The following is a 144,179-nucleotide window of genomic DNA, read 5'->3' on the forward strand; positions in this document are numbered from 1 at the left end:
TGAAACTGCTTCAATATTCCCCTTGACTTTTGGAGGTAAATAGAACCGCTGCTTACAGTGAACCTGTTTTTCTTCCAAATCATCTATTCTAGCCATTCCCCCCTGTAACATACTGATGATCAGATGCCTTTGTTTTCTGATAAACTGACCACTTTCTCAGTGTTTGAGCTCAAATGCAATGGAATACCAGCTATGAGGCATACAAATCATTAAAATCAAAAAATCATTATTTTTAGATTTCCAAACTCTTAGCATTCTTATTTGCACAGAGTGATGGTGAGCGGAGCTGCTGCTTCACAATTCCAGCAGCTTGGGTTCACCACTGACCTCGGATGCTGTCTGTGGGAAGTTTACTCCTTCTGAGACCACATTAACCATCAACCACTCAGTTACACTAATCCTATGCTAATCCCATTTTTCATTCTCCCCACACTCCCATCAACTCCCCTGCACACTGGGGGCAAGGTACAGTGGCCAATTAATCTACCAACCTGCATGTCTTTGGGATATGGGAGGAAAACAGAGCACCTGGGGGAAACCCACATGGTCACAGGGAGAACGTAGAAGCTCCACGCAGGCTGCCCCCAAGGTCAGGATCAAACCTGGTTCACTGGAGCTGTGAGGAAGCAGCTCTACTAGCTGTGCCATCATGCTCCCCACTGGGTCTAAATCAGTGTTTATGCCTCAACCAATCCCTCCACTTTATTATCCCAACATCTTCCAGCCCCATCTTCCTCATGTACTTACCTATTTTACATTAATAGGAAATGGTTCCACCCTGCCTCTATTTGACAAATGTCAATCCTTTCTCCTCCAGTATAAGTCCTACTGTATCATAAACTGTTTAGCAACCTTTGTCTGAAATAGAGCATTTCCATATTTTTTGACCTTTTCTCTTTGAGCTTATTGGTGGAAGGTTTTCAATTCATGGAAACATGCAGCACTGAAAAAGGCCATTCAGCCCACTTAGCTTCTGGATCTTCGAACGAGGTCTGAATAAGTCCCAACTAGTTGCTTTTTCACTGTAGCCCTGCATTTAAATCTCCTTCAAGTACTTATCCAGCTCCCTTTTTAAAGTTACTATTGAATCTGCCTTATTCCAGATTCCAGTTCAAACTAGTTAGTTGCATAATCATCTCATCTCACTTCTAGCTCTTTGACGAATTACCCCAGATCTGTGATTGGTCATTCCAGAGGAAGCAGGTTTGCTTCACTTATTCTATCAAAACCCTTGCACGATTTTAAACACCATGATGAAATCTCCCCTTAACCTCCCCTGCCCCGATGAGGACAAGTAAGATCAAACTGACTGCAAAATAATTCTCCAAGTAACTGTCTTCAGTACCATCCCAATAAATCTTTTCTCTACGCTATCCAAAGTCTTCCCAATTGGACAAAATTGGACCCAATACTCCAGCCTAAGGCCTAATCAATAATTTAGTAAAATGTCTTTATTTAATCTTTTGTATAGCAAAAGATTCCATTTGTTCATGACCTTATCAGCTTGTCCAGCCACCATCCAAGATTTCTGCATGTAGACTTCCACTCCCTCAGCTCCTGAACCCCCTGAAAAATTAACTCATTTGGTCTATGTTTCCTCTCTTCCTTCTATCTTCTAAAATGCATCTCTTCACAATAGAAATATTTTGCTTTTCCTTGTAAAAGTAAATCCAGTAGTGCCTCACTTAACAGGACTGCACATCAAATGTTCTACCAGTGGACACCCACACCCCATAAATGAATAAAATAAATTAACATTTGCAATCCACTGGTACCACTCCCATTTCTAAGAAGACTTGGAAGAGCTTCTGCTATTTCTACCCTTATTTCCCTCAGCAGCCTGGGATGTGTCCCATCCAATACAGATGAGTTTTCTACGTTCAGCTTTCCCAGAAGATTGTTTGCACAATTCCAAAAAATGTTTTTGTGCAATTGAATATTGGCCTAATTTAGAGTCAAATTTTACCTACATTTGTGAGTGTATTAGCACCTTTTTGGAAATACATCTCATTTTTACGTTGGGGTTTCTGGTTTCCCTAGCATTTTTTTTCACAACACGAAAGCTCCCCCCAAATTATGTCAGCTATAGCATAACATGTAAAATTCATCGGTAGAGAGATTTTTAAACTCATTGGCCTGAAAAGCAACAGCCTTACAGAATACACTCACAAAATAACCAGCTTTTATTACAACACACACAAAATGCTGGAGGAACTCAGCAGGCCAGGCAGCACCTATGGAGGGAAATAAACAGTTGACGTTTTGGGTCGAGACCCTTCATCAGGAGTCCCCCCTCACCCCCACCCTGCAACTTTTGTCAACATGGTAGTGTAGTGGTTAGCATAACGCTTTACAGCGCCAGCGACCCGGGTTCAATTCCGGCTACTGCCTGTAAGGAGTTTGTACGTTCTCCCCATGTCTGCGTGGGTTTCCTCCAGGTGCTCCAGTTTCCTCCCACATTCCAAAGATGTGCGGGTTAGGAAGTTGTGGGCATGCTACGTTGGTGCTGGAAGCATGGCGACACTTGCGGGCTGCCCCTACAACACTATGCAAAAGATGCATTTCACTGTGTGTTTCGATGTACATGTGACTAATAAGGAATAAAGATCTTATCTTCTAATATCTTCACACAATGAGTTTTACAAAAATCCCTTTCAGCTTACAATGTCATGCTGAAGCCAATGGAGAATAGTTCCTCTGTAATGTTGGTTTCAGTTTGCTGTAAAAATGAGATTCAGGATCTGCCCAGTGATGCCCATCTTACTGAGAATCCCCTATAATGTGTATGTAAAATGAATCACAGCATTTTATAGCACAGAAACAGGCCCTTTGGCCCAACTGGTCCATGCCAACCAAGATTCCCATCTAAGCTAGTCCCATTTGTCTGTGTTTGGTTTGGCCCATATCCCTCTAAACCTCTCCTATCCATTTACCTGTCCAAGTACCTCTTAAATGTTGTTAATGGACCTACCTCGACCACTTCCTCTGGCAGCTCGTTCCATATACTGACCACCCCTCAGGTTCCTATTAAATCTCTGCCCTCTCACCTTAAACCTATGTCCTCTAGTTTTTAATTCCCAAACCCTTGGAAAAAGACTGTGTGCATTCATCTTATCTATGCTTCTCTGATTTTATACACCTCTATAAGATCATTCCTCATTCTCCTACCCTCCAAAGAAAAACATCCCACTTTGCTCAACCTTTCTCCATAACTCCGTCCCTTGACTCCCGGCAACTTCCTCATAAACTTCCTCTGCATTGTTTCCAGCTTAATCGCATCTTTCCTATTGCAGGGTGACCAAAACTGAACACAATATTCCAGATGTGGCCTCACCAAGTCTTGTACAACTGAAATATAACATCCCAACTTCAATACTCAGTGCCCTGACTGATGAAGGCCAGCGTGCCAAAAGCTTTCTTCACCACCCTGTCTACTTGTGACGCCACTTTCAGGGAACCGTGTACTTGTACCCCAGGTCCCGCTGTCCTACAACACTCTCCAGGGCCCTACCGTTCACTGTGAAAGTCCTGCTCTGATTTTTCTTCCTAAAATGCAACACCCCACACTTATTCAAATAGTTGGTAACATTTTTAACAGCAATGACAAACACAAGATCCCTTGTACTTGGTTGCAGCTGGAAATATTGCCCAAATTACCTGATTGCAGCTGTAGCAGAAGCCCATATTTTTAACAAAAATTATGAGTAACCACTCATAACTACTGGTCTCTTTTTGCCCAATGACTGATGGAGAATGGGAAGGTAAACCTGGGTGAGTGGTGCTCAGAGGACAAGAGGGCTTTGCTTCGCTGAAACCAACACTGCAATGTAAAAACACCTGGAGTTCAAATTCTGTTCCAAATCTGCTGTGATCCTGAATAGAGGAAATGTAATTTAATGAAAATCAAACCGTGGATCTTATCTACATGATAAGCAATAGAACAGATTGATTTGTGTATATTTGTCTAAATTTAAATATCTTGTACATGTGTATGTTTCCTGTAACATATCCTGTAATTATATTTCCTGCCATGATATAAAATAAACTATATAGATTTCCCATTTAGCTGGTGTACAGTGCAGAATTATTGTCTGACCTTATCTGAAGATTAGACCTAAAGTTATGAGGCAGGAAGAAATGAAAGGAATTGCAACACAATGTAACAAAATAAATATTGGAAGAAATTGTTTGATTGTATTCTCTTTTAACAAAACACACATCACATTTTTTTGCAAATGGACAGTTCAGCGGAAGCGTAATAGACTTTACAGGATGTGTACACTGCCACAGATGCTATAGATGGAGAGGTCTCCTAATATTATGGTAAGTTCAATATGTTAAACTAAAATATGACCCAAGAGAAAGATTGCAAGGGAATGCAGAGATGTTGCTGTATTAGTAGAAGTGTAATGTGAGGGTTTAATTTTATTTCCAATGTGGTTTTTTGCCCATAGTTTACAAGAACTTTGTAGATTTAGAGTTTCATATTTGGTGGAATCAATTGATTTGGCTAAAATATAAATATAGTGCTCTATCATGTCACTCAGAAATATCTTGCAGCATTTAATTTACGGTGAGAGAGAAAGAGAATTATTTTTCAGTTAAGATCTGACAGACGATATCTGAATCTACGGAGAGAAACCCAAAAGGGGAACAAAATGCATTGATTTTGGTCTCACTCACACACTCCCTAAATCATCTTGGCTATGTGATCACTTTCTGAGTCATTTTTGTTGTATGCCTGTAATCAGTATATCCTGAATGGTGTCTGTTGTCATGGAATTCAAGCAGCTCATTTCCTGCTGTTAAGTTGCTGTCCTGTGATTATTTAGTCTTTGCTGTGGGAGACCTGTGATTACTACATTCTTACCAATGTTCTGTGGCCCTTTAGAGGGTTAGCTGTAAGTTTGCGGCAAGACTTCAGTGTCTACCTAATCTCTGAGCTCTGGCCTCTGGAAAGGACCATGAACCCCTGACCTCCGACTCATGGTAAGGGTACTGGTGAGCCAAACCTCACATTAACATCTTCACTTCACTCTCATGTCACCACTCGCCGTATAAAGACAAAAAGCGAGCTGTAGATAATCGAAATAAATGCCAATGTCATGGTAAAGCTTCATTTTTTAAAAAAATGTTTACCAAAAGATGCAGCTTTAAAAAATAACAGTATTGACATGGTTAAATCATTTCCATTACCACATACACAGAGGAAATGCAATTACCTGTTAAGCTGTTAGTCAGCACGCATTACTTATTTTCAATATTACAACAGTGCAAATGCAGTGAGAAAGATTGATACTGAATGCAGATGTGGGGTTGGTTAAAACGTAGACTTTTCCTGCTGGCAATGTGCCAGGACTTGACTAGTTTTTTCCATGCAGAATCCTATTAGTCTGACAAAAAGTCCCTAAAAAAAGGCAACGCCCTTTTCAATCTTTTCGCTACTGAATGTTCATTTGTAGAGTTTTAAGTAGTTTGTATCATATTAGAAAATATGCTTGGAACAGCAGTAGTAAGCATAATTGAAATACCCATTTTAATTATTGAATGAAATAGATTTTGTTCTGGGTTTTGTGATCGTCACTGTGCTGTGCAATAGAGCATTTTTCATTTTAGACTCAAATATCAATAAGACTTCAAGATATAGCAATGTCAAGTAAAGCTCTCTCTCTCCCATTCTCAGAAAAGCATTTAACCTGCATGTGATATTTTCCAAAAATTTCATGTTGTATCTTGCAGTCTAATGTCTTCTCCAAAGTCATCTCACCGAGGAAGGTTTCAGCTGATTGACAAGGCAGACATCTGCCACATTAGTCTGGCTGCAATTGACTTCCGCTCTCAAAGGTGACAGGCCAGTCACAGCCTGCTCCAATGCCCAGAATAAGAACATATTATACTATCTATAATCTTGTTAAATGTTATATTTTTGGTGCAAATAAATACTCATAAAGTCTCCAGAAGACAAATTAGAATTTGGACACTGCTCTTTTAAACCACACAATGAAAGTTCTCAAAATTCAATGTGCAAATAACAAACACCTTGTGATTAATTCAATTATCTCAGAGTAGGATGGAGAAGCAGGCTAACAGTTCATCAGTAGACAAACAGGAACAACCTGGGGTACTCCCCCTTCCCATTCTACATAATCCTCCACCTTCAACTTTATGCCTTCCTCAAGTGACAAAGTTATGATCATGAGATCAGTAGAGGAGGAGAGTGATTGCCACTATGTGCCAATTAATGCTCAAATGCACTGCTCCAGTTACTTGTTTTAAATTTAGTAAGAAGCACAAAAGGAGGCTATCCAACCTATCAGAAACATCCCAGGTCTCTGTAAGAGAAATCTGCTCCCTCCCATTCCCCACCTTTTCTCTGCAGCTCTGTGATTTCCCTTCTTCTTCAAGTTCCCCGTTCAGAGCAACGATTGACTCCACTCTCTCCATCTTTCAGCCACTGAACCCCAGACCCTGGGTACTTGCTGCAGGAAAACACATTTTTTCCTTCAATGGCAGCCCTTCCCTTTTTCCAATTATTTTCAGTCTACATCCCCTGCTTCTTGACCCCTCAGCCAACAGGGACAGTTTCTCTTTCCTCACTCTGTCTGGGTCTTTCATGATTTTGACCGTTTCTGTCAAACCACCTCTCAACCAAATGAAAATCAAAAAGCTGCAGATGCTGGAAATCTGTAATGAAAAATAAAATGCTGGAAACACTCAGCAGGTCAGGTGGCATCTTTGGAAAGAGGAACGGTGAACATTTCAGGTCCAGGATCCTCCTCGACCTCAATTTCACCCTTTAACCTTCTCAGAGCGAACCATCGCAGTTCTCCACACAGCCGTCCTTCTCCCTTTCTGCTTCTATTTTTACTAACTTTACACAAACAGGGGCAATATTTTCTTAGAGTGCAGTGGTCCTCTACATCCATTATATCTTTGCAGTCAATAAATAGAGTTTAATAAGCTGTAGAAGAGTGCTTTTAGAATTTGAATGCAACATAGCAACTGTTGACCTGCAGTGTATGTGTCAAACTTAAGATCTTGAACAAAAGAATGCCATAATTCAAATGACAATTATGAAACTGTTGTGTTGAAACTATTCCAAAAGTTTGCAGTGTTCCATTTTGTTGTTACCGCAGCCCAGTTTAAACTGCACAAACACTAATTCAGTAACCTTTGGAGCACCTCAACTAAAAGTTCCTGGTAATCTCAAATTTTCAAATTGACAGCAGTTGAAAGGCGACTGCAACAGAATTCCTTTAGGATCTGGTTCAAGCACATTACTTATTTATTTTTAAGTGTACATTTACACTCCTGAGCTTGGTAACTGCGTTGCAGGTGCATTCCCCAGGACTGCCATCAAAAGCACTGTTTGAAAAATCAGTCACGCATTATGATTAATATGAAACTCAGCAACAGTCTCAGGTTTCAGAAATGAGGTATACTAATTCAGTTTCTAATTATGCAATTTCCTGGTTTATTGGGAAATCACATTATTTTGTGAATTAAGAGCATAATTGTAAGAAGATTATTAAAATAAATATACCTTTTGTCATATATTGTGACATTTTAAACTTAATGTAACAGTTGCATTACCACAGCATTCTGTTTCTAACACATTATTGCATAACAGCAAAATGATTAATCTCAGCAAATCATCAATTCTCCAAATCATAAGAACATATATTCCTACTGCTATCATTATCGAATAAAGGTATCAAATCTATCTTCTCAAAACCTGCAAACAAAAACCACCAGAATTGTAATTATAACAACAGTATTGCTGAATTAAATTCTGAATACTGTGTGGTACTTAAGTGTTTGAACACAGAGATAAATAGAAAAGCATTGAGTGTAAATGGTTGCTTTTTAGCAATCTTCTGATGAACTTTATAACCAGTAACATTCCTGAAATGAATTAGTAAAACATTTTCATCCTATAGCTTATCTTTAGAATGTAATAAAAGCAACTTTCACTGGACTGTTGGGTATCAGTGCAGTTCCTGCTAATAAATCAACAGCACAAGGGAGAAACAATTATATTTATCACATCCCTGCTACATCATTAAAAGCAGCTTCTCTTTATTTGAATCGATTCCATGTTGACACCGCCAAGCTGAAAGCAATGATTTTGGAATTTTCATGCTGCAAGTCCGTGAAGTTTGAACTTTCTTCTCAAGATGTCTTATAATTAGAAGTGAGCCAGGTCAGCCCTTCATAAAGTCCATCTCCAGTGGTTGCTGAGGAAGGTTGAACATACCAGTTGCGATCTCGTATCCTGGTCAGGCCCAGTTTCTCTTGAATCTCATGAGGTTTCATGGCTTCAGGCAGGTCTTGCTTATTTGCAAAGATCAGAATGATGGCATCACGCATTTCTCTGTCATTAATGATGCGGTAGAGCTCTTGCCTGGCTTCATCAATGCGGTCTCGGTCAGCGCAGTCCACCACAAAAATCAGCCCCTGGGTGCCTGTGTAATAGTGTCTCCAAAGAGGTCGGATCTTGTCCTGGCCACCCACATCCCAGATATTGAACTTTACATTCCTGTATGTCACTGTCTCCACATTAAAACCTACAGTCGGGATGGTGGTGGTGGGCTGTCCCAGTTTAAGTTTGTACAGGACAGTGGTCTTCCCAGCTGCATCTAGGCCTAGCATCAGAATCCGCATTTCTTTGTTTCCAAAAATCTTTGACAGGAATTTACCCATTATTTTCCAATCAACATCAAATACGTTCCTGGGAACAATAAGTTAAATTTTAACAGAGTATCCACACCCTCTGAAAAAAATTTAAAAGTACCAGTCCTGTCAGAAATATTTGATGAAAAAAAATCAAAAGGAACCTGTTTCAGTGGAGGTTTTCCAGCTGCAGCAAATACAACGCTGAAGAAAGACTTCTTGCTGTTCTGTCACTTCCTTCTAGTTTGTCCAGACTAAAGCAAATGTTGACAAGGGAAAAGTTTTCTTCCTGACCTAACAGCTCAGATTGTAGCAGTTAATCCCCGTTTTTAGAAAAGGAAGTTGTATAGCTTCTGAAATCCATTGTCTTTCCTATTGCTGAGGAACTGTCAATTTGTAAGGTTAACGACTCCAAAATAATTGCACAGATTTCAAAAAAGTGCAGACTGAAACTGATTTGAAACAACTCGTTCATTCTCCTCCTGTCCTATCCAGTGGGTTTGAGGCCTTACTCAGGCCTATAAAAGCCACCTGCTGGAGAAGACTGAAAATTGTTTACTTGACTTTCTTGCATCTAATTAATCTATTTAGCTAAATGTATTGACGGCAGTTCAATAAAACTGGCATTGATAAGTTATTAAAGAATTCATAAAACAAGTTAAAAAATCAGTAACAGAAAGTCCCTCATTCAAATGTATTGTTGCATAAAAGCAGTCAAGGCAAATAAAGACTATTCAATCCTTTGAAACTCACTCCTCTGGTAACCAAATAGACCTAAACAGTTTTCTTGATAATTTATTTTTCACTATATTAAATTTCAGTTGTCTAGTCCCACGTAATTTACTTTGAAACTTGCTTCATTTATCTAATCAATATTATTCAATATGTTCCTTTATTCATCGTTTGAGTTTTACTCGTAGCTGACAAAAGCAAAATATTTCAGGAGCTGGAAATTCAAAGCAAATATAGAATTTGCAACATCTTCTATTTTTCTGATAGCTTATTCCTTTTTTACTTAGAGGGACTCTAGATACTTGACATTGTTTTTAAGGGTCTCTAATTGTATGCTAACCAAATTTGTTCTTCAAGTGTAGTTGATCACTGTCTGGCATTTATAACAATTTGCAGATTTGTTTTTGTTGTATATTCTGCAATCTTTCAAAGTTTTAATTGTTTAAGTACATTTCTGACTCCATGATTTATTAAAATGCCACCTCCCCAGGTCATGCCACACCGTTGTACGTATCCATCTTCATTTTCACCGTTGCAAAGCCATTTCCCTATCATCCACATTTATAAATTGCAAGTTAATTTTGTGTAATTGTGTGTGTGTGTGTGTGTGTGTGTGTGTGTGTGTGTGTGTGTGTGTATAATCTCTCCCAATCCACAAGACAGGCAAAAGATCAAAATCACCACCACCAGTATGCTCCTCCACCCACCCATCCCCTTCAGTGATGATCCATTTCATTCCAAATTTTACAATGCACTTAATGTAAAATTCCTATCCTTAGTTAGAACTTCCCCATGGCTCCATGTCATCATATTTCTGAAATATCCTTTGCTCATTTTACACCCTCCTGCAACAAGCTGTACTTCCCTGTTTACAAATCCTCCTCCTGATGACCCATCATTACTAGCATAACCTTCTGCCACTTCAGCTTAACCCAGCTCCCTACCTTTCTCTATTCCTTTAAGTAATCTCGTTGGATATTCCATTCTGCTGAGGGAGTGTTGACACTGTCAGATAAGAATCAATAAACTGAGGCCACCTTTCATGTGGGTACTAAAGATCTTACAGTACCTTTCAGGGAAATGAAGAGAAATCCTTCTAGGTAAGATTCAACCCTCAAACAGCACCACAGAATCATTTATCATTAGATCTTGTTGAATCAAATTGTTTGCTGCATTTCCCCACCTTCCAACAGCAGCAACGCCTGAAGATGAAATTAACCACGTCACAATGCTATTGAAAATGGGGACATTTCTATTCAGTTTTAATAGTTACATCTTGAGTTATTTTTTGTATTTTTACCTATTCCATTTTGCCATTCCCTTTTAAATTTTTAATTATTATATGTTCAGCGGTGTGTGTTACCAGGCATCTATTAGTGACTTTTTATTCATCTCAAGGTTTCTACCTTACAACAGGCTTTGGGGAAAATCAGCTACTCACAGTCAGCCTTTCATAAACCTCCTGGTGAACAAAAGTAAATGGCTAGAAACTGAATCGCACTCGTTTTTGGTGCATTAAATTGGTGCTACATATGTCTCTAATGCCCATCAGTTTTCCCTATGAAACAATTTTTTGCCAACTTGGCCGAAAGTCCTTTAAAAGTCATTAGGATTATGTCCATCTGGAACCCTGCGTCAAAAGGGGACTTGCAGAGTTCTTGATCCTGTACACCCAGTTTTGTACTCCTGCCCTGACTTTGCTGCACAGCATTCTCTTGAGGACCTCAGCCCTTAACAACATACTACCCGTAACACTCAGACAGCAGGAACGTACCTCATGACTGCCAGGGAGGAAACAAACATTCTGGGAGGGAGAGCCAGACAGCCAAAGAGCTGTGATTTAGTCAATGGGACATTGAGATTCTAAACAGTGTAATAGAGTCCAGAGGGGGTGTGTTGTACTTCAGGGGAAGCAACAGACTTGCTGGGGCTGCTCTTCTCAAAGCTTGGAGAAAGTAGCTGGAGTGGTGCAGGAGTCCCCAGACAATGGAACAACGTCAGGAGAGATTTCATGACTTGACTGTAAAATCAAAAACAAAAATAGATGGGGGAAATTGGAAGCTGAAGCAGAAAGTGCTCAAAACACTCAGCAGGTCAGGCAGCATCTGTGGAAAGAGAAACAGAGTCAATGTTTCAGGTTGAAGAACTTTCATCAGTACTGGGAAAGAGAGGAAAAAATGTGGTATTAGGTGGCAGAGAAGGTGGGGTGGATAGGACAGAGGAAATGTCTGTTATAGGGTGAGACGAGGGTTACCAATGGGATTCATTGTTGATGGGTCAATTAGAGGGTGACAAGAAAGTGTGATGTTCAGGTCAAGGTGTTCTAATGGGCAGGGGAAAAAAATCAAAAAGAACCACAAGAAAAAAAGAAACCGAGCCAATATCACACACGTATGTCTTACAGCCAAAATGGCCAGTTCTGACGTAGGAAGAAAGCAGGTTATCAGAAGCTGATGAATTCGATATTGAGTTTGGAAAGCTGCACTGATGGGAGATGGGGTACTGTTCCTTGGGCTTCATTATAACAGTGCAATATTTATCATATTCACAGCCTCCTCCACACATACCCTGGCTGACCCAACCAGGTTAAGCCGCTTTTCTTTGCGTCTAAAGGTTTTGTTCTATTATTGTCACATGTAACGAGATACAGTGAAAAGTTTTTGTTTGCATCCCTTCCAGACAGAACATGCCATTCATAATTACATCGAGGTAGTAAAAAGAAAACAGAATGCAGAATATAGTTTTGTAGTTACAGAGAAAGTGCATTGCAGGTAGACAAATAAAGAGCAAGGGCCACGACAAGGTAGATTGGGAGATCAAGAGTTCATCTTTTAGCGCATGACAGGTTCCTTCACAGGTCTGATCACAGCAGGATAGGAGCTGTCATTGAGTCTGGTGGTTCGTGCTCTCAGACTTTTGTATGTTCTGCCCGATGGGAGAGGGGAGAAGAGAGAATGACTGGGATGGGAGGGGTCCTTGATTATGTTAGCTGCTTTCCCAAGGCAGCAGAAAGTGCAGACAGAGTCAGCAGAGGGCAGGTTGGTTTGCATGATGGACTGGGCTGTTTTCACAACTCTCTTCAATTACTTGCAGTGTTGGGCAGAGCAGTTGCTATACCAAGCTGTGGTGCATCCGAATAGGATGCTTTCTATGGTGCATCTATAAAAATTAGTAAGACTCATCGGGGACATGCTGAATTTCCTGAGCCTTCTGAGGAAGTAGAGGCATTGGTGTGCATTTTTGGATGTAGCATCCACGTGGTTGGACCAGACAAATTGTTAGTGAGGGTTATTAGATTGCAGACAGTATTTGCATCCATTCCTAAACCAAGAGAATAGATTTTATAATTTTGTTAAGTTTTAAATAGTCAAAGTTTACAAATTAAATTGGATTGTATTAAATCAATACAATACAGTCTTCCTCTCAAATAAAAACAGAAAATGCTGAAAACACTTAGCAGGTTGATTCATCATTAAACATTTTGAAATCAGATTACTATATTTACATATGCATTGTTCACTATTTTGCACAGTAAATTGCCCAGTTTTTAAATTTTCTTTACTGACTTCCTTTCCACTGTCTCCCTCAATCCCTCCACTGTTTTCCTTGTTGCCCCTTTCATAGCATTTCCACCTTACCAATAAAACTATACCTCCCAAGCTCTTTTTAGAAGCACTCAAATCTACCTCCAGTCAGGAGAAAGGGTAATTAAATTGTTGAATGAAAATGAACAACAAAGAGCACTAAGACCCCGGGAGCTCACATGTGCTGTGCAATGCAGTTTCTCAGTACCAGGTCCTCCTCCTGATTGAACTATTCAAATAAAAACTCCTACCAATCAAGATAGGACTGTTCATTGGCGAATATTAGCACTTTACAGTACTTTTAAAATGGATTTACTGGACAGATGTAAATCTTCCAGTGTTGCGAAATGGATATGTTTTCAGAGGAATTAGGACAATATACTAGCCTTAGTGATTTACATTCATCATTTTCCTAGTTACTTTAATTCAGGGACTTTTAAAACTTGCCTGTTGGTGCTCTTGGTCCAAAAAAGCTTAAGTATCTCCAGCATTTTCTGCTTTTATTTTCAGAACCTGCTTGAGTCCGGCGAAGAAGGTCAATCAGCAGAAAATTTGCTCATGAATTTGATTTGGAGGAGGTAAATGTTTTGCTGGTGTGGTGACTTCCAGAACAATGCATTTTAAACCTGCAAAGAGATTGCAGAAAATTGAGGTGTTGGAAGTCTTTTGATCCTTTAGCCAATTTTGGCCAATTTACTGTGAAAAATAGTGGACACTTTATTCCTACGTATTTATTGTGATTTGATTGCAAAATATTTAATGATTCATCAAATAAGGTATCAAAATTCAGCAATGTGAGGAGAAGTTGCATCACTCTAATCCCAACTGGACAGAAAATAAATTGTAGATGTAGATGATATATGATTTAATAGTATCAGCTGTAGATCCGCTGGGAGCACTCTTATCTCTGAGTCATAACTCAGAGTCCCACACCACAGATCTGAACACAAAAATTTAAACTGATGTGCGAAGATGGTTCTGTCTTCAGGGGTGCTGTCCTGTGGAAGGAACCTTAAATCAAGTCTCTGTCTGCTCTTGCAGGTGTAATAGGCCTTATTTGCATAACCTGCTAATACCTTTTGTATTTTTTTCACCAAAAGGTTGAAAGAAGCACAAATTCTGTAGTTGAAAAATACTGTCAAGCTCCATTAATCATTTCTATTTCAAAATAAATTTTATTCATAAAAATGTAAACAGGAAATACAATATAATTAGTACATGCCTTTACATTCATTGTGTCATCAGATAAGTACATTTATTGTGCCATCACGCCAATACAATGCACCACAGCCACTTGTTTCCTCTTTAAACAGCACTCCCATGAAGTTAATCTGGCACGCTTGCGACTTTGGTGATGCCAGGACTGTTAACATCCAACACCACTTTTTTTTGAAACTACACTGGACAAATTTTGGTAAATTTGAAGGGAGTGCATGAAAAAGGGTCCCATTGAGTTTAAAGGGAATGCAGTAAACGGGGTCTCGATGAATTTAATATGTACACCTACTGCTTCTATTTTATCCAAAACTATTTGGTACATCCTCAACTAACTCCAGGTTTGTTAGACACAATTTCCCTTTTGTAAAGCCATGCCACTTGATCATCTTATCATTTTCTAAATGTCCTGCTCTTTAATAATTGTTTCTAGCATTTTCCAAGTGACAGAAGTTAGGTTAACAGGTCATTAGTTTCTTACTTTCTGTCTCCCGATGGTGTTACACTCGCAGTTTTCCAGTCCTCTGGTACCTCTCCAAAATCCCAGGAATTTTGGTTGATTACCAACAACAGTTCCACTGTCTCTATTGCCACATCCTTTTAAGCCTTGGGATGCAGGCCATCAGATTAGGGGATTCATTGGCCTTTAGCCCCATTCATTTGCCTTATACTTTTTCTCTAGTGTTAGAGATTGTTTCAAGATCCTCCCTTCATATGGCCCCTTGATTTTATCTATTATGTTTTGTGTGTCTTTTATCATGAAGACCGATCCAATTATTTTGGATTTCTGCCATTTCTCTGCTTCTCATTCTTAATTCCCCAGTCTCATTACCTAGGAAAACAACAATTGATTCAGCTACTCTCCTTGAGTGATACACATAGAAACTTTTACTGACTGTTTTTATATTATTTAATAGCTTTTTTTCTTATTCCATCTTCTCTGCCTATTATTTTTAGTTGTAAGTTCCTGGTTTGTAAAATGTTGCCAACCCTCTGGCCTACTACTAATCTCAGCAAAAGTGTACTTTATGCCTTTTCTTTTAATACGATACCTTAACTTCTTTAGGTAGCCATGAATGGTGAAACCTTCTTGTGAAACCCTTCTTTCTTAATGGAACATACCATTGCTGAGATTTCTGAAAATCTCTGCCACTGTAATCTATTATTTTACCCTTTAATTTATTTTCCCAATCCACTTTGGACAACCATGACTTTATATATTGTAATTACCTTCATTTAAGTTTAGGATATGAGTTTCAGGCCCAAGTTTCTCACCATGAAAGTGAATTTGAAATTCTACCTGCTATGATCACTCTTTCCTAAGCAATCCTTTACTATGAGATTATTAATCCTGTTTCAGTACGTCATTACCACATCTGAAGTAACCTGGTTCATCAACATAATACTCTTAGAAAGCATTCCAAATATAGTTTATTAATTCATCCTTGTGGCTGCCCTTGCCAATTCGATTTCTTCGGTCTATATGATGATTACAATTGCTTGTGATTATTGCAAGACCTTTCATAAAAGACCCATTAATTCTTGATTTATATTCTGTCTTGCATGGAGTTTTGTTAGGGGACCTAAATATTACTCCCACTATTTCCCACCTTTATAATATTTTATATCCACTTAAACTGATACTCTGTCTTGAGCTTCTGAGCCAATGTCATTCTTCACCACCATAGTAATCTGCCCTTTACTAATAAAGTTAACCCATATTCTTTTCCTTTCTGCCTATCCTTCCAAAATGTCAAATACCTTTGACATTGCCTTGATCACCATGCAACTATGTCACTGTAATTGCTATCAGATCAATTATTTCTATTTCTGCTGTCAACTCATTTATCTTGATAAATAATCATGAACTGTGGGCTTAGGGCTAACTCCAGGCTGATATCTAGGTATCTGATGGAAGGACCGCTATCGTTTCAGAAACAATGTTTCTATAAGAATATGAGAAACAGCAGGAATAGATCATACAGCACATTGAGTCCCTGCTGCTAAGCGCTATTGTGATGACTAATCTGATTTTAGGCCTCAACTCCACTTGACATTTTTCAGTTGACACCACAACACTAATGTTGTGGTATTTGTCTGCCAATTTACAACTACTTGTAAAGTCAGCTACATGATTTTAAGCTTTAAGCAGTGGTTTAATAATTATCTTAATGCAAGGGAATGAGTCACGTCCATCTTTAACATCAAATATTTAGCATATTTGTCATAAAATATCACACAGGGCAAAACTGTAGCATTATCAAACAAAATTTGACACTGTGATATATAAAGAAATAAAAATAATAATGCTTTAAAGGAAGAATGGTGAGGAGACAGAGGTTTAGGGAGATAATTCTAAGTGGCTCAGCAGCTCACAACATAGCCAGCATCTCAAACTATACAGCTGATTCTTAATATTCTTATAAGAGGCTTAGCAAGCTGGTTGAAAAGCAAGTTGTTAAAAAGGATAGTCAGTAAGGGACAATAAAATGCTGCTGAGCCAGTCATAAGCATCAATAAAAAGTACAGAAATTTGGCAATGCTGTTGTAAAGCTGTGTAACCATGCTTCAGTTTTTAATGTACAATCGAGAGTATCCAATTTATGTGATCCTGCATTAAAAGGTTGTAAGTTTATTATGGTCTCCAGAAACACATAATCTAGGTTTACTTTATGAATCGTGAACAACAGAACTTGTACAAATAAACTTGTATAAATTGCCTCACTTTGGCAAGTCCGATCACCTGCCTGTACTTCTACTCCTGACATATAGGCAGAGATTGAAGAGCGCAGCACCAGTGATGAGGACTGCGAAGGATAGTCAAGGGAGGCAGAGGAGTGTTTACAGGACTGCTTTGAATCGGTGGACTGAAGCATATTCAGGGATTCATCTTCGGATCTTAATGAATGTGGCACGGCCGTTACTGACTTCATCAAGACCTGTGTGGATGCGGGTGTGCCGTTGAGAACATTCCAAGTTTTCCCAAACCAGAAGCCCTGGATGAACCACGAGATTCACAGTCTGTTGAGGGCTAGATCTCTGGTGTTCAAGACCGGTGATTCAGAACCCTACAAGAAGTCCAGGTATGACCTATGGAAGACCATCATGGGAGCGTAAAGGCAATTCCATGTGAATTTGGAGACACAATCGGATGCATGACAGCTGTGGCAGGGTTTTCATGCCATTACTTCCTATAAGGCAAAACCTAACAGCATAAATGGCAGTGATGCTTCAATCCCTGATGAGCTCAATGTATTTTATGCACGCTTTGAAAGGGAAAATAACACTACACCTGTGCGAATCCCCACAGCATCTGTGATTTCTGTTTCGGACACTGACATCAGAACATCCTTCAAGAAGGTAAACCCTTACAAGGCGTCAGGTCCTGACAGTGTACCTGGCAGGGTACTGAAAATCTGTGCCGACCAACTGGCTGGAGAGTTCAAGGACATCTTCAACCTCTCACTGCTGCAGTTCAAGGTTCCCACCTGCTTCAAAAGGGCATCAATCATACCGGTGCCCAAGAACAGCAAGGTGAGCTGCCTCAATGACTATTGCCTGGTAGCACTCACATCTACTGTGATGAAGTGCTTTGAGAGGTTTGCATGGCTAGAATTAACTCCTGCCTGAGAAAGGACCTGGACCTGCTGCAATTTGCCTACCGCCACAACAGGTCTACAGTGGACGCAATCTCACTGGCTCTCCACTCAGCTTTGGAGCACCTAAGATAACAGCAAAACATACAAGTGTCCCCAATGTTGCCCTCATTCTGATGACCACCTTTGTCTGTGGCTGCATTAGGCTGTGTGTGGAACCAAAGTACATGGGCACCAAGAGTCACTACATGCCGAGGTTCTACCTATCCCCAGTGTTGCGAAGGATGGGCTTGGCCCCGTTGCCGTGCAATGTTCCAGTCAGCTAGATGTTGCCACACTACCTGTCCTTCGTGGAAAAGTTCTTCCAGACCACAAGTTCATCAGGCAGTTGTCAGCATGGAACATCCTGCAGACACTGCAGGAGAAGGACTTGATGGATACTGTGGGGTGGTTCCCTGAGCAGACTGTCCAGACCATCTGGCAGTATGTCTCATTGCCAGAACTCGCCAACAAGCACCAAGATCTCGCTTGGCTGACGGTGAGAGGGGCCCTCCCAGTCAGGTCCTTCCTGCATGGTCAAAACATCACTCCTAGCACTCGCTGCCCCCGGGATGACTGCGCTGTAGACAAGACAGTCGCCCACCTCTTTGCGGGCTGTGGGTTTGCATGGAGGATGTGGCGAAAGATGCAAGGGTCCTTCTCATGTTTCATCCCCAGCAGCTGCGTAACAGAGGATTCTCTGATCTGCGGGCTGTTTCCGGGGACACACACGGAGACAGACATCAACTGCTGCTGGAAGGTCATCAACTCGGTGAAAGACTCCCTTTGGTCTGCCTGAAACTTGTTGGGTCTCCCAGCACTGTGGGTTGTCCGTAGGGAAATGCTGCCGACTGGCACATTCCAGGCTGCAGGAGTACGTGCTGAGGGACGCACTGAAGCTGGGTGCAGCCCATGCAAGGGCTCGGTGGGGAAGGACTACAGTTTAGTGTTCTTCTGCCACTGGAGATGGAGGGGCGGGGTCAGGCAAGGAAGCCCCTTAAAGATTGTAAATGTGGGATTGGGGTATCACCCCAGGGAGCCACATGAGTGGCATCAGTGCTGTGGTTTTTAAAAAAGGTAACACTAATGATTGATCCATACACGAATGTAAAGGTTTGCACTGTTTTATTGCTGTATATAGTTTGTTTTTTATGACGAATAAAGTTTATTTTGGAATTTTAAAAAAATCTGTTCTTATCAGTTTAATATCTGATATGTCCCTTATCTAGGGACCATATATTAAATTGATTTTTGGAACAGGGAGATGGAATAGGGGCTTGATCCATCCACTCCACGCATCGACCTGGTATTGCACTGCCTCTGGGAACGGTGCATCCCTTTTGGGAGATATTAACGTTTAAAAAAGACTAAGTTTTCTGTGAATATACTATGTTGGTTTGATGTTGCGTTGTCAAATGACAGCACAATTTGGCTGAACTAGAGGACGTTTTGTCATCACCTCAGTACTTAATAAACTGATTCTCCTTATAAAAAAATTATAGCTTGGCGTTCAACCAAATCCCCTCAGTACTAATCAACAAACTTTAAAACCTGGGTGTCTGTATATCCCTTTGCAACTGGATCCTCGACTTCCTTATCAGGAGACCACAGTCAGTATGGATTGGTAGTAACATCTCCTCTTCGCTGACAATCAACACAGGCACACCTCAAGGATGCATGCTTAGCCCACTGCTCTACTCTCTCTACACTCACGACTGTGTGGCTAGGCACAGCTCAAACGCCATCTATAAATTTGCTGATGACACCACTGTTGTTGGCAAAATCTCAGATGGCGATGGAGAGGCACACAGGAGTGAGATAGATCAGATGGTTGAGTGGTGTCGCAACACAACCTCGCACTCAACATCAGCAAGACCAAGGAAATGATTGTGGAATTCACAAAGGGGAAGCCAGGAGAACACACACCAGTCTTCATTGAGGAGTTAGCGGTGGAAAGGGTGGGCAGCTTCAAGTTCCTGAATATCAACATCTCAGAGGATCTATCTTGGGCCCCAACATATTGATGTAATTACGAGGAAGGCATGCCAGCAGTTCTACTTCATTAGGAGCTTGAGGAGATTTGGTATGTCACCAAAGACTCTTGCAAATTTCTACAGTGGAAAGCATTCTGCCTGGTTGCATCACTGCCTGGTATGGAGGCTCCAATGTGCAGGACTGGAAGAAGCTGCGGAGGGCTGTAGACTCAGCCAGCTCCAACATGGGCACAACCTCCCCCCCCCCCCCCCCCACCACACACATCGAGGACATCTTCAAGAGGCAGTGCCTCAAGCAGGCAGCATCCATGATTAAGGACCCTCACCATCCAGGACATGCCCTCTTCACGTTACTACCATTGGGGAGGATGTACAGGAGCCTGAAGACCCACACTCAATGTATCAGGAACTTCCCCTCTACCATCAGATTTCTGAACGGTCCACGAACACTATCACATTACTCCTCTTTTGCACAATTTATTTATTTTTGTAACTTACAGTAATTTTTTATGTCTTTACGTATTGCATTGTCTTGCACTGTACTGTTGCCGCAAAACAACACATTTCACAACATATGTCAGTGATAATAAACCTGATTCTGAACTAAGCGTTAAAATAAGCTTCTTCCATTTTGATTCACTGTGAGAGTACCTTCACCAAAAGGACTTCACATTCAAATGCATTAGTGGTGCTTCCTCATTTTCTTCCATGAGTAATGTTGGAGTAGCCCAGTGTTATCTGCATTTGTTAATTAAAAATAAGGCACAACCTAGGCTTAACTTCAATATAGTAACTGAGAGTCCTTCATCACAGAGGGTGCTCTTCTTGGAACCAGATTTTAAAGTGAGGAGTAAAATCAGGAAATTCTGGAAATATTCAGCAGGTCCCGCAGCAAATGCAGAGAAAGAAGCAGAATTAACATTTTAGCTTGATGACCTGACCTGATCTGGTTCTTAACCTTAAAGTCATCAACCTGAAAAGTTATTCATCTTCCAGAGAAACTTCCTATTTATTTGTTTGTATATGGGTGTTGCTGGTAAGGCCAGCACTTATTGCCCATGGTGATAGCAAGCCATCTTCTGGAACCAATACAGTCCTTCTGGTGAAGATTTTCCCACAGCACTGCTAGGTGTTCCCATGGGCCTGCTTGTGCTTGTCCACCTTGGTGGTACAGGTCACTGGCTTTGGAAGTGCTGTCAAAGTAGCCCAGGCAAGTAACTGCAGTACATTTTGTCGATGATACATAATGGCAGCCATTGTGCACCATTAGTAGGATAGAACATTTGGGGTGGTGGGTGGGGTACTATACAAATGGGCTACTTTGTCCTGGATAGTGTCAAGCTTCTTAAGTGTTGTTGGAGTTGCATTCATCCAGCCAAGTGGAGAATATTCCATCATAGTCCCTGACTTGTAGGTTTGGAAATGTTTTGGAGGTCAGGGGTGAATCTCTTCCTGCAGAATATCATGCTCTCTTAGCCACAACATTTTATGTGGCTACTACAGATAGGTCTCTGTTTCAATAGGGATCCCCAAGATAATGAAAATGGGGGCTTGACAGTGAAAAATCCATTGAACGTAGATGGAGATTATTTTTGTTGGAAATGGTGTTGTTGGAGACAAGATGTTGGAGTATCTGACAGACTCTGGGAGGACAATCTATTAGCTAGAGAGGGAGAGAGACAGATGTTGGGAACCATAGAACAAAGTAGTACAGTGAAGGAAGGTCACGTGATCTACACCTCATGAGAGCGTAGCTGAGGCAGCTTTCTAGCTATGTGATTTGACCATAAGAATCAGTACAAACAAGATAAAGGTGTCTGGAACAGCCATTCTGTGAAGGGACTGCATGATGAGACAAGTACAGCATCCTTATATTTAAGAACTCTCCAGCTTAATAAGGAAAGAAGATGTTTTGTCAGTGCTTGGATGAGTGATAACTTGAAATCATTGAGACACAAGAGACTGCAGATGTTGGAAATCTAGAGCAACACACAAAAAGCTGGAGGAACTCAGCAGGGCAGGCAGCATCTATGGAGAGGAATGGACAGCTGACGTTTCATCAGGACCCTCCATCATGTTGAAATGATTGACTTCAGAATAGTGACAGAGTCCTGGGCTAGGGTAAAAACAAAGAGAACCTTGAGACTTGAGGAAAACTTGTACGAAAGAAGGGTAGTCTGAGATATTAGGACCAGCAATCCATTGCAAGGAGGTTCCTAAGGCAAGAGGTGAAAGAGTTAAAAGGGACCTGAGGGGCAACTTCTTCAGGCAGAGGGTGGTGTGTATATGGAATGAGCTGCCAGAGAAAGTGGTAAAGGCAGGTACAATAATAACATTTAAGACATTTGGATAAGTACATGAATAGGAGGAGGGGTTTAGAAGGATGTGGGCCAAACACGTGCAAATTGGACTAGCTTGATGGGCACCATGGTCTGCATGGACAAGTTGGGCCAAAGGGTCTGCTTCCATGCTATATTTCTCCATGACTCTAAGACTATAAACCTGTTTCAGTGAATCTGGCCAAATCATTTCATGCAGATAGTATTTAAGTCCAAGCCTTAAGTCTTGTGATTTACTATAAGAAGTGACAAGTTGTAACAATAAATCAAATGTGAAGTTGCTAGAAGTCAGTGTTACACATACATGCTTCAGTAACTTGAGTGTTAATAAAGATTAAGTTGTACTAAACCTTGGTTTAGAGTCTCTTTGTTCGATTGATGTCCGTTGATACCCAAGAGAGGTAATAGGGTCAACAATAGTCATTGTTGGGCATTTTTCCAGTGAACTTTTCTAGCCACTTCTCAATCCATACCTGAATGTCGTCTAGGTCTTGGAGACACAAGAGACTGCAGATACTGGAATCTGGAGCAACGATCTGTTGGAAGAACTTAAGCGGGTCAAGCAGCATCTGGGGGAGGAAAGGAATTGTCTCACTTCAGGTGGAAGTGAAAACCTTGCATCAGGACTCATGCAGGATCTCTCTCCACTGAAGCTGTCTGACCCACTGAGTGTTTCCAGCAATCTCCGTTTTTAAATTCTGCTTGCTTAGAATCATTATGACAGGAAGACAAATTAATGGGCGATTCATCTATATCAGTGTCGCTCATAGGATCCTTCCACGGGTAAGAGCACTTCAATAAAATGATGCATTAATTGCACAGAAATAATTCGGGTAATTTCTCAATAGATCCCGTGCAGATATATTTTGTCACTTTTATTTAAAAATAGCTTTTGAACGTTTAATTTCTGGTGATTACAATTTGCACTTCTAAGGAATATACAGGTATAACATGAAGATTATGTACCAAGGATCACAATTAAATAGGTGCAAACACAGCGATGCAGGACAGGACTGCAGTGCGCGCAAAAACTGGTCGCAACCAGTTTCGGTTTAGCCTTGTAGACGTGAGGTAATAACTCCGCCTCCCCGCCGCTGCCGATCTTAAAACTACAAATTAGGATACGTACAGCTTCGCCCCGGCTCTTATGGCGTAGCAGAAGCCATTTTGGGTAGGCGAACTTATTATTTTGAAAGAAAACACAGCGATCAATATGGAGGCCAGAGAACGGCGCGGAGGACGGACGTTGGCGGCGGGCCGCGCACGTGACCTCCATTCCTAACCGCCATCCATTCCAAAGCGCGCGGGGCGGGGGGCGCGGCGAGGGTTCTGCTCTGGGGCCCGGATGTGCGGTGCGCCCGGCGAGCATGCGCAAGCGGTGGAGGCGGGGCGGGATTCACTCTCAGTTAATGGAGAACGGGCAGAGGGAAGAGTGAGTGTGTTATTATGTCCCGATACAACCGGTGCGGTGGAGGTGAGGATCCCCCCCCCAAACCCCCTTTAGCACTGAAGGAATACCCCAAACAGAAAATAAGAACACCGATACGAGCCTGCGTCTCGTCTCCAGCCCTCTTTTCCCTCCCCGCCCCCCCGCTCGAAATTGGATGCCGCTGCGCGATTCCCCAACGGTGCGGAAGCTGCCGTCGGCGCGATGGTGGCGCGCCAGCCTCCTCAGCATGGCGGGGGTCGGAGCTGCGTAATGGCCGCCGCTTCTTCTCCCGCCTAACCTCATTTTTCACTCTTCGTGCTCTCCCCTCTTGTCGTTTAAACGGTTTTATTTCAACCCGCTTTCCCTCGGCGGTTGAACTGTTAAGAGGTTGTGTGAAGCATCGGGGGGGGCGGGGAGCAACAGCCGAAAACGAAAGCAGTTGTGTTGGCGCGCTCGACGGCGGGCCCTGGCCGGCGCCGTTGCCTCCCCCGCTCTAGGGGACGCCCTCCCCCTTTCCAGTTCGTGGTTAAAAGTTTGGTGGGGGGAAAGGTGCTGGCAGGTGATAATTGAATTGTGAACCCAGTGAGTCTTGGCTCATTGACCACTGAGCGGCTTTGGCGATCCTGGGTTTGGGCAGAGGAACAAATGGAGGATCGACAATGCGCCAGGCGATTGTGTACCCCTTAAAACTGCCTTTTGAATCTTGCCGACCATTAACTGTTCTCGTTTCGTCCTGTGACAGTACAATCTAACTGTGTCCTTCGTACGGTTTAAACGACACATTGCTTATTTATGACTGTGCCATTATAATTTCTGTAAGATCGTTTCTGTCCTAGATCTGAGACATCTCGAGACTCTTTGAAACCCTGATTTATCCGAATGCTTCAATTAAAAGGAAGTGTATGACATTGTAAAATTTATACCATGTGATGCTACCACTGTATATCTTCATTTGTATCTAGCAGTCGAATTGTTAGTCACACCTTCATTTGAGTAAAATTGTTATGACCGTTGATGAAGGATTTAGAGAAATCAGTTGCTTTATGTGGTGAGGTTGTATAAATCAATGCATAAAACATCATTAATTGCGAAATGATCTTAAAGAATTCAGACTGTCATCAACTTGCATAACCAATAGTATAAGATTTAGGTACAAGATCTTTTGGTTTTTAATGCCTGAGCTGATTCTAACTGCACATTTCAATCTGAACTTTTTTTGTGACTTTCATCTTTTTTCATTCAAGTAGTATTGTATCCTAAATGTTTTTCCCCAATATTAAAGAATTCCATTTTCTGCTAATCTCCCAAGATATTTCATTCCATTCATCAAGTGCAAAAATATGCCAGCCTTGACCCAGTGGCAGCACCTTCCTATCTGAATGAGAAAGCTGTGTTTCAGGTCTGATTTAAGAGAGATGAGCCCATAAGCTAGGTAGATTTGTAAGTGCAGTATTGAAGGTATTGCCTTTTGGATGAGACATTAAACAAAAACTCTGCACAGTAGGAAGGATGTAAAATAAAATCAAGGACTATTTCAAAGACCTGGACAATTTTTATCCATGAAGTAAAATATACTCTCATTTTTGTCTGCAAGATCTTGCTATGCACAGATTGGTTGTGCTATTTCTTGTATTGCAATTAACAGCATTTCAAAAGTCTATTGCAGCTAATGTCAAGGGTTTGTGTGTGATGGCAGTGTTGTAGTTATGGTGTTGTAGTGTGAAATAGTGGACGGATAGACATAGTAAATGAAGTGTTAAGGGATTATCATTGAAAATTGATAAATCACCATGCCTGCATCAAAATATCCTAGGCTGTTTAAAAAAAGTAAGGGGGTACTTTTCATCCCACTCACATTTACATACAGCAGATCATTCTCTGCCATTTTCAACAGTGTCCATAGGATCCCATCACCTGTTGATTCTTTTACTCATTTTCTTCTTCCTGCCCCCCCCCCCCCTTTCCAGGCCAGGGACCAGCCTCCCCCTCCCCCAGCACTGTCCCCACCATCTGTAGGAGATGCAGCATTTGTTGCTACCTGCTATCACCGCCATCCAGGGACTGGAACAATCCTTCCAGGTGAGGCAGCGATTCACAAACCTCCTCCAACTTTGTTTATTGCATTCAGTACTCTTGATGTGGCCTACATTGATGGGACCAAGGGTAGACTAGGTGACCGTTTTGCAGTGCATCTGTGTGCAACAGCTATCTTGATTTTTCAGTTGCATGTCATTTCCCATTCCCACACCTGATTGTCTGACCTCTGCCTTCTCCACTGCCATTGTGAGGCCATATGCAAACTAGAAGAACAACACATTCATGTTCTACTCAGGTAGCCTACAACCCAATAGTATGAATTACAATGTCAGGTAATCCAGACCCACTGTGTTCCTTTCCCACTCCTACTGGTCCACCTATGTGCTTTCACTCTCTTTGTCCTACTTTCCCATATCCATGTGTCCATTGCCCACACACCTATGCATCTGGGTTTCTTCTCCCCTAGCCTACCCTTTCTATTTCCTTCCTCATCTTGTTCCCTCTGCCCATCATCCCTCACTTATCTGGTTCCACTTATCACCTTCTAGAACTTCCCCCTCCCCCAGCTGGCTCCATCTGCCCTTTCTTATTTCCTTATTTGTTTTCACCTATCACCCACCAGCTGTCTCCATATTACTCCGCCCCCACGTCTCTATCTGCCCCATCAACCCCCGCGCCCCCCCCCCCCCCCCCGACCCCTTCTGGTTCCACCTATTTCCTACCAGTCCCTGTCTCCCCTGTTTATACTGGGTATCTTTGTATCTTCTCTCTAAACTCTCGGTCCTGATGAAGGATCATGATCTGAAATGTTGACCACCCTTTTACCTCTACAGATGCTGTTTGACCTGCTGAGTTCCTCCAGTTTTTTTTTCTCCAGATTCCAACATCAGCAATCTCTTGTGCCTCAATTGTTTTGGATTAACTTAATTAAATATTCTTAAAGAGGTCACCTGGGTTAAATGGGTCACTGTATTTAATGTCTACGTGGATTCTAGCAAGATTTTTGATAAATCATGGGCTAGTCAAAAATATAAAAGGCCTATGGAATTCAAGGTAGTGTGGCACCTTGGATCCAAACTTGACTCAGTGGCAGGAAGCAAAAGGTAATGACTGGTCGTTACCAATGGGGTTCCACAGAGCTCAGTATTTGCTCCATTGCTTATTGAATTAAACCTAAATGTAGAAAAGTATATACTAAAAGAACTTAAATAAAAAGAATGCAGGTGAGGCAAATATTAGCCATGTGGTTGACTGTGGGGGTAATAAAAGGTTTAGAATGCTGGGAGTTGGTCAGGTCATTTTGGCAGAAAAATGCCAAATAGAATTTAATCCTAAAGTGTGAGGTTGCATTTGCGGCACTGCAACTGGACAAGGAAATGTGTAAAAGGAAAAGATATTGAGTAACACGCTGGATGATTGAGTTTGATAAAAGGCATACAAGATTTTTTAAAGCTAAAGTGTGGATTACAAGGTTCTGCTAGAACTATGTACAATGTTTGGACGAAAGTTAGAGTACTTCAGGGAACTGCATTGTAGGAAAGATATTATTGTACTGAGGTTGCAGAGGAGATGTACTAATATGTTACCAGCATGGGAGAATTGCAGGTATAAGAAAATATTGCAGAAACTATTGTTTTGGGGTAAGTGGTGGTTGAGGTTATATTTGAGTTTTATAAAATTAGATCTGGCTAGAGAGGAAGGACAATTTCCCTCAGCAGTGGAGTGAAAAACCATGCAGGGTAGATCCAAAGTAATTGGTAGAGGAATTAACAGGAAGATGAGGAAAGTTTTCACCCAAAGGAATTCCATGCCTAATAGGGTAGGTAAGCCAGAAGCCATCATTTAAAAAGAAATTGAAGAGTTACAGACAGAATGTGAGATCAAGTTGATAGCTTTCTGGCTGACATGGGTATGAATGGCATCCAGCATACAAACTTTCTATGATTCTATGTAAAGCTGTTTGGGACACCCTGAGGTAGTGTAGGCATTGTATAAATTCTTAAGTTTGGGCAGGATTTGGTGAAAGTGGCTTTGCATGGCATGCATATTTCTATCACTGGATTCCTCAGCCATCTGTGCCCCAAATTTTTAGATTTTATTATTTTATTCTTTCTCCATTGACAACATATTCAGCTTTTACTGGAATGTGGAATTCCCTGCTCAACTGAGGAACTGTAGACAAGCCTCTGCATTGAAACTTTCAAGATGTGATTTGTTTAACTGTTGCATTACTATTTTCCAGTAGATTGCTGCATATTGCATTCTTGTCATCTTGCAGTGCAAACTGCAATTCAGTTTTCTAATGAAGATGCTTAGAATATTGTGGGAGGAAGTATTATGAAATCTCTTTCAGATGAAAAATTGGTTTACTTTTGCTTTGCAGTCTCAGCATTATATGATAGAGCCTTAAATATGAACAATTAATCTATAGTTAAGCCATGTCAAATTCAACTTCACAAGTGTGTAATTCATGTATTTTTAAACTGAAAATGGTGCTAGTGGTTTATGTGGATCTTGGGAAAGGTTTGATCTCTCAATTGATTTTTGACTTTGGGTTATTGAAATTCCTTGAATATACTGGAAGGCGGATTGGCTTTTCACTTTGATGTGATTTTTCTCAGTTAATCAGTTTTCAATATCTGTGCTATAGATGCATATTTGAACAATTAAACATTTGTCATTTATGACAAAGAGATGTACTAGTTATAAAATGGATTTCTTGTATTCATCACAGAACATTAGAGATTTTTGCTGCAAATCTAAATCTGGTTTTGCAGGAGTTTGTATGCGTACGCATTATTCTAGAAAATGTTTTTATGTTGAGTCTCAAATAATGTGGATTTAATATAGAAATAAGTTATTGATGGTTACTATAAAGTTGAATGGGAATATCTTATAGTTGTACATCCATATGGTATGGGTTTTTGAAACTTTGGAGTAGTTTAAGCCAGTTGTGTGCAGGTGTAAGTGAGGGAGAGTTTACTGGCGATCTTGTCCAAGAATGTTTCCATCATTTAAGATTGAGGTTCTGAAGATCTTGCAAGAATTTGGGAAAGTACTTGAAATAACCTTGTTTTCTGGCAGTACAGTGTTTCTTCTTAATTCTCATGTAAGAGAACTTTTAAACACGTGTAATTTTTTTTCATTGTTTCCAGTTAGTTTTTATTTGGCTCAAATTTATAGCTGCTATGTAATAGTTCAAGATACAAATTATCTTGCACATTGGTGTGGTATTAAAAGTGCTGAATGATATTTGATTTAAATTTACAGGTCAGTTAAACTGTTGCTGATGTTTGTCACAATGGGGGAGAAAAAGTCAAAAATAGCCTTTTTGGGCTTTTGGTGGTTTATCATTTTAATTGGAGTATTTATTTGATTCAAGGAGCTGTTTTTCAGTGTAGACTGAATATCAATAGGTCATTTAATTGTAGGGAGGTGGTGAGGAATGTAATCAGATTGGTAAATATCTGTTATTGAATTTTTTATTGTCACTTGCGGGGATGGGCATGGATGGGGAAGATCCCTAAATAATCTTTGTCTTCCTTGTCGAAGGCGGCTGGAGCAGTTTCCCTACCACCATTCCACTCAGTTTAGCCAACTGAGCAGATCAAGAATCCAACTTGTACCTTCAGATTTGACTCTGATTGCCAGCTTAGATTATTGAGAGAGACCAAGGTGATTATCTGTAATGAATTAATTGACATGAGTATAAACTGCTTTTTCATCTAATGACCCTGCTCCCCCAACCAAGCAGTATGATAAAATCTAGAGTTGTCTTCATCTCTCTCCCTCGTAGTCCAAGATAACCAGTTTCTTACCTTTAATCACACTGTCTCAGAGGAAATGAAAAAAAATTGGGAAAGGAGTTCTTGGGGTGAGGGAGACCCAGAGACAGTTCTGCTTGCTTTTAATGTTACCTTGGGTTGGTCCAAAGATCGTGTTTAAATGGATTTGGATTTACTGTATCTACCTGATACAACATTTTCAAACTTGGTACTATACTATCAAAGCTGACATCGTTTGATGTTTCTGGTGTAGTGTTGAGAGACCTTCTTAAACCCATGGCATTCAGATTCTCATGCAAGGATGATACCATTGAGCCACATTTTAATTCAACCCTGTAATCTTCAGATTGAAGTTACATCACAGAACCTGGTCTTTGAAATATTCTGGTTTGTTTTGGGCCCAGTGGTTTGTATTTTTACTAAAGTACTGCTTTTTCCTCTGATCCCCTTCAAGCCTGTTCTGGCATTCGTCAAGTTCATGGTTAATTCTTTACCTCAGCCTTTTCCGGCATTCTCTATCAAAATCAGGTTTATTATCACTGACATGTTGTGAAATTTGTTGTTTTGCAACAGCAGTACAGTGCAAGACATAAAAATTACTATAAGTTACAAAGATAAATAAATGGTGCAAAAGAGGGGTAACGAGGTTGTGTTTATGGGTTCATGGACTGTTCAGAATAGCAGAAGGGAAGAAGCTGTTCCTATATCGTTGAGTATGGGTCTCTATCTCCCTGATGGTAATAACGTGAAGAGGGCATGCCCTGGATGGTGAGGGTCCTTAATGATGGATGCTGCTGCCTTGAGGCACTGCCTCTTGATGGTGAGGAGGGTTGTGCCTGTGATGGAGCTGGCTGAGTTTACAAGCCTCTGCAGGCTTTTGCGATCCTGCATATTCAAGACTTCATACCAGGTGGTAATGCAACCAGCTGGAATGCTCTCCACCGTACATCTGTAGAAAGTTGTAAGAGTCTTTGGTAACATACCAAATCTCCTCAAACTCCTAATGAAGTAGAACAGCTGGCGTGCATTCTTTGTGATTGCATCAGTGTGTTGGGCCCAAGATAGATCCTTCGAGATGATGCCCAGGAGCTTGAAGCTGCTCACCTTTTCCATAGCTGACCCCTCAATGAAGACTGGTGTGTGTTCTCCTGACTTCCCCTTCCTGAAGTCCACAATCAATTCCTTGGTCTTGCGAGGTTGTGTTGCGACACCACTCAACTGCCCCATCTATTTTACTCCTGTAAGCCTCCTCATCACCATCTGAGATTCTGCCAACAACAGCGGTGTCATCATCGAATTTATAAATGGTATTTGAGCTAGTCACACAGTCATGAGTGTAGAGAGAGTAGAACAGTGAGCTAAGCACGCATCCTTGAGGTGCGCCTACATTGATTGTCAGTGAGGAGGAAATTTTATTGCTGATCTGCACTGACTGGTCCCTTGTCCCTCGATTCCCTTAATGTCCAGAAACTCTTTGGTCAGTTTTCTGACTGGCCACTCAGCCATCCTTTTGACATAATTTTGTCAGAATGCTAGGTATCCTGATTATCTTCAATAACTGATTGGAAAAAGCAAAGCCCACGCCAAAGAGATTGCTGGAGCTTTGTGGGCGGATATGAATTCAATCGTGACTTCCATTTTTTCATGAACTATTGCTTTTTATACATGCTAGTGTGCTATGAAACACACAATGGAGTTTTGTGACCAAATTGTTCACCAATCCACAAAGGACCCCGCTAAGTGCATATATTGCCCTTCCAGTGTAGTTAATGAGATGTACAAATGATTTCTAAAAGGCTCCAGTAGGGACAAAATAGGGAATTGCATGACTTTGGTAAGTTAAGTGCATAAATTACTTTGGCACCTAGTGTTGAACTGCTTTTTAAAAAAATTAGTCCACAGTGTGCAGATTATAATCTGAACATGTGATTGTATTACTGGGAAAAAAATGATCAATTATCAATTTATTTATAATGATGCGCACAGATCTTGGAATTAAATATTCTAGACTGCTGTTTTGGGAAAATCATAAACTATAAATAATGCATTTTATATAAAGTGGCAAGGCATCAGTTCAACACTGATCTTATACCAGCCCACAAAACTCCAACAATCTCTGCACCATGGACTTTTCCAATATTGTCATCTCTGGCATATAGCAACAATGATCTTGTCAAGGTGGCTAAGAAGCCAGTCACGTAGAAAAATTCTCACAGAGTAAAACATGAAGGAAAAAGCACATTTTTAAAATAATTTTGAACCCTTTATAGTGTGAAATAAGGATTTGTACATGCGTAGAACTGTGATAAAATTGAAACTCATTTTTAATTATTTTAAAATCCATTAGGGTTTGAAATTACTCATTAATACCTAGTTAGTCCTTCTGAAGCCAAAGAGTTTGCTAAGTTGTAAATATGGCATATAAAGGTCATGTAGAAAATTAATATTTTCAGGGTATTATACAGCAAGTTTTTTTGGTAAAATCCTGAATTTCCCCATCAGATCATTGATTTTCCTTGATTATGCTGACTAGGCTGCAGCCTATGGAGTAGGAAATCAGGACCAGTATCTTCTGAATTTCTGCATTAAGCTCCAGAAATTGTAATATTGAATAGGAGTTTTGCTGCCAATACTACTCAAAATCTAGAATGTTAAGATTTGCTGTTTACGGTGCCAAAACATCAGTAATATTAGAACAATGAATGATGGGTTGTATAATATATTTCCTACATTATTGTCTTTCTTATTTACTTTATGCTTATACTTTATGCTTATACTTTATGCTTATACTTTATGCTTATACTTTATGCTTATGCTTATGCTTTATGCTTATGCTTATGCTTTATGCTTATGCTTTATGCTTATGCTTTATGCTTTATGCTTATACTTTATGCTTTATGCTTATACTTTATGCTTATACTTTATGCTTCAGGTTATTAGTTTACTGCAAGCAGCCATGCTCAAGTGAATTGAAATTAATTACCATGCAACTTTTTTACATCATTGCTCATTATAGACTTATTGTCGATCTGTTCAACTACTATAAAATTCTACATTTAACCCCCAAGACTGCCTCTTCCCTTTTATTTCCTAAGCAACAGTCTATTAAAGATTAATATAGTACTACCTTTCATAATGGTTGATGAAGGAATGTTCAAGGCATCAGGGAACTTCTGATGAGGAGTGTCATGTTTCTTTTTATGGCTAATTTTTGGAAGATGTTTAATGTCTCATCTAACTGGGACAGCCAACAAGCAATTCACTAAATACTGCAGATACTGTACCCAAATCTTTTTTCAAAGATTAGTTATGTGCTCAGACCTGGTATTGAGCTTGAACTGATAACCTTGTCTTAGGTGAGTGCTGAACCAAATGAGTTCCGTGAATGGATTGTTCTATCCATGCAAGCCCTGGGAATCAATTCTGTATCAATACATAGCACAGCCATATTACTTGCTAGCCTGTCTGTACTGTCAGCCTTAATTAGTTTTCTTTCCCACCCCTCAATATTCCCACCCTGAGCCTTTTGTTCTCTGGTAGCCATGTGCTCTTGGAATCTTCACTCTCTGATTCATGAAAGCAAGAAATACATTTGTTGATCTTAGTGTCTGAATGTTTTGTATGTTTTTCAGTTAGATGAAAAATACATAATCCTTTCCAGTTATCATCAATTCTAATATGACTTTCAATCAAATTTATTTTTGTATTTTTTTAATTTTGTGTAATGTTGAGCCAGTGGCATCTGGTTTCAAGTGAGCCTTGTGTCAAATAAATCTGATGCAGCCCTTAAGACAGGTAAACTTGTAGTGCAAAAGCATTTCTCACTGATGTTGTATTTCAACTGTTCTTACATTATTTTTGCATTCATTAAGTGCTTATGAATTTTTATAAAAAGGTAATGAAAATGTCATTTGAATTAAGACAGTGACTTTAATAGAAAGTTTTACTATCCTTTATACCTTTGCATTTATTTTCTTAAATACTCATCCTCGTTGCTGGGGTTTTTACATGTTCCTTTCTGTTTTTACATTGTGATAATTGTATATTTTTGTTTGCTTCTAAAGTCCAGTTTCCCTTTGAAAATCATATAGAAAATTTTATCATATGAAAATCTTTATTATTTAAAGCAGTTTTATTTAGTGTCTTGTTTTGCAGATTCTAATGATATCTGATGTGCATCTCAACAGAAACCAAGGTCTATGTAGGTAACTTGGGAACAGGTGCCGGTAAAGGGGAACTAGAGCGTGCATTCAGCTACTACGGACCACTGAGGACTGTCTGGATAGCACGGAATCCCCCTGGTTTTGCTTTTGTGGAGTTTGAGGAGCCTCGAGATGCTGAAGATGCTGTTCGTGGTTTGGATGGCAAGTAAGTAAATTTTAAAGGGAAGCTAAACCCCATTGGTAAAGTCATGCTTTCATTGTCACTTGCTATTCTTATTGCATAATATGAATGTTTTCAGTTGTATTTGAAACTTTCTGGTCAGAATGCACTTGTCACAGTATGCTCTCAGTCATCAGTATGCATGAAGAATTGGTATGGGGAGGGTTGCCAGTTGCATGAGAATTGTTTAAAAAAAATCACTGTACAATACACACTATCATGCTGCATGCACCTTTAAATTGCCAAACTATATGTTATCTCCTTGCCCTTTTAAATAACAATGTTTTACACTGCAATTCTATATTTTAAGGCTAAACAGTTTTAATGTAAAATACAGCAAAAGTAAATGAATAACTGTACTCACCATCAGATGAAGTGCCTGAACTTAGGATGTTGCTGCTAATCAGCCTTCAATTGCATTGCCTTGTGTATAAATGTAAATAAATTAAAAATGTATTTTCACACTTACTTTGCATAACACTTGAAATAAAATTCATTGTTTGAGCATAAAACAAAACAATCTTATGTAAGCCACGCATATTCTTCAAATTTTTTGCTGGTTGCTTGAGAATTCCTGTTGGATAAATACCAGATAAACGAGCTTACTGTACTTTTAAGGTATTAAATGGTAGGTTTTTATCCCTCCTAAAGATAACCATTATAAAGCAGTCCCATGTAAATGTGATTTTGCCTACTTGTATCATTAAAGAGCATGGTTGTTGGACATTGTGTACTCTTATCAGAGGATAAAGAACATCTGAGGATCATTCATGGTATTTTAAATGAAGAGTGAATAATGATAGATTGACTTCACCATTTGGATTTAGCTCCCCTTTAACTATTGGGCAGTTGTCTGAGTGACATGTGCAAAACTTTATACATGTGTTGTCCATTTATTTATTATAGCAAATACAACAGTGTACATATAAGGAAACTATAATAGCAGCCATTATTGTAACAAGACCCATATTAAACACTTGTGATTTGGCAATTGTGGAAATGGCAAGCTATTTCTCCAGATGTCATGTTAACTGCTAGCATACCAGTACTATATTCCCATCAGACACAATATCCAGTAACTGAAGATGTGCATGACTGCTCTTCTACCTGGTTGAGATCCTTTGAGTCAAATCTTATGCAATTGAGTAATTTCTGTTTCTGTTAAAAATGTTTTACTCTTTCTTATTAGATTTTATTCTGTGAAATATGTATTCTGTGATGAGAAGAAATGACAATAGCTGCTCAAACTGTTGTCTGCACTGTTCTACAATCCACTGACAGGATGGTACTTGGCTGTAATTTGAAGTACTGATGTTAATCCAAGGTTCCCAACTTTTTCTAGGCTGAGACCTTTCAGTGATTTGATGTCCCATGAACAACTCTTGTGCAACAGTGTATTGGTGTAATTAGTTGCACAGATCAAGCAATAGCAGTTTTTGGATTATAAATTTCCACTGAAGTCAACATAAAAGGAATACAAGCCTGCAGTAAGATGGTTTGCTTTTGTTGGCTCTGGTGAAAACCAAATCTCCTGCTCCTCTTCCTGACTTCTATTTTTGCAGACTTTATTGTTTGTACGTTGCGTTGCCAGAAAAAGAAAGCCACATAAGTAGTACAGTAAAGAACTATACATCTCAGCAAACTTTGAATATAAAAAGGCTCACCCTCATCTAGGACCTCGGGTGAGCTTTTATCCTTGTGCATTTTGTGGAACCTTGGTTAGGTTTTGGAGAGCTTTGGCAGCAAAACTGTTTCTTCATTCAATCTGATACTTAATGATGTAATTGAAGGGAAAGATGTTGATTTACACAGATACCTGAAAAGAGAGAACCCTGTTAGAATTGAGAGCTGGAACTATTAAAAAAGAAGTGCTACTTTAAAATAATCTCATAATGATCACCATTGATCAACTTATTGCCAATCTTGGGCTATGCTATAAAGTCTTTAAAAGACTGGAATCAGCAAAATTCTGCAATTCATTTGTCTCTTCCAGAGACACATCTGTTAAATGTGACAGTCCAGAATTGCACGTCTGATGTAGAATTGATATTTCTCAATCTATAACAGCATATATTGGGAGTATAGAGCCTTTGATGCATTGCATGGGGGTACCTCAGCAGTATTTGAATAATAGATCATGGTACAAAAACAGTCGATTGGTCCAACATTTGCTTCCAGAAATTGGCATAAGTATGAACATATTCTGCTGAGATTGCATCAGTTTATACTTTCTCTATGAACTGAAATTTAATTGCTTTACCTAAGTTTAAAGAAGATCTATTGATTGATTTCTTGTGGCTTGGAGGTTGTATTGGTGGCTTGCCTTCTTAGCCAGCTTCTCTTCCTTGTTCCTGTCCCTGGAATTTATGTTATGTATAACTGGTCCACAGTCACTACGCTGCAGGGCTGCATATTTTTGAAAACATTTTTGGATTTGACTCATTTCCTTCTGTATTCTGATTTGGATTTCATTTTGTCACTTTTATGGCAGAGATCTGCTTCTATGATTGCGCTGATGTTCTATAACTGAAGTCTTTTGAATATTTTAAGGGTCACATGAGATGCTTCCTTTGAATCTTTGTATTCTGTGCACAAGCACCTGGGCTTTGCTGTCTTGCTTAAAGTGTTTGCCACAGATTTGGGACCATCATGGAAATGTAGGTTTGCACGGAGGTGCAGCACTGTCACTCACTGGAAAATTCTCCCATCAAAGTTCTAGTTTGCATTATGTGCATAGCTGAGGACATTCTGCTTTAATATTCATGGTTGAAAAATTAGGAAATGTGGTTGAGATGTTGTAAGTTTAAAGTTTTATTGGAGTTTGGTTGATTTGAAGATTGAGCCAGTTGTTTCTCGCAAGGACCAAGTTCAGCTGGCCAAATGGTGTGTATTAGAGTACCTTCGTACATGCAACAGTGCAAGTTTAAAACTTGTTCTTTCATATAGGAGAAACGTTCAATTATTAATATTACAGAGCATACTATGTAGAGACATGAATAGTTATAAACAGTTCTACAGCAACCTGTGAATTGTTAATTTGAACGGTATCTTTTGCTTTGTTCTGTACCTTTTGTCAGGTATCATTAATGGGCTATTTAAATTGATTTAGTCATCTACAGATCATGATTTAATGGCCTTAGCAATTCCACAGGATCACAGATTTACCGTGAGATAATCGCTAACTCTGTATTGTGGCTTTATAAATATAATGCATATACAAGACTGTATACCTTTTTCTTTGGTCTCTCTTTCTTCTTTGCTTTTCTTCCAGATAATTTCACAATAATACCTTTATTAATAAGTGGTAAATGCCATTAAAACATTTTTCTTAAAGAACAACTATGGATTTCCATCAATCCACTGTGGTGTTGGCATCAGTCGTAGTTGAACTTTTTTTTGGCAGAAGTCTCCTTTTGGCTTATATCACCCAAGCCTGTTCATGACTCTTTCTTTCTTTCTACTCCCCTAAACTTCATACTGAGGTGAACAGCTCTTTTCCAATGATATTACAGAAAGTCGTTAGGTAATAAATTGCCAAAATTAATCTCCCTTTTTAAAGGTAGGACCCTGTAAGAGATTATATTTTAACGTATTGTTGAATAACTTTTTTCTGTCCATATAGTTCTGTGTTCTAACTGTTAATATTTAATTTTCACCAGAATGGATGAAGTTATTGTGCTTGTTGCTCCTTAGCCTAACGAATAGCTTAATGGCTTTAATGTCTGTTTTTCTTTTAATAAATTGTCTTTTTAAATTATGTCTCAGCCATGTTCCTGTTTGCTTTTCACTAAGTTTTAAGGGAGGTAGGTACTCTTTCTTTACCTCCCCTTCACCCCACCCCCATTGAGTTCAGATTGATGGTTTTGAGTTTGAATCTTCGGACTGATAGGGAAAAGTATATTGTTTCTCCTGGAATTTTGGTCAGACTTTTGACTACTTTCCAGCTTTGCTTTCATATCAGATGAGTCAGCTTGGATAAATACTGCTAAGCATTTTATGTTATGGACTTCACCATAATTTTTACTGTTATTGTTCACATCACTGTTGCAGAAAAAAATGTTTATGGAGATGGGATTTGGGACGAATGGATCTGAATAGCCTGGTTTGTGGATATAAACACCAGAGGTGGCAGTAGCTCAGTTAACACATCTCATTGTATGCAACATGAAATAATGTGCAGATTATCTTATTGAATTCTTAAATAAGGACAGTATTGTTGTAGTTACACATTTTAACTGGTGTGTTATATGGAGATGTCTATGTAAACAGTAATTTCTTTAACTTAAGGGTAATTTGTGGTTCGCGTGTTCGAGTGGAATTATCAACAGGAATGCCACGGCGCTCACGCTTTGAGCGACCGCCAGCACGACGGCCCTTTGACCCAAATGATCGATGCTATGAATGTGGAGAAAAGGGTCATTATGCTTATGACTGTCATCGCTATAGTCGACGCAGGAGGAGCAGGTATGAAATGCCAATCTCAGTGACTATTAATAGCGCTTAAAAGCATTTTAAGTATATTTAAACGTTTATTTTAATCTGAGTAAAGAAATGCAGTGCTTTATCATTGCTTGCTGCTTTACATTTAAGTGCTAATCAGGTCTTGTGGCATTTTTCTTTGCTTGACTTTGAGTTTCACTGTGAATGTTTTGAATATTAATGATCCACCTGGTCCAAACCTTTCAGGTTTCTTCGTTTGAGTCAGTCACCGCGATTCAGAATGTCGTGAGCCTCATGATATCAGGCTGAGGCATCTAGCAAATCCAACAGTTTTGATGCGCCTAGAGCATACGGTGATTGGCATGAGGCCAGATCCCCTCGAGAGCCTGCTACAACTAGCTTCACCTTTAAGATTCTTTTGAGGGCAGAAAATGTTTGAGAATGAGACAAGGTGATCGCCGTTATGCTGTAAATTGGCTTCAATTGGGCCCCTTTTCTAGAGGAACGCCAGATTGACCGTATTCCCTCGTAGACAAACCATCCTGCGTCAATCAAGCCTCACTTTGGCTCATTTGGCTGTCAGTTTGATCGTCGTTAGATTGAAGAACATCTAGATGCTGCGATGATCTGATAGATACTTCTAGATCGCCTAGATCTGCTTGACCTTGGTCCAAAGAGGGGGTCGACTGACCTGCAAACTTGCAAGGTTTACTTTATGTACCACTTACAAGTGTTTTTACAATGCACAAAATGCTAAAAGAAATGTAATTTTTTTAACTGGATCTACGTTATGTAGATTTAATCTAAAAACATATATGTAGGTCCCCACATTGTGTTCAAACTGACAGACACAAATACTGTATTGTAGCAATCTTGTTTTGATTCCAGCAGAGGTATTCCAAGAATATAATGCTAACATGGCTAAATTTAACCTCTCTCTCTTTTGTTAAACCAGGTCCAGGACTAGGTCACGTTCAAGATCACGTGGAAGAAGATATACTCGTTCACACAGCCGTAGCCGTGGCAGAAGGTAAGATAAGATATCTTTATTAGTCACATGTACATCGAAACACACAGTGAAATGCATCGTTTGCGTAGAGTGTTCTGGGGGCAGCCTGCAAGTGTCACCACGCTTCCGGTGCCAACGTAGCATGCCCACAACTTCCTAACCCGTACGTCTTTGGAATGTGGGAGGAAACCAGAGCACCCGGGGAGAACGTACAAACTCCTTACAGACAGCGGCCGGAATTGAACCCGGGTTGCTAGTGCTGTTATATCGTTACGCTAACCGCTACAATGCCGTGCCGAAGGTATATCTTTAATGGAGGTTTAGTGTAAAGGAATGATGTGTTTGGGTTCTAAAGTGTCCTGTGTAATGTAACAATAATTGTATTCAAATTTTGTCAAGGTCCAGGTCATTTTCTCCTCGGAGGTCCAGGTCATTTTCTCCTCGGAGGTCCAGGTCTTTCTCTCCTAAAAGGTCCAGGTGAGTATTAGAATACATTCTTTACTCTGCCCTCCACCACAATTCAAAAAAAACTATATTGAACTCTGGATTATTTGATCATTTCAATTAAATACTGCTGATTACATGTTTTCTTTCCTTTCTGGCAATTTTTAAAAATTGACCTGTCAAGGCAAGCACTGAGACTTTGCCATCCTGGGAAGCACTTTGGGTAACACTGGTGCTTCAGTTGTAACTGATACAAAATCGAGTTTCTGACTGGAGCAAATTCGAGCCATGGCTATCCATGTAATTTTAAAGTATTTAGACGACAGTGATTGCATCAGTGGAGTTAATTGGAAAGCAAAAAATTGCAAGAAATCTAAAATAACAACAAAATGCTGGAAGTAGTCAGCAGCTCAAACAGCAACTGTGGAGAGAGGAAAAAATGAGTTAATGTTTCTGATCAATGACCTGAGTTTCCAACATTTTCAGTTTTTTGAGAACTGAGGGGCTTGTTTGCTGAGTTCATGCTTGACAATATGTACAATATATGCTAAAGGCTGTGAATTCTTTCTAATACTTTCAAAAACTGGATCTTGAGATGGTTTCAGCTTGAATTACATAGAATTAGCAATTACAACACAGGCAAGCAGTTTGACTCGCATCTGATGTGTTCACTTCTGTCAGCAGTACTCTTATTTCATGTATCATGCTCCCATTTGCACTTGTTTCCCATTCCTTTAATTGTCTATATTATTGATGGCTTTGATGCATTGCAACCACTGCAAGTATACCCAAAATCTACCTTTTTCGGTTGCTAAATAATGGTGATCTTGTCCATTTGAAAGTTGTATCCCTGTTGAATCATTTTATTCCCTTCTCCATTGGGTCTTGAATTGTAAAATGGGATTATCAAATTGATATGGCAAATGGCTTCAATTGTAATGTGCTTTAAAATGGAAGAAATTGGTGTATGATACCTTTAGATTGCAGTTTTCATGAAGATGGATGGCTGTGTCTGGAAAATATCCCTGAAGGGTATACATTCGGATTATTTGGTTTGTAAGCATAGACTTATGAAAAAAACATATTCAGTCAGGTTTTTTTAAGCAGTTTTGAGAGTCGACAGAACAAATTATGAAACTTGCTGCAGTTATAGATTGTTGTAGAGGCTTCTCTGGAGTTCAGTTAAATCGTGGAGGAAGTACAGTCGACTCTCTCTTATCCAGTGGCTGATTAACCCCAGTTTGCAGAGGGTGGGAGGTGAAGGGGAAGCCTGTACTCTTGGGTTTAAAAACCTGTGCTTCCAGACATTAAAATCTTGGGCTACCACTGAGCTTGCTTGGTTATGTAGAACAGCAAGATGTTGCATTCTTGAATGAAAAATTGTTTCTGGAAGTGCTACAGATGAGTATTAGCAAAGCAAGCCAATCAATGAAACAAACAGGACTGAGTATTTTAAACAATAAAGTACTGTGCAAGAGTTTCCAATGCCTTTTTAATGTGTTTTGCATTATCTGTATTTTTGCATTATCCATCGAGGCGCACCCCTTCATTACTCTGGATAATTGAGAGTCAACTGTAGATGACATCTAGGCACTTTGGGAGGATTGGTAAATGTTTTTTTCTAAGTTAACTTAAGTACCTGTAAGTCTTTTGTATTAGTTAGCTTTACTTCATCACATATCTGTGATTTTAGTTTTGTAATGATCTTTTATATAGGTCTCGATCAAGGTCACGATCCAGATCCAGGTCTCTGTCAAGGCAGAGAAGCAGGTCAGTTTAATTTTCATATAATATCTGTTCTTGTAATTAATCTGATGCATATACAGTAGTGGGTAGTGCTAGCAGCATTTGAGTGAATAGTGATTATTGGCTGCAATAAAATTTGGAAACCAATGAATATTAAATATAAAAACATAGCAGGAATGGGTCATCCAGTGCTTCCAGCCTGCTCCACCATTGATCAATATTATGGTTGATTTTCTGTCTCAGACTAATTTCTAGCATTATCCTTGATTACCTTAATGCCCAGAAATCTGTTGTTCTCTACCTGCTATGAGTGCATACATAGCCTTCTGGGTTAGAGAATTCCAAAAGTTCACAATCTTCTAAGTGAAGCAATATCTCTTCAGTCTGAAATAGCCAGCTCTTTATAATCAAACTTGAACCCTTTGGTCCAGACCTAGTCAGGGGAAGCATACTCTGCATTAGCTTATCAAGTTTTGATCTGATCTCTCATTCTTCTAAACTCTGGAGAATATAGTCCCAGTCCGTTCAGTCACTCCTTCTAAGACAAATTGCATGGAAAGCTCCTGGTGACATCTTGCCAAGGCCCTATACAATTGCAGTAAGATTTCCATGTAGTCAAATTCTTTTGCAATCAAGGCTAACATACTTTCGGCCCTCCTAAACTGTATGATTGCCTTCAGTGACTTGTATACAAGCACAGCTAGGACCCTTTGAGCATAAACATCACCCAAGTCTCATCATTTAACAAATATTCTGCTTTTCTGTCATGGACACCTGAGGTAAAGGATACCAGTGTGTAAACTAAGTGGGTTCCTGGTCTGACACTGTGCAATGAAAGCATAGTTTGTCCTGGGAATAAACAGGAGTGGGAGTAGGCTGGTTGACCTTGCAAACCCACTGTGCCATTCATTAAGGTCTTGGCTTTATTTTCCTGTTCTCTCTCCTCTCCCCAAACCCCTTAATTCCCTTGTAATTCAAGTACCTTTCAGTCTCTGCCTTGAATATGTTCAATGACTATACCTACGTAGCTCTCTATGGGTGGGAAGTTTAAAAAGTCAGTGACCTCTTAGAAAAGAAGTCCTCATCTCGCTCTTAAATGTGCAAATCTTTATTCTGAAATGATGCCCCCTAGTTTACAGATTTCTCTCCCCCCCCCCCCCCCCAAAAAAAAACTGGGGAAGATATCCACTCAGCAATTCCCCACAGGTTTTTGATTTTATTTCCAAAGGGTTAAATTCCTGCTATATCTAGGGGATGTGGCTCCAGAACCTCCCCATGCTCTCAAATGCCAGAGGGAAGCGTGTAAGGTGTAAATACAAGGCATGAAGTATGTGCAACCAATTAGTGTAAAGTGAACAATTAATCTTCCTGAGATCCCTGCCATTGCAAAAGCCAGCTTTCAGCCAGTTGATTTGCTCCATGTATTATCAAGAAACAGCTGAAAGCACTGGATATAGCAAAGGCTGTGGGAACAGATGACGTCCTGGCTATAATACTTGATGACATGCGCTCCGGAACTAACTACATCTTTAGCTAAGTTGTTCTGGTACAGTTACAACTTGACAATGTGCCTAGGTATGTCCTGGTCACAAAAAAGTAGGACAAATCCAATGAGGCAAATTACTGCCTATTCACTCTACTGTCAATCATCAGCAAAATTGTGGAACCATGCGATCAGCGGTAACCTCCGTTCTGGTGTGCAGTTTAGATTTTGCAAGGACTCAGTTCCAGACATCCACAGCCTTGGTTCGAACTTTGACTAAAGAGCTGAATTCTAAGGTGTAAATGACCATTCTTGACGTCAAGGCAGCATTTCACCAAGTGTGGTATCAAGACTCCCTGGTAACAGTGAAATCAGTGGACAAGAGGAAAACACTTCAATGGTTGTTGTCAGTCTTCTCACAAAGAAGAGTTTTGATAATTGTGGGTTAATCCTTGCACTCCCAGGGCATTACTGCAGTGTTCTAGGTCCAACCATCTTCAGCTGCTTCACCAATGCCCTTCCTTCTATCATAGGGTCAGAAAAGGAGATGTTTGCTGATGATTGCACAATGTTCAATTCCTTTTCCAACTCCTCAGCAAACGAAATGGTCTGTGCCTGCAAGCAACAAGGCCTAGAGAACATTTAGGTATAGGTTGATAAGTGTGTCACAAAAATGCCAGGCAGTGACCATCTCCAGTGAGAGTCTACCTACCCTTGACATTTAGTGATGTTGATGTTGCCAAGTCCCCACCCCATCCAACCGTCACTATTGAACAAAAACTTAACTGGCCCAGCCAGAAATACTTTGGGAGTACCTGAGAGTTCAGAAGGTGGTATCCTGTGAATGACCCACCTAACATCCCAAAGCCTTTCCACCATTTATAAGGCATGTCAGCTGCATGATAGAGTAGCTTCCACATGCCTGAATATGTGCAGCTCTTGAATACTCTGACAAGAAGTGTCAGTGGGAGAGCATTTTGAAAAAAGTGACCATTAAGATTAAAGGTATTAATAGAAAGAAATAAGAATGGTCTTGAAAGTGCTGATCTGGGAAAAGGCAATTTCAATTGCATAAAATGGGATTAACAAAAGTAGATTGGGAGTAGTTACTTGCTGCTAGTTCTGGCAAGTGGGAGACATTCAAAAGTGAAACGAGTTCAGGGCTAACATATTTACATAAAGGTGAAAATTAAGGAAAGTAAGTCCAAGGAACCCTGGATGTCAAGGAGGATCAAGGCTGGATAAAGGGGGAAAAAAAGAAGCCTGTGGTAGGTATAGAGTTGTGTTGTACAGCACAGACACAGGCCTTCAGCCCAACTCATTCATGTCGACCAAGGCTGAATTGAATTGGTTTATTATTGTCTCTTGTACGAGTTACAGTGAAAAACTTATCTTGTATACCATTCATACAGATCAATTCAGTACACTGTGCATTGAGGTAGTACAAGGTAAACAATACAGAATGCAGAGTAAAGTGTCACAGCTACAGAGAGAGTGCAGTGCAGGTAGACAATAAGGTGCAAAGTCATAATGAGGTAGATTGTGAAGCCAAGAGTCCATCTTATCATATCAGGGAACTTTTCAGTAGTCTTATAACAGCAGGATAGAAGCTGTCCTTGAGCCTGGTGGTACATACTTCCAGGCTTTTGTATCTTTTGCCTGATGGGAGAGAGGAGAAGAGAGAATGTCCGGGATGGGTGGGGTCTCCAAGAGTCCATGGAGCGGAGGTTGGTTTTCGTGATGTGCTGAGCTGTGTCCACAACTCCCTGCAGTTTCTTGCGGTCCTGGGTAGAGCAGTTGCCATACCAAGCCGTGGTGCATCCAGATAGGATGTTTTCTATGGTGCATCAATAAAAGTTGGTGAGTGTCAAAGGGAATGTGCCAAATTTCTTTAGCCTCCTGAGGAAGTAGAGGCGCTGGTGAGCTTTCTTGGCCATGATGTCTACGTGGTTGGACCAGGACACATTGTTGGTGATATTTACATGTGGGAACTTGAAAGTCTCAACCTTCTCGACCTCAGCATCATTGATGTAGACAGGTGCATGTGCACTGCCCCCCTTCCTGAAGTCAATGACCAGCTCTTTTATTTTGCTGACTTTGAGGGAAAGGTTATTGTCATGACACCATGTTACTAAGCTCTCTATCTCCTTCCTGTACTCTGATTCATCGTTATTTGAGATACGTTCTTCTACAGTGGTATTAGCTGCAAACTTGTAGATGGAGTTAGCAGAATCTGGCCATGCAGTCATGAGTGTATAGGGAGTAGAGTAGGGGGCTGAGGATGCAGCCTTGTGGGGCACCAGTGTTGATGATAATTGTGTCACAGGTGTTGCTGCCTATCCTTACTGATTGCGGTCTGTTCTTCAGGAAGTCAAGGATCCATTTGCAAAGTGAAGTGTTGATTCCCAGGTCTTGGTGTTTGGTGATGAGTTGTTGAGAGATGCCTGTTTAAGCTAGTCCCATTTACCTGCGTTTGGCCCAAATCTCTCTAAGCCTTTCCTTTCCATGTACGTGTCCAAATGTCTTAAATGTTGTAATTGTACCTGCCTCTACTAGGTCCTCTGGGGGGAAGCTTGCCCTCAGATCCTCTTTAAAGCTTTCCCCTCACTTTAAACCAATGATTTCCAGTTTTAGAATCCCCTACCCTGGGGGGAAAAAACTGACTATCTACCCTATCTATACCCCTCCTGATTTTATAAACCTTTATAAGGTCACCTTTGTTAGCCTCCTTCGCTCCAGGGAAAACAGTCCCAGCCTATCCAGTTGCTCCTTATAATTCAAGCCCTCCAGTTTAGACAGTGTTCCTGTGAATCTTTTCTGCACCTTCTCTAGCTTAATCACATCCTTCCTATAATGTGGCAATCAAAACTGTACACAGTACCCCCAAGTGTAGTCTAATGAATATTTTGTACAACTGTAACATGACGTCCGAATTCTTGTACTCATTGACATGTCCGATGAAGGCAAGCATGCCACATGTCATCTTTCACCCTGTCTACCTGTGTCACCACTTTCAGGGGACTATATACTTGTACCCTTAGGTCTCTCTGTTCAGCAACACTCCCCACGGCCCTGCCATGCACTATGTATGTCCTGCTTTGGTTTAACTTTCCCAAAATGCATCACTTTGCACGTCTGCCGTTCCTTAGACACCCTTCTTCATGTTCCACTCTACTGCCAATTTTGTAGTAGAGAATAGTAAATAGGGGAGGCCCTTCAAGAGTATAAAAAGTGTAAGAAGTTATTTAAAGAAATTAGGAGGGCAAAGAGGGGGCACAAAATATCACGTGGACAAGGTTAAGGAAAATCTCAAAGCATTTTATAAGAATATGAAGGGCAAGAGGGTAACTAGGGAAAGGTTAAGGCTCATTAAGCAAACTGTGTGTGGAGCTAGAGGATGTAGGCAAGGTCTTAAATGAATACATCCCAACTTTATTCACTAAAGAGAAGGGCTCTGAAGTTGGAGAATTTAATGAGGGAGATGGTGAAATTCTAGAATGTTATCAAAAAGGTGCTATTAGCTGCTTAAAGGTGGATAAATCCGCAGGGCCTGATGAGCTGTATCCTAGGCTGCAGTGAGAGGCAAGGGAAGAGATTGCTGTAGCCCTGACAGAGTTTTAAATCTTCAGCCACAGGTGAGGTGCTAGTGACTGGAGGTCAGTACACATAGTATCATTACTCGAGTGGCAGCAGGAATAAGCAAGGTAATTTCATCCTCTGAATCCAACGTCAGTGGTAGGGAAGTTATTGGTCAAAATTAAAAGACAGGATTGATCTGCATTTGGAAAGCCAGAGACTCATCAAAGACAATCAGCATTGTTTAGTTAGGGGGAGATCCTGTCTGATTTTTTGATTGAATTTTTTTTGAAGAGGTAACCAGCGTATTGAGGGCAGTGCACTTGATGTAATCTACATGGGCTTCAGAAAGGCCTTTGACAAGATTCCTTATGGGAGACTGGTTGAAAGAGTCCATTTGATCCAGGGCAAGTTTACAAATTGGATTCAAAGTTGGCTTGGAATAGGAGGCAGAGGCTGATGGTGGAAGGTTGTATTTGTGATTGGAAACTTGTGACCAGTGGTGTACCACAGGGAATGGTGCTGGGAACCTTGCTGTTTGTCATATACATTAATGGTTTGTATGTGAATGCAGGAGATGTTTGCATGTGATAAGAAAATAGGAGTTGATAGAAAAGATAGTCATAGGCTACAGGATGAGATTGATAGTTGATCGGAAGTGGAATTTCGTCATGTGTGAGGTGATGTACTTTGGAGGACTAAATAGGATAGGATATACATAATGAATGGTAGGATCTTGGAGCATTAAGGAACAGAGGGACCTCTGTGCGAGTCCAAGGATCTTGAAGTGGCAGCACAGGTAGATAACATGGTGAAGAAGGCATATGGGATCATTGCTCTTACTAGAGCATAGAATAAAAGAGCAGTGAGGTTATGGTACAACTATGAAACATTGGTTAGTCACAGCTTGGAGTATTGTGTGCAGTTCTGGTCGCCACACTAAAGGAAGGATATGATTGCACTGGAGAGGATGAGGAGAAGATTCACCCGGATATTGCCTGGGATAAAGTGTTTCAGTTACGAAGAGAGACCAGATAGGGCGGGTTTGTTTTCCGTGGAGCAGAAGAGGCTGAGGGGGGACCTGATAGAGTTATTCAAAATTGAGGGGCATAGATAGTAGAGCAGGGGTTTCTAAAATTAGCATACGTTTAGGGTAAGGGATAAGAGGTTTACTAATCTGAGCAAGAAATGTCTCACCACAGGGTGATTGGAATCTGGAGTATCTGGTGTTGGAGGCAGATACTCTCACAACATTTAAGTATTTAAAGGAGCATTTAAATCACCAAAGCATGCAAGGCTACAGACCAAGTGCTGGTCAATGGGATTAGTACTTGATGGTCGTCATGGACATAATGGGTCTCTTTCTGTGCTCTGTGGCTTTATAATACTTAGCCTGACCAGTAGTTCCACACTAAACATTGATTCACTTCACTGGTGCAGAGTGGCTGCAATGCGTAACATCCACACAACACGTGCAGTGACTTAGCTAGGCAACTTCCAACAGCATCTCATCAATTTGTGACTTCTACAACCAGGTTTAAGATTGGTTGAGACCCAGGTTTCCCACTGTCAAACTGAATGTGAAATATAAAATGATCACTCTTTTGTCAGAGGATCCCTTTTATCTTAATTTATATAATTAATCGTGCTTATCTCATCTCTAGATCTAGAATAGTCTGTTCCCACGTTGGGAACGTTCTGTGGATTTGTCCTGAATACACTTGCTGAACTTGTTCTCGGTCTACCTTCGTCAATTTGATTCATCCAGATTAGGTGAAGATTAAAGTCGCTGATGATTATTGCAATGTTTATAAGCCCCCATAATTTCTTGATTCATACTCTTATTGTGTGGCTTTTATATTAAAGGACTGATGGATTACCTCTACCAGTGATTCTTTGCTGTTACTTATCTCAGCCAAACTTCATTGATTTCCAATGCTGTAGTGATTTTGTCCTTTATTAACAGATCTACCTCAACCTTTGTATCATCCTTCCAAAATTCTTTCTGGTGCTGTTTTCAGCAGATCATATCCATTTATTTCTGTTTGTATCATCAATTCATCTACCCTTGTTACGAGTGCTGAAAGAACTTTAATTTTGTTGTTTTACCATTTTTAGTATAATGGAGAGTAGTAATCATATAACATTGTTATGGCTCCTATGACTGACCAACATTAATGCCAACTAGCAGGAATCCATCTGCACTAATCCTATAATCCCATCTTCTTACATTCTTTCTCTCTCCCCCTCTCCCCACCCTGCCACAAATTTACATTTGGGGCAATGCTTATATCTTTGGAACATGAGAGGAAACTGGAGGTTCCTGGACATGAAGAATGTTCAAGCTCCACGCAGACAGCACCCAAAGTCAGGATTGAACCTGATTCTGTAGCTGTGAGGCAGCAGCTATAATTGCTGCACTACTCGATCACCCCTCTCTGACCTTGTTTGCAGGTGCATAAATGTTTGTATGCTCTGTTCTTTGATGCCGTACCCTGATTATTATTACCCATGTTGCTATGTTACACTTTTTGTCTTGTCCTTGCTCATTCTCAACTTCTTTAAACTCCACCCAGCCCAACTATTTAAACAGCTCCATACAGACTTAGTAATTGGACTTGCTGGGACACCAGTCCCAACCTGACTAGAGGGAAGCCTGTCCTTGCAGAACAGCCCTCTTTCCCAGAACTGGTGCCAGTGCCCCGTGTTTGAAATTCATTTCTCCCACACGAATCTTTGAACCATATCTTCAACTTTCTGATCTTGTTAATCTGGTGCCAGTTTGCATGAGGTTGAGGTAATAATGCAGAGGTTATTACCACTGTGATTCTGCTTTTAATTTAAAACCTAGCTGTTCATTCTCCCTCAGAACCTTTTAAGTCCGATCCATATTATTGATACTTAAACAGGCAAGAGAAAGATAAACTGTACTATTGCCACACAATTACATTTTTTTTGTTTGCTTCCACTGTCATGAATGACTGTCTGTACCATGGTGTGGTAGTCATTTTCCTCCTCCCTGAACCTGCTGTCATCCATGCAGGCTGCACGAACCATTTATTGTTGGACAAGAGTTTAGGCTCCTGCATTGCTCCCTGCTGATCACTCATCCCTGCCTTTCTTGTACTCGCATTCCTCGGTCCCTGTTTTCTGACAAACCTGCAGCATTTGACCAAAGGGGCTTGGCTGTCTCCTGGAACAAAATGGCCAAGTTGCTTTCTCCCTTCCATCTGTATTGGTGTCTGAAGCACTGACTTCATTTCATTGACTTGAGGTGAAGTTCTGCAAGTTGCAGTTACTTGCAGATCTGGCTGCTGAGGATCATTGTCTCTACCATTTTCTGCATGGTACAGCCACAGTACGTCACCTCGCCTTTGCTGTCTGCCCTAATTTATTTAATTAGTACTTTTTCAGCTGGCTATTTATAATTTTTAATTGTCTTACTAATAACTTGGTCTTAAGTCCCAATTTTAGTTGCACCTTTTGCTCTGCATTGTAATTGAAAATGAATCTCTTCAACATAGAGGGGAAGAAATGACTCTCATTAGTTAATTGCCTTCTGATGCCACATCTTGATTTTTCTTCCCTCTCTCTCAGATAATTATCCAGTAACTTATTCAGGGAAAATATTAGCTATATCCATTTAGTTGCTAATGTAATTTGGATGAAAGAAACATAATTGTTGATCTGAGCATAATACACATAGCAGTTTTGATAAATGGGCAATTTGTTGATAGTTCAGTAGGAATTGAACTATGTTTAAAATTTGATATGAAGAATCTTGTAGTTTCACATCTTGGGACACCACAACATTCTTGACTACCAATGAATGGCTATTTAAAGCATAACTGCAGCTTATTTAAAAACTGCAGAGTCCTAGATAAATTACTTGACCATTATTACTTCAGACTAAATTTTGTTAATCCCGGTGGAGTTCCTCCATTCAGTATCTTCCCTTTCCATTTGCTGTCCTCTACTACTGGTATGGCTTCCTGCTGTCATAACTGGTTTCCTGATGTGTGCTCGTGCTGTTGCTCTCCTGTATATGCTGCTACCACTTCTCCATTGGCCTTATGTTGGGAAACTTATGCACAGGGTTAGGTCTGGCAGTTGATCTAATTGGACATTTGTTTAAACTGTTTAAATATGAGTTTGAAGGAAACTGAATACAAACTTGCAATAACAATTTAACTGGATAATGGGATCTGAAAACCAGATACAGGCTGCCATAGATGCCTCAGTGCGTCTTAGCTAGTTATCATCTGCAGTCATCTTGGACATGTATAGTTCAGTATGTATTCTGCAAACAGGAAATAAATTAAATTAAGTCCCTTTATGTTGATTTATGATGCCAAAGATGGGAAATTATTGTTGAGACTAGTTGTACAAAATTAATCTTCATAGGTATTGAATTTAATGTACAGCAAATGTTAGTTAAACATTTTTTAATACAGATCTCTGTCTCCTCTAAGAAGATCCAAGTCTCGCTCTCTTGTTCGAAGGTGAGGAAATCAACAATATTCAATGTGAAATATCTGTCTTCCTATATTTTTCTCTTCTCATTCCCTGCCCCCCTCTTTGCCCCTCCCCCAAAGCTCTCCCCGAATTTTTTAATTGATTTTTTATTCCTTGGCAACAGCCTTGATGGTTGATCTGTTAGCTATCTAGAATTGCTCTTGAGCAAGTTCCAAGGTATGGATTGATTATTTCAGGCTTTGTGATGTTTGAGGATAAAAGTACTCTTGATGGAGTAATTATGATAGACTTGGATAATTTAATTTTTGGTATTATGGAATGTGGCTATGCATCTCCTGTGTGCTTCCTGCAATATCCAGGTACCTATTGAATGTTGTTTCAACTGTTGGATTTCATTTTGGGCCAGATTCATGTTAATCTCAGTTTTTTTTGTTTTGCAGAGTTCAGGCTTTTGAATCCAAATACTAATAGATCCACAGCACTGTTGCCTATAAATTGTCTCTCTAGATATAATGGAGATAGTCTGGGGAAACCATCACTTTGTAGAATCTCTTTGAAATTAAGGCTTGTTCAGTCTGAATAGACAGCTTTACTTGTCAGTTTGCTGTACTAGTATTAGCCTGGGGAATGATGCCTTTCCCTTGCCTATTGTGGTCTTACTGTTGGCCTTTGGATATTTAGTTAACTTTGACCTCTATCTTCTATTCCAAAAACAGTCGCTCGAAGTCTAGATCACATTCACCAAAGCGAAGGTAAGGAATTAAACGAACAATTTATACGCAAAAGGACTGGATTCTCCCTCCCTACATCTGTAATTACTTGTATTAAGGTTTTCATCTGTAAGATCATTTATTAGTATGTTTGAATTTATGCCAGTAAGAGCGATTTGGATGCAAGGAATTTTTTTGGTTCTAAAATTTGATTTCTGTGGAAATCGACCCGCGCTCTGTAATAAATCAGACAACAGCAGAACCAAAGAACTTACGATTAATGCTTTATTAGTTTAACGCTTTATTAGTTTAACGCTAGCGGGAGTGGGGGATACAGAGACTAAACAGTGTAACCTGAGCTGTGTACTGATCCTCACTTGAAGATGCCTTGGTTAGTGTGTACCTTTTATACCCACTTCGTGAGAAACCTTCGTGGGAAGTTGCACTTACTACGGCAATTGCTTACAACAAGCTTTAGCAAAACAAGATATGTCTAAAATACCTTTTTTTTTTGCTTACCCACACCTGGCCTCAAATCCAGCCATAACTAGTCACCCCATGGCTGAGGTAATTCTTTACCATAGGAAGAATAGTTAACTATCAGGAGATCAGCTATGTAATATTAACCCTTTCATTCCCATTTATCTTTTATATTTCTGTATTTAAAGCTCTTTTTCCTTAGACAAACCAACATTACCATGAATGTTGTCTGTTTAATCTTAACATCTATAATTTGTTTTGGTAGGGCAAAGTCATGTAACATACAAATAGGATTGACGGAAAGAAAACATGGCCTTTAAGTTCTATATTGGTATTAAGAGGCTTAATGTCATGGTTAATGGAATCTTGCCCTAATGCTTTATTCAATATACACTGGTATATTAAATAAAAACTTAGAAGTTAAAGTTTTTTTCAGAAAACATTGTCACCTAAAATTATAAAACAGTATCAGCAAAAACTTTGGTGCTGGATGTCGTGCTGTTTAGAAGACCACAATTTATTTAGAATATGGATTGGATATTGACAGTCTCCTGAAATGTGCATGGATGCAAATGAAACTTAACACTTGAAATTTTGTTCTAATTTTACTATTTTCCTTCCTCAGTCGCACACCATCTGAAAATTCTCGTAGAAGTGCAAGTCCTGACAGAAATGACTAAGTACAACTTGTAAAGCTAAACTTTTAGAATGAATGTTTTTTTGTTTACATTCTTTAAAGTTGTACGGGAATCCTTTGGTTCTTTGTGGGGATTTTGATTTGATTTTAAATGTAAGGGCTTGTTTCTAACTTAATTTTCATGCTTCCTTTTTTCCCCCTTTTGTGGAGAAAATATGGCGCGGGTAGGACTTTTTTTTAAAAGAGTACACATCCTAGAGACTAAATCGAGTGATCTGCATTTTTCCCTGCATAACTGTGTTGTATTCTTTTGTTGTAATTTCCTCAAACCATTTGAAGTGTATCACATTTTTGTATCTGGAAATAGAAATAAATGAATTGTCCTGAGAGGTGTGTGCGTATATCTCTTTATTATGGATCCAGCAGAGAATCAGTGCATTCAGTTAAATTTACTGTTACTCATGATGGAATGGAAGTCTAATTTATTAGTAGCTCAGGAAAATGAGCAATATTGTCTTATTATTGCAGAATGGATGCTCTTGGAAAACAGGTACAGATCCTAGGATCACAGAGATAGATGGTAATGCTGATGAGAGAGAATATGGAAGCTTTGGTTCTGGGATAGTAACGCAGTGATAACTTAGGGGCTTATGAGCATTGGAGAAAGGTGAAGGCTCACTTTTTGGTTTCAGCACTAATGTTGGGGAGGGGTCAACATTTTTAGTTTGTTGGGATCAGTGTGGGAGAGGACCAGAGGATCTTTCTTTAGCTTTGTGCATTACTGAGCCCCAGAATAATAGATTGTGTATTGGTATTTACTTCCTTTTGATAAAATTTCAATCTACTCACCCACCACCAAGAAGTAGAAATTACTTAAAATTATTGGAGAAATCAGAGGCAGAATTGCTAATTCAAAAACAAATTCAAAATTCATTGAGCTTTTAAATCTGTAAACTGTTAATGAGTAGTGATTAATTATTTCAACACTTTATATTATACAGACTCTTGCAACTGATAACACAAAGGTGAAGAGTAGAAAATTGTAGAGCAAGTTGCAATGTGGTAGTGAAGATGAAAATTAATTCACTTTAATTTTCAAAAGGGAATTGGATAAATATATCACAAATTTCCAGGACCATGATGAGAGGGGAGCACTGAGGCTCAAAGAATAGTTTCCTGTATGCATGTTCCAGAGTTCTATATAAGGGCAATGGTTAAGATTTAACTGAATGGAACACAATACATTTACTAAATATTTTGAAAGTAGCAAAAAAATGTTAATGCTTTTGAGGTATAAACACTCAATTAAATAGGCATCTGAAATATAATTGTTTGTTCCCCAAAGACTTCAGGGGACAATAAATAAACTCTTGCTCATGTTACATGTTGAACAATTCTGGAAACTGCTCTTGGAATCACAAATGCAATTAGACATCTTAACTGTTCAGAATATATCTGAAGCACACATTTGGGTCTTGGATGTGAAAGAAATTAATTCAATAGTCAATCAAATTTTGTAATTTTTACTGGATATTGTAAATTTTAGTTTGTAGTACAGGTCCTCCCCAGGTTACAACAGGGTTCAGTTCCTGAGATCTCTTTGTAACTTGAACAGTTGGAAATGTGTCTGCGATCAGAGTTCCCACATGGCAGAAGATGCCTACAGAGGTGGGTTGTCACACAGGAATTGGTCATCTGGAGAATCATAAAATATTGTTTTGCCATTCTTAATACAAACTAATGTTAGCAAATTTAGCCCAAGCCCATCTCAGGCTAATAATGATATTCTAAAAGATTTTACTGCAGAGGTTTTAAATGCTATTGATAGTTTTTAAAAAAAGGACACTTGCTGGCCTGGATATCTGTAGAAAGAATTTGCAAAACAGATCAATGTGTTAACTAGTATGTATTCTCCTTGGGTTCAATGTGGCAAAATTCTAGCTAGTGTCAAGAACAGTTGCTTGCAGCCCCACAGCAGTCAGCAAATCCATCCCACTGATGTCCCAAACATCTGTTTGTATTTGTGGGCTATACACAAGTCAAGCTGAAGAGGACCAAAAAATTTAAAAGAATATTTTCAAAGCAATGAATAAACAGCTTAGAAATTCAGGGGTAACACCTTTTAAAGACCTGTATGAGAGCTGAGGTAGATGAAAGTTCATCTGATTTTGTAGTCTGCTATTGTGGTTGATGTTATAATGCAGATATTAATCAGTTGACTAAAGCAAATTCAAACCCAACTGAAATCTGGATAAAGTGTGCACATCCATCCATGATATCATTCAACTTGCTGTTCCAGTGTCACCTTTGCAAAAGAGCTATACAACAGTACAAATTCCTCTGCTGTTGGGGCTTTTGGATAGACAGTGCAGTAAAACTTCGTTTTCACAAACCCATGGTGAGAAGCCAATGGTATGGTAGTCATGCTGAGGCTGTTGTGTGGCCACAGCATGAAGTGCAAGTGGTATTCACTGTGAAGTGGTGGTGAGCACAATCCCTCACCAGGTATTTGCCTGTAACCCTTTGACTCCAAACTTATCAGAAACGCTGGCAAAATAACTGGAGGGGAGTGTAAATTTATTACATTAAAAATTTGGAGTCAATTATTTGAAAGGGTTACAGCAGAAAATTCAAAACTAAGCCATTTCATTCTCTGCCAATCCCCTTCTTCCCCCCCCCGATTTGAAAATGCTGTCATGTATCACTGATTTTATGATACAAGAAAGACAAGATATCTTTATTAGTCACATGTACATCAAAACAGTGAAATGCATCTTTTGCGTAGAGTGTTCTAGGGGCAGCCTGCAAGTGTCACCACGCTTCTGGTGCCAACGTAGCATGCCCACAACTTCCTAACCCATACGTCTTTGGAATGTGAGAGGAAACCCACGCAGACACGGGGAGACTGTACAAACTCCTTACAGATAGCAGCTGGAATTGAACCCGGGTCGCTGACACTGTAATAGCGTCACACTAACCGCTACACTACTGTGTTTTATATCATAGATGGGATGTGGAAATGATTTAAAAAATCATTATGTAAATTCAAAGCTATTTAAAGAACTGTTACAATGTTACAAAATTATTTCAAAGTTGCTTGGTTTAATTAGCAGTAATCAATAGAATCTACAAACTGCAAAATTATTGAAATTTTGGATCGCCTCAAATTGCAAAATGCACTTTTACTAAAGTCTTTTGGCACATTAACTTAAAAGGCTAAAACTGTTCTTTGTTTTGGTTCAAGTGAAATGTAATGCCTTGAGTTTCTGGCAGGTATAGCATTGGCTTTCCTGTAGAATGCAATAGCACTTATGGCTGCTGATTTCCTGTAATAATTCATGCAAAAAATGGATTTTCAGAGGAACCTTGGGAAATGCCTTAAGGAAGAGGCACCACTACTTAAGTATGGACACCTCTGTATAAAAGCTCCCTCTTATGGACACAGCAGGGAATATGATTCAGTTTTCCTATGTTAAAATGTTAAGTTTCCTCCCACCATCAAACCCACACCACCCGAGCGTGATTTTTATTTTCCATTGTTTAAGAATGTTTTTATTCAAATAAGGCAACACAGTAGCTGCTTGCATTACTCTTTCATAGTCGAGAATTTAAACCACGTTGTGTGATTATATTCTTCACCGGGTCTCAGCAATACATCTGGGAAATTCTTCTGCAATATAAAAAACATTTGAAAGCATCATTAGCCTCCTGTGATGTGCCTGTAAATATCCTCACTTAAAACTTAATTTCTGAAAGGTATGTTTTACTGCATCAAAGCTATCATGCACGTCACTGCATCACATTTTTGCAATAGGTTCAAATTTAACATCCAATTTTTTACTTTGGCATGGTGAAGTTGTAAAAAAAATACAAATTAAAAAGTTGTTATTTAGGACAATACATTGACAATGAATTATTTTAACCAATGTTTCATTTATTCTTCCCTCTCCCCCTCCCCTTTTACCTTTCTCTCCCCACTGAGCCCCAGAAACTAACCTTGTTGATAGCATCAGGCCAGTTCTGGGTCTCCAGGCAAAAAGCTGAATGCTTAGGGTACGTAGCTCCTCCTTTGCCCTTCAAGCTCCCATCAAGAAAATTGGCAGTGTAAAACTGAATTCCTGGCTGTGTTGTCTCGACCTCCAGCAGTCTGCCACTTGGCCAATGATACACCCTGTAAACAAGTTTTCACTTTTAAGTCCTTAAGGATATTTAAAATTTATTCCCCAAACATTCTCCCAAGTTTACATGTGCCTCAAGGAGATAAGCAACCAGTAGCAGGAAGGTTGTGGCCTAGCCACCAGGAATTGAAACCTAGATAAGGTCTGGGGATAGTATGTTCTCTGTTCAATGTCATGCAGTGAATGTGGCAATTCACTGGCCTGGGAACTGAACCTTTACTCTGCCATCTGGCTGCTTGCCATATTAAAACCACTTTGCTGTTTGAGTGCAGTACCCACTGAGTACTACATTCATGGGCCATATCTCAGACATGGAACCAGGGCCTCCATGCATTCTCAAATGGATAACTACTAAAGTTTTTGTTTACTAAGCTAAAGAACAATTTATTAGCACCAGAACATGATTAGGAATGGGAATATGGCTCCTTGAGCTTAATCAATTCCCATGTCCCCTGATTCCTTGGATTTGTTTTTACACTGACTGAATGGCTTCAACACTCTGGTATACAGAATTCCAAAGGTTCACAGCCCTCTGAGTAAAGAAATTGTTCACCTCAGTCCCCATGCGCCAATCTCTAATACCATGTCTCTGCTCTGGATGCTGAAAGAGTGAACTAGAGCTTCCAAAAGTAGAGGCAGTTGGAGGGGTTTAGGAAGGAACTCAGAAGCAGATCAGAACTCAAGATCAGAATGGATGCAGGCAGCCAGTATGGGAAAGATAAGCTTGGAGGAAAAGGAAAAAAATAAAGATGAGATACAAGAGATTGCAGATGCAGGAATCTGCAGCAACAAACAAACTGCTGGAGGAACTCAGTGGATCAGGCGTCTGTCAGGGGAAAGGAATTGTTGACGTTTTGGGTTGAATCCCTGCATCAGGACTGATGCAAGGTCTCGACCTGGAAGATGAGGGTTCATATGAACACTGAGAGTGCTTGATGGGAGATAGGAATCTTGGGAAAAATATTAGTTCATAGCACGATTTCAATTAGGATGTGGCATTTCCCCACATGTACTGCCAATTTTTAATCTACGAGCAAAAATATGTTCCATTATCATGCAAGATCTTGAAATGCACAATTTGCTGCCACATTTCCTACACTGTAACAGTCACTGCACTTCAATAGAGCCATTGCCTGTATGTTACTTTGGGATGCCTGAGCTAGTGAGAGGAGGTACAAAAATGCAAGCTACTTGAATTATCCACTCTGCTCCCTTAAACCCACCAGCTGAGCTTGGAAAGGAGGGAAGGAGTAAATCATGGAAGCATTGTGAGGATGTCGATGGAAGTGCAGCAGGACCCACACACAAGGCTTGGTAAACATCACTGTTTTTGTGTTTTTGATACAATGCAAAAACAATGATTGCAATAATTTTTTTTGTCTTTCCTTCCAGTCAGTGAACTGCTGGTTTAATACGTGCCAAATTTGTTTAAAAAGTGGACAAAATTACATGTTGGCAAATGCACAAAATACACAATTATGAGTATGGATGGACAAAACAATTAGAAAATAAACTGATAATATTCTTTTGTAAGTTCAAGACTATGATAATTTTTATTACACTGGTTACCTTGCACAAGGAGATCGTTGCTTTGAGACGCTTAAACAGAAATTGTGGTCAAAGCCTTCTGTTAGCTTATTCTCAATGTGGTTTCCAAGCATTACAGGATTTCTCAGATCAAAACAAGTATTCACCACTGAGGCAATTTCACCTTTATGAACCAGAGATATGAATTAAAGTTATGCACCATCTGCTTGCCCTTTGTAATACAGAATAAAAAGCTTCTGATGAAATGTCAGTGATCGATTACAAGAATTTTGTTTCTCTTGACAAACGGTGTCCACCCTGTTCCCATGCAGTATTTTGAAGAACAGTATGCAAGTTCTCACCAGTCCAGGCCAATACTGTCTCAAAAGAAAATCACGTTGACAGATTATCTGGTTACCAATCAACAGCCATTGTAGAAGCTACATTATTCAAACTGGCTGCCATATTTCCTACGTCACAGCTGAGATTATACATAAGATGCCTTTCATTTGCTGAGGCCATGATGCTATCATAAATGAAAATCATTTAAACTTTCAAAGTAAAGCACTACACAGAACAGTACAGCACAGTATGGGCCCTTCAGCCCACGATGTTGTGCCAACCTATATAAGCCTTATCCACATTCTATCTATCCCCCTCTGTACTTCACCTCCCATAACCCTCTATTTTTCTTTCATCCATGTGCCTATCTAAGAGTCTTAAATGACCCTATTGTATCAGCCCCTACCACCACCAACCCCTCCCCCACCACTCTCTGTGTAAAAAAAATATGTCTGACATCCTTCCTGAACTTTCCTCCATGCACCTTAGACGGGTGACCTCTAATATTGGCCATTATTGCCCTGGGGAAAGGATGCTGGCTGTCCACTTTGTCTATGCTTCTCATAATCTTATATACCTGTATCAAGTCTCCTCTCATCCTCTGTCTTTCCTCATAAGATGAGTTCTCCAATTCAGGCAGCATTCCATCTAGACCCTCTCCAAAGCTTCCACATCCTTCCTATAATGTGGCGACCGGAACGGAACATAATATTCCAAGTGTGGTCTAACCAGGGTCTTATACATCTGCAACATTACCTCTCTGCTCTTGAACTCAATCACCCGGCTAATGAAGGCCAGCACACCATACACCTTTTTAACCATCCTTATCAACTTGCGCGGCAACTTTGAGGGATCTATGTAGTAGAACCCCAAGATCTCTCTGTTCCTCTACACTGCTAAGAATCCTGTCATTAACCATGTACTCTGCCTTCAAGTTAGATCTTCCAAAGTGTATCACTTGACACTTCTCCAGATTGAACTCCATCTGCTACTTCTCTGCCCAGCTCAGCATCCTGTCAATATCCCATTGCAACCTACGACAACCTTCTGTAATGTCTACTACACCACCCACCTTTGTGTCATCTGCAAACTTACCAACCCATCTTTCCACTTCTTCATCGAAGTCATTTATAAAAATCACAAAGAGCAGGGGTCCCAGAACAGACCCCTGCAGAACACCACTAGTCATTGACCTCCAGGTCAAGTACTCCCTTTCAACAACCACCCTCTGCCTTCTATTGGCAAGCCAATTCGGAATCCACTCAGCCAATTTTCCATGGATTCCCATACCTCATGACCTTCTGGATGAGCCTACCTTGGGGAACCTTGTCAAATGCCTTGCTAAAATCCCATATATACACATCCACTGCTCTACCTTCATCAATCTGTCTTGTCACTCCTCGAAAAACTATTAGGCTCGTGAGGCACAGTCCTGCCCTTCACAGCCATGTTGACTATCCCTTACAAGACTACACTATCAATGTGTTGTAGCCAGTGTTAACTGGTTAACCCCTTGAAAGGTCATCTGTATAAACTGAACTTCACTTGAGATTTTTTTTATGCTTCAATGTGATCAATTCTCATTCTTCTAAGTTCAACAGAGTATGGACAGGATCTCTTTAGTCTCTCTTATGACAATCTGCCATCTTGGGAATTAATTAAGTGAATTATTGTGTATTTCCCCAATTTTCAAGTATATTCCTCAGGTAAGGAGACCAGACCTGTACACAATGTTCCAGATGCAGTCTTACCAGGGCTCTATAGTAGGAGCAAGATGCCTCTAATCTTGTATTCAGTTGTCTTCCATGTAAAGGTCAACATACCATTTTCATTCTTAATTCATGGTGTACCTGTGCGTTATCTTTAGATGATTTGTGTACAAGGGTATTCAGACTCCTCTGAACACCAACAACTTTAAATCCCTCACCATTAAAAAAAATCACTCTGATTATGTTCCATCTGCCATGCCCTTGTCCTTTCACTTAACCAGTGGAAGTTCAACAGAAAATTCTCCCGAATCCTCTGCTATCTTCTTGCGGTCCACACTGTCACCTTGCTTTGTATTAATCCATTAAATTTGGATATATTGCACTTGATCACTTTATCCAAATTGATATGGATTGTGAACAACTGCCACCCCAGCACCAATTGCTGCAGCCCATCTGGTCACAGCCCCACACCCCAAAAATATATCTATTTAATTTCATCTTCTATGTTTCAAATAAATGTTTCAAAACCTCCAGACATGCCTCACAAAATATAGTTTCTATTCCTTAGTTCATTCTGGTAATCTACCCAATGCAGAGTCAATGAAATGAAATAATAATGAATGGAGTAGCTGAACGTGTTTGTGTTTAAGCAAAGTAACAGCCAAACTAAGACTAGGGTGGACAATTATATCTCTCCAATTAATATTTTCAAAATTCCTATTTTTCTGTCCTTTGGTAGCTCCCTATATGAAGAATGAAAGATTAACAAAGTAACATGTATATTCTTACCAGTTGGAATTGATGTCTTATCAACCGGCAGGTAGTGATCTGCTTTTATAGAAACTTCATGGTCATAGATTTTGGGGGTTCCCTAATTGAGAAGGAAGTAGGAGAAATATTGATGCTGGAAATATTACAGCTACATTCCCAACACAAGGCGCATTTCATCTCATTCTGGTGTTCAACTATCTCCACAATCTCAGCCTTCCCTTTCTCTGTAACCCTGCAGACACATGCATCTCTATAACTCTGGCCTCTGTGTATCCCTGAATTCCTTTGCCCCACAACTGGCAGCCTTCAGCCATTGAAAGCATTAAGCAGTAGAATTCTCTCCCACTCTTTTCACTCCTCTATTTCATACCCAGTAAATGATGCCTTCTTCAAAACCCACTTCTTTAACCAGGAACATCTTTTCTAATATTTCTTCATTGGTTCAATGCAAAATGTATCTGAAGCATCATTACACCAATGTCTACATTCATTGTGCTATACAAGGGCAAGTTGTTATTTTGCTCTGTCAAAGGGAAATTGGTATTGTTATCTCAGGCTTTAATTATTTACAAATTACTGGGAATACTTAATATAGAAATTAAAGTGTTTTGCCACACATAAGTAAATCTCACATTTCTAAGCTCAAAGACAAACAGTGCAAAGCTTCAGTTCCTATCTAACTGGGTTGAATTTGGCTGTGTTGTTTCCTAGCAGCACAAGAGAACAATCAGAAAGAATATATAGGCCCACGTGGTACCTAGCAATAACCTTGGCTTTATGTCAGTGCACTGGAAACAGCCTTGGAACAGTGCTGTACACAGACTAAAAGTGGAGATCAGATTGGGCAATGAGGAGAATAAAATATTATGAGCTGAGGCAAAGAAACTCAATCTGTAAAATATCCTACATTACAAAATATTTTGCACTTGATTGACCTTTTATGGTTATGAGATAACTTGCATTAGTTTCCATCATTACTTCTTAGTTGGAGAAGGGAAGTTCCCAGCACAAAATTACCATTTTTGTGCTGGGAAGTTCCCTTCTCCCCCTCATCTTAAAGATAATTAAGAGTTCTGCAGAGATCCACGCTACACGCCTCAAGGAGGGTCACTTCTGCCAGTGTGTGTGGATTTCCCACACTCACCTCTGCAGACTCGACATCAGGTTGTCCCCAGAAGACTGGAAACTGGTATTCCCAGCACACAGGAGAGCCCATCCCACAGGGTTAGTTTGGGGCCAGACTCCATTGCCTCATAAGGGAACATCCCAGATACATGGAGTTACTCTGATTGTTGGCCTGATGTACAATTCTTTTAAAGAAAATTATAAAAGAGGAGAAACTCTGTCCAGCAGGGTCAATAATCAGTGGACATAGTTGTAAGGTAACTTGCACAATTTCTGGATGGTGGGGAGAATTTTTTTTTAAAAACAATCAGTTATTATGATCTGGAGTATAGAAGATATCATAAAATATCTTACAGACAAATAAATATTTACTGACTGGTATAAACTGTTGTAAAGGGAATATGCCAGCCAAACTGGAGATAGGACTTTTCTGAGATGCATGAGACCAGTCATTTCCTACTCCCCACCAATCCTTAATCCCATGCACCAACCGTTCTTTCCCTCCTTCCCAATTCCCTCTGACACATTTGATGGTTGATAAAAGCCTAAAACTCAAGAGTATTTTTAACAATATCTCAATTTCCAGTGAATGGGAAAAGTCCGTGTCTCATCAAGTCACGGTGTCTTCCTATTGCCAAAAACAGTCCCCAACGATCAATGGCCACTGCCCCTATCATTACTTTTCCTAAATTGTAACTGCCAGGTAAAGAATGTGGGAAGGAAATTTACAACAAGGCACCAGTGTTTGTTAGGAACCTTTCTCCATCCCTCTATTGGAATTCAGACGGACTATGTATAGTGGGTAAAATTCAATGGCTTATAGGCCCCATCAAAGCACGTATACTTTCACCTTCACCCCAATCACTCCACTATTTATCACCTTTGAACCTATAAAATCAAATGATCGTACATGTCAGCTAGATTGACGTAGGAATGGTTGGTCAGGTTTACTGGTGTGGTCTTGGTAGTTTCGGCCTTGTAGTTAACAGACAGTTCTTCTCCATCCAGCACATAAGTCACCCAAGACTTTTAGCTCTCCAGGATACCCCTCTTCACCATCAGCACTATCATCGAAAACCTCACTCCATTGGTAGCACTTCAGGTGTCCAAAGGACCTACAATGAAAAATAGTAATTAAGAATGCATTCATCCTAAATTGTTAAATAGCAACCAAAATTACTAACCAAGTTAGTCGACAAACAGCTGTGAAAAGTGGAGATGGATCTAACGTAGGTGCCAGAGAAAATACAATTGGGGCACATTGCAACATGTAAAAGAGAGACTTGCATTTATAAGGATGCTTCTCTACAACTCTAGACATCCCAGGCACTTTATAACAAATGAAATACAATGAAGTATAAATCAAAACCTACAGATACTAAAAATAAACACAGAAAATGCTGGAAATAACTCTGCAGTCAGACTCCTATGTGGAAAGAGAAACAGAGGTTAATGTTTGAAGTTAAATGTTAACTCCGTTTCTCTTCCACAGGTGCTGCCTAACATAGCCATAGAATCGCTACAGCATGAAGACAGGCCATTTTGGCCCAAACTCGTCCACGCCGACCAGTGGGCAACCTTCTGTATTAATTCCATCTCCCAGTACTTTGTCCATAGTCCTCTATGCCTAAGAATTCAAGTACTCATCTATACATTTCTTAAATGAAGTCAGTGACCCAGCTTCCACCACACTCTCAGGCAGTGCATTCCAGGTACTTACCACTCTCTGGGTGAAGAAGGCCCCCCCCCCAGATCCCCTCTAAATCTCTTCCCCCTTACCCTAAATCTAGTTTTGTCAACCTCTGATTTGAGGAAAGATCTACCTTATGTAGACCACTCAATTTTATATACCTCAATAATATACCTGCTCCGGCGAGAACAGAGCTAGCTCTCCAGTCTCTCCTCAGAACTGAACTCCATCCCAGGCAACATTCTGGTGAATCTCCTCTGCACCCTCTTCACCGTCCTAATTTCCTTCTTATAGTGTGGTGACCAGAACTGCACACAGTACTCCAGTTGAGGGTCTGATCAATGTTTTATAAAGTTGAGGCATAACCTCCCTACTTCTGCATTCACTGCCCTGACTAATGAAGGCCAGTATCCCATTTGTCTTCCTGACCACTGTGTTTGCCACCTTCAAGGATCTATGGACTTGTACTCCAAGTTCCCTCTGTTCCTCACCACTCCCTAATATCCTACCATTCACGGTGTATGTCCTAACCTCATTAGTACTCCCCAAAATACATTACCTCACATTTGTCTGGATTAAACTCCATTGCCATTTTTCAGCTCATTTCACCAACATATCGATACCTCACTGCAGCCAATAACTATCTTCCACACTATCAACAACCTGCCAATCTTCGTGACATCAAATTACTGATGCGAACTTGCTGATCATGCCTCCCACATCCACATCATTCACAGCTATTACAAACAGCAAAAGTCCCAGCAACGCTCCTCATGGGATGCTACTAGTCAGAGGCATCCAATCACAAAAACAACCTTCTACCGTCACACTCTCTCTTCTATTGCCAAGCCAATTTTGATTCCAGTTTGATAACTTGACTTGGATTCCATCAGGCCTAACTTACTGAGCATTTCCATCATTTTCTGTTTTAATTGCACTAATGAAGTGTAGTGGCTGTTGTAGGAAATATGAAGCAAAGTATACTGATTCTACGATTCTATAAAATCTGTACAGTAAAGCATTGCTAATCAGCAATGTTGATAATAACCCAAAATAGACAGAAATGCTGGACATACTCAGCAGATCAGGCACCATCTGTGGAGAGAGAGAAACAGAGTAAACATTTTGGGTCAATAACCTTTCATCAGAACCTGTCACTCTGACCTGAAATTGTTAACTCTCTTTCTCTCTCCACAGATGCTGCCTGACTTACCAAGTATTTCTAGCATTTCCTGTTTTCTTCCCCCCCAGATTTTCAGCATCTGCAGTTCTTTGTTTTTCAAACCTGGATTAGGGATATTAGTTGAGGGATAAATATACCTGGACACCAGAGAGGATTCATTGGTTCTCTTCATAATACCATCATGGTATTGTTCACATCCACGTAAGAGTTTAGCATTTCACTTGAAAGATCATGCTGTCAAACATTGCAGCATTCCCTCAATAATGCACTGGAATTCAGCCCAGGTTTTGTGGGATTTGAACCCACAACCTTTGAAATTTAGAGGCAAAAGTGCTGCTAACATCCCAATTTTGGAATTGCCTAGCACAATCTACTGACCACTTGTTACTGCAGCACAACAAACAGCCATCAATACTGTAAGTGGGTACCTGACTTCAGTTTGAATAACATTGTGATTCAAGTACAAATTGCTTTGCTGTATTTTTTGTTCCCAACCTCTGGATTCCTAAGAAGCAACATGTCCTATAAAGAAGTATCTTTCCAGGATACTGTACAGATACTTCTTAAAGTCACATTGTACAAGAGAATATGCAATTTGTTTCTAGACAGTTCTCAATGCAAACTCAACCACACACAAACACATAAACACACACAAATCAAGAACTTGCACTTGCAGAGGCTTTAAGACAATAAAAGTTTCCCAGGTGCTTCAAAGGAAAAAAATCTGATGCAGAGAAGAGACAGGTGACCAACTGTTTGGTCAAATAGGCAAGTTTTCAGGTGCATCTTAAATGTAAAATCCAGTGGCAGAAAACCAGTGGTTATGAAAGAAGCAAGGAACAGCAGTGCTTTAAAAACTGTAGCAGCAAATTATTCCTAATTACAGAAGCACATGGGCCATCTGTCAAAGAAGCAAAGATTTTTGCCTGAATAAAATTTGTTAATCTGCAGTAAAAAAGAGAGCTCCTATTGTTGGCTGTTTATTACGTGCTAAGCAACCTCCCACAGGCTTCAATAATTTGCATTAATCAGACAGCTTTAGAGCAGAGAAAACATCACAAGGCCCTTCACAAAGGTTTAACCTGGCAAAAATGGATCCCAATTTAAAACTGGAGTTATTGGAAAGGGTTATCCAAATTTAGTCAAGGAGGTGGATTTTAAGGAAGATCTTAAAGAGGAGCTGGACAGGTTCAGAGTGAATTCCAGAGCTTATGATGAGTTGAGTGAAGGCACAAGCTACCAATGTGGGCGAAGGGAGGGGGGGCAGAATTAAAGGATCACTTAGGAGGGTTGCAACCTTGAGGAAGTTAAGAGTTAGGAAGGACCATGGGTCCAAAAGGCATTGAACACCAGGCTCAGACTTAGAAATTTGGAAGGATTAGGAGACTGGAAACCAGGAACGTCAACAAGGACATGGGCGATGGACCAGCATGAACTGGCGTGGGTTAAGATTTGTGCGGAAGAACAGCTGGAACATCCTAGGTGATGGCCGTGGGAGGCCTGACTGCTGATTCTGCTCTCAGCATTCACCAAGTGAATCAGTACTCTGATGCAAGCTGGAGAAGGATCCATGCCTTAGGTGGATGGCCACAAGAAGCAATACGTGGTTTTAAAATGACAGGTAATTCAAAATATCAATATCTAAACAATGCTTTCAGAGGCCCTTTACTCTGTTTAAAAGATTAAATGTAAATAGCAACCATTCTCTCCACAAAGCACAACACACTAGAGGCATTAAAGTTTTGGGGCAGCTACATTGAACAACATCTCACCACAGATCAGAAATCCAATTCTCACTGGGAATGACTCTGTTTCCAGCAAATAGGAAATTGCACTGACAAAGGCAAGGGGCCCAAATCCATGCAAACTTGCAGGGAGACAAAGATCCAGTGAGGTGATCTCCTTCAGACACAAGTCAATTAAATATTCTGGGAAGCAGAATGTAACTGCAGAGTCACCACAAGATCTGCATCCCTATCAGGTGATGTAGGCATCATCTTGCCCCTTCAATAGGTGGCTCCTGGAGCTCAGAAGATAGAGGGTTACTTTGGGAACTTGAGCACAAAAGCTAGGCCAGTGCTTTCAGTGAAGCACTGAAACAGAGTTGTACAGTTAAGGTGTTGTCATTCAAATGAGGACAATAAATAATAGGCTTCTGCTTTCTTCAGTTGGGTGTAGAAGTCCCAGCTCACTGTATGAAGAAGTATTAGGATAATATCAAGGATACTGTACTAGAAAGTTCAGTAAATGAGCCTAGATGGGTTGATTTGAGGAACAGAAAGGGACAATCACATTGATATGAGAAAACCACAGGCCCCACAAGAGTCAACAGGAGTCCGTCAGGCAAATTTTGATGAAGTCCAAAAAAAAACATGATAGTTGATCATTTCAACCACACCAACATAAAGTGGGACAGATCAAAGTAAAGGATATAGAAGGAGCAGAATTCTTGAAATTCAGTCAAGAGAACTTTTTAAAAAAATCAGCATATAGTAAGACCAGAGTGGTACTAGACTTGGCTATGGTAAATGAACCTGGAAAAGTGGAACAGGGAAGCAGTGGGAGAGCAAATTGTGGGCAGCAACCATGGTTCAGTTAGATGTAGCATTGTCATGGAAAAGAACAAAGGTAGACTCCAAATAAGCATTACTAGAGTGAAGGCCAACTTTACTCGGCTGAGAAATGATTTGGCAGAAATCAGTGTCATTGCAATGACACTGAGTTCTGCCAAATTGTTTCTATTCCAACAAACTTATTCCCATTAAAAGAAAAATGGGGAGCTCCCAGTTTTAGATTCCTATGGATGTTGAACATCAGGCACAAAGAAAGGAAACTCAAAACAAATGGTGCAAACTCAACCTTGCAGGAAGCGTGCAGGAGTGAAATTAAAAAGCAAATTAGGAACACAATAAGGGTGCACAAAAAAGCAACAAAATCAGGTGTTTACATGAACATGTGAAGGTAAAAAAAGTTAGAAAGGGTGGACTCTGAAAGACCAAGGCAGCAGCTTGATTATGGAGGTGAAGACGCATGTATAGTTTTGAATGAATATTTTGCATCTGTCTTTACAGGTGAGGGGATGATAAAGGCATTGATATTGATGAAGGAATGTGATGTTTTGGAAATGATAGACAAAGAACAAGATACAGTATATCAGAGTGGTCAGCAAGTTTAAAAGTGGGTAAGTTGTGAAGCTCAGATAAAATGTATCCTAGACTCATGAAAGAAGAGGAAATAGCACAGGTTCTGACTTAATTATACTGTGCTGTTTGACTATAGGTGTAATGTTTTCGGAATAGAAGGTTGCTGGTGCAGCACTGTTGTTTAAAAAGAAAGGAATAGACTGAATAACAACAGGCCAGTCAGTCTGACATTGGCAGTAGGAAAATTGCTGAGAAAAACTCTGAGGAAGGGCATGTATCAGCAGTAAGACAGAGACAGGGACCATCAGCATGGTGGTCATGTCTGGTGAATTTAGTTGAATCTTTGAGGAGGTAACAATGAGCATCAATAAAGATAGGGCATTTGATGGTGTTTATGCAGGGCATTTGAGGAAGTCTCACATGGTAGATCGATCAAGGAAGTAAGATGTATCTGAGAGAAAGTGGAAGGTGACTTAAAAAACTGGCTGGAGAAAGCAAAGGTTAATGGTTGTTGAGAATTTTAGCGATTGGAGGGCTGCATGTATTGGAATTCTGTAGGGCCCTTCACTTTTTGTGATACATATAAATGATTCAGCTTTAAATTGTAATTATGAAGCTTGTCGATGGTCGCAAAGTTATCAGGGTGTTGATGGAAGTAAGTTCTAGGCTACCAATGAACTGTTAAGTGAGGATAAAAGCAACAGCAGAATTCAGTCTGGAGAAATGCGTGGTAATGCATTTCGGCAGGGCAAACAAGACAAGGGAATCACGATAAATGGTAGGATACTGAGAAGTGCAAAGGAACAGGGGATCTTGGAGTATCATGTCCACAAATCATTCAAAGTAGCAGATCAGAAAGATAAAGTGGTCATAAAGCACAGGGGATACTTTATTTTATTGACCGAGGCAAAGTATACAAGAACACAGAAGTCATGCTAGAACAATATAAAAATAGTTAAGCCACAGCTGAAGTGCTGTGCACATTCTGGTCACCTTACAATAGGAAGAATATAATAGCATAAGGGAGAGTGCAGAGAGTACTTACACGGATGTTACTACGGTAGGAGAATTATAGCGCCGAAAGCGTGGCGACACTTGCGGACTGCCCCCAGTACACTACGCAAAAGATGCATTCACTGTATGTTTCGATGTACATATGACTAATAAAATATCTTACCTTATAGTTATGGAGAGAGACTGTCCCAGCTGGGCTTGTTTCCTTTGGAACAAAGGAGGTGGGGAGGATATTTAATGGTATAAAAGTATGAGGGGGCCTAGGCAGTGTAATCAGTGAGAACCTATTTCCCTTAGCTGAGGAGCAATAACTAGGAAGCATGGATTTAAATTAATTGGTGGTAGGATTAAAGGAAAGCTGATGATAAGTATTACATTCAACAGGGACTGGGATACTAGAACTTTCTGACTGAATAAGGTGGTAGAGGCAGAAACTCTCACCACATTTTAAAAGCACCCTGGATGAAGATCCAAAGAGCCGTAAATTATGGGCTGAGGACCAAGAGCTGGGAGATGGGATTAACCTGGTGTCCATTACGACAGGCCAAATGCCTTCTTGTGCTCTGAAAATTTCCATGGATATATGATATTCATCCCTCAACTAACATCATGAAAGAACAGATCTGATTATCTCAGCCTTCTTTGAGGGAGCTTATTATGCACAAATTAGCTGCTGTGTTCCTGACATTAATCAGTGACTACTGCTTTAAAACCATTTAATTGGCCATAATGTGTTCAGGGTGCCTTCATGCTGTGGAAGTGGCCACACAATGAAGGGAAGTTTTTATTTTGCATTGCAATCTATTTTTTTGCAATGCAACGTAACACAATTTTGAAAATGAAATCTGCCAACATGTGCAAATCTGTTTGCAAAGGGGCGGAAAGCACTTGGGTGCTTTATCTTCAACATCTTGCATTTCCAGTGCAATGCTGTTTATTGTCTGTGGTGAATGATGTGATATCTGACACAAATCTACTGAGCAACAGCCACAGTGTCAATGTGCAAGATTCTCCATGCTACTTGAAGCACCCGGGGCACACACAAAAGCGGTCCTATATTCCAACAGTCTATGTTTTTCAACAGAAACTTACTTTCAACTTTCACTTTGTGGAGTTGCAATATCTGTTTAATGACCAAAAAGTCAGATTTTTTTTTCTGTATCTGTGCAAATCTTGGGTTTCACAAGACAGATACAAGATTTTGAGCAGTGTTTTCTTGTGTAAACTCTCGCCTGATTTCTTGTGTACTCTCGCCTGATTTTTTTTTGACTAGACAACTGTTTCTGACCAAATCGAGTCTGCAGACCCAGTATTCCCACAGCTGGTGATTAGCGCAGAAGTATGGAGAGAGGAGTAGGCCATTCAACTCTTCAAGTTTGCTTCAGCAAGCAACTGGTTTCTGATTGATCTAAAACAGTTCACATCTCCAGATTCTTATCCAAAGGTTCAATGTTTATGCCAGACAATGGATGTAGCAATTTACTGTCTGACCTGGCTAACCACAAAGCACTTTCAGGCTTTCTCTGAAAAATCTATACAGGCCATCCCCAGGTTACGAATGCCCGACTTATGGACACCCCTACATACAGAGGAGCTCCCACAATGTTAAATTGAGAAGTCCAACACATGTACATATATTCATTCCTATGGACGGCAGAACTAGTTTCCTTTCTTTATAGTTATAGAGCGCTACAGGACAGAAACAGGCCCTTCGGCACATCCAGTCCACACCGGCCTGGTTTTCTGCCTAGTCCCATCTAATGCACCCAGACCATGGCCCTCCCACACCTCTCTCATCCATGCACCTATTCAAACTTTGCTTAAGTGTTACAGCTGAACCTGCATCTACCACTTCTGTTGGCAGCTCATTCCACACTTGCATCACCCTCCGAGTGAAGTAGTTCCCCCTCAGATTCCCCTTAACTATTTCACCTTTCACCCTAAACCTATGACCTCTAGTTCTAGTCTCACCCAACCTGAGGGGAAAGAGCCTGCATGCATTCACCTTATCTATACCCCTCATAATTTTGTATACTTCTACAAGATCTCCCCTCATGACTCAATCCGAGACATCTCTGACCCTGGCACCTGGGAGGCAACGTACTATCTAAGAGTCCCGTTCTCGCCCACAGAACCTCCTGTTTGTTCCCCTAACCAATGAATCCCCTATCACTACCACTTGTCTCTTCTCCCCCTTTCCCTTCTGAGCCAAACAGCCAGACTCAGTGCCCGAGACCTGACCACTGTGGCTTTCCCCGGTAGGTCCCCCCACTAATTAAAACAATATACTTGTTATTGAGGGGAACGGCCACAAGTGTACCTTGCATTGACTGCCTTTTCCCTTTCTCTCTCCTGACGGTCACCCAGCTACCTGCCTCCTGCAACTTAGATGTGACTGCTTCCCTGTAACTCCTGTCTATCAACCCCTCAGTCTCCTGAATGATCCAAAGGTCATCCAGCTCCAGTTCCCTAACAAGGTCTGTAAGGAGCTGCAGCCGGATGCACTTCTCGCAGGTGTGGTCATCAGGGGATACGGAAGGTCTCCCTGACTTCCCACACCATGCAAGAGGAGCACACCACTGCACTGGGTGTCATAATTGCCAGGTTTATCCTTCACCCTCTTTTTCATCAGAGATATAATTTTGCAGTTCTCCAGCACCAACCCTTTATCTGAGGAGGACTGTTAAGAGAGGGAAAGCCACCATTCTTATCTTATTTGGCCTGTACACAGCAGATCCATTGAAATCAATCAACTCTTAACTGCCCTCTAATGGTCTGGCAAGCCACTCAGTTCAAAGGGAAATAGGGCTGAGCAATAAAACACTGACCTAGCCTGAATCACCCACATCCTGTGAATGATAAAAAACATCTTCCTGTCAGCATTTGCTTACCACATCCCCTGTCAATTCATTAAAATCAGTTTCTCCTGTTAAGTGCTTTATTCCAGTTTGATCATCATTATTCTCCATAATAATCTAATATTTCAATGCAGTGTCTTGACCTAAAACGTTGACCATCTATTTACCTCCACTGATGCTCCCTGACCTGCTAAGTTCCTCCAGCAGTTTGTTTTTTTGCACTAAAATCAAGTCATTCCCCAGGAGTATATCCTCCTGGTTAAGCATGAAAGGTCAGAGATCAAGAAAATTCTCCTGAACACATTTTAGAAAGTGCTACAGAAGCAAAATACTGGATGTCTGAAATCTGAAATAAAAACCGTTGCTGGAAATATTCATCAGGTCAGGAAGCACCTGTGGAGAGAGATCCTTATCTTTAGTCATTTCTACCACTATTCTAATGTACCTCTGCCCAGCCTCAGATATATTGTCTGAGGCAAGGACCCGATCACTCTCCAGATGCTGCCTCTGCTGCTGAGTATTCTGCTTTCATCTCTGAACTTACCTCCTCTTCATTCACTATCCCATTCGATAATTAGCAATTTAAAGCCTCTCTTTATCTTTACTCTCAATAATTTCCACTACATCTGCTATTTCCTTTGTAGTACTGGAGCTGCTCTGGTGTTTCTCAACGCAACCACAACAGATTGCCCTTTGATCCCAGGCACCTTTCCAGCCCAACACACAACTCTACTGCACCATAACCTCTCTTCGACCCCTCCACTTTTTCCATGCTGTGCATTTGACAATCAATACTGGATAAACAGAAATATTCTCCAACTAACTGTCTGAAAGACCCACACTGTCCTAATATCCCTGCCACAAACTAAGTTCTCTAGCCACATATTCCATCCCTCTGCCTGGCAATTCCCTGAGGTGAACCAAACCTTGTTGTCATATATGAACCCAAAATAATATGCCGACCCCATATCCTTTCCATCACAAGAAAACCTCCTTCCACCTTCAGAACAACACCCTACTCCACACCTCTTCTGTTAACTACTGCTGAAATCCTCACCCATGCCTGTTACCTCACTCAACTACATCGGCCTTCTTATTACCTCAATTCTACAAATCACATCCTTGTTTAAAGTTCCTTCATGACTTTGTCCCACCCTCTTTCCCAACATAAAGCCCTCTGAGATCTGTGCTTCTTCACTTCTTGCTTCTCATTTTAATCGCTACACATTTGGGAGCCAAACATTTGGCTGCTTAGACCCCAAGTTCTGTAATTCCATCCCTAGATCTCTCTGCCTCTCTCATCTCCTATAAACCACATTTCTTGTTAAAAAAATTATGTTTTTGGTTACCTGTCCTGATATGGTCTTAGCAGAAAAAAATTACATCAGGATGTATAACGTTCCTGTGAAACATCTTGGGATATTGTAATTGGTTACAGGCCATTTCTAAATACACATCATTGTTTCTGTTGCTGTTTTTCCACTTCACTGAATGTCCCTTGATATCTTGGTCAACAAAACATCTGTCAGTACCACTAATGAAATCTTCTATGAACACACACAGTTTCTATCCTTTTGGAGATACAAGTACAGATTTTATTACCCAACAGTGGAAAAATGCTTCTCAATTCCACTCCCATCTGATCCAGCTCCAAATTTTGAGATCATCTAAACATTTAACAGAAGTTTAGATGTCTGATTAAAGAAATGGATATTAGGACACATTGAGCACATGAAATGGCCACTTCTGCTTACCTGAGAGGTAACAATCATGACGGACTGATTAGGCTGAATTACCCACTACTTTTCAGCGGGAATTTAGCAATTCCCACCACTACATATCTAACTCCAGAGGTTTAAGTTCAAATTTTGGGCTGGAGGAGACTTCTGACGATTATGATACAGATTTCTCAGATACATTACAAGGTGGTATCAAGATTACTGCATATTTGCTGTCAACAATGTTCCTTCAGTGTCAAAATGCATTCTGATCTAGCTTGCTCAGAAGTTAATGCAGGTAGGTGTGGTGTCAACTGACTGGATTTATAAATGTAACCTTTCAGAGTGACTCAAAGCCACACGTACTGTGGCCCTGACATTTCTATTATTTGCTACCATGTTGAATATTTTAAAATGACTCCAGGAATAGGTTCTCATAAAGTACTGATATAAAGACAAGCCAACGTTTCTCCCTTCTTGTTGTCACGTAACCCTATATATGCACCCACATACTTTCTGAACTGCAAATAAAGGTGGTGATGTTTTGGGGAGAGGGGGGTTACAGTCTTCTGCAAACACTTGCAGAGCATTTACTCAAAGTATAGGTGACGGGAAGGTGCAGGAGGTTTCACAGTATAGCTTGCCTGATTACTTATTAAGACATAGAAGGCCTTTTCAACCCATCACGTCCATTCTGGCTTCCAACAGAGTAAATCTATCAGTCCCTTTTCTCCTCCCCTTACTTGCCTGTATTCCTGCAACTTATTCTCTCACATACCCTACAACTCCCCTTTGACTACTTGACAGTGAGGATTAGTTTATAGTAGCCAATTAACCTGCCAGCTCACAGTTGGGATTATGGGAGGAAACTGGAGCACCTGGCATAAACCAGTCGTGGGGAGAAAGTACAAACTCCACACATACAGCAGAGATCAGAATTAAACCAGAATCCCTGGAGCAGTGAAGCAGCAGCCTGGATAGGTCCAAAATGCTAAATTTATTGGCCATGTTCTCAGTCTGTGGTCAGTGTGCACTTGTTCTTCTACTTTAACCCGTGTGTCTGAAAATTCACCTTCACCCACCAATCTCCACATACATTGGAGTGTCCTTCATCATCTCCATTTCTGACAATGTGATACCACAATCACATCCTCATTCTCCTTCTCCTTTGACCTTTAAGAGGGGACTGTTCTCTCTGTGATCCCCGATGCTCCTCCTCAATTACCTCCAAGAACCACTGTGCTTCTATGGTATTTTCCAATGTGAGCACAGGAAATACATCCTGTTTTATACTTCAAAAGGAAAAAGGCAAATTAGTTGTAATGCACTTATACATGTCCCACAATTGTGTGAAAAGCCATGTATTAATACAAGACTTTTCATTGATTATAGCAACACCCTATATTGCTCATCCCAAAACAAAACTTTCCTCTCACTGGGAACATCATTTGTGCAATTCCTCTCCAAGTTACAAACCATCCAAACATGGAAAGGTAATGACATTTTTTCATCATCGCTAGGTCTAAATCCAGGAACTCCATACCCCACAGCTCTGTGGGCATTTGGGTTCACTACAAGGTCCGCAGCAGTTCAAGCAGCAGCTTACCACCTTCTGAAGGGCAATTAGGAATGGGCAATAAATGCTTGCCCAGCCAGCGATACCCAAATCAGACATAATTCTTTTAGAAAAATGCCTTGTTTTCACTTATATTTTTTCTCACTTTACTCTCTACCTTTATCTTCAGGTTTGTTTTTTCAGTTAAGATTGTAAGGCACTCAGCAGGTGTAGACACGTCAAGCCTGCTGAAAAAATGCTCTTTGTTCTTTCATCCTCAAACTGGTTTGGAGATGCTAAGCCAAGCATGATTGACAGTAAAGAATGCTGAAGTTTATCCTTGCATTTCTGGATGATCTTAGAATTAATTCGGTGAATGTGAACCCACAAGCTCCAGTCACTTGTCACTTTAATTCCCTGTCCTCAGTCTCCCACACTGTTCCAATTCAAATCAACTGGCACACTGTAGCCTTCTAGGCAAGTTCAGGACTACTCGTGCTTTATGTGATCTAGTCAGATGTGGTGACGAAAGGCTGAACAAGTTATTCAACATTTCCATTCAAATCTGTGTTTCTCAGATATCAGGGAGCGAAGATGAGGACTGTATCATGGGGAGAACCCAGCGGGAGAGAAATTATGGCTTTAGCATCAAATGTAGGGATGATGGTGATATTGAGCAGGAGGAGGAGAAATGATGTGATAAATAGAAAGCCAAAGGCTAGATTGTTGGGATTATGGAAGTGCAGTGCAAGTCCATGTTCAAAACCCCTACTGCTATCTCTGTCCCCACTCAACCCATCAGCTCATAAAACTACAGGTCTCCGTTATCTCCTGCCGTCTTGTGTTCATTTAAGGGAAGCACCTGCCCTATTGAAATGCAAATCCAAAGGGAAAATATATTAAATCACTTAGGTTATTGAATTGCTGGAGAGATCTAGGACATTAATGGGACTGAAACTTGTGGACCTTAGGGAACTCTGTTTACTTTTAATGAGCACAGCAAGCAAATTAACTGTTTGCCAGGATATTGTTCATCTTTCCTCAGTATCAGGCATAGTTCAGTTTGTTGACACATGAGACTGCAGATGCTGTAATGTGGAGCAAAAAAAACAAACTGCATTTAAGGTGAGAAGGGGTAAGTTCAAAGGAGATGTGCAGGGCAAGTTTTATTTTACAAAGAGTGGTGGGTGCCTGGAATGCACTGCCAGGGGTGGTGGTGGAAGCAAATACGATAGAGGCATTTAAGAGGCTCTTAGAAAGGCACATAAATATGCAGAGAATGGAGGGATATGGTGTAGTATGAAAGGCCATGGGGTCAGGTGACAGTGACAACACTACTGACCCCCATGATCGGATTGATACCATTATCTATTAGTCGGAAGCTACACCACTGTCAATCAAGGTTTGGCTCCATCCATTAGGTAAACACCTTCGTCTTGCTGGACCACTCGGATTGGTCTGTGCGAGCACCTTTGTTCCTGGGGCACATCTACTATTGGCCAGTTTAAAACACCTTTGTCCTTGCTGGGCTACCCAGCCCCCCAGCAGCATAAAAGTGCTGCATGTTTGGTTTTCTATCTCTTTTCTGTCTCCGAGGATGTTGAGGTAAGCTGTGCACTACTTCAGGGCAGTTAAGGACTCCCGAGACCAAAGAGCCAATGTTTGTCCCAGAATCAGGGTGTCCAAACATTGTATTGTTTATTCCTTGATAATTTGTTCCCAGTTATTGTGTGTGTGTACTCACCCTCTGTCACGATTTCCCTCCACATTCGTGATCCCTGCTTGAGAGTGTGTGAGTGTGCATCTGTTCCCAATTCAATTCTGTCCCCACGTTTGTCTTTGTTAATAAACCATTTTCAAAATTACAAAGACTGTATGTCCAGACCTTTATCTTTAAGATACCAGAATAAACCTTCCTCACAACATTTGGCGCTACGAGCAGGGTCTTGAGGGTATTGGCTGGACACAGACGCAGGTGGGATGTTCTGGAACAAAGGGAAGAAAGAAAGTGTAGGCACTGAGGCGAGGATCCCAGAATGGACATATGAGAGTGAGGTATTTGGGAGCTTGGCCATCATGCTGACAGACCACGGGAAGCCAGTGGACTGGGCAGAGCAGTTTGATCCACGTGGTGAAAAACTGGGACACAATGTGGTGGCCCTCCTCAGCAGTCAGGGTTCCCCAGTGCCAAGGGGAGCTGAAGGGGGGCCATCTGGCTCCTGGCCTCCTTCCTGAGGCGCCAGGACGGACTTACTGGCCAGTTGCAGGATACCTGCCTGCAGAGGGAAAGAGAGATAGAGACCCTCCAGCAACGATGTTGCACGCTGCAAGAGGCAGCCCAAACGGCTCAGACACGGGCCAATGACCTCGAGGTCTAGGGTACCGAGGTTGCCTGCTGGCTGATCCCAGGCACAGCAGGCACAAGCCACCCGCAGGGCCGGCTGGCAGCCAGATCCATTTTAAAATCTGAGCCCTGGTCCGGCGTGGTGACGGGCTGGACACATGGCTGGGGAATGGGGAAATATGGATGGATACGGATGATGAGGGGCCGCTCGACGAGAAGGGGCTCCCCCACGCCCACCCCCCCCCCCAACCCCCCCAAACCGTCACCATGCGGTCCCAGGTCCCACCACAGAGGGGAGGGGAGTAGGATGAGGCCCCCGCAGGGGGGAAGTGCCCGTGGTCCCTCCAAGACTACGGAAACCCGGGATTTCTCCAAGGAGCTAACCCAGCTGGCAGACCAGTACCGCCAGCGGCTGGGCGAGCACCTGGCTACATGGCTGCTCCGACTGTGGGATGAGGGGGCCCCCAACGTGAGCCTCTCTCACCAGGAAGCGAGCGCCCTAGGGAGCTTGTCTGACCAACAGAGCCTTAACAATGCCCTGCGGGTGCCACGTGGAGGGACTGGGAACAACACTACCATGTGGGATCGGGTAGTGACCGCAGTGAGGGTCCGGTACCCTACCCTCCTCGAATGGGACTTATACGGGCGACCGCAGTGGAGCACAGTCAGTGAGGGCACTGGGGTTGTCAGGGAATGGGTGCTGGTCACTGGCATCTATGAGACACCCGGTGATCGCGGGTTGTTAGAAAACACCAGGGTGACCAGAGCGCTAACGGGATACCTGGTCACCACTGCGTGCCCCGATTTGAGGCCAGTGGTCCCCCCTCATGGGACCGGCTAATGGGAAGACCGTGCGGGACACCATCACCTTCCTGGAAGGGCTAGAGTTCTTGCACTGGGGGAAGCCCACCCAGGTCCGTAGGGCAAAGACAAAGGCTGGAGACACAAGCCCCCGTTTTGTGCGCAAACAGCTATTCTTGGACCTGCTGCGCGCAGGGGTGGACCATGCCAGCATAGATGGGATCCCGACCTCTGCCATCTATGCGCTCTGGAAAGAGCAGTGCGGGCCCCGATGACACTGCCTCTGTCCCTCCCCCACTCAAAACAGTCTCTCCTGCCCTCAAAGCTGAGCTCCGGGACCTGCTGAGACAGGAAATAGCCCATCTCCGCCCGCAGGAACCTTCACCCACGGGGTGGCAGACCCCTATCCCCCTCCCACAGGACGAAGGCCAGGGGTCCTGGCATAAAAGTGCTGTATGTTTGGTTTTCTATCTCTTTTCTGTCTCCGAGGATGTTGAGGTAAGCTGTGCACTACTTCAGGGCAGTTAGTTAAGGACTCCCGAGACCAAAGAGCCAATGTTTGTCCAGAATCAGGGTATCAACATTGTATTGTTTATTCCTTGATCATTTGTACCCAGTTATTTTGTGTGTGTGTGTGTTTGTGTGTGTGTGTTTGTGTGTGTACCTCACCCTCTGTCGCGATTTCCCCTCCACATTCGTGATCTCCTGCTTGAGAGTGTGTGAGTGTGCATCTGTTCCCATTCATTCTGTCCCCGCGTTTGTCCTTTGTTAATAAACCATTTTAAATTACAAAGACTGTGTCCAGACCTTTATCTTTAAGATACCAAAAGAACCTTTCTCACAATATATGGTCATTGTGTCAGCAGAAGGGATTAGTTTAGTTAGGCATTTAATTACTAGTTTAACTAGTTTGGCACAATACCATGGACTGGAGAGCCTGTTCTTTTGCTGTACCATTCTATGTTCTATGCTGGAGGACCTCAGACAGCATCTGTGGAGGCAAAGGGATGGTTGATGTTTTGGATTGACATCCTGCACCAGACCATCAGTTTGTAGCATTTATGCCTCCATATGAAAAACTGAATTCAAACCCCGACCCGAGCATAAATCTAGGCTGACATGTAATGCTGCAGAGTTGGCACTAACATTTGAAATAGGCGTTAAACTAATACCTTTAAGTAGGTACAAAAGGTCCCATTAAAGCAGGGAAGTCCTTTCTGGGTAACAGTTATCCCTTAACCAATACCTACTGACATTTCCAAGTGCCATTGGTCTGCCATTTTGCCCTCCATTAAAAGAGTGACCAACTTCAAGTGTTTATGTGACTAAAAAAACTGCCTTAAATTTAAAACATTATATGTAAATAAAAGACTGTTGTGTAGCATTTATATCACTATCTTTAAAGTTTTTTTTCCATAATTTAAAATGAGTGGCGTGGACTCGTTGGGGCCGAAGGGCTGTTACCACGCTGTAAATAAAATTTAATTTAATTTAAAATTTAATTTAATTTAACTTCAGTGTCTGTGGTGTCAGCTCTTGGATTGAACAGTATGGCAATTGGGGAGTGGTGAGGATGTAGGATAGGAGTTTGCATGAGATGCCAGAGTTGGAGAAATAACGTTCTTAAGTGGGCTCTTTGCTGAGGAGGTTTCAGAGATATAGACGGAAGTCTATACATGGATTTGAATATGAAGGTGAGGATTTTAAACTGGAAATATTGGGGAACCAAGAGCCAACAAAGGTCAGTAGGCACAGAGGTGATGGGGCAAATGATAGTTAGCACAGGTTAAAATAAGCAGCAGCGTTTTGAGAGGGGCAGAAGTTTATGGAGGGTGAAGGTGAGAGACTGGTCAGGAAAACATTCCAATGGTCTGTTGGTGATAAACATCCTGACCATGTCATACAGCAAAAGAGAAAAAAAAGTTAATGTTTCAGGTTGAAAATCCTTCATTGGAAATGGGAAAATGAAAAAGCAAGCTGGTTTTAAACTGCAACAAAAAAAAGGTTGGGGAAGGATGGATAGGACAAAGCGAACATCTCTGACAGGATGTGGCCAGGCTTGCCCAGGTAATCCTGATGTTTACAGAGCCATTTGGTTCATAGATTAATGAGGGAATTTATAGAGAAAGAAACAAAGAAATCTGTTAAAGCTGTGAAATGCATGTCGGTGTCACTGCTGAAACTGGAACTAATAGAATATTGAAAATATCCAACAGATCAGGCAATGGCAGTAGAGAGAAAAAAATTGAATTAATATTACAGATGAATAACTTTACAGCAGAAGTGCGTAGTTCTGAGATAAACAGAACCAGCAAATTATCTGAAATTGCTGAATTCAATATTATGTCCCAAAGTCGCGACTTCCTCAAACTTATGTTAGACCATGTTGGAACACAGAGAGATAAGTCAGAGTGGGACTCCGATGGAGAATTAGTGTGACAGGCATCTAGAAGCTCAGGATTGCCAAGTACCAAAAAATAAGATGCAACTAATGGAAAGATTTTGCATTATTTAACCTGAATAAAGATTGAACAACTTCTCGTATTTTAAAAGGCAATGTCTCTTTAAGAAGTTACACAAATGAAAGAGCTGTACAAAGTATTTACTTTTTTTCTTTCTTCCTGGATATGAGTGTTAAAGTTTTATTTCCCTGTGGAAGTTAACTTTATAAAGTTTTACTATTATTTTCAAAGATTTCCAAAGAAAGAAACGAAGTGCCAGGACTTGATATTTTCCCTGTTTTTAAACATGTGTTCTTTTTGTCCTTAAGCTATATGTTTAATTTAATAACATTTTAAATCTGAATTTATACTGAAAGAAATAAAGACCTTAATTGTACAATAGTACCAGGCAATTCTATTATTACAAATTAAGACAATCTCTAAATCCAGATGCAATATTACCATTTTTGGGGAAGGAATAATCTCAAATGTCATTTCCTTTAACAAGAATTTTCTTATCCCCCGAACACCTTGACCTGATTTTCTGGTTCCTGAATAAAATATGCGTGAGTTTTAGAAAGCTATGCAACACAAAAGGGTAAAAAATAAAAGATAGAAAAATCTCCATATTGTTATGGCTCTGATAATCTGTGTACACCCTGGCTGGAAAGAAATAATTACATTTGATATGAAAGATATTACATGTCTATTACTTTCAATCATAAAAAATTAATTGTTGTCCATGTGGACTGGTAACTGGTCTGCAAATAGTTGAGTTGTCTAAAAATGCACATTTTGTGTTAATTTGAACATCCTTAAGAACTACTTTTGACATACAGAATGCAAGTTAAAATGCAACCCTGCTCTATAATATAATATTAGGGATAGTATTAAGATTTCCTTTTATTACTCTAACTCAACAGCTATCTCCTATTTGGCCATGCACTTTACATCAAGGAGATATAATTTTTTTAAACTCTACCTAAAGAGAGAATAAGATGCACTGTGTAATTGTAAAATTTAGCTATAGAAATAATATGACATGCCCAGTCATACACCTGATAATTTGCATTACCCCAAGAAAAAGAAACAAATATTGATAGATCAATACTATTTATCTTAAGATATTGAAGAATATGTTAGCAAATTTGGACACTCTATTGACATCCTTCAATCTGAAATACAAATTGAAATAACAAAACTAGTAAATGATCTTGATGACACCCAGCACATACTGTGGGAATTAACAAAGAGAAAATGATGTGAAAAGACATACAAGACATAAACATTATCTTATGGTGGTAGCAATTATGGAATGTGGAAATATAGTTCAAATAAAACTTTGCATAAGATTTGTGCCAAGTGTATTGATTCAACTAAACATTGTGAGCTCTTTACCAAATCTAGTTATGACTGAGGAAAGAAAAGAACGAAAGAAGCAACATCAAAAGTTTGTGCATGAGAACTTGGTTCGCCAAGAATGGGAGAAGCTGATTGGAAGTGATTGATGTTGTGAGAGGTTCCTTACTTGGGAGTAGACACCTGTAGCCAAGCCTAAGGCAAGGATGCATTTAACTCAAGGTAAATTAATGTTGACCAAAATTTAACCAAAATCTCTCTCCCAGCCTGGCACAAGGAACAACAGGACTTTAAGAAACTTTTAAAAATAAGTGTATGCTGAAAAATCTGAAAAAGGTGTCTTTTGTACAGAGACAAACAGGACTAAACAAGAACACAACTTACTTTTTCTGTTTACCCACAGATCTTCTGTGGTATGACTGTGTACAGAATTTTCAAGTCAACTGATAGAAGTTCACTAGAGTAAGAATGCTGACCAAAATGCTGATAGTCTCAAGACTTCATACCTGGCAAAATATCTTTACAGTGAAGACTGAAGACAAAGACCAATGAAATGAAACAATTCATAGACATACATGGGCTTATGTGGACACAGTCATTTATACATTGTAATATTGTTATAGTTTTGTAATTTTTTATATTATACTTGCTGCAATGTTTATTTAGCTTTTTTTAAAAATACCAATGCTCTCAGAGCACCATAACCTGCTGAGTCTTTTCTATGACACTATTCTTCCACCATTGCAAGTGATTTACAGGTCAGAAAAAGCATTTTCAGGGACCTTTTCTTTTCTTACAAAAAATGTAATCTCCTCACACACATGGGAATCCCTTGCTTGAGGTCAAATAATGGAGCATCCAGGAAGGCACTGAGATCCTTGAATCTTTCTGTAGGCACTGCACAAACAATTTAACCAACACCCTGCACCATGGAAGAGATGTGATACCCCTGCTAGTATTCATCATCCACCTTGTAATCCATTGAACTATAGTAGAACCAAGTTATCCCTGATGCTCAGAGGGTGCCTTAAAAGTAGGAGGAAGATGTCAGTGTGGGAGAGGGATGGAGAATGAATGCAGTAGGTAACTGGAAGCTTGGGGTGACCCTTGTAAATAAACAGTGGGTCTGCAAAGCTGTCACCTAATCTGTGTTTATTTCCCACTACAGTGACTACACTTTGAGAGCAAATGTAGTACACTACACTGCAAGTAGTACCAGTGAATAGTGCTTCACCTGAAAAGAATGGGCCCCTGGGTGGAATGAATAAGGAAGAAAAAAGGTGGCTATGGCATGTCCTGCAGTTGTACAGTATAGAAGGATATTGGTTTTATGGAGTACTGAAGTGTGGAAAGCATCAAAATGATTCATGGCTGCTCCAAATAATGGAGCATCCAGGAAGGCACTGAGATCCTTGAATCTTTCTGTAGGCATTGTACAAACAGTGGAAGCAGCCAACAATTTAACCAACATCCCCCCACCATGGAAGAGATGTGAATCCCGCTAGTATTCATCATCCACCTTGTAATCCATTGAACTGTAGTTGAACTAAGTTATCCTTGATGCTCAGGGAGTGCCTTAAAAAGTAGGAGAAAGATGTCAGTGTGGGAGAGGGATGGAGAATGAGTGGTCATGGCACTCATTAACTCCAGCCTCCTAGACAACCTCAACCCAACGCAATTCACCTATCGCTGAAACGGGTCTATGGTGGATGCCATCTCCCTGGCTCTACACTCGTCTCTGGACAATAGGCTAATGTAGGGGACTACAGTAGACTATTGATTACAGCTCCACTTTCAATACTATAATTCCAAGCAAACTCATCACCAGACTCAGACCTGGGACTCAACACTTCCCTTTGCAACTAGATCCTTGACTTCCTGACCAACAGACCACAATCAGTAAGAATAGGCAGCAACATCTCCAGCACTATTATTCTCAACACTGGTACCCCACAAGGCTGTGCTTCAGCCCCCTACTCTACTCTCTATACACTCATGACTGTCTAGCCAGATTCTGCTTTAACCCCATCTACAAGTTTGCAAATGATACCACTATAGTGGGCTGTATCTTAAATAATGATGTTGGAGAACATGAAGGAGAAAGGGAGCTTAGTTACATGGTGTCATGACAACAATCTTTCCCTCAATGTCAGCAAAACAAAAGAGCTAGTCAATGGCTTCAGGAAGGGGGGCAGTGCACATACTCCTGTCTACATCAACGGTGCCGAGGTAGAGACGGTTGAGAGCTTGAAGTCCTAAGAGTGAACATCACCAATAGCCTGTCTTGGTCCAACTACAAAGACACCACAGCCGAGAAAGCTCACCAGTGCCTCTACTTCCTCATAAGACTAAAGAAATTTGTCATGTCCCCTTTGACATGCTCCAATTTTTATCGATGCACCCTAGAAAGCATCCTATCCAGATGCATCATGGCTTGGTATGGCAACTGCCCTGCCTGTGACCACAAGAAACCATAGAGTTGTAGACACAGCCGAGCACATCACGGAAACCAGCCTCCCCTCCATGGACTTTGTCTATACTTCTCGCTGCCTTGGTAAAGCAGCCAGGATAATCAAAGACCCCACCCATCCTGAACATGCTCTCTTCTCCCCTCTCCCATCGGGCAAAAGATATAAAAGCCTGAAAGCGTGTACCACCAGGCTCAAGGACAGCTTCCATCCCGCTGTACAAGACTATTGAACAGTTCCCTAGTATGATAAGATGGACTCCTGACCAGACAATTTACCTTGTTATGACCTAATGTTGCACATTATTGTCTACCTGCACTGCAATTTCTCTGTAACTGTTACACTTATTCTGCATTCTGTATTGCTTTAACTTGTACTACCTCAATGCAGTGTGTAATGAATTGATCTGTATGAAAGGTACACAAGACAAGCTTTTCACTGTACCTCAATACAAGTGACAATAATAAACCAAGTCCAATTCCAGAACATCCCCAAGGAACAGATCCCTTCAGAAGGCTGAAATGAGAATGGGGGGGAAAATATGTCTGGTAGTGGTTAAAAATGCATGGACTCTGAGAGCACTGTCATCCACAGTGCAAGGGAAAGCATAATTGAGAAAATCAGGACATCAATAGTAATGGTGTGCAAGGTGGCAGCGTGTACTGTGAGGAAGATGTAGAGAGGGTTCAGAAAGATACAAATAAATTAAGTGAATGGACATGGCAGATGGAATATAATGTGGAAAATGTGTCATCCACTTCAGTAAAAAAAATATAGAAATGATAAGAGATTGAAATGTGTTAGTGTTCGGAGGGACCTGGGTGCCTTTGAATGTGAATAATCGAAAGTTAATGTGCAGTTACAGTAAGCAATTAGAAAGGCAAAAGATATATTAGCCTTTGTTGTAACAGCATCAGTAGAAACATCTTGCCTGGATATATATAGAACCCTAGTGAGTCTGGATCTGGAATATTGTGCACCGGTCTGGTCTCCATACCCAAGTAAAGATGTGTCTACAATATTGAGTGTAGTGAAAGTTCACCACATTGATTCCTGGGATGGCAGATTTGCTACATAATGAGAGGTTAAGCTAATTGCACTTGTGTTCTTGAGTTTAGAAGAATGAGAGGCAATCCCATTGAAACATACTAAATTCTAAGGGGCTTTGCAGAATAGATGTGGAACAGATACTTCCCTTGGCTGGGCTATCTATAAATAGGGGTCACGCTCTCAAAGTAAGAGGTTGGTCATTCAAGGCAAAGGTGAGAAATTTCATCATCCTGAGGGTAGAGTGTCTTTGGAAATTTCTACCCTAGGAGATTGTGCAGGCTCAGTCACTGATATTGATACACTTTTAGATATTATGAGAATCATGCAATATGGGGTTAGTGCAGGAAAGTGGTGCCAAGGTAAGACAAAAATTGGCCACATTCTGACTGAAAGCCAGAGCAGCCACTATTCCATATGATCTTGTGTGGTGTCCTGCGAACAGAACTGACAGAGAAACTGGGAGAGTAGAGTGCAATTCCAACAAGAAGCAATACAGGAAGAAGCATAGTCAAGGTTGTTGGGAGTCTGAATCTTTTAGTGGATACTGACCACTACCCTATTCCTTGAAATGGAGATAGAAAAGGGAAGGGGAAAAAATAGCAAATGAGAACAGGCTGGAAACTTTCAAGTCCACCATGAGAGTGAGAAATAGTCATCGATACAACCAAAAATGAGGTGAGATAGGAGACCTAAGTAAGATCAAAATAAATATTCTGCGTATCCCACAATGAGACAGATATAGGCTGAGCTCAAACCTGCACCCATAGTTTCAACTTTAATTTGGAGGAAGTATGTTCAATGTGAAAACAAGGCTGTGGTTGGATTTCCTTCAGTGAGTCCTGTTGTGAGATGCAAGTCTGGAGAGATTGGATATCCATGGTGACAATGATGTGGTTGCAGGCAAGAAACTGCTAAAATGAGAGACGGCATTAGAAGCATTGCAGATATAGGTGGAATAAAATGGAAGAGGAGAAAAATTAAAGTGAGTTCCACAGGACAAGAAAAAGCTGAACTGATAAATCTACTGGGACTGTAACACTTGTTCCTGGGAGAAGATGGAAAATGATTGTGCACATTTCAGGAACAATGTGTTGGAGACTGTGGATGGAATTATCTACAAAAGAGACAAGGACAGCAACTATGAGAGGGACAATGGTGTAGTGTTTAGTGGTGGGATATGTATAAACAATATTGTGATTTTGTACTCTTTCTCACTTCTCTTGATCAATTGGTTTCTGGAGTAGCTTCTTGTATTCTTTATCTGGATTCCACTCTCAAATTTGTTGCACGTTTTGGGGCTGGTCTCTTTATTTACACATGATCTTGAATTTTCTTTTCCTATTGCATATCTGTCCAACAGTTCCTACATGTCTTCCCCTGCCTTTCTTCTTTTTGCACACAGTTCCTCTACCTCACACACAAGAACCGATTTGTCTAATTACACTGCTTAACTTGATTATGCTAAACAGCTGGGGGGCGGGAGACAACATTTAGCATGCTAGTCCAGAGGGAGGCATGAGTTAGTTGGCATTCAGCATCTTCAAGATGGAGGTCAGCCCACCAAACAACAATCCTACAAACATTAACAGTTCTTATCTACACAAAGCTGCCTGATTCCATTGGTCATTATGGTAATAAATGAGCTTTACCTTGTCAAATCCTTTCAAGCCACCATGTATACTATTAGGTCCATTATTAATGGGTAGCTGATAATCCTTCCCATCTATGCTGAATTTCCCTCCTGCAATTCTATTGGCAACACGGCCAATCACTGCTCCAAAGTAGGGATGCTTGTTAATGTAGCCTGCAAACACAATTGAAACAAAGTTGTTATTTTTGACCGTAACAAATTTGATGTTCCTTACAAGCTCCTTCATTATTCTCCTTCCTTCCCTCTGCTAAGTGTTACTGCTTCCAACCTGCTCTTTCAAATGAGCAAATGGGAACGATTTTTTTTTTGAGTTTCACTTGCAAGACCATGGTTATTGACCATACCCCAACTAATGTAGGGAAAGGTGTGACTCCCTGAACTACTGCAGTCCTTCTGGCGAAGATAGCAGTATTATTAGGGAGGGAGTCTCAGGATTTGGATCCTGAAGGAATGATGACATATCTCCAAGTTAGAAGCATATATGACCTAGAGAGGGGACTACAGGGGGTAGTGTCTCCATCTTCCCATCACCTCGCTCTCTCCGTTGGGATCATTGACGGTCAACAACCTTGGATAACTGGGCCATGATGAACTGAGTTATCAGATGCTCATAAAGGGTTACGGGGGGGAAATTGCCTCAGAATAATGCCAATGAGTGGTGGTGATGGTGGTAGTAGTAGTAATAGTGGGCTTTCTTTCCGTGGTGGAGCCCACCTTCGAGGGTGTCGAACCCCAGGGTCAGGTCCGCCGTTTGGCCGCGCCGGTCCTCGGTCTCCAGGCCCGTCACTATGGCGCCGAACGACAGCACCCGGAGCGTCACCGCGCTGGATCGCAGCGTGAAGCGGTGCACCGGCCTCCCGTCGGGCAGCGCCCCGAACACCTCGCTGCTGACCTGGGTCATGGCGCCCACTCGTTGCTCGGCAACGCCGGTAAGTCTGCAGCAGTCCCCGCCGCGGCCCGGTTGTCTTTGCACCCGCCTACTTCACGTTACCAACTTTAGTAGTTTGCAAGTTTACTTTTTTTTAACTCGCTATTCAGCCTAAAGCAAACAGCAGGAGAACCGTCCCATTAGGGACGGGGTCGGGGGGGGGGGGGTGAAGAAGAAGAAGCAAGATTTATATAAAATTCTCCAACCAGTGACTGGAGCATTTCCCTTCAGCCCAGCCCCACTTGTGGTTTTTCGATGGGTGGAAGTGTCGCCACCACCCTGCCAGGCAAACTGATGGACATGTAATTATAAAATGACCCGGAAAATGAAGAAGCCTTTCCGTCGGAAGCTTTGAAGGTCAAGTCGAATTTATTGTTATGTGCACAAGTACGGTGAGGTACAATGAAAAACTTACAGCATCACGGGGCACGCACATTCATACAACAACCAGAATATAAATTAAACATGACGGGGGGGGGGGGAGGAGGGAAGACTGCAAAACAACACCTTGGTGCAAAAAACTACACAATCAGAGACAAGTCCATGGTAGTGCAAGAGGTGGTCAATGGTGCCCTGTTGCTGAGGTAGGATTAGGGTTGTGCAGGTCGATTTAAAAACCTGATGGTTAGCGGAAAGTAACTGTTCCTGAACCTGGAGGTGTTGGACTATAGGCTTCCGTACCCCCTGTCTGATGGTAACAGTGAGAAGAGAGCATGACTTGGATGGTGGTGATCCTTGGTGAATGCCACCTTATAGGTGCCGCATGTAGATGCTTACAGTGGTGGGGAGGGCTGTGCCTGTGATGGACTAAGCTGTACCCACTAGTCTCTTACATTCTAGTGTGTTGGAATTGCTGTACCAGGCCATGCTGCAACCAGTCCTAAGTGCCATTATTTTTCTTGGACATTTCGTCACAGAAGTAATGCTGGGAATGTGGATAAGGCAGATGATTGTGCTCATTATCATGGCACAATCGTTTGCCTGATCCACATTCCCTGCATGGCCATATGGCAAACCTGATGACTGTTCAAATATCATTGCTTCTTCTGATTAAATATTTAGTTCTTGGAACATACAAGCTGCGGCAGGGGATATGGCTCCTTGTACCTGCTTCACCATTCAATCAGGTTGTGGCAGATCTTTTACCTCGGCATTGTTTTCCTGCAGTAGCCCTTGATATCCAAAAATATATTGTGCTTTCTCCTGAATATATTCAGCAAATGAGTGTCCATTGCCGCCTTTGGATAACGAATTCCAAAGATGCATTACAACCTGGATGGAAAAAAAAACTGGTTGTTGTTTTGAATGACTACCCTCGTTGAGTCTCTGAACCTGGATTCTAGACATCCCAGCCAGTGGAAACATCAACTCTGCATCTACCCTGTCAAGCATCTTAAGGATTGTAAATGAGATATTATTCTAGACTCAAGAGTGCAGGCCTAATCTGCTCAATCTGGTGAATTTTGTGCACTTTTCAATTGCAAGAATATCCTTCCTTGGGTAAAGAGATTTAAACCCATACACAACATTCAAGAACTGGTCTCACACAGGTTCAATGTAATTAGAGCAAGACATCTCAGTTCTTGTGTTTAGATCCTTTCATAAAGAAAAGTCAATATACTATCAGAAGAACATAATAATTGGTGCAGGAGTAAGCTGGTTGCTCCTTTGAGCTTGTTCCACTAGTCATCAAGATCATGATTGATCCTCCATCTCAACTCCATTTTGCTGCACTGTCACTGTATCCCTTTATTTTAATATCCAGAAATCTCAATCATGTTTGTGAATGAAGGTTGAATGTCACAGTCCTCCTGGCTCACCACCTTTAGATTCAAAAAATGTTTCTCCTCACTTCAATTGTAAATGGCCCACTCGTTATTCTAAGACTATTGGTTTCAGACTCTTCAGGGAGATGAAGACCATTGACCCCATCAAGCCCTATAATACTGTAGGTCTCAATACAATCATTCTTTTAAACTGGAGAATACAGCTATATTCCTAATCTCTCCTCTTACAGCAGGTGTGCCATCCCAGGACCAGTTCGGTGAATTGTCATTGCACTCTCAATGACAATATTCCTTTCTTTAGGAAAGGGGTCAAAACTGTATACAGTACTCCAGGTGCTATCTTACCAAGGCTCTATACAAATGTAGAAGACATCATTGCTCACGTACTCAAATCCTCTAGTTTACTACCTAAGTTAAATACCAATTGCCTTCTGAAATGTTTGCGCCACCTTGTTGGCGTTCAGTGACAAAAATATAAAGACACCTAGGTCCCTTTGAATGTTGGCATTTACCAATCGGTCACTTTTTTTTAAAAAAATGCTATGCCTTTCTATTCTATTCACCAAAGTGGATGACCTCACAATTTTCCACATTACATTGCAGCTGCCACGTTCTTGTCCACTCACTTGGCTTGTCTATATCCTGTTGAAGTTTTTTACATCCTCTTCACTGCTCACAATCCCACCTAGTTTTTGACATGGATTGTGATTACCTGTGACCCAAGCATCAATCCCTGCAGTACTCCATTGTTCAGAGCTGCCATGCTGAAAAAGATCCATTTATTCCCACTCTTTGCTTTCTATCAGTTAACCTATTCTCAGCCCACCCTGGTATATTTTCCCCAACTCGATGTGCTCTAACTTCATTGACCAATATCCTTCACACCATAAACCTTTTGCCTTCTGGAAAACCTACACCACATCCACTTGTTCCCCTCACCTACTCTACCAGTCATACCCTCAAAGAACTCCAAGAGGTTGATCAAGCATTATTTTCCTTTCATAAATCCATTGCATATTTTCCCACTATTTGATGGGGAATTTTGTTTTTGCATTTTTCTCAAAGGGTCCAATTTGTGAAAGTGACAATATAACTGGAGCTCCTATTCCCCTTTATTGACCAACCTTTTAGCGGTAATGATATTGCTCACTTCCTCATTCCCAAGAACTGTAATATCATCCTGACAGATCTTTCTTTAGACTACTGAGAAGAGTAGTTGTTAGTGAAACAGTTTACTATCATATGGGAATCCAGGTATATTTTCCCTTCGTGAATGGCAAAATAAATAACCCCATGAACAAGAATAAGTAACTAACTCAAAACTGCAGATGCTGGAGATCTGAAACAGAAAAAGCTGTAAACACTCAGCAAGTCAGGCAGCATCTGTGGAAAGAGAAACAAAGTTAGCATTTCAGATCAAAGGTCCTTCATCACAAGTAGGAAAGAGGAAAAATAAGTCAGCTTTAAGTTGCAGAGGGTGTGGAAAGGATGGATAGGACAAGGGATAGACAGCAAGGTTGCAATGGGCAATAAAGTGATTAAGAAACAAAGTTGATAGATTGATGAGGGCAGTTAGCATGAAAATAAAGAGACGTAAATCTGTGAAATGCAGGTCAGAGCTGTAGGAAATGCCCAGCAGATCAGGCAGTATCAGTGGAAAGAGGAAAAACTGAGTTCAGGTTACAGATCGATAATTTGCAGCAAAACGAGCCAGTTCTGATAAAAACAGAAAGCGAGTTACCTGAAGTTGTTGAATTCTTAATGTTTCTTCTCCACTTTGTACAGTTGTGGCCCAGGGATTCCCAGGAGTCGGTGGGGATGTTCTATTCTTTTCAGGTTTTTGAGAATGTGCTTGAATATCTTCCTCTCTTCACCTGGTAATCTCTTTCTGGAACAACATGTGGAATAAGCAGTCTGTTTTGCAAGTCTGGTATCAGGCATGTGAGCGACTTGGCCTGCCCAGTGGAGCTGGAGCAGTATAATAAAGGTCTTAATGCTGGTGATGTTTGTTCACTTATCCTTGCAGTGGATCTGGAGGAATTTGCATTGGTGGCCTCTCTCCAGATCTCAGAGGCATACAGGAGGACAGGAACAATTGCTACCTATACACTGAGTTTAGAATAGGGTTTAATCATCAAACACCCTTTTCAGCCAAAGACAATGGTGAATTTCATCATCAATGTATGCCTTTATGATTTGGTTCTTTAGATATGGGGGGTGGTCCATTTTTTTCCAGGATCTTGCAAGGAACTTTTACAGTGACACAGCAAATATGGATAGATGGGAGCAGAAAGTTGTAAAGAAAAATTTATAGATTTGAATATGTGGACAGGATTATGATGCATGATGTTTAGTTTGGTGAAGTGTGAGCTCCTGTTTTTTAAACCTAAAAATATCTTTTGTAAATAGTGAAAACCTCCAAACTGCTAAGCTAGGAGGAGTAGAGGGAATTAGTTTCCAAGAATAGAATTCGCACTGCAAAGGTTGAACAAGGTTTGCATTTGTTCACTCCCAATGTTGACTCCAGGATAAGGTGGTTGATACAAGTACACTTGTGAGGTTAAAAGAGATTCCCTGGCCCTGTATTCCAGAGAAACAGTTAAGCTGAGTGATTTCCACAAGAAAAAAATTCACACGGAGTTGTGTTTCAGTTCCTATTTTTTTGAGGCAATTACTTGTATTCAGAAGTGAAACCGCCACATAAATAAGAACATGGGATTTTCAAAATGTATCCAGGGAGATCAACCCTTCACCTAAGTTGAATCAGGACTCATCAAAACTTAGATTCATGTAGTACCCTTAACTTAGTAAAATATCTAAGGAACACCTCAAGTTTGTAACAGGCAAAATTTGTCTTGGAGCCACATAGTGGAATGGTAATCCAGAGTTTGGTCAAAGGGCTAAGTTTTAAGGCTAATGTTAAAGGAGGACTGAGACACAGGTACAAGAAGGGAACACCTGTACTTGTGCTGGTTGAAGGAATAGCTACTTTTGGTGGAGTGAATAGAACTGGGAATGTGGGGAAAAAAGAATAACAGAATTGGGGGAATACAGAGAGTCACAGGGTTGAATGCATAGGACTAATCACAATACCCTTTTAGAGAATTACCACAAATTGTTTTTTTTTTTGCATTAGTAAGCTTGGATATATTACACTTGATTCCCTCATCTAAATCAGGTGACCCTCACATTACGGGGGATTGCGTTCCTAGAAAATGGTCTGCATCATGATTGGCCATAAACAAGAAGTCACATGTATGCATGTGTCAGGAAACACGAGTTGGGGAAAAAAAAGTTGTGTTTATTATATATTTTTGACAAATTCTGTGAGAGTGAATTTGATACCGTCTCTCAAATTTTTGGGTAGTGATTTGTGAATTCTGTAAAAGTGTATTTTCGTTACCTGAACAGCTGTAACATGACCTATAAAAAGAAATCCTTGAAATGTGCCTCATTCCGCGGCCCCCACCCCCTGCCCACCAACTCCATTTTGCCTCCAATCACTGAACTGCAACTAATGTCACCTTAAACAGATGAGGCAGGTTGCTCGAGCTGCTGGGAGGAAAAAGATACAGCTACAGGAACAAGTGTCGATTTACAGAATCTGCTGAACTTTGGATGTCATTATTGGATTGGAGAATTGTCAGGGATCAAGGCATGGAATCCATCATCATCACAATCACTACAAGTCTGGAGTTGAGGATGGAAGCAAATATGAATGCAGGAATTGCTAGATGACAAAAGGCCAAGGTCCAACTTGCTTATCTTCTACCAAACTGGTAAATGCACAATGCAAAAATAAGCCAAAGAAGTGGTTTCCCTGCTGGAATGGAGGATTTGTGCACAGCAATTTCCCACAAACACCAAAATGACTGACCAGATTGTTAATTTGTAATGTGATTAAGGATTGTCCAGGTCGCTAAGGATAATTTTCTTCCTCTTGTTTAAAATCATAGAGACGTATAGCATAGAAATGGGACCTATGGCCCAACCCGTCCATGCTGACCATTTGCCTGCATTAGGCCTGTATCTCTCTATGCCTTTCCTATCCAACTTCCTGTTCAAACACCTTTTAAACATTGTATTTATATCTGCCTTCACTACCTCCTCTGGCAGCCTGTTCCAGATATTCACCATCCTCTTGTGGGGGGGGGGGGGGGGAGAAAAGAATTTACCCCTCAGATCTCTTTAAAATGTCTCCCTTCTCATCTTAAACCTGTGCCCTTTAGTTCAGGGCTCTCTTGGTCTAGGAAAAGATTCTGACAATCTATTCTATCTATGCCTCTATCATTTTATAAAGCTTTAAGGCCTCCTAGTTTCCAGTGAGAATAAACCCAGCCTATCCCAATCTTTCCCTATAACTACAGGCCACCAGTCCAGGGAATGTCCTGGGAAATCTTATATGCACTCTCAATTGCTACCACATCCTTCATGCAGTATGGCAACCAGAATTGTACACATCATAACATGGGACCTTTTTATCTCCTTTTAAGAGGGTGTTGAGATCTTGTTTTAGAGTCTCAGCTGAAAGACTGCATGTATGGCAGTTGAGCATTTCCTGGGTATTGCACTGTGCAGGGCCATTAAATCTTAGAAATTCACTACACAGAAGGAGATATTAAGCCAAGTGACCATTATACATTGATAACTAGTCATAAGGTTAGATTAGAACTTTGGGTTTATCCAGAGCTTCCAGCTTGGTGCATATGCACTGATGACTGTAGCGTATTCGTTCTGCCTTTGGATGAGCCATAATACATTTAGTAATTTCATTGGACACTGGACTAGCTCATTCTCGATGGTGAAACTCGCTTCATGAAGACAACATTCCTCTTCCTCTAGAAGAAGGTGTACCCACTTCTTTGTTCTTTTACTGGTCATCTCCTGCCCATCCTGTCTCACTTAATGGAGTGACGTTGATGTCAAAGCATTTGAATTCCAGAGATATTGCAGCAGTGTTGTATTCAGATCTGTTGCTGTTGAGGTTGTCTATTGTGGTCCTGACATTCTGGGTTCCAAACTTCATATTGTGCAGTGGAAATTATTTGTGCGTGGTCCCTTTCAATGTGGAGTGGCCATTGCACACCAGCTCCCACATGGATTTGGCAGAAACAAGGGGGACCAAGTTGACCTCAGACTAGGCTCTGCTGCATGGCTATTAATGCTCACATATCAGTGGACACCTGTATGTGGCCACTCAGTGTGCATACAGACACATAGTATATGTGTATGTTCTCTTTGCTTCTTGCTCTCCTTGCCCACTCTCCCACCCACACTCTTAACTACACTTCTGTCTCCATCTCCCGCTCCTGGTCATATACTGTATCCTGCTGCTCCATTCATGATCCCTGGCTTTGGCCACTTGCCTGGCTCAAGCTTCTGACTCTGCTGCAAACCTACCAACATTCCTAATCTCCAGCTTCACTTGCACATCTGTTCCATGCTCCAGCCGATCACACAACTTCCTGACTCCAGCTACTCTCCTATCCATGTTTCTGGCTCAGTATGCTTTAACAATGGATTATTCTGTGCCGATGACTGATGAGACTCTTGAAAACAATGGGAAGCTTTAGCAAAAGGTGTAAAATCCTTTGTTATGCCAGGACCAAGCGAGCCACAAAGCCCTCCTCTACTATATAGGTGCACCCCACAGGAGACTGCATAGGAACTTCTCCACGGGTTGGTTTGTGGCCAGCGCCTGGCGACTTTCAAGCCCCTTTCACTTCTTGCTGAAGTATCCTGTGGCTCTCCTTCGGTGATAGACCGTCAAAAAAGTGACCATCTTCAACAAAGGATACAAGTCAGCTTATAGAAGTCCAGCTGTCTGTCACAGAGGAAGTCCCAGAATAGCTTGCAGATTTCATCTATCTAGAGGCACAGTGAACAAGATCTTCACTGCACAAAAACTCCAAGAGAAATGCAGAGAGCTGCAATAAACCACTATACACAGCCCTTCATTTTAACTTTAACTACTTAATCAACTTAGATAACATGAAGGGAGTGTAGGGATCCTTGATACAGGTAGTAAAGCATTTCAGTTCCCTCTATTCCCACTTTTGAAGGGAGTAATGAAGGCCTTTGACAGGGAAATACATTAGTGCCTCTTATAGCTGATGATCTAACTACCCTCTAGTGACATGCCAGTGTACTAATGTATTCCTTGAGTCAGAAGATTGAATATTAATTTTAAGTTGCCCATTGATTGCATGAGCATTGATAAATGACTATACTAAGGTCAGAGCAAACACATCCTGAATGGCTACAGAAGTCAAACCTTCCTACAGCTTGTCTTTTAAATGCTGCAGAGTAGCATAAAGCATGACTTGCTTCTGCCCATCAGCAAATCTGCTTTAATTGCATATGAGATTTAATAGCAAGAGAATGATACCTCACGCCCTTTGTTCGATGGATCACAATAATGGTCTGCATTTCTATACAATTATTTCCATTTTCTTTGGATAATCCCACAACAATCCAGTTTCACTGATTGTTGTTTGCAGATAATGCTTTTTTTTCCAACTCTGCCTTCATGAAGAGAACATAATGACCATCTTTCATTGGCATGTTCCAGTGTTCATGTCTCTTAAGTTGGGAGGACAGATATTGCCATCCCAAAGGCAACTTTCAAATGGAAGGAACAGCTACCCGTGATGGCTTTGGTGCTGAATACGTTTCATCCCACATATCTGCTCAAGGATCAATTAAAAGGCTCACGTGCCCATTACACTTAGAGTTGGTATTAATTCAAAGTCCTGGTACCTTTTCTTGGCAGTTGCTTGCCTAATAATATTGATCAGTGAACAGATGTTTCAGAATTGCTGCCTCCAAGGTGCTTTAACCATCACATTTTATTGGATTCTTCATGTCAGCTTAATCTATCAAATTGGACATGGTTGTTATAAATAAATGCCAGTGAGCTACGAGTTAGGCTTATTTGTATGATACACAGGAGTAGAAGAGAGGACTGGCCTCCACTGACCTATCACTGTAGGAAAGTTTGAAAAGAAAATGAAATGAAAGTCTGTAGGTATGTTTAGGATGCTGTCCCTTAGTCCATACTGGTGGATATGTATGAGTGGACTGGAAGTTCACTGGCTGTTGGATGTGTGGGCTATTAGATGTTCCCTGAAAGCAAGTCCAGGAAGGATCTCCCTCATACTACAACCAGTGTTAGCCTCCACCAGCAGTTGCTGTTGGGGCTGCTGTTCTTCCTGCAGATTGTTTTCTACCACTTCCTCTCCTTGCTTCATTTCCTTCTGCTTTCTTGATGATTAGGAGCTATCGGTAAGGTTAAGGTGATGGTGAAATAGTTAAATGAATTCAATAAATAGCATATATTAAGAGCAGATGATCTGTTACAGCTGTAGTATCTGAGAGTTGTTCCCAGGGCCCCACACCGAGACAGACCAAGTGCTGCTGGAAGGTCATCAACTCAGTGAAAGACGCCCTTTGGTCTGCCTGAAACTTGGCCTTCCAGCACAGTGAGATGTCTGTAAGGGAATGCTGCAAACTGGCACAGTCCAGGCTACAGGAGTATGTGCTGAGAGGCGCACTGAAACTCAGTGCAGCCAATGCTGAGTCTCTGTGGGGAAAGACCACAGTCTGGGCAGCTTCCATTACCACACATGGAGGGGTAGCATTATGTGGGGAAGCCCCTTGAACAATGAAAGGAGTATCACCTCAGGGTGCCATGTGAGTGGCAATGGTGCTATGTTTGTTTTATTTTCTTTAAGCATTTACACTACTGAATGTAATGACCATGAATGTAGAAGTTTTTTTTGCACCATTTCTTCCTTTGTATGTATTTATTATGAATAAAGTCTATTTTTGAAATTTAAAAAAAAGCTCCAATACAATTACAACACTGACATTTACCCACAAATGTAAAAAAAAAAGTTGCCCTGGAATACCTTGTCAACAAAAAGCAGTACAAATCCAGTCTGGCTAACTACTGGCCAGTCAGTCTACTCTCAGTCATCAGCAGTGATGGAAGCTGTTGATTACAGTGCTGTCAAATGGCCCTTACATATCAACAACCTATTCACCAATGTCCAATTTGGGTTCCCTAGAACTAAAGAACTGAATTCTGAATGAAGGCTCCCTGGTAAAAATTGAAGTCAATGGGGGAGAAAACTCTGGAGGTTGGAGTCATACCTTGTACAAAGGAAGATGGTTGCAGTTGTTAGGGGTCTATGATCCCAGCTCCAGGACTACAGGAGTTCTTCAGGGCATTTTCCTTGGCCCAAACATCTTTATTTGCTTGGAAATATAAGAGACTGCAGATGCTGGTATCTGGAGCGACAAAAAATCTGCTGGAGGAACTCAGTGGGTCAAGCAGCATCTGTGGGAGGGGGAAAGGAATTGTCACTGTTTTGGGTCAAAACCTTGCATCAGGGCAGGATTTCAACCCGAAAGGTTGACAATTCCTTTCCTCCTACAAATGCTGCTCGACCCACTGAGTTCTTCCAGCAGATTGTTTGTTGTATCTTTATTGTATCTTCATCGTATCTTCATCATATCTTCATCAATGACCTTCCTTCCATCATCAGGTCAGAAGTGGGGATATTCACTGATAATTCCACAATGTTCAATTCCAAGGTCTTTCCACCATCTGTAAGGCACAAGTCAGGTATGTGATAGAATACTCTCCACTTTACAGTATAGTACAGCTCCAACAACTCTTGAGAAGCTTGATACTATCCAGAACAAAGCGGCCTCTTTGATTGGCAACCATCCAACACCCTAATCATTTTTTCCCTGCACCATCAACACACAATGTGCATAATCTACAAAGTGCTCTGCAGTTACTCACGCAGCATCTCCCAAACCTCTACCACTAAGAAGGACAAGGGCAGCAGGTACATTGGAACACCACCACCAAGTTGCATACCATCCTGATTTGGAAATATATCGAATCTCCTTCATTGTCACTGAATCTACATCCTGGAACACCCTCCCCTTCACCAGAAGGACTGCAGCAGTTTAATAAGGTGACTCACCTGAAGGAAATTAGCAATGGATAATTAATGTTGGTCTTGCTGGCAATGCCCAGCTCCCAAAAATGAATAATAAACTAAATTCTCTTGAGGAATAAGGAAATGGCAGAGAAATTAAACAAATATTTTATGGTTGTCTTCTTGGAAGATGACACAAAATCATCCCAGAAACAGTGGAGAAATTCTGGTCTAGTATGAATAAGGAGCTCCCAGAAATTATCTTTAGTGAAAAAATATTGGAGAAATGAATGGGATAGAAAGGTGAAAAATCCCTAGCACCCTAATGAACTGACAGTGTGCAAAGAATTAGCTATGGAGAAAATGGATATATTGATGGTTATCTTTCAAAGCTCCTTCCTCCATAGGTTCTAGAATGGATCTCACTGATTGGAATGTAGCAAATATAATCCCACTATTTAAGAAAAGAAGGAGAAAGAAATCAGGAACTGTAAACCAGTTAATCTGACATCAGTAGTAGGGATATTGCTTGAATCTATTATTAAAAGAGGTGGGAACTGACCACTTAGAAAATAATAATGGGATAGGGCTGAGTTTCTATGGATTAATCAAAGAGAAATCATGTTTGGCAAATCAGTCAGATTTTTGAGATTGTAATTAACAGAATAGATAAAGGTGAGCCAATGACTCTCAAAAGGCCTTTGATAAAATGCCACACAAAAGATTCTTAAACAAAATTCAAGCACACAGTGTTGAGTCTCATATACTGGTGTGGATTGATGATTGTTAATGGACAGAAAGTAGGAATAAATGGGTTATTGTTTTGGGTTTGGAAGGCTGTGGCCTCTGATCAGGGATCGAGGCTGGAGTCCTATCTTAGTATCAAGGATTTAGATCCTCTTCTTGAAGGCCCTATGAAAATGATCTTGCTTTTCTGTTGTCTAAGTTGTGCAGGACAGCAGATGAGAGAGATTCACCAGCATTTTGCCTGGATTGGAAGACTTTAGTTATGCAGAGTGATTGGATAGGCTGGGTTTGTATGCCCTGGAGCGAAGGAGGCTAAGCAGTGGCCTGATAGAAGTATTTAAGATTATGAGAGGCATAGATAGGGCACGCAGTAAAAATCTTTTTCCCATGTTAGGGTTATTAAAAACAAGAGGGCATTGATTTAGAGGAAGGAGTTTTAAAAGGGATCTGAGAGGTAAATCTTTTTTTTTACACAGAGAGTGGTTGATGTCTGGAAAGCGCTGCCAGAGTAGGTGGAGTCAGATACATGAACTATGTTTAAGGCACCGTTAGACAGACACTTAAATAGACAAGGTATAGAAGGATACAGTCCTAATGTGGGCAAATGGGATTAGTGTAGATGGGCTAAAGGGTCAGCATGGATGTGTTGGGCTGAAAGACCCATTTCTGTGCTGTATGCTTCTATGTCGACAATAAGGTATGAAACTATGAAGTACTGGAGGAATCCTCCTGATTGATGGAGGCCGCAGGAGTCCAGAAGCAACCTCAGCTAGGCACCCGGTGGTCCTGTAACTTTTAATGTATTGGTGATGAGCTGCTGCGGCTGGAGAATGCACAGGAGTCAGAATCCAAGGAAGAAGGTAATAGCCCTTTTCTTTCAGGGAAGCCCCCCCCCCCCCCACCCCATTTAAGTACAGTAGATAGACTGGATTGCTGGGAATGATGGAGTCTTGAGGGTGTCCTGGATGCAGGCATAGGCCATGACGAAATTTCCTTCAGGAGAACCACAACCTTCATGCTGAGGAAATAACAGGCTTTCTTCCTCTCTGATTGTACTACCATTAACCACCTGAAACAGAATGGTAACTCCCAGTAACCAAAGATTTCAACCAGTTGTACCCACTTGTTAAATTACTCTGAAATATTCACTTCATTTGAAATAAATTGTTAATATTCCTTTCTCTTGCCAGGTGCCAGTGACCTCAATTATGTATTTTCAGCCTTCTGGTTTTATTTCTGGTTTAAGGCAACAGATTCACAGCTTTTCTTCAATCTTTCATGTCTAATTGGACAACTAAACTTAATGTATTAGACCTTAAGATATAGGAGCAGAATTAGGCCATTCAGACAATTGAGTCTGCTCTGCCATTCAATTGTAGCTGATTTGTTCAACCACATTCTCCTGCCTTCTCCCTGTAACCCTTTAACTCCCTTACCAATCAAGAACCTATCATTCTCTGCCTTAAATACGCCCTATGATAAGGTAAGATATCTTTATTAGTCACACGTACATTGAAACACACAGTGAAATGCATCTTTTTGTGTAGAGTGTTCTGGGGGCAGCCCGCAAGTGTCGCCACACTTCCGGCACCAACATAGCATGCCCACAACTTCCTAACCCGTACGTCTTTGGAACGTGGGAAGAAACCGGAGTACCCGGAGGAAACCCACGCAGACACGGAGAGAATGTACAAACTCCTTACAGACAGCAGCCAGAATTGAAACCGAGTCGCTGGCGCTGTAATAGCGTTATGCTAACCAGTACACTACCATGCCTGCCTCCACAGCCCTCTGTGGCAACGAATCCTGCAGATTCACCACCCTTTGGCTGAAGAGATTCCTCCTCATCTCAGTTTTAATGGTACATCCCTTTATTGAGGCTGTGCCCTCAGATGCTAGACCCTCCTACTAATGGAAACACCCTCTCCACGTCAACTCTATCCAGGCCTTTCAGTATCCAGTAGGTTTCAATGATATCCTCCCCTCATCCTTCTGAACTCCATTGAGTACAGGCCCAGAGCCATCAAATGCTCCTCATATGTTAAGCCTTTCATTTCTGGGATCATTCACATGGACCTCCTCTGGACCCTCTCCAGGGCCAGCACAACTTTCCTTAGATACGGGGCTCCAAATTGCTCACATATTTTTTCTCGTCTCTTCATAAGTTGGTGTCTAATTGTCTAAGAATATGGAAGGAAGTAATTTGTGTCATAAATGATGCATATGAATCAGGAATTAAGGGTAAACAGGAATCTTTACATAACTGTCTTTCCTCTCTGAGCTTCCGGGGATGTCGGGACTGTCTTATGCTGAGAGGTTGGAGAGACTGGGATTGTACACGCTGGAATTGAGAAGATTGAGAGGGGATCTGATTGAAACATACAGGATTATTAAGGGATTGGACAAGATAGAGACAGGAAATATGTTCCAGATGTTGGGGAAGCCCAGGACCAGGGGGCATGATTTAAGAATAAGGGCTAGGCCATTTAGGACAGAGGTGAGGAAAAACTTCTTCTCCCAGAGGGTTGTGAATTTCTCTCAGAGGGCAGCGGAGGCCAATTCTCTGGGCACTTTCAAGAAGGAGCTTGATAGGTTTCTTATAGACAGGGGAATCAGGGGATATGGGGACAAGGCAGGAACAGGATATTGATTGTTGAGGATCAGCCATGATCTCAAAATGGCGGTGCAGACTCGAAGGGCCGAATGGTCTACTTCTGCTCCTATTGTCTATTGTCTATTCATAGTCCTGAATTATGTATTAGGAGGTGTCCTGCCAATCATTCCAGTGTCCACTGCTCCCATAATTTTCATCTTGAAGAATATTTATTTACATCACTTTTGGAGAAGTTTGATGCACTCTTTATGTAGGTTTCCATTGTATCCAAGTCTTCAGCTTCCCCTCTTTAGTCTTTTTCCAGCTTTAGATCTTGCAGTAATCCTTTCTCTTCCAACCTAATGCAGGGTTAAAAGAAGAAAAAAATTACACAGAGCCTTTCACAACTTCAGCACTTGCCAAAACATTTTACAGTCAATGAAGGACTTCTGAAGTGTACTAAGACAAACTATTGTGAAGCTGGAAATGTGAAATTAAACCAGAAAATGTAGGAATACACAGCAGTTGTGGATCATCTGCAGAGGGGAGAGATAGACAATGGCTGTCATTAGAGCTCTTGAAATACATGAAGTGTTCTGCCAAGTTGCACAGAGCAAGGTCGTGCATGTGAGAATGTGACAAAAACTATATTAATATATTTCAGTGATGTTAATTGATTGATGTCATCTGATTGAGGGATAAATGTTGGCCAAGACACTGGGAAGAACCCCCTAAGGTTCTTTGAAAAAGAACTGGTAATAATTTATATCCATCCATTGCCAAGCACAGGATTTGTGATGGGAACTTCCGTCAGTCAGAATTACTGCACTCACAGTGGCCCAGTATCAACTTGCCAGGACCTGGTGCACCAGGTAATTATTCACCTCCTATGCATGAGGTCATCCTAAACCTGGCAGAAACATTCAAGGACTTAGTGTTTTGTGGATATAGAGAGCAAAATATACATTGATTTGGGATTAACATTTGAGATAAGGATAGTCACGTAAAACTACAATCCAAAACCTCACTGAGTCACTACTCTATGCCTCTGACGATTGTCAGGAACTGGAATGTATCATAGAGTGTGGAAAGATGGCACTCAGGCACTGTGCAGTCTGTGCCAGATGTTTGAAAGAGCTGGGCAATTATTTTCACCCCCCCCCCCCCCCGTCTTTCCCTATAACCCTGCTATCTTTTGTCATTTTCAAATACATATCCAACTCCTTTCTGATGGTTGATGAAAATCAATAAAAACAGAAGATGCTGGAAACAGACAGCATCTGTGGAAAGAGAAACTTAAAGACCGCTTTTTATTTCCTTTCTAATAGTTGCTGCTTGATATGCTTCTTCCATTCCCCCAGCACATTCCAGATCATTAATAACTTGCTGTAACAATCATGAATTCCTCATCTCATATTTCTCATGACACAGAAGAAGGCCATTTGGCCCAACAATCCTACATCAGCTCTTCAGAACTTTACCATTATATCCATTTCCCCCACTCAACATCCTGTGGTCTTTTTTCTCTCATATGCTCATCAACACCACTCTGATTCTCCTAGCAGCCTCCTTACTGGGGGCAATTTAGAGCAACCAACTAACATAACATGCAGCATGTGGGCAGGAACCAGAGCACTCAGGGGGGAGGTGGGGTGGGGGGGGGGGGTTCTATACAGTCATAGGAAGAACATGCAATTCCGCACAGGAAGCACTGTTAGTCAGTATTGAATTCTGATCACCGGAGCAGTAAGGCAGCAGCATGACCTGTACAGTCACTCCACCATCACAAATTCACCTCTAATTCTATCACTATTTACCCTAAATTTGCATCCTTCAGTAAAAAAAATCCTCCTCTTTTTGGAATCCCTTTCCCCACATTTTAGAAGTATACACTAATTTCGAACACCTCTTTAACATTGTTCCTTATCCTTTTCTGCAGAAAAATAAGGTTAACAAGCTTTGTTAGTTTCATTTAAATATTGAAACTATTGAAATATTGAAACTAGTTGTGTAAGATGCACAATTGTGTAAGTCATAAAAAAAACAAATTCTGAGAAAAATTTGTTCAACGACTAGAGGGGAAATGGGCAGGACTGTTGATCTCTCCTCCCTCAGTTGAAATGAAAATATCGTTACTATCTTGCAAAAAGAATAACATGCGGTAACAGAGAGATGGCCAGTCACTCCTGCCTCACATCACAATGATTTGCCAAGTCCTCCACATGTAATGTCCATTGAGAGGCAGAACAAAAATGGAAAAAATATTCTGGAAAATTATTTTCTGAATCCTATCCTCACCCCCAACCACAAACAACTGAAACTAATGCAGAAGATCATATGGGGCAATATGCACTTTTTAGAATGGTGCAGTGGGATCTGTTGGAGGGGAAAATATAAAACAACATTATAACTAGGGGTTAAAATTATAATCACAGGTGTGCACCTTATGGTTAAGAAATGGAAAACTTGGGATCAGTCAGTGTCTGATTAGCATGGATCTGGGTTTTCTGGTGACATTTGGGAGTAGTGCAGGAAGCTTAAACGGCTCCATGGGCTTGAGAGAAAGCCTTTCATTACTACCTGTGTTAATGGTTGGTCTTTAATTTGTTTGTCATGGCTTCATAATCCTTAATATCCTTGCTTACCAAGAATATATCAATCTTTGTTCTTGATTTTTCAGTCAGCCTAATCTGAACCTAGTTTTCTTCACCTTGTGTGAAGGGGATGCATCCTGATGTCACTACTGAACTGCATCATTCCAACTTTAAGCTTATGCTCCTTTATTTTAGATGTTCCCACCAGAAGAAATAGTTTCTTTGTGCCCTTTCCATCAAGTACATTAATTGTAGTATGGTAGAATGACGCAGCACACTAGAAAGTTATGCAATCCATCATATATATTCTGGCAATTTGAAAAAAAACTACTTCCTTCCTTCCTTCCCAAATTCTTTCCCACATCCTGAAACATTTTATATTTAATCAAAATCCATTTTGAAAATTACTGCTACATTATTGTTGACCATCCTGTCAGGCCAACACACCATTGCAGGACTATGGAAGTGCTGCACTGTCAGAGGTGCCATCCTACTCGTGAGACAAGAAATCAAGCCCATCTGCCCTTAAAAGATCTCATGGCACTATTTTTAACAAGAACTGGGAAGTTTTTCTATTATAGTTAATATTTAACTCCGACAATATCACAGCAATGGGATTTCTGCAGCAAATGCTGCTGACCATCATGTTCCAGGGTGCAGGTGTACGTGCTGAGGGATGCACTGAAGCTTGATACAGCCACCACAAAGGCTCTGTGGGGAAGGACCACAGTCTAAGGTCCTGCCGCCACTGGACACTGAGGGGCTGGGTCCTGTGTAACAGCCTCTCAAACGTTTCACTGATGCAGTGTTTAAGGATGAAAGATTAGCAGTGTTGTAAGGGAATGTACTAAATTACTTGATTCAGTGAACAAAGAAAATGACATGTCTATTATATTTACTGTATATTTTGAATAAAGTATATTTATGGAAAAAAATCACTGAAGAAAATAATGTTATCCTTATCATATTGCTATATGTTGAGCCCAATTTTGCAAAGTCTGACTGTCCTGTTTCCTGCAAGGCTCATTTACAGCATAAACAGCACCATAGGTCTGTTGTGCCAAGTAATTGTTGCAGTTCTGTAAATGTAATATAATATCATCTCCCTAAAGCACATAGTAACTGGGCAAAGACAAGAAAGGAAGTGAGTTCCTTCTCAGAGATAACCACCTCAGCCTCAAATCAGGAACAGTTTGCTTTTTTAACAGATTAAAACATGCTAAGGGACTTTACAGAAGCATTGCAAAGCAAAAATTGGCAGCATACAAACAAAGAAACAAAAACAGAAAATACTGGAAATACTCAGAAAGTCAGGCAGAATTTAGATATTGTTTCAAGTCAACAACTTTTCATCAGAACTGTTACCTGTCAACGAACTAGGTTTCAAGCAGTGCCTGAAAGGAGGTGGAATAGATGGAATTATCTGGGCTGTTTAGGGTCCAGATGGTGGAAAGCCTGTTGCCAGCGCTGGGATAGAAACGGGATCCTGCTCAAATTGGGCAGAGTTGGAAGTATGCAGGGTGCTTGGGGGCTGGAAAGGTCAAGATATAGGGAGGGAGTGAAGGCACGTAGTTAAAAGTATCTACAGTAAGAATTGGCTGCACGTAACTGCAAGTACCATATGGACATTTTCAATTATTGCCACATGGAGGGAGGCTGTCACCAGATGTACTTCTATAGCTCCTGTCTGGTTAACTTTAATCCACAAAGAAAACAAAGTGATATGTTTCTCTCCATGGGAGATAAATCTTGATGTACACACTGTGTGCTCCTTTCTGTTGCATGCAAGCTCTGACTTTCTTGCACATGTCCACCGTTTTGCTCTCTCTTTTGAAGTTATTGGGTCCCAAATGATTTGGGTCATCTTTCTAGGACAACCATTGGCCTTGTGTTTCACAGTGCATTCTGACTTTTCTCAACATCAATCAATCATCAACAATTTCTTTATGATTGTTGGAAAATGTTGTCCTTGGACCAATGTTTAAATTTATTTTTCATGACATGGATGACATTGGCAAGGCCAACTTTTAATGCCCTTCTGTAATTGCCTTTGAGAAGGTGGTTGTGAGTCACCTTCTTGGAGCATTACTGGTGCTGCTGGTGCATGCTGATTCATTGTGTGCATGAAATGATTAATTTTTAATGTGACAGGACATGGTCATAATATTGCAACCACCTTGTCCAATTCCCTTTAATTCAAAACAACTTGTTCATATGAGAGCTTTGCTTTAGTACTCCAGCCAAGATTGATGTTGGGAATGGTTAATTGTCAAGCAAAGCTGGTCCACTGAACACTTTGGTAACATGCAGTTTTGTAAGATCACATTTTTGAAGAAGCATTAGAAGATCCAAAAAACCATTTGGCCTAGCAAAATAGAGGGCTATGGGTCTCTAAGGTAGGGACATGTTTGGCACAGCTTTGTGGGCCGAAGGGCCTGAATTGTGCTGTAGGTTTTTCTATGTTTCTATGAAATTCCATGATCTACCAAACACCTCAGATTTAAAAGGATACGTTAACATAAAAGGTTCCAAACAATTTGAAATATGTATGTGCCAGCCTTTGCCAATGTTTAAGCCTTGAGCAGCAGAAGTGGCTCATCAACCTCACCACGGAAGCAGGAAGTCAATGCACTGTCACCACCAGGATGTATGCACACTTGCAGCCACAGGCAAGAAGAAACTTTCAACCTATGAGTCTGGGCTTGATTTAACCCCAAATCCCAGAGACACGAAGACAATTGTCATTTCCACTTTCCTTGGTGTAAAGCTAGTGGTCGCTTAATAAACGATATTAAAATAGAATTACATGTAAGTTAAAAAAAACTTTTTAAAACTTTATACAGACTATTAAGCCCAAAAAGTTGATGCCACTGAAGTGAATTCATTAAGTCAACTACATTGCAGTTATTGAAGTAGTTGACCATCAAAAGAGGCAATTTCTCAACAAAATAAAAAGACAAATATTGAATAATCTTCTTATAAATCCTAATACATGATATGTGCATGTATAGTAGTGAAAAATAACAGATTTTGTTAACAAAATACTTATTAGAAATAGAACTAATTAAAGAAGTCTATTGTGTAATTGTTTAAACAATTTGTTTCATCAAGTTAGAAGTGGATACTTATGGTGAAAACCAAACCTAAAATTTGAAAAAAAAATTATGGAGTTTATCATGTTTATCTACTTATGAGCAAGGAAAGATACATTCTGGGCCTTCTGTTCTATTTCTGTTACCTTCCCCGGCCTTACAATCATGCAACAGCACCTCTCCACCAGTGCAACACCCCCATCTCACACCTTGAGAGTGTTTTTCAATATTTTCCCACTTATTTCTGTACCTTTTTCTAGTAGCATAGTTAGTTAGTATGGTTTTAAATATTTATAATCATTAACAAAGACATTTTACAGAATCACAATGTTCCTGGTTAGGTTTCTATTTGGTAAAGTTTGACAAACCTTCGTTACATGCTTAACAACAATCCTTTTATCATTTAAGAAAGGAGAAAGTGAAAAACCAGGAAATTATAGATCTGTCAGTCCAATGTCTGCTGCTGAGATATTATTGGATGTATAATTAAGGACACAGCATTAAGAGAAATTTGAGCTGATTAATGAAAGAGAAAGTGGATTTGTAAAGATTATGTGATGCCCAGTGGCTTTTTTGAAGTACAAGGAAATAGTTTAATGTAGATGTCCATACAGCATTCAGTAAGATTCCACAAAAGACATTATCACTGGACTAAAAGACCAGGAAATTGAAAGCAAATTATTGATCCAGTAAGGTTCTTTAGGTGACCGATAACAGGGAATGGGTTTGGTGGGTATTTACATGGGAGGAAATAACTGGTGATAGATCCCACACGTATCTGAACTGGTGCCTCAATTATTCACCATAATTGTAAATAACTGAACAGTCCATGAACCCATGAAAACTACCTCATTAGTCCTTTTTTTTGCACTATTTATTTATTTTTGTAACTTATAGTAATTTTTACATCTTTATGTCTTGCACTGTACTGCTGCCACAAAACAACAAATTTCATGACATATGTCAGTGATAATAAACCTGATTCTGATTCTAATGCACAGACAGTCACACACCCAAGTTAAAAGGTTAAATAGCATACATAGGGGCATAAAGTTACAAAGAAATATTGATGGATTAATTCAGAATATTTTTTCAATGGTGAAAAGCTTGACACTGTGGAAGTCCAGAGAGATTAAATATATTAATCAGACACAAACAAAACAAAACCCAGATTCATGTAATAATGGCCTTTGTAACTTGAGGACTAAAATAGAAATGTTTTGCTACAGCATTACTAGTGGTGCACAACTTTCTCAGTTGCCAATATGAATCTCTTCTGGGAACCACATAGGTAAAAACATGTTTTGACTTAAACGTATATTACCCTGATTTTGAAGGTGCAGGTGCTAACATTTATCGGCAACCTAGTTTCTGTTTGGATTGCTATCAACCATCAGTAAGAAATGAAACCAGCGGTCCTAATTTAAAAATGGTGGTGTTATATGTTTGACGGCATAGTTTGTTTGAAGTAACTTTTTATCTTTATTGGTGCTGGAGACCAGGCAGTGGTTTGGGCCCAAAGCAAAAACAGACCATCAATGATTTTAAAACATTTGTTGCTTTACAAATTAAATAAATTTTAGTTATTATAATAATACAAGTGTTTCACCACCACTGATCTTCTGCTTGATTCTGCTCCAGTTCTGTGGGCTCTGAGGTGGTTGATGAGGCCTATGCAGGATCCGTGGACTCGACCACTGGCGGAGATTGATAGTGGGAAGGTGGGTGGATTGTTTGGGACACTGAGAACTTCTTCTGCTGTTTGCAAATAGCCTCCATGTGCTCCCATCGTAGAGACTTTTAGTGCTTACTGTCTTACTGGATGCTCCTTCTCCATTTTGAGCAAGCAAGAGCCAAGGGTTCCCCAGAGATTAAAGGATGTTACATTTTTTGACAGAGACGCTGAGAATGTCCTTGAAGCTTTTTATTTGTCCTGGAAATCTCTTGGCCCGAAGGAGCTTGGGGCGGAGTGCTTGCTTCCAGAGTCTGGTGTCAGGCATGGTGACAATGTGGCCCACCCACTGGAGCTGAATGAGCATGATTAGATTCTCAGTGCTGGTCATGTTGGTCTGGGTCAAGATGTAGACATTGGTTCACCTACCATGGCAATGGATTGGGCACATTTATCAGAATCAGAGTTGGTGGTATCTCTCCAATGATTTGAGATGCCTACTGTAGGTTGTCCATGTCTATGAAGCATACAGGAGGGTGGGTATCATATTGCTCAGAAGACCATGAGCTTAGTGTTGGGTTTAGTGTTTTGGTCTCTAAAAGCTTATTCTCAGTAGGCCAAAGGCTTGTGTTCACTGGAGATGGTGGTGGATTTTGCCCTCAGTTGAAGGGGAAGGGCAGGTGATCCACCTTTTCCAGGGCCTTATCATGTTTTGACTGTTAGGGACCAGTTAGTAAAGGACCATTGCCTTCAGAGTATTTAATACCTGTCCTCTCTTTCAGTTCAGTGACAGAATCAACAATGACTTGAAGCTCTGCTTCTGAGTGTGCATATATGCAGGTACCATTTGTATACTGTGAATCCATGACCAAAGTTGGGCTGATCTTGATTTAGAGTGGAGGTGACAGAGGTTGATTGATTTCACTCCAACTGTGAGGTGAGGTGTAGTATTGAAGTGAGGAATATTGAGAAGAGGATTGATGCAATTACTCAGCCTTGCTTGACTCCAGAATAGACTAGGAATGGTGAAACAATTGGTGAGGATCATAGTCTGCATCATACAGCAGAGAATAGCAATTAATTTTGATTCAAGGAATCGAAAGCTTTTATGAGGTTGAGAAAGGCCACCACAATGGTTGGCCCTCTACATTTTTCTTGGATTTCTCATGCAGTGAAGATCATGTCCATTGTATGCCTCGATAGATGAAATCTGCATTGCAAGTCTGGGAAGAGCTCTTCAGCCACTGGGCGAAAGTGGTTGAGGCTGCACCTTATCACATGACTTCTGGAAATATCAACTGCACTGCATCTATTGATTACCCTGTTGCCTCTGGTAATTAAGAACCAGATTGGTGGAGATAACAGATTGGCTTATGAGGTGGTTGGTCCACTCATCATCAGTGCCTTATGCCAGTAACCTTGCTCTGACAATGCATTAACCAAACATATTTAGGTGCCTGGATCAGGGGTGTTGTCATGAGGTCTTGTGCTTGTCCCTGGGTTTTGGTTATGACAAGGTTGTGTTTCGAGCATTTTGTCAGGAGGAGGACAACTCTGTCAGCTTTTCTTAATCCTTCATTGCCAATACACCTTTCCAGAGGACCAAGTCCTTTTCGACTCTGCCACTGAAGTCGTCAGAGAGTGGGCTTGTCTCTCCCTGAGAACTGGGTCAGAGATTGATCAGTCAGAAGTGAAAACCTCTGTGGCCTTGTCCATAGTTTCCAGGATTGGGGCATGAGTGCTCTCGACTATGGTGTGATGCTGATTGAGATATGGGGGGGCCTCAGTGACACTTGGTGTAGCTTGCTGGTTCCACATTAGATTGAGCTGAAGGGTCATGATACGAGAATTGGACGTTTAGGCTTATAAGGAAAGGGTGATAAGTATATGAAATAAGCTGCCAGAGGAAGTGGTTGAGGCAGGTACAATAGTATCATTTAAGAAGCATTTGGATAGGTACATAGAGGAGCGGGGCTTGGAGCATTATGGGCTGAATGCAGGAAATTGGGACCACCTGGGTAGACAATGTGGTCAGCATGGACTGGTTGGGCTGAAGGGCCTGTATCCATGTTGTATTGCTCTATGATTCTGAAAGAGAGTGGGTAGGCTGGGATTGTTTTTCCCAGAGCAAAGGAGGCTGAAGGGTGACTTTATAAAATCAGGAGGGGTATGGATAAGGTGAACGGTCAGTCTTTTTCCCAGGGTAGGGGAGTCTAAAACTAGAGGGCATAGATTTAATGTGAGAGGGGAAAGATTTAAAGGGAACATTGAGGGGCAAGTTTTTCACCCAGAAGGTGGTGGGTATATGGAAATGAGCTGCCAGAGGAAGTGGTAGGGAAGGTACAATAGCAATGTTTAAAAGATATTTGGACATGGATAGGAAAGGTTTAGGGGGAGATGGACCAAATGGGACTAGCTCAGGAAGGCACCTTGGTTGGCGTGGTGAAGTTGGGCCAAAGGACCTGTTTACGTGCTGTCTAATTCTATGACCATGACGAGCACTTATTGCACAGGGGAAGTCACCAAGGCACCAGATAGCTCATTCATGATGGTGAGACTTACCTCATGACGAAAGAGTCTAGCTGACTTGGCTCAGGAGGCCTGGTGTAGGTGAGGAAAATTTTTGTTGTTCATCATTAAGCTGTGAAAATATTTGTTGTTCACCATTAAGCTGTGAAAAAAACTTCATCTTCCACACCAGTTTTGTGGGTTCTGAAGTGGCTGTTGAGGCCAATGTGAGGACCACAGACTCTTCCACAGATGGGGCAGGAGGTGGCTAATGGGACAGGCAGGTGGGTGGTTTGTGATCTACTTCTTTTGTCATTACATTGAGCTTCTGTGTGCTTGGGATGCATGACCCTAAATTGTTTCAGTATCATTCTGAATGCTCCACTTTGTGTGGTCAGGGACTAGAGGTTCCAAGAAATTAGTGGGGATGTTGTATTTGTTCAAGGAGGTCTTAAGCACATCCTTGAATCTTATCCTCTGCAACTGGTAACTTCCCATGAAATAGCTCAGAACCGAGAATCAGTTTTGGGAGTCTGGGGTCAGGCATGCAAACAAATTGTCCTGCTCAGTGAAGCCTGAGAGTAACTAAGGGCTCAATACTGTAGATATTGGTCTGGGAGAAGATACTAAAGTTGGTTTGTTTGTCCTTCCTGTCAATTTAGAGGATTTGATGGAGTCAGCAACAAATATTTTCCAGTGCCTTAAGGTACTTGCTGTAGGTAGTCCAGGTCTCAGATACATATAGGAGGATGCAGTTACTGCTGCCTGGTAAATCATGCGTTTTATGCCAGGTCTGAGGTCTTGATCTTCAAATACCACAGGTGATACAGCACTTGCTCCTTTTGTCTCAATCCCTCCCACCTGCATTTCAGGTGAAGCAGCGATTCACTTCACCCAACTTCATGATCACAATCTGGCCCCCTCTGCATTGTGGTAATCAAATTCAAGTTTGGTGACAGCTTTATTCAGTAAGTGGAAGCAAACCTGTGCTTCCATTTGCTTGCAACCTTAATTCTTCATCCAACACCCACCGTGACGTATCGATCTGGGGCCTCCTGCACTGTTCCAAAGAGGCCCAATGTAACTTTGAGGAATAGCAGCTCACCTTCAGTCTGGGAAGAATGCAGCCTTTGGGACTCAATATTGAATTCAACAATTTCATGTAACCTGCTTTCTCTGTTTCTATCACACCTGGCCAGTTCTGCTGTAAGTTATACGTCTTCAATATTAACACATTTTTTCCCATCTCCACTGACACCATCCTGATCTGCTGGACACTTCCTACAGCTCTGACTGGATTTCACATCTCTTGCGTGTCCCTTTACGTGCTCTCTTTGCCAGATATCATTGGTGGTAGCAACTCGTGGCCACTGGAAGACCAAGTAAATGTACTAGTTCCAAGGAGTGATCAGCACATCCCACGTTTGCTCCAGATGTACTAAGGACAGAAAATGCTAGGAATACTCAGCAGGCCAGGCAGCATAGAGTCAAGAGCTGCTTGACCTACTGCGTATTCCCAACCTTTTCTGCTTTTATTTCAGACGTGTGGCATCTGCAGCTTTCCGCGCCCAATTTTAGGCGGGAGGAGTCGCGAACGGGGAGAGGGGTAGCCTCGCAGCTCTTCAACTGACGCCAGGGCAGCCATTCAGGGCGGGCAGCCTCCTGCGGCGCCTACGGTGTGGGAACGTTGCCGGGAGCCGCCTTCCCTCCTTTGTCCCGGCGTCCAATCCTCGATCGGCTGTCAGTCGGGCGAGCCCGCGACCAATCAGGGCCGGGCTGGAGGCGCGTGCACGCGCCCAACGACCGTCGTTCGGAGGTTGTGGACAATAGCGGCACGGCGGAGCCGGGCGGGGAGTACTGAGGCTCAGGCGTCTCCATCGACCTCCTTCTCCACCCTCGGGCCGGGGCATCGCACTCGCACAGCGGGCAAGCCGAGGAGAGTGGCCTTCCATTTTTCAGGCGGGGATTGATTTTGTGTTTAATTACATAACAGCTGCAAGCCTCACCCATCCCCCACCCCTCCTCCTCCTCCTGCTGCTCCTCCTCCCCCTCCCATCGATCGCAGCCCGGCCCGGGGCGCCTGCGGAGAATGTCCTCGGCAGACTACTACGAGACGGGCGATTACCTGGACGATTACTACGAGTCCTCGCACCACCCGTCCAAGCGGCTGAAGGTTGACGACAGCGACACCGATTTCGACAGCGACGATGAAGGGCGCAACGTCGGTGGCTCGGACGCCGGGGTAAGCTGGAGGAAGGAGTGGGGGGAGGGAGAGAGTGGAGAAGGGGGTGGGTAGCGTATCTCCTAGTGCAAAGGAGAGGCATGAACAAAGAGGGGGAGGGGGCACCGTTAGTATTCGACTCCCCCCACTACAAACCTCCACCACCTTTCCCCCACACCGCGTTGCAGCATTCAGCACCGATCCACGTCGAGCACAGCCCTCGATCTTGTGCCCACCCGGCCTCGTGATATTTCAGAATTCATACCTGCATAAAGCTTCTTTACTGTTTTTGTTTCCCCCCCGTTTCTCGCCCCCCGTCATCTGTCTTTTCGCATTTGCACCAGATGTGTCAGCCTGACAATTATTTTGCCAAATGCGGTGTCAGCTTGCCAGAAGCTCAGCTGCTGAAGTGGGTAAAATGTGGGTTGGGGGGGGGGGGGGGGTTGTTACATAAAACTGCTGGGACGTCTGCCAACGTGTTGTAATCTCAGGAAACTAATTCGAAACGGCAGGAGCCGTTGTGCCGGTGGACCTCCGCGTGTACTGCGGCTGGAGAAATTGGGGTTATCATTTACTGCCAGTTACACGCGTAGAAGGCAATATCAGTGGTGTCCAAAACCCATGTAACGTTCTCGATTATTTAATATATCCACTTCGTTTAAATACGTTTATCTTTTAAATAGCTTGTCGTGCAATAAAGATTTTCTTTAAAAATCTTTGTGGGTGTGTTGTTAATGTGAACTGTGACGGTTTACAATTAGAACATTGTCCTACAACGCTTCGTAAGGCCCACAATAACTCGTTGACGCTCGAAGTATGAATAAAGGATAGCTGTTTTATGAATTGCCAATCTGTGGTTGAGTGAAGCTACTTTGCGACGTTAGGGCAGGATGATTTCAAATGCCGTTCTTGTTTCCTAGGTAAGGTTAAGCTGTTAAACTGGGCAATGGAAATTGGTGTGTTGGCTGACTAATAACTTATGGGGCATATATATTTAAAAAGACGTATTGAACGAGAGGGAGGAGTTGATGCTGGTGGGAATATTGAAAACCACCTACATTTCCTTTCAAACCCATTGAAATGTGCATAGCAGGAATCTTGAAGGCCAAAAATTTTTCAATTAATACAATCCTTATTTTGAACTAAATTATTGGAATAAATGTTTCATGTCAGGACTCCTTTTTTTGCAAGTTTCTATTCATTTCTGACTTCTGAACATTCACTTGAAATGCAGACTCAATTTATTAAAACACTTTGACATAACCCTTCATGATGATATTGTCGAAATAGCACCTTTTCAGTGGCATACAATGCACGCACAAGGCTTACTAAAGCTTTTTTTAAATGCTCTTTGATTATAGAAAGCTATTGAATGGTGGAACTTTACAGACTTTTTAGGGAGCAGTATTAGTGTCTTCCATACATCTAAATTTTTAGACTTTTAATTTGAAGTTCTGTGCAAATTCCTGTTTTTTTTGCATTTAGGGAATTTGTCAATATTTATTCTAAGATATTACCCTTGGCCTGAATAAATTTTGTGATGGCTGAACTTTGCAAGTAAACTGCAAAGACAAAACTCGCCATGTATTTGATTTTTGAACAATGTTCAGGACCTTTCTTTAGAATATATTAAGACTTTAAATCTTTGGTAAAGACCACTTTCTTTATTCCATTCAGACTTCTCATTTTTTTTGTGTGGAGTTAGTGCGTTAGCTGTAAATTCCAGTCAGAAATTGAAAACTTGTTTCCTGTTTATTTCTCAGAGGACCATGTATGTTTCTGTGAAGGTTTGATCTTTGGTTTTCATATTCCAGTAGCCTGAACAGCAGTACCTGCTCATGTGCTCAATCCCATCAGCTCAACATTGAGAAAATATTCCTAATCACTCTGCTCTGTTCCAAAATGAAAGCAGAAAATGCTGGAAACATTCAGCAGATCAGGTAGCATCAATTAACCTTTCACATCGAAATTCTTTGTCAGACTGGGAAGGAGGAAAACAAGTTGCAGAAAGGCAGGGGGTATGAGTGGATAGGAAACTGGGAATATGTGACAGGGTGAGGACAGGGTTGTTGTAGAGGTCCTCCAGTTAATGAGGGTGATATTACAAATCAAAGGCAAAAACAGTGATGTGGGATGTGCCCAGCAGATTGGGTTGTGCTAATGGAGAGGAAAACCTGAGCCAGTATCACAGATGGATGACTTCAGCAAAAAAAATGAACATTCCTGAAAAAGAGAAAGCAAGTTACCTGAACTTGGAGAATTCCGCAATGAGTCCACTAGGCTGTTCCTCAGCTTTGCATTGGGCCTCTTGTAATGGTGCAGAAGGCTATAGACAGGTTGAGTGGGACAATCAATAAAGGTGGCAGACAACTAGAAACTCAGTCATGTCTGTGGATGGAGCTCAGATGCTCCGCAAAGAGGTCACCCAATCTGCATTTAGTTTCTCCATTGTAAAGGAGACCACATTGTCAACACTAGAAGTGGCTGCTTAACTTGAAAAGACTTGGGCCCCAGGATGGTGGGAAGGGAAGAGGTGAAAGGACGAGTGTTGCATCTCCTACAGTTGAACAGGAAAGTGCTATAAGAAAAGGGACGGTTGGTCACGGTGGAAGAGCAAATCAGGGAGTGGCAAAGGGAGCAGTTCCTCTGAAGTTCTGAAAGAGGACAGGACAATGTCTGATAGTGGAATCTTGTTGATGTCCTATTTCAGAGCCTGACACAAAATAAAACAGATCTGCTACATGATCGTTTTTCATCATGGCACCATCCACACTACCCAAGAAACATCAAGGAAGCACAAGGAGCAACCCAGAAACAGAAGGCCAAAAACAAGATGTTGCCAAAAATTGGCTCATCAGCCTTAAATTGTCCTTAAATTATGAGTTTAAATTTGGGTGCCAAAAGATCACCATTTAATTGTGGTCAGATTACTTTGTTGCAAACTAACTGAGAAATTAATTTGGCAAGTTTTCTTGAATTTCCTTTTTGGTGCAAGTTTGCTCAAGGCCGTGGAAGAAACTTTTAAATTTAAGTTTAAATTAACAGCTCAGTCACGGATGTCTCAATGCATGAATGTTCCAGGCTTCTTTTTGTAGTTATTTATCATGGTTTTTGCTGTAGCTCAGTGAAATTGCTGAGCTGCTAAATAATCAGTATGATGAGTTTAACCCCTTACTGGGCAATCCTACAGCTTTGGAAATCCTGTTAAACTGGTGAATATTTCTCAAGTCCATCATATTATTCAAGCTGTTTAAAGTGTGTAAATTACTATATGTTACAAAATGTGGATGAACTACCTGCATCTTACATTTTTTTGCATTGTTCACAGGTGCAAAGATTATCGGTCCTTTGCTTAGAACCTGCCCGATGAGCCAATTTTTGGCAACATCTTGTTTGGCCTTCTGTTTCTGGGTTGCTCCTTGTGCTTCCTTGATGTTTCTTGGGTAGTGTGGATGGTGCCATGATGAAAAACAACGATCATGTAGCAGCTCTGTTTTATTTTGAGTCATAACTTTTCTGAAGGCCATTTGAGTTGTTCCTCCTGTTTTTAAGCTGCCAATGTTATCAGCCTTTTGAGTGATGGCTGAATGATTTAACAGGAGCTGTCGGATTCACTTGTATGTAAATTTTGGCAACCATTTTGTACAAATGATTTATAGATAAACATAAAAAATGCAGGCCATAGAGCACTTCGAGCCTGCTCCGCAATTTAAGATAATGGCTGATTTTTCACCTCGGCATTTGCAGTACTACTCCATTATTTCTTTAATGCTTAGAAATCTGTCTTTAAACATAAAGGCTGAACTTTGAGTAGTGAATTCCAACGGTTTATTGCCCTTTGAAGAAATATCTACTCGTCTGTCATTAACAGCTTACCCCTTATTCTGAAATTGTGCTCCTTAGTCCTAAGGAGTAGTATAGCAGCACGGTAGTGTAGTGGTTAGTGTAACACTATTACAGCACCAGCGACAGAGATTCAATTCCTGCCGCTGTCGGTAAGGAGTTTGTTTGTTCTTCCCGTGTCTGCATGGGTTTCCTCTGGTTTCCTCCCACGTTCCAAAGCCGTACAGGTTAGGAGTTGTGGGCATGCTATGTTGGTGCCAGAAGAGTGGCGACACTTGCGGGCTGCCCCCAGCACATTCTCAGTAACACAAAAAGACCCATTTCACTATATTTCACTGTACATGTGACTAATAAATAAATATCTTAACTTGCATTGCTCGGTGAGGGGAAAACATTCTCCCTGCATCTAGCTTCTTCACCCCTTCTAAACTATGGAGAATATAGTCCCAGTCTATTCAATCTCTCCTTGTACTGAAAACCTACCATCCCTGGAACCGGTCTAATAAATCTTTGCTGCACTTTCTCTAGAGTAAGGAGATCAACATTTTATATACACTCCAGGTGCATTCTTGCCAAAATCTTGTACAATTGCAATAGGACTTCCTTACTACCCTAATCAAACCCACTTGTGCAAAAAAAATATTTTCTGCCTCCTCCACCTCCATGTTGCACTTAAGTGACTCGTGTGCAAGCGCATCAAGATCTCTGAACATAACACTAGATTGCTTGCCATTTAACACATACTCTGCTTTCTTATGGCAATGCTGAAGGAAATTGTGAAAGAAACCTTTAAAATGGTTTGAATCAGAGAAATATGGCATTAATGTTTTCCTAGGTGTTCTTCTGTTCTAAGAATTCCATTACTTTTCCTAGCAGTTTCCCTAGCATGACTGATTTACAATTTCACGTGTGCTATTTTTGACAAAGTATGTTAGCAATGTGCCCATTTTGAAATACAATCCCACCAATGTAGGGAAAAACAGCAGCTAATATCCACACAATGAAGCTCCTTCCCCAAAACCGCAAAGTATTGAGGGATATATATTTGCTAGGATATCTGGGCGTGCATCCTTGCTTTGTACCATGGATCTTTTGCATCTGTTTGGAGGGATAAATGGGGTTTGGTTTAACAGCATCCTGTCTGAGAGTTCTGAGTGACTTATTGTCATACTTAAAGTTCAGAAGTCAGAAATTAAGTTGGTATCTATTACCTTGTTACAAGGGAAAGCATTGCTTTTAATTTCAGCTTAAGAAATAATTTTTTAAAAACTTGAAAGCCACTTGAAAACTTGTGTTTGCGCAGGTATGTCTTGCTGCATGTACCATTTGCAATTTTTATGTATTTGCAGCTAGGAAAATAATTCCTTTATGGGGGCAAAAAGTCCAATTTCTATTGTAGTTATCTGTGAGATCCTGATCGATCAAGTTCAGGCTTGTCTTGGGCTTGTTTAAATCTATTTAAATCTTTCTAAGTCCTGTGAAATTTTGACTTTAAATGTATTGAGACAATATTTGGTGTAATTTCTCTTAATTTTTCTTTATCTGGTCTGTTGTTTTTGAGTCCTTATAGCTTCCATCCCTTGTATCTCAATCATTTGATAACTTTCCTGTGAGCCATCCTATTTTTACTATTTTAAAGGTTCCACATTAGTACAGGTAGTTGAAGAGGCTTGGAATTGAGGTGATAGACTTGTCACAAGATAGTAAACAGGAGATGTAACTCCTAGATTGCAGGGCAGAAAATTGTGATTAAAGAAACAAAATCTAGCAAAGTAGGATGTGTGTGTGAGAGAGAGATAAGAACTTCTTTATGGCATATAAGAGAGATCAAAATGCATATTGCCCTCTTGGAGAATAAGGCTAGGGGAACAAGGAGATAGCAGGGATGTTAGAGGTATTTTACGTATTTTTTGCTAGCAGTTACTGCAAACATTCCAGCAATACTTAAATAAGGGACATAAATACCATCTCTAAAGGATTACTATTAAACAAACCAATGAGGATGAAGGCCGATAAGTCCCCTGAATGTGGTTTGTGTCCTGGAATCCAGAAAGTGACTACAGTTTCCAAAAATCCTTGTGTTCTGGAGAGGTACCAGAGGATTGGAAAACTGCTGATGTGCTACTCTTTACTCAAAAAGGGTGTAAGACAAACAAAAGGGTAAATTTGGGTTAGTAAGCTTTAAGGTCTACGATTGGAGAAATGTTGAAATCAATTATTAAGGAGGTAATAGAACATTAGAGAAGTCAGAATCTGATCAGGAAGTATCAGCATAGTTTTGGGAAAGGAAAATAATGTCTGACACTTATTCTTTTGAGAATCTATCAGCCAGAGTGAATGGAGGAGGACCAGTAGATTTAACATTTGGATATTCAAAAGATGATTGACGAGCCAAAGTTTTTTTGGAAGGCAAGATGTCATGGTATTGAAGGTAATATATTCATGTGGATGGTTAACAAGCAGGAAGTGGAGAGTAGGAATAAGGGTATCATTTTCAAGTTGGTAACCTGTGACCAGTGGGGTACCACAGGGATCAGCATTGTTTATAATTGATATTAATAATTTGAACTATAGCCAAGTTTGCAGATAATACAAAGGTGGGTGGAAGTGCAAGCTGTGAGGAGTTTCAAACAATTTGCAGAAATACTGGTATCTTGAATGGGCAAGAGTTGACAGAGCATAATGTGAAAAAACCTGAAATTGTTCACTTTGGAAGGAAAAAAATGAAAAAGCAGATTCATCTAAAAAGATTGCAGACACACAGGGATCTGGGGGTTCTCATGCATAAAAACACACTCGGCATACAGATGCAGTTGGTAATCGGCAAGCCTGATGTAATGCTTGCTATTATTTAAAGTGTTTGGTTAGCAAAGTAGAAGGCACTGGTGTGATCGTGTCAAGGTGCTGTGAGCAAGTAAGATTCCCTTAGTTAATGAAAGATGTTATCATTTGGAGAACATTCAGAGGTTTCATAGAATGATCCTGGGCATGAAGGATTTGTCTTGTGAGGAATGGTTGGAAGGTTAAGTCTACTTATTGGAATATTGTGGAATGAAGGGCAATATTACTGAAACATGATTTGGGGTGGGGGGGGGGGGTGCGACAGGGACTGGACAAGGTAAATGTTGGGAGGATGCTTCCTCTCCTACCGAAATCTAAGACCATACAGATGCTCATTTAAAACCAAAATGAAGAATTTCTTCACTCAAAGATTATGAATTTTTGGAATTCTTTGCCCCACAAAACTCTGGAGACTGAATCCTTGAAAATATTCAAAAGTGAGAGATTTTTAATCAGTAAGAGAATCAAGGGCTTTGGGTAGAGAGGAAAACAGAAGAGGAAAGTTGAATTGGCTGTGATGTTGAATGGTGGACCACACTACTCCTGTTTCTAATGATCTTGCTCTTGAATCATTTCTTCTCTCTTCCTGGCTTTGTGCTTTGAGCTGGTGTTAATGTTTGCATGTACAGATCTTCCCCAACTTATAAATGCCTGATTTGTGTACAGCCTGTACATATGAACAAGTGTTTGGGAGACCGGCTGGATGAACTTACCAGCTGTTGCGGGGCTGCAGGTATCTTCTCTGCAGGAACTTGGTTCACAGCTACATTTGACTTTTGGGTTGCGAACAGTTAACAGGAGCGAAATAGTGTATGCCATTACCATGTATTGCTCAAGTTTTGAAACAATATTCTCAGTGACTTGTACTTTAACATCCCCCCAGCATATAAACAGCATGAATTGCTCTCTTGAAGTAGGGAAGGTGTTAAATCTTCATGCTTGAGGGAGCAGATGTGGCAAACCTTTTGAGCTTTCTATTCTTGCTCAATAATAAACCAAGTTCGACAGCATTGCACAAGTCATTAAGTCTGCAAGCCTTTGGGGCATGGAGAGAAATAAATTTTACTTTTTGTTGCACCATTTTGTTGCATTAGAAGAAACTGAAGAGACTTCTATTTATATAGCCTTTCACCATCTTGATCTCAGGCTTTTTTTTATAACCATTAATCTCATCATTGTAATGGATATGCAGCAAACAATTTGCAGAACAGTGTCCCATGAAGAGCAATGTGGTACAACCAGACAATTTGGAATTGGTTTATTATTGTCACATGTACTGAGATATAGTGAAGTGCTTGCATGCCATCCAGACACATCACTCCATGCACAAGTACATCGAGGTAGTAAGAAGGAAAACAGAATGCAGAATCTGTTACAGTAATGTTGGTTGACCAATTAAACATTGGGTTTGACACTAGATAGCTCTACTTGTTTTTAGTCATGTGGTGCCACTGGCATTTATTGACCATCTAATTACTGTTGAGTAGCGGTGAGTTGTTGCTGTGAGCTATACTTGTGCACACTGATGTTAGGAAGTTTTGCCATTTTGATCCATTGTTTCAAATGAGAATGGGAAATGGTGCTCCCAGCTTCCTATAAGATGATAAAGGTCAACAATTGAAGTATTGGTGATTTCCTGCACTTTTTTTTGTAAATGTTGCACATTGCTACTACAATATGTTGGAGGGAATGAATCCATTAGAATGAATAATGGGGTATTCTAGTCTTCATCTGCTTTTTGCTCTCCATTCCATTTTGAAGTTGCTTATAGCTTAGGTTTTATCATTCTTACTAATTTTTTTTTAATGCTTAGTTTCAAACACAATATCCCGCAAAGGAAGAATGGATGGTTTATATACAAAGTGGGATTTAGAGAGATGACTGCAACAACAAAAATCACTGTTAAATTTTTAAATTTTAGGATCACGATAGAGATCGGGATCGTGATAGAGACAGAGATCGGGATCGACCAAGAAGCCAGTACAAGACTGCCCCGTCACCTGTAGTTCATGTCCGTGCTCTTTGTGATTCTGTCATTGAAGCTGATCTGGTAAAAGGGGTTGATCGATTTGGACTCGTAAGGTAAATGAATTGCTTACTCTGCTTAAATTTCTTGGTTGGAAACGAAGAATGTGAAATATTACAAATGATAAATGATATAATAAACAGTGGCATCACCAGGCCTACAAAACTAGGAGGGAAACAGTGTAGGCTTTTTCCCTCAATCCTCATTAGCTATAGATGTGCTGCTGAATGATTTGAAAGGCTGCTAATATGATACACTTGTTCAAATAGGAGAGCCAGTCTAAGATGAGCAAATTAGAAATAATTCCAAGTGCCAACGTAATCAGTATCTAATAGCATCTGTTAAGGAAAATCAGCATAAATTTAAGGCAAGGTTGCTCTGACAAACTTGATGTTTTGTGATAACAAGATTAACTTGTAGTCTGTGTAGGTTTTGGTCAGGATTTTGATGTGGCCTGTGATCAGGAAAGTATAGACTGACAGGATCCTCAGGAAAGTGATGAGGTATATTTAAAAATTGGCTTGGTGGCAGAAAGTAAGGTGGACTTTAGTGGCTGGAATGGCTATGGGATGTGGGGTGTGAGAATAAATTGGCTTAATTTTTGACTGCTGTGGAAATGAGCTGAGTTGCCTTCTGTGTTGTAAATTTCTACTGTTTTTAACCCATGAGGTCTGGACTGAACCATTAATGCAAAGTGCTCTCTCGTTTAATTTACTTGTATTTCAGAATCAATTGTTCTCTGCTTCACTACCTTTTACCTGGTCTAGAATGTTGATTCTCTAATTCCCTAATCACTATTTGATTAATTAAGATTTGATTAAAATAAAGCCCAGACTATTGTGCTACTTAATTGGTGGAAAGAAACAGATTTTTCTCTTTTGTTTTGTTATGTTTACTGGAACCTGAATCCTCAATGTCAATTGTTGTTTCATTTGTCAAAGATACTGTGTAATAGGTTTTCAGTAATTTTTTATTCTAAAAGCATTGCAGCCCTTTTTAAAAATAAAATGTTGAAGTTGGATTCAAACATTTTAACCTTCTAGAATGATTCACTTTCTGGTCCCAATGATTAAGGATTCTTTAGGGTACAGTGCTGCTGAAGTCTATCCTTTATGTTCTTTTCTCCTTGGGTTGGTTGGGAAGGGGGCACTTGTTAGTGGAGAGATGGCTCAAGAGGATGACAGATAATGATCAAGGCTGGAAACTAACCAATTTCCTGCTTCATAGTTTAAGGTATGGCAATTTAGAAGAGACTGGTGATCTGATTCTTAATGCATGACTGGAAGGATAGTAGTGTCTTGTTAGCAACACTATTAGTGTGTACTTGGATAACATTACTATGTAATGTACACGACTAGAAAAATTAGATGGCCTTGAATGGCTGAGTTGGAAAAGGTTTTAGTTCTACTATTAAGTTCCAAATTGATCAGTTCAATTATAATATCACAGGCAATAAAACTACACTTTTACTGCAGCTTGAGTCTCATCAATTCAACATTTGTTTCATTCTCAAACTCTTAGAAGCTTTGCCTAACTTGGTGCATTCTTTCATGTCATGGCAAAATTAAAGCACTTGCCTTGTTTTGATATGCACTTGCCTTGATATCTTGCTGCCAATTGTTAAAATTTTATATTTCTATTATTTTGCCATTTGATTTATACTCTGAATTAGCAAAAGAAAATTTGAAAACCAAAACAATGTTTAGGTTGTCAAAGTTTATCCACCTCAAACCATAGCCCTCATTGATAACATTTAGATTTGTCCATCAATGCTTTTGTTTCTTCCTGGCATTTTTCCAAACTTTAACATCCTGTGGAACTTCAAAAAAAATTCCTTTTAACTTCCATTCTCAAGATCAAAATATTTTTACCTTGTTTGGTTATTCTCCAAAGCAATAACAGAATGTTTAACTGTGGGGTTGTAGACATCTTGCCTCCATTCTCTGCATCTTGCCGCCTTTTATTTTTTCAATTAATTTTAATCTCCAGCTAATGGTGGTTGGATTTTATTGGCCAAGATCTGCTGAGATATCTTTTGAACTCTGTAACTAATTTCTTTTTGTTACATCTTGAAACTTGAAAGCACTTTCTTTAGGGCAAAACGAAGCCCTGATAAGGCATGCAGTAAGGTTGATGTAGTGGTTTGTGCCCTATTTCTGGGATGTTACTTGGGTGTTTGATCTACTACCTTTTATTTTTAGGCCTTGCTACAGCAGTAATTCTAGGTAAACAGGAAATTTAAGGTTAGTTCTTCACATCTGGACTTTTTGTTGCAGTTATGTGATGATGTTGCCAAACAAGCGGCAAGCTCTGGTGGAATTCCAAGATTTGCAGAGTGCCCAGAAGTGTGTTGCTTATTCTAAGCGGCGCATAGTCACTATTGCAGGACATCCTGCTTTCTTCAATTTTTCTACCAGTCAGCGCATCACCCGTCCTGGGGGTCCTGAAGATCCAAAGCACATCAACAATGTTCTTTTCTTGTCCATCCAGAATCCTTTGTATCCAATTACAACGGTAGGTCTGCATTTTTTTTTGACATGTCATAGTTAATTTCACAGAATTGCTCTTAATCCTTTACAGCTTGGTGTAAGTTGAGAGTTTCCAGTGCACTGGTGATTATCCTTCTGAATGAAACACTTGTTCAGTCATTTTTATGTACAAGTGAAGAACAGTTGAGAAAGAAATTTTTAAACTTGTTGCAATTTGCTTGCAATCCCATTATATCAATTTGTAATGTCTTTTTCAGGATGTCCTGTACACTGTCTGCAATGCATGTGGACCAGTCCTTCGTATTGTAATATTTAAGAAGAATGGGATACAAGCTCTGGTTGAATATCCTTTTCGGAACAGGACAAGTGCATTGTCCAAAAGAATAACATGGACAGACTTTCAATCCACCTTTGGAGTAACAGGGCATGGATATGTAGTATTTTTAATTTTGCTTGGGAATTGTTTCTGGATTCTTGCATTTAGCAAACTGATCACTGACCGGTGCCTGCTGTTGTCACCAGCTCCAGCCTTGTGACCATTCATTCATTGTCATTGAGGTCCAGTGTAGGAATTATGCAGGCTGACACTCCAGTGGCAGTACTTGAGATCACTGGATCATCTATGGTGTTTTTTTGAATGGTTGTAAATGTCCCCGTGACACTGAAGGAAGGAGAATCTACTTATTCTAAAATTGGCATCACTGAAATATAGCTTCTAGTGATTTGCCTCTTCCTTCAAGCAAGTCAAAAGTGCATTGGGGTTTTCTGCAAAAGATTCCATACACAGACATGAGGATGAATTAAACCATATGGTTTCAAGTCTACTCTGCTATTGCGTAATTTTTTTTTCATTATGCTGCACTTGTCCTGTCCTGTCCTGAAATCCATTGATTACTCAGAATTCATATGTTCATTGATTATCTAGAGCCCTTTGGGATGAAAACTTGTAAAGATTCTCAACCCTTTGCAGCAGTTGCCCTTCATCTTAACCTCTTACTCCAGAGCAGATCTTTTTTGTATAGAAGGTTTTGGTGGGGAAGGAGATGCATACTGTTACCAGCAGTGTAGAAATTTACTAGTAAAGGTTAAACAAAAAACACTTACTAAAAGGGCAACACGGTAGCGTAGCGGTTAGCACGACGCTATTACAGCACCAGTGATCGGGGTTCAATTCCCGTCGCTGTTTGTAAGGAGTTTGTACGTTCTCCCGTCTTGCGTGGGTTTCCTCCGGGTGCTCCGGTTTCCTCCCACGTTCTAAAGATGTATGGGTAGGTTAATTTGGGTTTAAAATGGGTGGCGTGGACTCGTTGGGCAGGAGGGGCCTGTTACCACGCTGTAAATAAAATGTAAAAAAAAATATTTTTTAAAAATCCACATTCACTCCTTAACACTATGCACGTTTGATTCAGTCCAAAGTGCCCAGAAGGCAAAAGCTTCACTCAATGGAGCAGATATTTATTCTGGTTGCTGCACATTAAAAATTGAGTATGCAAAGGTAACTTGAAATGGTGTGCTTTTTCCAAATGACAATTCCACTCACTTTTTCTCACATATTAAAACAAGGAGTTTTTTTTCACCAGCCTACTCGACTGAATGTGTTCAAGAATGATAGCGAGTCCTGGGACTACACTAATCCTGATTTGACTGCACGAGGTATTGTATGCTCTCATTAATTTGTGTAGGCTTTTAGAACGTGTGCAAATGAAGAATTCTGTATACTATGTTAGACCTCCAGCAACAGCCCTCCAAGTTTTGCCGTGACCGAGCTCAGAATTGGAATAATTGATTGAAGTTTAGCTACATAAAAAAATTTTTTTTTTTTTTTTTTGGAAACCCAACTCTGCCGCTAGATACAAGGAACTTTTATTGGAACTTTTAAAGGATTGAATAGTCTGCACCGCGAATCATACTTTCAATTGGTGTGCACTTTTAACCAGCAAATGTTGGAGATTTCATTTTAATTTAAACTGACATAATGATGAATTTTCTGCCCTTTTGTGAGAATTGTAAATTGATCCCTTACATGGGGATAGTAGCAAATAATGTTCTGATTTGCTGGGAAATGTAGACAATTTCCCCTCCTGGTTACTGATCGGTGGCTTTCTATTTGAAAGGGCGTAGTTAATAGTGCAAAATATCACTTCTCTAAATACTGACTGGCACGAGGTACTGTATATTTCTGACATTACAGTAGAGACTGAATATTAAAATACCTCAAATTTGGGACGTTTTGATATTATGAAAGATTCCATAGTGTTTGAGTCACGGATAGTGATATAAAAGATGGTCGTTCTCACTTGAGTGAGGCAATTAAGAAACCAAATCCTTCGGTCACTCATTTCAGAAAAAAGCCAAAAATTTTAGTTGCAGCCCATGTCATTTGAGTGCATGTGATTTGATCTGACCCATCCAACTCGTCTGTATAATTAATGGACTTTTGTTAATGAAACAAACTCGCTGATTACAGTTGTGACTGTTTAAAATAAGTCCTCATTTCCCAGTTCAGCTTTTACTTTGACTTATTCCTGTTTTGTTGTTGGTTTCTTTTTAAACTCCCCTGCAGTCCATTTTGTGAAATCAAATCTATTCACTGAGAAGTCCAAGTATAATAGCGATCTTTGCTAATACAAAGTTTGGGGATAGTGGTATAATTATTCTGATAGGGATGAAGATATTTTTCACAGTTATAGTTGAGTTAATTTTTTCTCATGGAAGCACATTAGTCATTATTGTAACCAAGTGATATTTGTATATTTGTACAGTAAATGCTGGTAGTCTAACATCTGTTTGGAAATGTATATTGGATAAAGGTATAGCCACCTGTGCTGACCTCCAATGGATGTTTTGAAGTTCACTCGCATCACTTATAGCACTGTAGCTACAGCTCACCTACATGAACTGTACATGCAAACAAGGCTACGGCACAGAAAATCGCATCTTTCAAAGTCGCACGCAGTACTCAAGAACATTGCACTCAAAGGGGAAAAGAGAACCAAGACCTCAGTTGCAGAGATATTAAATCTTCAGAGCTACATTCACCTTCTGCAGATAAATATCGTCATTGCCGAAAGGATATTGATCTTGTCCCCTCCTCACTGGAGCAAGACATTTTCACAGGTACATCAGCGAGAGTGAGCACCACAGAAGAGGGGCAAGCCAGGCAAACTCAGCACTTCATGCACCCTTGCCAACGAATGCCAGCACTTCGCATTTACAAATGACAACAACCCTGCCTTCAGAAACAGAACAGACTTGTAATAAATCCTCAACTCACCTAGACTGCATGCAAACACATCCTCAGGAAACTTGATCAGGAAGGACACTCATTTTTTTTCTCACCACATTCATCGGTGCACAGAGGATATGTTTGCAAGGTGCCTTCGTAAGACCTGAGATGAAATTCTGTGTGAATACATTAAATGCTGTGAAATTAAATTATTAAAGGAAAGACAACTCTTGTAAATTTCAAACGAAGAGGAGAAATCCACTTATGACTTTAGAAAAAAAAACTGGAGACTTCTGTGATTGATTGAATTTGAAGCTGGAGTAACTTGAACTTTTTGACAAATCCAGGAATCGCTTGCTGCTGGATGGAGGACTGAGGACTGTCTGAAAAATTGTTACTTTTCAAAGTTAATTGTAAAATCATGTAACTACTGGCAAGTGACATTATTCAATTGGATAAAAATCAGTGGTATTGTAAAATGGCCATATTCCCATGCACTTGATGGTATATACTACATGCTTTTATGACCTAAAATATCAGAATTGTAAGATATTTCCAGAAATTTTCCAGTTTTCTCCTGCTTTGGAATTTGAAGGTCTTTATGGCTCAATTGATAACACCCTTGCCTGAATCAAAAGTCCATGGTTTCAAGACCCCACTGCAAAGTCTAGAATCCATAATGTAAGCTGACATTTTGATGAGGCGCTGAGAGAGGATTGCACTGTTGAAGTTGCCATTCCTTTAGATGAGACATTAAGTTCATTTATAGTCTTGCATAGCAGATTGTGTACCATTTGAAGAACTACAAAGGACCCCTCCTTTTGTGCCTGACCCAACACCTGACCTAAGAAAGTTACCTGTTTGTTATTGCAGTGCAGTTTGTAGGATCTTGGTATGCACATTGTTTGAGTTATCTACATTACAGGTAATGTCTGCACTAGTGAAGCACATTGGTACATCCTAGGTGCTGAGGTGGTCTTAATTCTTCAGAATAGTTTGCTTTTCTTAAGAATTGCAATTATGTTCTAAATTTTGCAAGAACATCCTTGTACATAATTTAAGGGAGTAGAGAGGATTTTGCTAGGAATAGACATTAATAGGGCTCCCCAGTAAATGATTTACCTTTTATGAAATGAATATGAGTTGCTTGCTGTGGGATAAGATCAGGGTGTTTTGGTGACTGGGTTGAGGCTGCAAGGGCAGGGTGTTGGAGGTGAGAAAATCCGCAATGAGTATTTTGTTACACATGCCCGTATAGATTGTGCGGTAGAGGAAAATAAGATAGTGTATGTTCAGATTCTAATGGGGTTGATTAATTGACATAGGAAGAGTAGAAAGTGCTTCATCCTGCTAGCTTGCAATGTATTTAGTGCTTGGAACTGAGACTTGGAGGCTTAGTGGGTTAATTTTACTGCGTGCCACATCTCTAGTGCCCCATCAACTGCGCAGGTCTATTTGTGAACTGTCCTGCAGCCAACATCTTTTTCTGATTATCCATTAGTTTTGAAGCATGGTTATGGATAGAAACCAATGCATATGCTAAATATAAAGGTGAGAAAAGTCACTGCTGAAGTGACCCCAGTTCTGTTGGCTTCCTGCTGTGATCATCATTCCTGCTGCCACAATAAAGATGTAGTTCTGGTTTTACTTCCACATCAGTATGGGTTAGGTGCTTAAGATATGCAACAGACCACGCTTTCACAGTTTTTCCCCCTCAGGGCTTCCTTATTTGGATGAAAGATTAACTGCATCACACTAATCTTGACATGACTCAGTTTGGTCTGACTTATCGTTACACTTCCACATCAGTGTAACAGTATATCACTTATTTGCTTTGATTCTTTTCACAGCCTATTATTAACCTAACTTTTTATTCTGGCAGTAAAATGTGATGGGGTGATAAGTTAAGCAAAAGGTAATCCACTTAGTATTTGGGGGGTGGGGGGGGGGGGAGAATTGCTGCCTGTTTATTTGGAAAGGCAGGATATTTTGGGTCTTAGAAGTACTCGAAACATCACAACTGTTTTGGCCACTGATTTCGCTCCTTTTTTTTTGCATTACATTAAACCCTTTCTGGATTTGAGACAAAAAGTTCAGTATTGGTTGACCAAATCCACGTCTTTTTAATTTTTTTGGTTTCAAAGCATGGATTGGATAGAAGTTACTCATGTGACCTAAGATTACTGATTTGTGGTTAAAATAATACTAATTATAATGGTTTTGAAGCATTTGAATTTGGGCAACCAACAGTGTTCTCCTGATTAGATCCATGTGTGAAGTTTTTAATAACATGTATATTCATCTTTTTAAACCTTGTATTCACTGATTGTAAAACTGTAATGCAGGGGCGAAGTATCTCGCTTTTGCTGAATCCTCCTGCAAGTTATTAAGAAGGCCTCTTTGAAACTGCTGTATCTTGCTGTTTGAAGCTTATGGTACAAAAAAAAGCAGGTACTGATTTTTAAAATTGTATTTTATCTCTTGTAAAGTTGACAACATGCAAATGTGCTGTGACTTCCTGTACAATGTGATGCAAAAATGTGTTTGTTCTTAAATGGGTTTAAAGCTCGTGCAGAATTGAGATAGTTGCTTTGCAGTGCATTTAACTTCTCTTTGTTGTTTCCAGATGAACGGAGGCGACAAGGACAGCCAGCCCTTCTAGGAGATCATCCCTCAACATATGGGGGTAATCAATGATTCTGATAAGATTTTTAAGGGATTACTTCTGCTTCTCTACTATTTTGCTCCTGCTCTGTCATCTGTAACTTAATCCATATTGAAATGAAAATTCTCAACCAGCAAATGCCATATTGCTGAAGCATGAAAACTATTTTCTGCTAAGCCTGTAACAGAAAGTATGGGGATTTCTGAATTTGCATTTGCTATTTGAAGGGTGATTGTTTTTTCGCAGGATAGGGCTAAATCAGTTCGTGATTCTTCAGAAGTGGAATTGAATTTTGATTGTAGAACTTATGAATCACATTAAGCCCTTCAGGTTCATAGTCAAAGTTGAGTTTATTCTCATGTGCACAAACGCATGTATGCATAATTGCAATGGAAAAACTTACTTGCAGCAGCATCACAGGCACATAGCATCATATAAACAGCATTCATAAGAATAACACAAACGCAATTTTTACAGAGAATATAATTGGAATAAAAAGTCCGTTTTAGTGTAAAGTGATCAAGCTGGTCAGTGTTGCGAAACTCTAGTGATTAGGGTTGTGCCACTTGGTTCAAGAACCAAATGGTTGAAGGGAAGTAGCTGTTCTTGAACCTGGTGGTGTGGGACTTCGGGCTTCTGTATCTCCTGCCCAATGGTTGCTGCAAGAAAATGGCATGGCCTGGATGGTGGGGATCTTTGGATGTTGCTTTCCTGAGGCAGTGCTTCCTATAGATACTACCGATAGTGGGGAGGGATGTGCCTGTGATGTATTGGGCAGAGTGGAGTGTAATGCTTCCCACTCATCTTTCCCCTTGAAGTGCTTATCCAATTTCTTTGAAGTTTTTAATCTGTTTTAGCACACTTTTCCTTTTCAAACAGTGAATTTCAGATTGCTGTATAAAACAGCTTTTCTTACTGTAGTACTTGTCAGTTATGTTAAACGTCTCTCTCTGGTTACAGTCAACATTAAAAACATTCCTTACCCAAAAGACCTAGAATTTAAGAATGGATATCTCTCAATTAAATCATTCCATCATCACTGCTCTAAGTAGAAAATCCCTAGTTTCTCTTGTCTCTGCATACCTAAAACTCTTCAACCCTGGTGTCACACGTGAATCTCCTTTGTGCCCTTTACTTGCATCTTGACACCCAGAATAGAACCCTGTGCTCTATTTGGGACAACTGGTGGTTTTGGTTTAGCATAACATTTGTATTGCTTCCCTTTGCCATAGAATCCATAGGCGTTTTAGCAAGCTTCAACTTATCGCAATTCCTTAAAAGAATTTATACCTTGGTCTTTGTTTCTGCATTGCACTGTTATCCTCAGAGTTCACAAGTAGAAAAAACTGAAGTCTAGTAAAATGATCCATAAACCTAAATCAAGGTCATATCTTGGAAATATTCAGCAGGTCAGTGTGCAATTTTGGAAAGATTAACCTTGTTTGGTTTTAAACATGCTGGTGAAGACAATAGTTCACATTTCAGGAATTGGTTCTCCTTTGATCCTTGTACATGTCCTAAAATAAGCTAGGAAATTAAGTAGTGCCTCATTTTTGCTAGTCTCTGCTACCTTTGCATTTTAATTTATCTAAAGATTTGAGGTTTCCTATTATTTGGTGGCTTGTGTGAAGCCAGCAGAGGAGCAATGTCCTTATTACTAAATTAACATACTGCTGATACTGGAAATGTTAGGACTCCAAAGTCATTAACCTGAAATATTAACTCATTTCTCTCTGAACAAATAGTGCCCTTTTAGTTAATTCTGAAATACTGAGCTTCCAGAAGCATCATAGTGCCATAGCTATAACTATCCTCAATGAATAGTAGATTTTTTTCCTTATTCCCTTGATTTTCCTGAATTCATAGTAATTGGATATAGAGTTCATTCCTTTTGAGGCTGCTCTTTATTGCCACTGATCCTACGTGGCTGCTGCTCACCAACTGTACGTGCTGTGCAGGTGCACTCCACTTCTGTTATGTCTGCCTTTTTTTTGTGAACTTTTATTCAAAGCAGCTTTTTTAACGGTTCTCATTCATCTTGAATCTTCTCAAATGCTTCAACCAAAAGCCTGTACTCCTATTTTTGATCATGATTCTACAGTATAAATGGTGCTCATGTGAAAAATGGAAAAGTAATATAGTCCATGTTGGAACAACAGCAATCCAATTCCTCAGCTCCTTTCAGAAAGCCTGTTTAAAAAAAATCTATCCACAATGCATCTGTTTCCACTGCAATCATGAAGTACCCCCACTACTGTGCTTACCCTATCCTGATACAGTTTTGACAAATAAATCATGTGCATGAACCAGTGCGAGTTGCTTTGTAACCAAATTACTGAAGTTGGGGCTGTTTTTTTAATCAGCTAGCCTTCTGACTTTTATCTCATTACCCACTTCCTGTGAGTTCTGCTAACATTTCATTGCTCTTCATGATTAGTGTTATGATGAACAAATCAAAGCTACTGTGTTTTTAAATTTTTTTATGCATAGATTATTCTTCAGAAATAGAAGTGTTTTATACGTGTATATATATATTGCCCATTTAAGTAGTATGACAATCTTTCTTTATACAGGCTTTCAAGCAAACCCTTTGGCATTGGCACACAGAATGGATTCTCGTGCTTCCAACAGCAGGCCCATGCATCTCTACTCGGCTCCTGATTATGAGTTTGTTCCTCAAGGCAAAGTTATAATGATTTATGGACTTAATCCACACAAAATGAATTGTGAAAAAGTCTTCAACCTTCTCTGTCTCTATGGCAATATTGAAAAGGTAAGACATGATCTTCACTTTTATCCTAGTTGTTAATGCTAGCCTCTGTCACTAGTCCAAGTTGAAGCCTGTTTGAATTCACTTTTTTTGTAGAATATGAAAACAATAATTGAACTATCAAAGTGCTTCATCTGGGTTAAATAAGAATCCTGGTTTACATTTGAGACGGAGTGTGCAAGAATCTGGTGCTGCACTTAAACTGTGCTGCCCTGAGAATGTTCCATCCAAGTTGGGGAGGAGGATGGCAGAACATTCCAGCAAAGTAATTTGTTGGACCTTTTTCTTGCATTAAATGAGCAAACCTTTTTCTTTTAATCATTGCTTTTTCTTGGGAAAAAATCCTTTCCAATGTGCTCGCTCTGTAAATGACTTGTGTTTTTAGGTTAAGTTCATGAAGAGCATGCCAGATGCTGCCATGGTCGAAATGGGCGATGAATTTTCTGTGGATCGAGCTATTACTCATTTAAATGGCGTAGAGATGTTTGGAAAGAGAATTAATTTGTGGTAGGTGTTTCTAAAGATATTTGCACAGCTGTGAAGTGGTATTTCAGTCCTCCTGAGGTGGACAGTTATAATATTGTGTACTCTTCAGTGTCTCTAAACAGGCATCAATTGTTCCAAGTCAGTCGTACGAGTTGATAGATGGTACTGATAGTTACAAGGAGTTCACCAATTCAAGGAATAATCGCTTCACCAATCCAGGGCAGGCGGCCAAAAACCGGATCCAGCCCCCTTCCAATGTGCTTCATTTCTTCAATGCTCCTCCATGTGTAACAGAGGAATACTTCCAAGAAGTAAGATATCTGATGGGAATGGTATAGTAAGAATTCTGCTCTTCTCCACTTTTAAATTGCACTTGAATAGTTGCTGCATTATCTTGTAGATACCACGCTGTGCTCCAAGTTTAGTGGTGGAGGGAGTGGATAACCAATTTGGGGGCATCAGATAAAGAAATTGATCCATCCTTGGTTAGTGGTTTTGGGCATAGTATTGATGGGCCTCGCCTGGTTTCTGGTCAGAGATGACACACTCACCCCCATTCTATTGAATATTGATGGGATAAGCAAGCGGGAGAGATACAGTGGCAATCTGTAACCATTTTATTCTGGCTTGATGATTTGTGTTTCTGAGCTTGACCATCTATGTATCTTTTGGAAATGAGGCTGATTTTCCTGGCTTGATGGTAACAAGAGGTTGAGTGATATGCATGGTTTTGACTTTGCAGTGACATGGAGGTCTCTTGTTAGAGTGTAAAAGTAACTGGTTTTGAGCTGCTGATTTTGTCATTGGTCTGCCACCTTTCATGACAATTGTGCCACAGCAAGTGGAGCAAATCTTCATTGTGTTTTCATAGTGGACAGCTTAGTGGTGGATCATCCATGCTGTTGTGGACTTGAAGCTGATGTGTTGTGAAGGCAAGTTCAACTATACTTCCTCTTGTTTGTTTCTTAAAGCAATCCTGGCCTGGCAGCTGCATTGATTGTGAATCTCTGTCTGGCTTGGCCATTTATGTAATCGCCTCATAAGTACCACTGGACCTTCTTCCCAGAAGAAGCCTGACGAGGTATATCCTAGAACATTGTGGGAAGCAAGGGAGGAAATTGCTGGGACACTGACAGGGATTTTTGTATCTTGGTTAGCCATGGGTGAGGTACTAGAGGATGGATAACATCGTGCCTTTACTTAAGGGCTGCAGGACAAGCCAGGGAACTACAGGCTATCAGGGGTGGGAAATGTACTGGACAGGATTCTGAGGGACACTATTTATTTGCATTTGAGAAGGCAAGGACTGATTAGGGATAGTCAGCATGGCTTTAGAGTTGTGCAGCACGGAAATGGACCCTTCAGTCTGACTTATTCATGCTGACCAAGGTGCATTCCTGAGCTAGTCCCATTTGCCTGCATTTGGCCCATATTCCCTCTAAACATTTCCTATCCATGAACCTGTCCAAATCTTTTAAATGTTGTCATTGTATCCACTGCTAGCACTTCCTCTGGTAGTTCGTTCCTAATACCCACCACTCTCTGTGTGGAAAAACTTGCCCCTCAAGTCACTCTTCAGATTGGAGACTTGTAACCAGTGGCGTGCCACAGGGATTGGTGCTGGGTCCTCTTGTAATGTGTATTAATGATTTGGAAGAGAATGTATGTGGCATGATTAGTAAGTCTGCCTATATCACTGATTTTTAGTGTCATAATGGACAGTGAAGAAGGCTAACTAAGGTTGCAGCAGTATCCAGGACTTACAGTGAATGGCAGGGTCTTGGAGCGTTATCGACTAGTGAGACCTTGGGATACAAGTACTTAGTTCCGTGCCGAAAGTGGACAGAGTGGTGAAGTACGGTATGCTTACCCTCAATGGCCGAGGTGTTGAATACAAGAGTTGGAATTGTGTGCTGTCTCGTTGCTACTTTTTAGGAAAGATGTGATTAAGCTAGAGAGAGTGCAGAAAAAATTCACAGAAATGTTGCCTGAACTGGAGGACTTGAGCTCTAAGGAGAGATTGCTTAGACCAGGATTGAAGGTGATATTAGAGTTTATAAAATTTCAGGGGAATTGACAGTAGTTGGTCATGGTCTTTTTCCTAGGATAAGGGAATCTAAAATAGATGGCATAAGTTTAAAGGGAGAGGAGAAAGAATCAAAAGGAATCTGAGGTGCAAGTTCAGAGGATAGTTGGTAAATGAATAAACTGCTAGAGTAGGTGGTAAAGGTGGGTACAATTACAACAAAAATACATTTGGACAGGTACATAGAAAGGCTTAGAGGGTATGGGCAAAATGCAGGCAAATAGAATTAGTGTGGATGGACATCTTAGTTGGCATGGATGAATTGGGACAAAGGGCCTATTGCCATGCTATAGAACTAAATCTATAGAAGGCCCTGTTAGTGGGGAAAGAAATTTGGGAATGGTGATAGATATGTGAAAGGTTGGTTAGATGTAGTACTGTGGATGACTGTCAGGCTGTTGCTCAACCAATCTGTAAAACTATTCTGCTTTGTCACCTAGGCAAGAACTATGCCCAGTTATTGTCCAATAAGTTAGTAATTTGTTGAATTAAATTCCACAATTTGTTCATGGAGGGATTTCAACTGTCCACCATGAATTGCTAGTACATTACTGCATCTGAATTCTGTAGAGTAATGTGTCTCAAATATGATACTGGGTTCTAGATTTGATTGGTTTTGATTGAATGTAAACAGGGAGGAAAAAATGGCTGGACTATGGACTGGGTGCCAATATTGTTGCAAGTTGGATTCCCAGTCTTAGAATCCTAGTTTTAAGAACCTCGGGGAGTGGAAGAGAGGGGTTGTAAATTGTCTGAGTCTTGTTTAAAAGTTCCTTCATTCACTAAAATTGCACTATGGCTTTGGTTTGGCACCAGGACTGTGTTTTAACTTCAAAGATGTCTGTTTTTTCTAGGTTTGTGAGGAGTGTGAACTAAAGCCTTTTAAAACTTTCAAGACGTTTACTGGAAAATGTAAGTAATGAGGACATGCAAGTGGATATTGAAGCAGTCTTCAATTAGAAATTACTGACCAATACTGTATGTTTATCTGTTTAAAAACTTAATTTAGCTGTGCCATAGAATTAACCTTAAATGAGATCAGCTTTAAGCATTTTGTTATTCCTGATGCATGTTACTTAAGCAGTGCCAGTGGCAAACAGACTTCAGTCTGAGTTATTTGCATAATGTGCATTCATGGCAACAAGATACTTTACAAAACAGAGGGAGGCAGTAGCTTAAGATGGAAGAGGAGGGACTGTTGGGAACATCATGGGTCTGCTTGAAGAGTTGTTTCTAGGCAGTGTGTGCAAACTAAGAAGGGAGCTTTAGTGTGTCTGGGTATCAGTTGAAGGAGGTGGAAGCAGTCAGAACTGGAAAAACCAAAGGGTATATCATTGGGGGGTGTTTGAGGTACAATGGTTTCATCGGCAAGATCTTAAAATCAATGTTCTTTAAGCTGAGAAATAGAGCATGGAGTAAGTGGCATTTGATGCAGGATTTTCCTGTGGGTTTTGAGTTAGAATTGGAAAGAGAACTGGTTGAGCACCTTATTTTGTAGTTAGTCATACAACACAGAAGCACGCCTTTTGGCCCAACAGGTCCGTGCTGACCAAAATGCCCATCCAAGATAGTCCCATTTGCCTGTGTTTGGCCCATAACCTTCTAAGCCTTCCCTATCAATGTACCTGTCCAACTGTTCTTAAAAGATGTTATTGTACCTGCCTCAACCACTTCTGGCAGCTCATTCAACATACATACCACCCTTTTGTCTGGGGGGGGGGGGGGGGGAAAAGTGCCCCTCAAGTTCCTATTAAAATTTGCCCCTTTCACCTTAAACCTAGGTCCTCTAGTATTTTATTGCACAACCCAGGGAAAAAGACTGAGTGCATTCACCCTGTCTATGCCCCTCATGATTTTGTACCCCTCTATAAGATCACCCTTCAGTCTCCTACACTCTGAGTGGGGAATTGGGGGGGGCGGAGGGGGGGGGGCGCATGAGTCCCAGCAATATCCTTGTAAATCTTTTCTGCACTCTTTCTAGTTTAATCACATCTTCCCTATAGCAGGGTGACCAAAACTGGCCTTGCCAATGTCTTGTACAACTGCACCATTACCTCTCGACTTCTAAACTTACTGCCTTGACTGAAAGGCAGTGTGCCAGAAGCTGCTTTCACAACCCTGTCTGCTTGTGACTCCACTTACTTAACTGGAAGGTCTCTGTTGTACAACACTCCTGTGAAAGTCCTACTTTGATTTGACTTTCCAAAAAGCAACACTTCGCACTTATCTGAATTAAACTTCATTTCCCATTCTTCAGCCCACTTACTCAGCTGATTAAGATTCCCCCTGTATTTTTTGATAACTGCATTCACTGTTGATGGTCATTAGAATCCGGGACAAGGGTGTGCTCAGCTTAGCATACACAGGGGTCATTACCAGCCATATGGTATTGTCACCTGACTGGACTTCTATCTCCATAATGGATGCTTAGTAAATGTAAAACCTGTTTGTAAGATGTCTTTTAACAGTCTCTCTGCTTCCAGCTGACAGGAGTTTATCTGGCCTGTTGGAGTGGGAGTCAAAAAATGATGCTGTAGAAGCACTGACAGTACTGAATCACTACCAGATGAAAAACACAAGTAAGTGTTCCTGTTTATAAATGAGATGGTCGAGGTTTAAATTTAAAGTTGAATGATAAGGAGCAAGAATTTTCATCTCTCTCATGCCTTTATTTGAAAGGGGAAATTTAATTCTGGAATGAATATAATATTGCTAAATCTGGGAGCTAGAGATGGGGCTAGCTGGTTAATTTTGTCGGAGTCTACATAGCTGTTTGGCCTATTGTTCCTCTATCTCTGATTTGTTTTTCAATGAAAATTTTTTTCATTGAAATGTAGAGCATTTATGGAAGGTTTGACAAGGGTAACATTTGTTATCCCTGGGTAGAAAGCTTAAATCTAAGGATCTTGGGAACCTACCTCCTTAGGGTAACAAGGTGACTATTTCAAACCAAGGTGAGATGTTGCTTCACTTAAGGTAGTGAATATTTAGTTATCAATACAAGGGCTGAAGGATGTTAAGAGCTTGGATCAATGGATTTGGGTGGTGGGTGACACTGAGAGAATCAAGTGATAATGGGGATAGGGCAGGCTGTACAGTGGTGGTCATTTTTGTTTTTTATTCAACATTTAGCTTATAAGTGAGAGCAAGCATAGACTTCCCGTGTAAATACAGCTACCATTGATGGCCATTGGGGTTAATTCATTGAGGATATCCACCAACTTCTATCCTGTGGAATGTTGCAGGTGCTGAAAGAAAATTCATTAAGTTGACTGGAAGTGGTTTCCAGCTATACATACAACTATAAATGTATCCATAGTTGAAAGATTTGTTTACTTCTTGAGACCCCAAGACATGATTCTAGCTTACCCTGATTTCCCCTAATGATCTTGAGTAATGTCTTCTATCAAGGTGCTTTGAACAGGTAATATGTTTACAATGTGTAGAAAATACATACTCCAAGATGTCATGAGTAGCCCAGTTTTTTTCAGCAGTGTACTCCTGTGTTCTGATATTGCAGCTTGGATTTGAAACTGGCTAAGTTGTAGGAAGTTGGAATGTTTTCACTTTAGTTCACTAGATTGTGAAAGCATGCTTCTTTGTGACATTTGTGACCTCCAAAATGGTCAATTGAGAGTACTGCAATACAAGGCTGTGTGTTGGTCCATATTCAGACATTTGACTTGGATTAATGGTGAGGGCTTCCATAGAATTTGACATTTTTGGGAGTAAATGAACTTTGCAAGTTCAGTGCATTTGGTAAATAATTGTTTTAGGAAAACAAGCTTTGATTAAAACCGTTTTTTATTTCAGATGGCCCGTACCCTTACACCTTGAAGCTCTGCTTTTCCACCATGTCTCATGCATGAAGACTCAGTTTGAAGAGGATTTGGAATTGATGCTATAGATTAGCTTATGTAGCATTTCCAAATTGCAGGAGAAAAATGTAGGTCTTTAGTGTCTGTCTTCCACCTATAAGTGGAAGATTCTTCAGTTTAAATTGTAACGTTCTGAATTGTGTCAGTGTAAAAGTTAAAAACATTTAACTAAGTTGTTCCTTTGTTAGGTTTTTTGCAGTCAGTGAGTCATTAGAGCGTAATGTTTATGCAAGTGACCTTGTATTTTAGAACTATGCAAGTGATGAACAACCATTTGTGGCATATCTATTTAAGGCACTTATAAAGTGAGAAAAGCAGGGTTGTTATTCTTTGGTGGAAATGTAGTTTGCAGGATTTCTTTTGCTATAAACTACATGTCGTTGTGACCAGGAGAATTCTCTGTACTGCTACTGAAGTGCCCAAATGGTGACTTTTGAACACTATACCTAAACTCGGTATATTTACAGCTTATTGCCATGTGTTTCATTCCTTGCTGTGTTTCAGAAATACATTAAACAATTATTTCAAGTATCTGTGAATTATCTTAATAAAGGTTATAAATTCAAATTGTGGTTAACTTGTCAGAATAGCTGACCCTAACTGGTCCTTTTACTCTGTTTTTTCTTCCTCCTGTTCCAGACTCTACCTGTGTATCTGATGCATTCAGGGACATGAATGTTGTTTGGTCTTCAAGGTGTGGGAAGATATAAATATTTATTTACAAGATGTGGGCTTTGCACTCCCTCTCCCATAGGATGAGCTTCAATTTTCCCAGATCTAAGCGCTAGTTCCCCATGTCAAGGGTTAGGAGTGCTGCATTTGCTGCAGGGTTAAACTGAAACTGTCCAGCTTGAGTCCCCAGAGCACTGTTCAATGTCTCCTCTGCTAGGATCACCCTGCAGTGGATTGACCTAGATTACTATGACTTTACTTTGGCTTTTGTGTTTGACTTAATAATCAGCCAAAGAAGTTCAGTTTAGTTCTGACAGTCCCATTGATGGTTATGAAATCATCTTTGGTTAGGAATACGGATTGCAATTAAGTACTTTTCCAGGAATTACTATTGGTTATTTTGATCCTATAAAACAATTGTAACTGACAATTAAGTTCGCATGGATGAAAGCAGTCACAGTAAGAGACAATCTACAGTACAATAAAGTTAGTGTTCTTTGCATTGTGGCATGGATGAGGTATGTCAGCCTGGATCTTTATACGATGTTTCTTCTTACTGTGTGCCACACTAGGGCCATTGCTCTTGCCTCTTGAGGGGAGAGAAACTGTTTCACTGTGAATTTGAGTTTCTCAATATGACATGAAGTGTAATTAAGGTCACCAGCAATTGAATGGATTTTTGTTTTTAAACCTAGTGATGGCAGTTGACATATCTGTTAAACTTGTTTTCCCATCTAAATGCTCCTATGACCTGTCCTGTAATACATGGGCAGCACTCAAAACAGGAGAGATTTGTCTGCCTTGTATGGTATCCAAGTGGGAGCTGGAACTGAATTTCTTTATCCCAAATTGTACTAAAACCAATGAAGTCCTTTAATGTGGCAATCAAATTGCACCCACAATCTCATTGTTAGCAGTGACAATATGGTAACCAGATAAAAATGCTGGTTGTGATGCAAATATCAACTCAGATACCAAAGAACTCCATTGCCCTTCAAAGTAGTGTTGAGAGTCTGAGGGCAGGATAAGATGAAATTTCCAATTCTCATTTAGCCACTGTAGCTACAAAATCCAGTAAGGTACACTTTGAACCAAATGGTGTGCAGTGCTGTGGAGCCTGCATAGAGCCCAAGTAAATTCACTGCAGCATGAAAATGTCTGTGCCTGGTACACAAGTTACCAAGTACTAAAAACAAGGTTCTGAACAAGTTGGTTACGATGGACTTTACTAAATGCATTATGGCAGTCTTTTTGTACATCTACATTCTTCAGTCGCCTCTCCAAGAGGAAGGGTTCTGATTTTTGGATCTACCAGCCTCTGTACAGAGGGCAGAGAACTATCCCAATGGGCTCCAATTACACTGGCACTGACACATCTCTTCCAGAAATACCTTGAATTTCTGCACGTCCTTCATTTGGGATTTCTGTCTTTTGGAGTGGTTTGTTTCCCTTCTGGTTTTTGCTTCCAGCACCACATCTTTCCATGGTAAATATCTCCAGGTCTGACTCATCCTTTGTAGATTCTCACAAAGTTTATACTTCACAATTAGGATTCACCCAGGATCACAGGTATATTCAACCTATCCAGCATCTCTCAAGGCACTATTATCATATTCTGATGACCCGAAATGTTAACTGCTCTTTTTAGCAATGCTGCCTGACCTCATTGATTCAAGCATTTTCTGTTTTAATTTCACTAAGACTGAACTGGCACCAGTCTGTTGAAATGGATAACTTGTGCTTTGGTGTAGCACTGTGTGGATAGGGTTAAATAGAACATTATAGCACATGAACAGGTCCTTCAGCCTGTGATGATGCCAATCGAAACTAATCCCATCTGCCTGCACGTGGTCTCTCTTGCTCCATTCCCTGCCTGTTCATGTGTCTTTCTAAAGGCCTCTTAACCGTTGTTCTCGTATGTACTTCCACCACATCCCCTGGCAGTGTGTTCCAGGCATCTACTATTTTTATAAAGGTGCTTGCCTTGTAAGTCTTCTTTAAATTTTCTCCCCCTCACCTTAAAGTTATGCCATCTAGTATTTGAGCCATTAGCACCCTGGGGAAAAAGACTTATCTATGCCTCTCATAATTTTATATACTTCTAATCAGGTCACCCTTCTGCTCCAGAGAAAACAATCAGTTTGTCCAGTCTCATAGCTAGTACTCTCTAATTTGGGCAACGTCTTGGTGCACCTCTTCTGCACCCTCTTAAAAGTCTTCACATCCTTCCTGTAATATGGTGACCAGAACTGGACAGAATATTCCAAATGAGGCATAACCAAAGTTTTATACAGTTGCAGAGTTCAAGTGGAAAAAAAGTTGTTAGTTTGGATTTTAAGGGAAAGATGTTACAGGTAATGGTAAAAC

General features: G+C 40.6%; 4 protein-coding genes, 1 long non-coding RNA gene and 1 pseudogene across 8 annotated transcripts; 3 read left to right on the forward strand and 3 right to left on the reverse strand.

Moving 5' to 3' along the window:
* Positions 1-7,330: 7,330 nt before the first annotated feature.
* LOC127568150 (ADP-ribosylation factor 6-like) lies at positions 7,331-9,341 on the reverse strand. The gene is made up of 2 exons (XM_052011540.1): positions 8,838-9,341; positions 7,331-8,731 (listed from the first exon to the last, which is right to left on the reverse strand). Exon 2 carries the CDS (start codon positions 8,701-8,703, stop codon positions 8,173-8,175), a length of 531 nt encoding a protein of 176 aa, XP_051867500.1. The 5' UTR covers positions 8,704-8,731; positions 8,838-9,341; the 3' UTR covers positions 7,331-8,172.
* A 9,663-nt stretch (positions 9,342-19,004) lies between these two features.
* LOC127568971 (uncharacterized) lies at positions 19,005-19,179 on the forward strand (annotated as a pseudogene).
* A 4,314-nt stretch (positions 19,180-23,493) lies between these two features.
* Positions 23,494-53,196, forward strand: LOC127568608 (serine/arginine-rich splicing factor 7-like). Of its 4 annotated transcripts, none has more exons than XM_052012561.1 (9): positions 23,494-23,646; positions 33,611-33,791; positions 38,094-38,270; positions 39,202-39,276; positions 39,655-39,732; positions 41,416-41,469; positions 50,959-51,006; positions 51,697-51,732; positions 52,796-53,196. In XM_052012561.1, the coding sequence occupies exons 1-9, from the start codon at positions 23,619-23,621 to the stop codon at positions 52,848-52,850; spliced, it is 732 nt and encodes a 243-aa protein (XP_051868521.1). In that variant the 5' UTR covers positions 23,494-23,618; the 3' UTR covers positions 52,851-53,196. The 4 variants fall into 4 exon arrangements, with proteins under 4 accessions (XP_051868521.1, XP_051868522.1, XP_051868523.1 ...); XM_052012562.1 differs by having other exon boundaries at positions 50,977-51,006; XM_052012563.1 differs by having other exon boundaries at positions 50,980-51,006.
* A 2,693-nt stretch (positions 53,197-55,889) lies between these two features.
* On the reverse strand, positions 55,890-88,948 carry galm (galactose mutarotase). Its single transcript, XM_052011215.1, is given in 10 exon segments — positions 55,890-56,477; positions 56,804-56,978; positions 58,555-58,696; positions 61,353-61,434; positions 63,095-63,155; positions 63,370-63,482; positions 63,484-63,550; positions 63,552-63,574; positions 87,733-87,887; positions 88,449-88,948. Coding segments are annotated over 10 exon segments (1,089 nt in total). The 5' UTR covers positions 88,636-88,948; the 3' UTR covers positions 55,890-56,393.
* Positions 88,949-96,831: 7,883 nt separating this feature from the next.
* Positions 96,832-115,221, reverse strand: LOC127568609 (uncharacterized). Its single transcript, XR_007956040.1, has 4 exons — positions 115,096-115,221; positions 114,735-114,913; positions 102,982-103,102; positions 96,832-99,060 (listed from the first exon to the last, which is right to left on the reverse strand). It is a non-coding gene; the product is annotated as an uncharacterized LOC127568609 (long non-coding RNA).
* LOC127568607 (heterogeneous nuclear ribonucleoprotein L-like) lies at positions 114,416-141,712 on the forward strand. Its single transcript, XM_052012560.1, has 13 exons — positions 114,416-114,851; positions 123,436-123,596; positions 125,817-126,054; positions 126,287-126,372; positions 127,428-127,524; positions 127,610-127,682; positions 131,882-131,941; positions 134,494-134,693; positions 135,076-135,197; positions 135,286-135,487; positions 138,117-138,174; positions 139,746-139,841; positions 141,076-141,712. The coding sequence occupies exons 1-13, from the start codon at positions 114,699-114,701 to the stop codon at positions 141,129-141,131; spliced, it is 1,602 nt and encodes a 533-aa protein (XP_051868520.1). The 5' UTR covers positions 114,416-114,698; the 3' UTR covers positions 141,132-141,712.
* The last annotated feature ends 2,467 nt before the right edge of the window (positions 141,713-144,179 follow it).

This window comes from Pristis pectinata, chromosome 3, assembly GCF_009764475.1.
Source record: "Pristis pectinata isolate sPriPec2 chromosome 3, sPriPec2.1.pri, whole genome shotgun sequence".
Classification (NCBI taxonomy): domain Eukaryota; kingdom Metazoa; phylum Chordata; class Chondrichthyes; order Rhinopristiformes; family Pristidae; genus Pristis; species Pristis pectinata.

Excerpts from the sequence above, each read along its gene's own strand:
- LOC127568150 (XM_052011540.1), bottom strand. The coding sequence starts at position 8,703 with ATGGGTAAATTCCTGTCAAAGATTTTTGGAAACAAAGAAATGCGGATT.
- LOC127568608 (XM_052012561.1), top strand. The coding sequence starts at position 23,619 with ATGTCCCGATACAACCGGTGCGGTGGAG. Across the intron at positions 38,271-39,201 it reads AGTCGACGCAGGAGGAGCAG|GTCCAGGACTAGGTCACGTT; the intron begins GTATGAAATGCC and ends TTGTTAAACCAG. Across the intron at positions 51,007-51,696 it reads TCTCGCTCTCTTGTTCGAAG|TCGCTCGAAGTCTAGATCAC; the intron begins GTGAGGAAATCA and ends TTCCAAAAACAG.
- LOC127568607 (XM_052012560.1), top strand. The coding sequence starts at position 114,699 with ATGTCCTCGGCAGACTACTACGAGACGGGCGATTACCTGGACGATTAC. Across the intron at positions 127,525-127,609 it reads TAAAAATTGAGTATGCAAAG|CCTACTCGACTGAATGTGTT; the intron begins GTAACTTGAAAT and ends TTTTTTCACCAG. Across the intron at positions 131,942-134,493 it reads TCATCCCTCAACATATGGGG|GCTTTCAAGCAAACCCTTTG; the intron begins GTAATCAATGAT and ends TTCTTTATACAG.